The 115,052-nt window shown below is 39.3% G+C and overlaps 2 protein-coding genes, 2 long non-coding RNA genes and 3 pseudogenes across 6 annotated transcripts in view; all 7 read left to right on the top strand.

The window, feature by feature from the left end:
* LOC146487958 (uncharacterized) overlaps positions 1-6,904 on the top strand; it is a 7,473-nt gene extending 569 nt beyond the window's left edge. Inside the window, exons 1-2 of one of the 2 annotated variants that reach the window (XR_014867572.1) lie at positions 1-6,625; positions 6,722-6,904. The exon at positions 1-6,625 is cut by the window's left edge and continues 569 nt beyond it. Coding sequence is in view for 1 of the 2 variants with exons in the window: in XM_085124895.1 (XP_084981021.1) it covers positions 90-6,380 (6,291 nt within the window). In the remaining variant the exon portion in view is untranslated. The other variant, XM_085124895.1, reaches the window with a different exon arrangement.
* A 3,519-nt stretch (positions 6,905-10,423) lies between these two features.
* On the top strand, positions 10,424-11,077 carry LOC146487959 (uncharacterized). Its single transcript, XR_014867433.1, has 3 exons — positions 10,424-10,530; positions 10,624-10,706; positions 10,886-11,077. It is a non-coding gene; the product is annotated as an uncharacterized LOC146487959 (long non-coding RNA).
* Positions 11,078-11,601: 524 nt separating this feature from the next.
* LOC146487960 (uncharacterized) lies at positions 11,602-13,526 on the top strand. Its single transcript, XR_014867434.1, has 4 exons — positions 11,602-12,020; positions 12,095-12,181; positions 12,764-12,984; positions 13,444-13,526. It is a non-coding gene; the product is annotated as an uncharacterized LOC146487960 (long non-coding RNA).
* Positions 13,527-16,050: 2,524 nt separating this feature from the next.
* LOC146487961 (uncharacterized) lies at positions 16,051-34,650 on the top strand (annotated as a pseudogene). The gene is made up of 11 exons (XR_014867505.1): positions 16,051-16,400; positions 18,359-18,927; positions 19,891-19,982; positions 20,346-20,459; positions 20,760-20,873; positions 31,276-31,406; positions 31,552-31,628; positions 32,005-32,011; positions 32,092-32,198; positions 32,709-32,711; positions 32,843-34,650. The product of XR_014867505.1 is annotated as an uncharacterized LOC146487961 (transcript).
* Positions 34,651-46,918: 12,268 nt separating this feature from the next.
* LOC146487962 (uncharacterized) lies at positions 46,919-54,527 on the top strand (annotated as a pseudogene).
* A 1,139-nt stretch (positions 54,528-55,666) lies between these two features.
* On the top strand, positions 55,667-60,537 carry LOC146487963 (uncharacterized; annotated as a pseudogene).
* Positions 60,538-63,661: 3,124 nt separating this feature from the next.
* LOC146487964 (uncharacterized) lies at positions 63,662-64,865 on the top strand. Its single transcript, XM_085124306.1, has one exon. The coding sequence runs from the start codon at positions 63,880-63,882 to the stop codon at positions 64,672-64,674; it is 795 nt and encodes a 264-aa protein (XP_084980432.1). The 5' UTR covers positions 63,662-63,879; the 3' UTR covers positions 64,675-64,865.
* Positions 64,866-115,052: the final 50,187 nt, after the last annotated feature.

The raw sequence follows: 115,052 nt of genomic DNA on the forward strand, positions 1-115,052 counted from the left end.
CGAAGGAGTTATTTGCTTAATTTACGTCGACTTTGTTTGGATTTTATTGGATTTGTCAAAGAATTGTGGCGGGTTGATTCGCTTCATGTATGGCCCAAACTAGTTCCCAGGATCACACGGACGGCTTCAATGTTCCAGGCAACTTTGAGGCTTTCGAAGAAGAAAACACTGAAAGGAAATCGGAGGAACAACTTCCAAGTCAATCTTCGAACACTGGCGAACTACAAGATTCTCTAGGGCCCCGAAGCCGCAATTTGACAGAAAAGGGTCTAGAAGAAAAGCGTAACAGACAAAAACAGCGATACACAAATGCTCTGCGATCTGTATCCCGAAAAAGAACTGAGGTGTCCCAGCTAATGGTCGACGTCAACAACTTGCACCTGGTAAAGAATGAAACATCAAAATTGAATGACCTTATTGAACAGTACAGAGAAGCCTTTTCATCTTATTTCGAATTGTTAACCGATGAAGAAGATAAAGACTATGAACATGTCCATTATGAGGCTAAGGTCGAAGACATTACGGCATATTTACAACCATTACACGCTTGGATATCACAGGCCGAGGCCCGCTTGACGGATCAGCTAGATGCAAGAAGTAGCAAAGGATCTGAACGACCGTCCAAAGCAAGTTCGAAGTTGTCCGCAAGAGACCGAGAGAGAGTCCGTCTAGCAGAGTTAAAGGCTGAAAGATCAATGCTTAAACGAAAACAGGCTCTTCGTGCTGCAGGAGAAGACTTGGAACTTGAGATGGAAATAGCAAAGACCGAAGCGAGGGAGAAGGCATTGAGTGAAATTGGTAAGGAACACGAGGCTCCCCCACCTCCACTTGACTCAGGTCCACCGTCAGTGGCTGCCTCATTTACACCTATTGCATTAAGGCCTACAGCAAAATCATCACCCGACAACGTTGCCGTGAGTCGCAAGCCGCTTGGCTCCTCTGCCACCACTGAGATGACGCCAGCTATAAATACGGAGGTTAGCAGCTCCCCCAAGAATCCCAAGGCAACAGATTTCGCCCCTGGCATGTTCGCAGGTGGAATTTCATCAACACCGTTGACCGGTAATGGTCTCAGGGAAACTTCTAAGGAAAGCAGTCATGGAGTCTCTGAAGCTCAGTCCCCTCAGCTAGCAGAACGTACCCTTCAAAATGTTATAGAGTTACAGCAGAAGCAAAATGAGACAATTATTGCGACGCACCAACAGTTAACGGCTGCTATGACACTGCCTCAACCAACAATAACTAAGTTCACAGGTGACCCAATCGAGTACAAGACCTTTGTTATGGCCTTTGATACACGTATCCGCTCCAAGGCAACCACCAGTTCTGATCTTTTGTATTATCTAAATCAGCATCTTGAAGGTGAACCGGCAGACCTTATTCAAGGATGTTTACACATGGCCCCAGAAGCAGGTTACACGGAAGCCAGACGACTGCTTCAGAAAGAATACGGGGACCCGTACAAGATTTCTACTGCTTACCTGAACAAAATCATCCACTGGGCTCCTGTTAGATATGACGACAACCAAGGCTTGAAGCGACTGTCAATATTCTTGACAAAGTGTAACATTGCTATGAAGAGTATTTCATACATGCGTGTGCTCGATCATGCACCAAATATGCAGTCGGTGGTCTCCAAGCTTCCTGCCAACTTGCAAGCTAAATGGAGAGATCAGGTGTTAAAGAAGAAGAGAAGGGAAGATGGTGTATCATGTTTTGCAGATCTTGCTGAATTCGTGGAGTATGCGTCTGAGTCTGCCAATGACCCAGTGTTCGGCAAAGAAGCCCTGAGCAAGAGTAAGGAAGATGTTAAACCCAAAGAAAAGGAACCGCCCAGTAAGGGAAAAAGGCCACCAAGGAAACCAGTAGTGCCATGGAGACAAAAGGAAACCAGTTTTGTGACGACACCACTCGGAGCCGTCAAGCCTCCAGCTGTATACGGGGCCGGGCCTCCAAGTAACTATGGTCACCCCCCATGTCACCTTTGCAGCCGTACTCATGATTTGGATGACTGTGATTTATTCAACAAGAAGACACCAGAACTTAAGAGAGCCTTCTTGAGGGAAAGAAACATGTGTTTTGGATGCTACGGAACGAACCACATCTCAAGGAACTGCCCAAACAGACGGAAATGTAAATACTGTGGACGACTGCATCCCTCAGCCCTTCACATAAGTGGGTTCCAAATTCCACCAAGGGACAATAGTAAACAAGAGAATGACAAGGCAGTAGGCAATGCCTGCACCAACCTTCAATCAACCTCCTGTAATACCGCTAGACCTGCAGAATCAGTTGTGCTTCATGCCATTCTACCAGTACGTGTAAAGAAGAAAGGCAGCAATGAGACTATCACCACGTATGCCTTCTATGACAATGGCAGCAGTGGTTGCTTTCTAACTGAGAGTCTTAGAGAGAAGATGGCCGTTGATGGCGAAAGGACACAGTTACAGCTGGGCACCATGCACGGCCAAAGCTTGATAACTACCACTGTTGTCTCCGACTTGGTGGTGACAGACATGGAAGGCAAGAATCCAGTTGAGTTACCACAGTCTTACACGAGATTCGAGATACCAGTGACCGAACAGCAGATTCCTACCCCTGAGGAAGTCAAACGGTGGGAGCATCTTCGCAGTGTTGCTGAGAAGATACCAGAGTTCATACCAAACTTAGAGATTGGCCTATTAATCGGCAGTAATTGTCCTGCAGCTATGGAACCTCTAGAGGTTGTACCAAGTGGTGACAAGGGACCATATGCAATGCGATTGCACCATGGCTGGACTCTGTCTGGGCCTTTGTATGTCGAGAACATTTCAAGTCCTAGCAATGTTACTTGCCACAGAATCACGGTACGGGAAGTGGAGTCAGTCAAAGAGGTGATATCACCCCAAGCCATACAGCAAATGTTTGAACTAGATTTCATTGATCACAAGTCTAGCCCTGATGAATACGGCTACTCCCAAGAGGACGAGAAGTTCATCAGCAGGATAAAGGAAAATGTCCACCATCGCGACGGCCATTATGTAATACCACTTCCATTCAGAGACCCTCAGGTGACAATGCCAAACAACCGGGTACAAGCGCTGAAACGAGCAACTTGGCAGAGAAAGAAGATGTTACGTGATGAGAGCTACCGAAATGACTATGTCAACTTTGTGAATGAAATGATTGCAAAGGGTTATGCACAACGAGTGCCAGATGACCGTCTGGAAGCTAGCCCTGGCAAAGTATGGTACCTACCGCACCACGGTATCTACCACCCTAGGAAGCCTCAGAAGATACGTGTGGTCTTCGACTGTAGCGCTAGACACGAAGGCACTTCCTTGAACGACCAACTAATGTCAGGCCCTGATCTTACCAACTCTCTGGTTGGAGTTCTTACACGCTTTCGCCAAGAGCCCGTGGCATTCATGGCTGATATAGAAGCAATGTTTCACCAGGTTCAAGTGCCCGATGACCAGCGTGACTTCCTCAGGTTCCTATGGTGGCCCGATGGCAATTTGGAGTTGCCCATCCAAGAATATCAAATGACAGTGCACCTCTTCGGGGCAGCCTCCTCCCCAAGCTGTTGCAACTTTGCATTGAAGGAGACTGCTAAGGACACGGAACCCGCAAGTGGTCCACTTGCAGCAGATACTATCCGCAGACATTTCTATGTAGATGATTGTCTTCGTTCAGTTGAAGATGAACAGACGGCCATTGAGCTTATCCAAGGTCTACGCCAAGCATGCCAGCACGGGGGTTTCAATTTGACAAAGTTTATAAGCAATAGTCGTGCTGTTCTAGAATCTGTCCCAACGGAGAAGCGTTCTAAGGAAGCTAGAGACCTTGATCTGGGTTACGACCGCCTGCCTGTTGAACGTGCCCTTGGTGTGCAATGGTGCGTGGAATCTGATGTCTTCGAGTTTCGTATAGTTGTTAATGATAAGCCGCCGACAAGAAGGGGCATCTTATCTGTTATCTCGTCAGTTTATGACCCATTGGGCTTTGCCTCGCCATTCACGCTTCCAGCCAAGAAGATACTTCAGGACCTTTGTCGTGAAGATATCGGATGGGATGACACCATTCCTGATCAGTACCAAACTAGATGGGCCAAGTGGCTAAGTGAGCTTCCTCTGCTAGAGAGATTCAAGGTAAACAGGTGTGTCAAGCCGCCAGAATTTGGAACCGTGACCTCCCAGCAGGTGCATCTCTTCTCCGATGCAAGTTCTATGGGATATGGAACTGTTGCTTATCTTCGGTTGTGTGATGAAAGCAATCGTATTCACTGTACATTCCTAATGGGGAAAGCACGTCTTGCTCCGATCAAGTCAGTCACAATACCGCGTCTTGAGCTGACAGCTGCTACCATATCCATTCGAGTTGGAGAAATGTTGAAAAGAGAGGTTGATGGTGACCCAGAGTTCGTGTACCATACAAATTCCACTACTGTGCTGCGCTATATTGCTAATGAACGGCAACGGTTTCATGTGTTTGTAGCAAACCGGGTTCAGCTTATCCGTGATCATTCGCACCTGAATCAGTGGAAGTATGTGGACTCTAAGGAGAATCCGGCAGATGATGCTTCAAGAGGCCTTAATGGACCTTCTCTTTTAGAAGGGCAGCGTTGGTTAGAAGGTCCAGAATTCTTATGGAAACCCGAGAGCGAGTGGCCGCAACAACCATTCACGTTGGGCCAAGTCCCAGATGATGATCCAGAAGTAAGGAAGGTAACGACAAGCAGTGCAGTCAGCATTAGTCAGGTGGATAACGCCACAATCAAGCTGATCAATAGTTTTTCTGATTGGCATCGTTTGCGAAGGGCGGTAGCTGTGTTCCTGAGAGTTAAGGAGACATTGCGAAAGAGGCGTAACGAACGTTTAGATGTCAAGAGTGGAGCCACAAGTGGCGACAGAAACCTTGCAGACCAGAGACCACCTGCAACGACCAAGACAGCCAAGTTTAAGAGTGCCTTAGAGTCACACTCACCTCTTACTGTGCAAGATCTAGCGACAGCTGAATTAGCTATTGTGAAGTTTGTTCAGGCTTCAGCCTTTAGCAAGGAAATCCACGCTCTCAAGGAAGGCGAGAAGAATAAGCTGCAAGGGCAGAAGAAAGGAGGTATAAAGAATGACAGTCCCATTCGTCGCCTCGACCCTTTCCTAGACAAGGGTATCCTCAGAGTTGGAGGTCGACTCAGACGTGCAGATTTGCCACTCGAGACGAAGCACCCAGCAATTTTACCGCGAAAGAGTCATGTTACCACTTTACTCATTCGGCACGCTCAGAAACGGTTGGGCCATGCTGGACGTAGCCACGTCATTGCAAACCTTCGAGAGAGGTATTGGATCATCAAAGTTAATGCAGCAGTGCGCCATGTACTCTCAAAGTGTGTCTTCTGCCGCCGCAACCACGGCAAGCCAGGCGAGCAAAAGATGGCTGATCTACCCAGGGATCGCATCTCTCCAGCGCCACCATTTACATATACGGGTGTTGACTATTTTGGCCCCTTCTTGATTAAGGAAGGACGCAAGGAAGTGAAGAGGTATGGCGCCCTCTTCACCTGTTTGGTCAGCCGAGCAGTTCATATCGAAGTCGCAAGTACGCTCGAGTCAAGTTCATTTATTCAAGCACTTCGGCGCTTCATTGCACGACGTGGTCCAGTGAGGGAAATGAGAAGCGACAACGGCTCAAATTTTGTTGGTGCACACAATGAACTGCTCCAAGCTATACAAGAGATGGATCATGAAGAAATCAGAGCCAAGTTACAGAGAGAAAACATTGATTGGATCTTTAACCCACCCGCCGCCAGCCACATGGGCGGCGTGTGGGAGCGTCAGATCAAGTCTACAAGGAAGATTCTTGCTGGCTTAATGGATGAGTATGGTCATTGCTTGGATGAAGAGTCGTTCCGCACCCTCATGTGTGAAGTTGAGGCTGTTATTAACTCTAGGCCCTTGACGACAGTGTCTGGAGAACCCGACGATCTTGAACCGCTTACTCCCAATCATATCCTGACGACCAAGTCAACTGTCATCCTGCCACCCCCAGGGGAGTTCCAGAAAAATGACGTATACATGCGTCGTCGATGGCGAAGGGTGCAATATTTGGCAAATCTATTTTGGACTCGGTGGAAGAAGGAGTACCTCGTCGTGATGCAGGAAAGGCGCAAATGGCAACATCCCCAGCGTAGCCTGGTAGAAGGGGATGTCGTGATAATCCGAGAAGAGAATGTCCCACGTAATGCCTGGTCGTTGGCCCTCGTTGTGCGAGTAGAGCCGGATGCCCAAGGCCTTGTCAGATCTGTTGTCGTCAAAACGCGAGAAACTATGCTTAGAAGACCAATCAACAAGCTTGTCCTGATCCTGCCCAAAGAGGAACAGGAAGGAGATCAGAAGAAGTAAACGCCCCGCGGACGTTTAGGGGCCGGGAATGTCACGGCGGCATTGCGCGTGACACTGCGTGACATGACAGAAACTTACGTTGCGATGGCTTGGGACCGAGCGGTCCCGGATGACCACGCTAGTTGAACGTTTCAGAACGTTTTCGCTGAGTTAGTACTTTGAGTTGAACATTTCTACGGCTAAAAGGTATCAAGGAACAGATTAAGGACTAAGGTTTATGTCATTAACGGAACAAGGACACAGATGTAAGTTTTCAGAGTAACTGTTTTGCTTTATTGTATTGTAATTTCGTATCGCACCGAGCTCGCCTTTGTAATAATAGGTTTTCTGTTTTTCTTTAGTTTTCTTTACCGCATCTCAACGCGTCGCATCGCATTGCATCGCATCAGTTACATCGCTAGTACGTTCCCATTGCATTATCAAGGCATTATTCACAAGGAATCTTTTGTAAGGAATCTGGGAATCAATCAATGGTAGCGTGTACAAGAATTTCTGTGAATTAAAGTTAAGTTGTGTTTACAATGTACGGCTCATCGATTTGCAAGGTCCTGAGGCAGCTCTGCCGCCTCATTAAGCGGCCCTGTATTAAGCGGTCACCCTCTATTAAGCGGTCAGTAGTCAAAGTCCGGAAAATTACTTCTCTTAATGAATTGCTGTAATTTTGACGTCTATTAAGCGGTCGCGGTCACCCTTTGCTAAGTCCCGACGAGCTGTTTCTATTGTCTTGACCTGTATTAAACGGCCACTTTAAAAGGAAACCACTCAAATACTACAGTAGTTCATACAAGTACAAATAGCACACCAGGTAATTGATTCCCTTGTTTATTTTCACAAATCATTAAATCACCGAATACATTACTCGAACATTACTGGTCAAAAGTCTTGTCATCATTGCTGATCGAATTCTTCACTCATTAATTTTTGTTTAAGCCAGTTGCACGAGAAGTCATCCCAGTTTAAGCTGGCGGTAAACGTGAATTTGAATGGAATTTTAAGAGGTTTGAAGAAGAGATAAAAGAAAGAAAATGATTTTTAAAACACCAACAGACAGTTGATAACCATGCAAGAGCACCCCAGGTTGCTAGTGGACTAACTTGGAGCGTTGCGTGACTCCGGCCCAAGCGGTTGCCAAGGGGACTACTAAATCTTCACTATTTCTTTCTCCAAATTTTACCAATCCTTCTAGAAAAACTATCTCCTCCCAAATATATCCAAAATTCACCTAAAAATTCACAAAACACCCTACAAAATAGTTTCACGGGAAAAGCAGAGAGTTTTTGGATTGCTTGAAACGTGAACGAGATATTTCCATTAAACCGATTTTAAGCGGCGTGGAAACGGCTGTCAGGTTTACCCCCACCTTAACGGACACCGGGAACTTTCTCTGGCGTCAAGCAAAGTGAATGACATATTTAGCGATATTAATCTACGGAAACCTAAACAACAGACATTGATATCTAATTATTTTTTCTTCTTAGGACAAATAGGTTTAAAAGACAAGACTCAAAGATTTGGAGTATGTCTTTTTCTAACGACCGCCTGTAATACTGGCCGCATCAACTTGACGTTACTGTTTTGTTACTCCCTTTCTATGTTCTATTTTTCTCAAACCATGTTATTGTTGCAGTTACTTTTAACCGAGTAAGTGATTTTTGAGTGCTTTTATGCATAAGCTGTTTACTACGTTATATAATGGCATTTTCACCGTGTATGACCTGTATTTTGTACAACCTGTATTAAGCGGTCAACTTGTATTTAGCGGTCACTTAGCCATTTCCTGAGGGTGACCGCTTAATACAGGTTCGACTTTACCAATTGGTGTTAAAACGCCTTCAAAAACCCAAATGATGCAACAAGATGGCAAGCAGAAAATTTGAAAAATGAACTTGAAGCATTGTATGATGAAACAGTTGAAGGGATTATCATTCACGCCCATGTAAGGTGGCATGAGCATGGAGAGAAAAATAGTACATATTTTCTAAACTTGGAAAAACTAAACAGCATTAAGAAACATATATGGAAACTGTATATTAGTGGCTAGATTTCCACGAACCCTTTTGAGATAATGGATGCTCAAAGGCGTTTTTACAATAACTTTTATAGTAGGAAACCCGTAGATTTGAATAATGAAGAGACTAAAACTTTTTTGGAAAATTTAAACATCCAAAGATTATCAGGCGAATTAAGTGCTTCTTGTGAAGGAAAAATAACTTTACGGGAGCGGAAGGTATTCTAAACTTTTTTCAAACTGGGAAAACACATGGCAATGATGGAATCCCAGTAGAATTTTTCAAAATGTTTTGGCCTTTAATAGGTAAATTGATGACTGATTCTTTTAATGAAGCCTTTCTTAAAAAAGAAATGTCTTCTTCGCAAAAACAAGCTGTTATTACAATTATAGACAAGAAAGGAAAAGATAGAAGCTATTTAGAGAATTGGAGGCCAATTTCGTTAATTAATGTAGTCGCAAAAATTGCCTCCAAGATAATTGCGACCAGAATGGTTAAGGGCCTTCGAGAAATTATTCATGCCAATCAATTGGGTTATGTGAAAGGAAAATGTATAGGTGAAGCTGCGAGATGTTATGGACTACACTAAAAAAGAAAACATACCTGGCATATTACTTTTTATTGATTTTGAAAAGGCCTTTGAAATGTCTGTAAACATGTCATTTTTTTTTCCAGTTCCTTAAACAACACTTGTACAGCTCGATCACCTTGAGAATTTACTTAGAATAGCTTATTTTGTGTAGCCGTCGACGGCCTCAAGTTGTGCACAACAACCCTGACAACAACAGCTAGATTATTCTTGCTCGTTGCATTATGAAAACAACCACGTAGAGTGGACATGGAATTAAGGCTTGTTTGCCCCAGGGTTTAATATATTTTGAGTTCTTCTATAAACATGGAGAATGTGCAGAAGTTACTTAATAATGTTTTCTCAAAACTGTGAGGGTTTCCTTGTAGTCGTCAAGGCGATCTGGACAAGCCTTGCTGTCATCAGCCCATAATATAAAGTTTTTGCAGTGGGTGTTTGGGAGCCAAAAGTCCTTGCGTGCATTGAAAACATGGCTGTTAAGAGAGGGTTTTGTCCACTTACTTTGGAACACTTTATAACTACATGCTGTATTTTTTATCAATTGTCGAAATATCTAAACCGGATCACAACTTTGTAAGATTCAGTTTTCATCTGGTGTGAAATTCAATCAGCATGATCAACTGCCATCTTGCTCAGTAATAGAAGTCTGGAAACGTGTCTTCTTCAAAACTTAACTCAAAAGTCTCGCACTGTAGGCTGAGTAAATTTATATACACTAAAAATAATAGGTATGTAATGGTTCCGCTTTCATTTGCTTGAGCTGATGTGTTTGTAAAGCTTTACCAAATGTATTGAATTGAGCTTAAGTCAGTGACCTATTATCCTATGTAAGCTTATCTTATTCTTGGCGCATCATAATTGCCAGGGCATATTTGGGCGTTATATCATCATTTTTTCGCACTTCAATGTTTCTTGTAAGGTCTTTTGGTCTTTTGGTTAAGGTGTATGAGAATACCAATACACACTTGACATTTTTTTTTAATATTAATTAAAACCTGCATTGCAGTCATGCCCAATTGACCGGGTCACAATTCTATTCATACTGGACCAAGGTCAAGATTAAATATTGATATTGCCAAGTTCCTGCTTTGCTGTTTGCAGCTTTTACAGTATGCCCTGGTCTTTCTTTCCACTAAAAAAACTATACAGGCAAAGGAAGGATTTGATGACTTGGACTTAAGTTTTCCTTAATGTTTAAAATCAAGCCAGACATAAAAATATGTAATATTATCATCCTGTAGGTGACAATGCATGATGTTACCTATTAAAACATGTTTTTTTTTTCAGGATGGCACTTATTCTGTTCTCACATTTTTAAAGTGGCCATTCTCCCCCATCCTTTGTTTGAAATGGCCACAAAAATAGTAGAACTATACGAAAAGGGAGACCTTGTTCCTCCTTCTTCAAGTAAACAGAGGCAGAGGTGGACAATCTCTTATTGCTTCAAGCGAACAAAGCCAAAAGAAAACAGTCCACTGACAGTAGCTTCAGTGCCGGCGTGCACAAAAAAGGGAAATGGCCGCGAGACCCAAACACCTCAGCTTTTCATAAAGTACTATCTTCCACAAGCTATATTTGTAATTGTTGACTTTATTTTCTTTCTAACTGCATTGCGATTGAATGCATTGATTCTATTCATACCTAGTCAATATAGATTCAGCTCAAGCGCCCAAAATACATGCGCGGTGAAAAAAGAAGACATATGTAGACATTGACGAACAAAAGCAGGTCTGTATCCCCTATCCCATTTTTATTTGATGACAATTCAGTTCGCGTGATTTTTCCAAAACGTAAACTGAAGTTGATTACAATATACTAAAACAAATGGAAATAATTACCTAAAGAAATTTCAGTAGCCTTTGGTCTCGATAACTAGCACCTTATAGCACCTTTGAATTTTTAAACAGGTCTTGTTTGGGAAGGTGGCAACGATGGAAATTGTGTTGAAAACATGTGCTCGAGAGTTCTTGCAAATCAACGAGTCCGGATACGAGGAGGAGGTTTCCGGGAGGGATCTGGATCTCTTCCTATTGAACGGGAAAGCAAGAATGACAGATGAGACGTACACTTATAACAAAGCGTCTTTCAACTTTTGTTACCTAAAAGGAAGATATGGCTGGCATTAAAACTAAACATTTTTCTCTGTGTCATCATGATCTGCAAGGTATTTCAGGTAATTTGCCTACTTCAACAATATATCTAATAGGAACTTATTCCCTCTAATTCTTATAGCCGAGTGATAAGTCGTATGGAAACCTCAGTAATATATCTTGGCCTTCCGGAACATCTCTCTTGGCCTCAGGATCAAAACTGAGAGGGTGAGTTATGCAAGCCTCCTTTGCAACTGGCATTGGTCGATCTTTCAGGCAATACATTATATGGCAAATTCTACAACGACGTTTATTGTTCCGTGACAATAACATTTAATAATAATAATAATCCTAATAGCAATAGCAATAATAACAACAATAACAACAATAATAATAATAATACTAATAATAATAAAACATTTACTCAAAGGGTACAATACATTTTTTCAACCCATGCGCGAGCCGGTTTGCGTGTGCGGAGGGGGATGTACTCCTATATAATGACCTATTTGGGTTGACTGCACTAGAAATGGTACCTTTTTCATCAAAAATATGCATCAAACAGCAAAGTAGGGTAAAATCGTTCTATAGACATGGTATTTCCTTCAGGAGTAGGGATTCCACAATTTGAGGTGCAGTATCCAATCCATCTTTTTCCCCACCTCTCCCGCTCCCGATGAGCACTTGGCGTCATACCTGCCTCATTCATTCAGGGATATATGCATTGCCTTTTACATGCACCAGCTCTTAGCTTTCCCCGACAGATAACCCTGCGCATGCAAATTGAAGGGAATAAACTACGCAAAGAACTTGTCTATTAAGGTAAGTTTAAACCATGGTGCCACTTCAATTGGCGTTTTCAATTTGCAGGTCTGGAATATCAACATGTTCAAATCTGCGATTTCTGTCCAAGACAGTCCCTCAACTGACGTTCCCACACTTGGTGAAGAAGGTAAGCCCTCATAGTTCACATTTACGGGGTAACATAAAGAGGAAACTTCACAATAACATCCCAATGCTTCACAGAACCAGTGATTGAGCTAAGCAAAACCAAATTGCTTCAAGTTGGAGGAAGTATTTACCCAAAAGCAGGAGCCACAAACGACCAACAAGGTACTAAATAAATAGAGCACGTCACCATAAATGCAAACTTGAGATTGACTTTTCTTTCGTTTCCTTCAGTGAAATTCTATAACATTTGCAAGAGTGGTGAAAGGTATTTTACCTTACATAGAGCTCGTTTTTCAGGAGAGTTCTTTTCGCTGCGGTAAAAGACAGAAATTTGGAAAGACAGAATGAACTTCCTAAACCCTTCATTTTCGTGTTCAATTCCATGTACTGTAAAAATTACATGATTTTATTGGAGGAAACTACCTACCCACCTACACCTACCTACCTACATACATGCAGGTTTTTGTGCAAGCGCTCTCGGATGACGTTCTCTTCGGTAAATTCATTCAGCATTAGTTACCATTACTGACACTTCATTTGCATCGCTTATCGGGCGAACCATTAGTTTCCACCGTTCAAAATATTGTTCGTGCTCCCGATTAGCTACATTTGCAATCAGTACACATTTCATTCACTACGATTTTCGTGGGTAACTTTCAGTAACATGATAACCCTGTGGGGCCACCGAATTGAACATTGACAAGAAGAACTGAGTGAAATCGGTGTTTTGCTTAATCCATTTAGAGACCATGTACAGGGTACTGACATTCTATGGCACAACAGAAGCCTGGCAGGCATTGGGCTACTTGGATGGCATTCCGTGCGAAGCTAGCTGTGGAAATTAAGAATCCACTTCTAAGTGATTTTAAAGTTGGAGATGACGTTGTAATCAAACTATAAAAATCAACACCATAAAAGACCAGGCAAATGAAAAAGGGCGGAATGTACACAAGATGGACATGAAGGTATAGATCGGTTTGTATTAAAGTCAGATACGACTGTGGACTTGAAGAATAACTAGTATTTTTGGAACTCGTTTCCAGTGGTCTTCCTATACTAATTACGCGAGTGATAATCTTTTTGTCCCCGCCATGGAATTTATTTATTCCGGTCAGGTTCAATTGCTTTGTTGTGGTGTAAGCAGAAGAGAATGACCAGAGTATTTGCGTTTTCTTCAGGTGAACATGAAAAGACGACCCAGTACAAGACCACCTCGAGGGGGTTTGGGATACCCCCACCCAAGAAATTTGAAGCCAATCACTAGTTTAATTTAAATGCGTGGGAGCATCTTCAACGTGCAATGTTCTGAACCTATAATGTATTGTTCTAAATTGTTCACGGGGTTGTTTCCTCTTTCTTGATAACTTTGTTATACCTCCAGTTCAAAAGAACTTATGTACTTTGTGTTGCTCTACCTTTCTCAGGAAGTGCAAACTCAGATGGTTGTTGCGCATCTAGCAAACCAATTCAAACAGGTCACCAAAGGCATCCTAGATGAAACTCCTGAGTGAGAAGGACTTTCCAATTATCCTATCCAGTTACACGTGCGCCTACCCGAATAAAATGATTTTAAACTTGAACTTCTTCTGCTCAGATCGAAACAATAACAGTACTTAGCCGCCAGAGCAAAATGCCCATCGATGAGGAATTGTTCCGGACTTGTCAGCGTGTCAATGTGTGCGCTCAGGGGGTTTGGTGCTCGACCGTCGTAAAAACTAGTTCCGTAAATGTATCCACAGTACTTTTTTGACACACTTTTGCATTTTTTTAAGTGTTATACAGGCTTCATTCTGGAGGGGAAAGATGCCGGAGATAATGAGGATGTTTTCATGATGGAAGCGGCGTTGAGTGGGAAATTTGAAAAATACTTGGGCAATGACGGGACAAGTACGAGTCAGGGATTGAATTCAGCGCATGGAAAAATCTGCCTGGCATTTGCCCACTGGACTTTTCACTTCAAGGACGAGGCATTGGTAGTTACTGACCTTCAAGGTAAAGTTCCTTAAGATGCTTAAACATCAGTGACCACAGGTCATCAAAGCTCAAGCTACGACTGAAAGGAGCATTTGGAAAACAGTTAGACTTTCAAAAGCCTTCTGATCCTAGCCAGCCCGAGCTTGTTTATAGCACCAATGTCGAGAAGGAAGAAATTGTTGAGTCTTTGGTTTCACAATCATATATCACAGATGGTGGGTTAGAGCCTGGAGTGGAGGAGATAGCTGAGCAAGACCCAAGAGCCAGGAAGGACGTTGCACATCAGGTTTATCATGCGTCAAAAGAACTGCGAAACCTTCTCCTGGACGTGAAGCCAGTTCTTTCATGGCCACCAAAGGCTGATGAGTTACAATGACGCTGCTTTAGTGCCTGATATGCTGTACAATATCCTGGCTTGATTCTTACCTCAGATACTGAATTTAGTACTAAACGGGTTACAAATCTACCCAATCATGTTCATCACTGGATTCTTTCACTATGACAGGATCTAATTCACTGTGTTTCCCGGGGATGCACCAAGACTCCCAAGCATGTCCTACTATCCATGACAGTCGAAAGCCTCACTGGGAATGCCAAACTGGTAACTCTCTTGAACAGATTTGGTCAGGGTCTTTCATATTCTCAGATTGAAGTGCTTAAGACAGCAATTGCTGGGCAGCAAATTACAAATCTCTGCAGTGGTGTACGTTGCTGACCGTGTGCAATCCCAGTGTTCCTGCCGTTTTCTGTTGTGATAACAATGACCTTCAGGAGAAGACTTTATCAGGTATCTAAAGAGAAGGACACATTATCCTTTTTTTTATCTCTTTCCCTTATCTCTTCGTCTCTTCAGCTCATCTGTTTGTACTTTAAAGTAAACTATTGATTTATAGCGCACATACAATCGTTTATTTATATTTTATAAAACAGGAACTATTTTGTTCTTAATGTAAGACTCTTGTATCCGTCTCCTAATAGGCAAGGGAACGACACACTGCACTAATGGTATTGTTGTCCAATGAATACCGCTTACCTGTGCTCCACCACCAGACATTCAATTTGAAGAAGCGCTTCCTAAGAACCGCACAATCACACTCATTGCCACCGATGTTATTCCTTATCATTCCGGTCGCCGACAGGGACCTGCTGCTGTGCAGATCAACATCAACCAAATGATACAGACTATACCAAAAAAACCACACAGAGAGCTCGCTCAATCGACTTTGGATGGATACTGTGTTGACAGCCACTTGAAGATTTGTTGTTTGCAATGTCTGCAGAACATCCTCAAGTCATACCAGCTTGGACAGCGTTCAATATTAAGATAATGGAAGAGAAGGGTCTATACCAGATATACAGACTATACCAGAAACCACACACGGTTAATTAAGGGGGGAAGAGTTTAGTGCTCCGAGCAAATAGAAATCTTTTTGCCAGGCTCCTGGTCATCGGACAGAGTCGACAGATTGACCCAAGAGATCTCCTCAGTCACGCACTAGTACCCGTGCCTTGGTCTCTGGCAACCTACGATGGCTCACTGGCTAAGACAAACAAGTCTGCTCTAGCGAAGCTTCTGGAGGATGGTGTGGAGATCCTTCTAAATCTACCAAATGCTTCTGCCGTAATCGTAAATGCCATGGCACTACTGCAACCCTACCTAGAATACCAGATCGTTTCATTGAGCTTGCGGATCTTATCCTCAGTGCAGTAATCAAGCAGGCGGGAGAATCGAGGAGGATAGACTTTGTAGCAGACCAGTACCCACGCGTCTCAATAAAGAACATTGTACGGTGGCCCAGAAGGCTCAAACACAAACAAAAAAGAAAACGCAATTAAAAAAAAGAAAACGCAAATAAAAAAAGTAAAACACAAACAAAAAAAGAAAACGCAAATAAAAAATATAGAAAACGCAAATAAAAAAAAGCAAAACGCAAATAAGAAAACGGAAATAAAAAACAAAACGGAAGTAAACAGGAAAAACGCGTAGGGACTGAGCTCTAGGATTGTTCGCCATTTTGTTCGCAGAGAAAAGAAAACATTCTACCACCGAAGATGTAATGGACAGAGAGGAATTAAGACCATTGGTTGAACACTATTTTCATCTTGGATTTGAAAATCAAGTCATTGTTGACTTCCTAAACAATCGACATGCAGTCAGGCTAAGTCTTGCAACTTTGAAACGACGGCTTCGTGACTACGGTCTCAGTAGACGTGGCTTGGACGTTGGCGATCAAGAACTTAGGGAAATCGTGCGAAGGGAAATATCCGGACCTGGCGAACTTGGAGGTTACCGAGCAGTTTGGCACTCGCTGAGATTGAATCATCACATCCACGTGCCAAGAGCAAGGGTTGCTAATATTCTTCGGGAGCTAAATCCAGCTGGTACGAGAGAAAGGAGACGCAGAAGGTTGGCAAGACGGAGATATACCAGTTACGGTCCTAATTTCTGCTGGCATGTGGATGGTACGATTAGTGAAGTCCAATTAGTGCATATGCTAATTCTTCCAGCCTGCAGAGCAGTCTGATTTGATTAAGCACCCCTTGTAAACCTTGTTAGTCATTAAGACTGCAAGTCACAATAGTGATCAGCATCAAATTTCTCCATGCCATTTATCAATGTATAATGAAAGAGAGAAGATACGAGTATTAAGAAATGATCACCAGTGAAAAATTCTCTAGATGTTTTAACCTCTTCCTACACAGAACTTCAGCGGGGCTTGAATAAGCTCTCTGCAAAGGTTTCTAAAGGGACTGTTACTTATTTGTTTAAAATAAAAAAATATTCTCCGCACTTGCCTCTATATCAGTGTTACACAATCTGCTATTGAGTCTGTTGAAAGTCCCAAAAGTCAAGAAACAACTTTTCCTTACTGACTTCAGTGGTCTCTGTACATTTTCTTTTAAAATGTGTAGGAAGAGGTTAAAACATCTAGAGAATTTTTCACTGGTGATCATTTCTTAATACTCGTATCTTCTCTCTTTCATTATACATTGATAAATGGCATGGAGAAATTTGATGCTGATCACTATTGTGACTTGCAGTCTTAATGACTAACAAGGTTTACAAGGGGTGCTTAATCAAATCAGACTGCTCTGCAGGCTGGAAGAATTAGCATATGCACTAATTGGACTTCACTAATCGTACCATCCACATGCCAGCAGAAATTAGGACCGTAACTGGTATATCTCCGTCTTGCCAACCTTCTGCGTCTCCTTTCTCTCGTACCAGCTGGATTTAGCTCCCGAAGAATATTAGCAACCCTTGCTCTTGGCACGTGGATGTGATGATTCAATCTCAGCGAGTGCCAAACTGCTCGGTAACCTCCAAGTTCGCCAGGTCCGGATATTTCCCTTCGCACGATTTCCCTAAGTTCTTGATCGCCAACGTCCAAGCCACGTCTACTGAGACCGTAGTCACGAAGCCGTCGTTTCAAAGTTGCAAGACTTAGCCTGACTGCATGTCGATTGTTTAGGAAGTCAACAATGACTTGATTTTCAAATCCAAGATGAAAATAGTGTTCAACCAATGGTCTTAATTCCTCTCTGTCCATTACATCTTCGGTGGTAGAATGTTTTCTTTTCTCTGCGAACAAAATGGCGAACAATCCTAGAGCTCAGTCCCTACGCGTTTTTCCTGTTTACTTCCGTTTTGTTTTTTATTTCCGTTTTCTTATTTGCGTTTTGCTTTTTTGTTTGCGTTTTGCTTTTTTTTATTTGCGTTTTCTATCTTTTTTATTTGCGTTTTCTTTTTTTGTTTGTGTTTTACTTTTTTTATTTGCGTTTTCTTTTTTTTAAATTGCGTTTTCTTTTTTTTATTTGCGTTTCCTTTTTTTTATTTGCGTTTTCTTTTTTTTAATTGCGTTTTCTTTTTTTTATTTGCGTTTTCTTTAATGTTTGCGTTTGAGCCTTCTGGGCCACCGTAACATTGAGCATGAGAAGCGGGGGAGATCAGGACAGTTAGCTGTCCAGATTAGAAGTCCACAACAGCTTTGTCCGCAACAGTGGAAAAGGTTCCTTGCCAATGGTTTGAACAAGACCGACCTCATGGAATTCCTTGCAGATATGTGGGGGACCAACCAGCGCTTTCCCAAGAAGATCTGAGAAAGAACGCTGTTTGTTTGTTTGTTTTTTGGGGAGAGTTGCTCCAAGATAAGCGTTGATGCTCAAGGTAGCATTTCCTCCAGTATTGTGCTTGAACTCTGCAGCAACCAAGAAGAGGCAGATACCTGAATGTTTCTGTATGCCTTGCATGCCTCTGACGCGGCCCATCAACAGATCTTAATCAAGTCATCGGACACTAAAGTAGAAGTATTGGCGTGCGTGCTACTTTCAAGAGTACATAGGTGCTGACATCTTTCTTCTCAGTGGCACAAGAAGTCGAGCTCGTGTCATCAATGTCACCCAGGTCTGTGAGCAGCTAGGTGTCGAGGTGTGTCGGGCATTACCAGGGCTACATGCACTCACTGGGTGCGACACAGAAAGCTCTTTTGCTGGAAAAGGGAAAAAGGCGGCTCTTGATACCGTGAAAGCTGACGAAGACAGCAGAGCAAGTATCCATAGAGTTGGTGATTGTGTCCCACCAATGAGAGAAGATCTTAGAAAAATGGAGAAGTTCGTTTGTTCACTTTGCAATGGTGTTAACTGTTGTAAGGTCAACAATACAAGATACAAGTTATTCTGCAAAAACCAGAATCTACAGTCATACCAGCTTCCTCCCACCCATGCTGCCCTACAGAAGCATCTACAATGTGCAAACTACCAAGCTTATGTTTGGAAACGTGCACTGGATGCCAGAATTCTAAATCAAGGACCAGATGGTCAAGGATGGCGAGTTAGAGGAGAGGCGCTGCAGATTGACTGGACTGACCTCGCACCAGCCCCGCAATCTGTAATTGAGCTAATGTGCTGTGGCTGCAATGGAAAGTGTGAAACCCGTAGGTGCTCTTGTGTCAAGACCGAGCTCCACTGCACAGATGCATGTTCTTGAGGGGAAGAATGTGTCAACTACGACAACAGTAAATTCAGCAATGATGAGGACAACTCCGCCAGTAGTGAGGAAGAAGATGACCTGTAAAAGTTACTTCATGATATACTGTATTGCGGATGTGACAAATTTCTAGAAAAGTTTCTTGAAATCTAGCATCAATGCAGATTATATATGAAGAACGTTGCAAGCGTTGCTATGGAAACACGCAATGCCACTGGCATTGGTTTATTAGTTAGCAGTAGGCATTGCTTTATCGAGATGTATAATGATAAACTTTCCATTGCTCAATAAAGTGAGATGCACCGCTCAATAAAGAGACGATTGTTTTTCCTTGGCTTTTACCAGTTGTGGCCCCAATCCCAGAGGAATGCCAGTTATCCTTGCTTTCCTGCAATAGCAATTTTCCAGACATTGATGCATCTTTGGGACATCTTGAATAGCATTAAGGTGTCTCAGAGCAGACGCTCTTACTGTAGAATACTTTTATGGGCGTTTTCTCGAGTTAAATACATAAAATTTCATTTTGTATTCGAAAAACCACATATTTTCATAACCAAGAAGTATTTGACTGATGCCTCTTGCCATGGAAACCAAACACCTTAGGTCCGATAACACATTTGGGTAGCTTATGATACAACAACTATACGTTGCAAATTTGAACCAATTTGGTTAATGTTTGTTAGAGGTATGGGCCATTTTTCTTCTCACCAAGACTATAGTAAGCAAATTCTCCCCACCCCACCCCCCATGGAAACAGCCCAATCTCATTATAGCACACATTACCGGTTTGCAAACAAGTAGATTCTAAAAATGTAGGTAATAAGCTTTAATTTGATACCCAATTCACTATATCCTATGAGGGGTGCTACGAGGCATAACGTTTAGGCCCCTTGGCTAATTGATCATGAAGTTCTCATTGGCAAAGAAGAATTTACAATGGAACAACTTCTCTCCAAACGGAAAAGAAATGGAAAGGCCACACAGGCACAGCAGACATTCTCAGTAGGTAACAGTAACGGCTAGATCTAGAGATATTTTGTTTGAAACTGAATGATTCTGTGAGTCAAATTGTTTTATAATTTGAGCATCAAAATGTGCCACTTAAAGATCAGAACAATCAAACATTCTCAAAGTCGTAGTTTACTGTAAGCAGCAGAATAAGCTTAAGCTTGATCATTTCAGGTGTCATCGTTCGTCATACAAAACAAGAAACATAATATTTATTTTTATCGCAAATCAAATGAGTGGCCGCGACATTTGCTCGGGTAAATGAAAGTTTGCGACCAGATTCCTTCGTTGGTTGTTTTAAGCTCTTTAGCTTTGTTTTCCACCAAAAGGATAAATTGTAGTCATAATTATTTGCAGTATGTTTTGAGAGAAGCAGCGAAGATTACTGTTTTATGGGACAGTATGCCCCTCTCCAGGGAAATATCTTCCAAGGTCATGGAGAAATTCATTTTAAGGTAAGCTTAATCTTAAGTTTATCACAAGAGTCGACCTCTTTAGCTGCTTGGGCGGTTTGTTTTCCCATTGTAGACCACTTGATGAAACTCTTGAGAATTCTTGCTTTCAAATTTATAAATAGTTGCATGTATATAAATGAATAATTTTAGGAGGGATAAAACAAAAATTCTCCAGAGGATATCAAATGGTCTACAATGGGAAAACAAACCACCCACGCCAAGCTTAAGCTAAAGAAGGTCTATTAAGCCTGACATTGCTTTTTTGTCATGGGAAAGAAATGCAATATTCAACATATTAAAATCAATTTTATTTCAGGTAACAAATGCACTCCCAACACTGAACTTTTGGAAAATTAGAGAACAGTTTTCTAAAATGATGACTTGTAGACATCATCTCAAAAACACAAAATTCTGGAAAAGGTCAGAAAAGGTGAGATAAAGTTAGGAAGAAACATTAAGAAAGACTGGGACTGGCAATGGCGGAGTAAAGACGTGTTGGAAAACTGTCCGCCTAATATTACTCATTTGGATGACTTAATGGAAGATTTCTTTAAGCTACTGCTCACTAAAAGAAGAACAAGTCAGTTATCCTCCAATAGTTCTCTAGATACGTCGCCAGAACATAGAAACTTAAAGAATGGGACAATTCTAATTCTTTCGAAGCTGAAGGCGATGAAGGTGACTATATTTTCCTATCTGCTCTGAATATGGCCGAAGTCATTCAAAAACAACTGCAGGATATTCTTAAGAAGCTTGAAAAGCTGGATGCCATCGAAGAAGCAGTCAATAATCTCGGAAAGGCTTTCGAGAAATTAGAAGGAAGGATACACACTCTTGAAGACGCGTATGCTACTACCAAGCGTGATCTTGAAGATCTTAAACAAAGTTTAAACACAAACGAAACAGATAAAAACATGACAACCGAGGGAATACAAAAGCTCGAAGACAACACAAAATCGAGTCTCGCAGCCCTACAGAAAGAGAATGATGAGCTCCGTCCCAATTTTAAAGTGATCGAGGATAAGAACTTATAATTGGAAGCATATTCTAGGCGCGAAAACATTAAGTGCGGCTGACTGAGAATATTGAGAACTCACAGTCAAAACTAACATTTCGGATTTCCTCATATTTTGTCAGGAGAATCCCGTTGGAGAACTATTTACGAAAATATCAATAAAACTTTCCAAAGATTTTTCGTTTTCGAGAATTCCAGCATAATGTGAAATGTGGTGATCGCGTCGCAGCCGGCGTTAAATTTTGACGCGATTTGGTGCATTTTCAAATCATTCGGGAAGTAAGACGGCTTACCGTATTAAAACAACCTTTTGAAGTTAAGTTAGGCATCCTTCTGAAAATACGGTCTTATGAAAATATTGCTGGAGGATTCTTATTTACATGTAGTTTTCAAAGTCCGAAGAATCCTATTTTCAGCATTTTTGTTGACGCTTTCAATTGTGGAAACTTTGCGGACAAAATTCTTTTCCTGGTACATCGAAATTTACAATGAAAGTTACACTAAAGAAAAGCTCTATTCTTGTGCTGAAGCTTATAAAAAATCAGCTTGCATAATTTAAAAGCCAGCCTTTGACGGAATAAAACACACAGGGAATTCTTGACAATTTTCTTCAAAAAATTCCAGTGGTCACGCAAGGACAAGATGGCATGTTTCAATAAATTATTGTTTGTGTGCTATTTTTAGTGGAGAATTATAAAATTCTTGTTGCAAAACTAAATCTCATGATCTAATAAGTTTTGTATTGTTTTATATACCTTAAATAAAATAAGTCTAACTAGGGAGTGAGATGTAACCCCAAATTTGAAAACATTACAACTTCACGCTGATTTAAGTGTGTCATTGAGAAATGGGTGACTCCACTGGATTTTGTTGCCTGAAGGCTCTCTTTATTCCTTTGGGCATTCACTTCGGCAGCCGAGAAGAATGATGCAAATTAGTTCATTTTTACTCGGTTGAGAAAAGGTGAGAACTTTCCAGGAAGACCCTGAAGCGAATTCAAAAGACAGGAACAATAGCCTAATTAAGCAGCCTTGAGCCGCGAAGTTGCGAGAGTATTCCTTTGGTCTCTTATATTTTTAGGAACTCTGCGGAATCACTGCAGACATTTGATGGTTTTGAGTTCTTCGCAAAATATTTTAAGCTGTTATTTATATCAATGAACGAAGAGTCTTTTGAGAGCTTTAAAAAGAGATCTCAAACGTGGTGTTTTGATCACTGTAAGCCGAGTTTTGATATTTTTCGTCAAGCGGTGCTTAGACCAGCAAAGTTATTACACTTAATTAAATTTGTGCATGGCATGATCATCTTCCCGACGCGTGTACTGTGTGGAAATCAAATACCATCTGTTTAATGAAACATTCTTCACGAAAAAGCTAAAGCATTGATTTGTATTCCCTAAAGAAAGTGTGAAAAGGAGGAGCTGTGAAAAGAGTTGCAATTGGGGTCACCATCTATTAATTAAATTAAAGAACCTGGTTTACTTTATGATCTACAACGTCACCATGCACAAAACACAACAAAATTCTCCCTGAGAATCCGAATAATATCACAATAACGAATTTCTAATCTGTGGCCAATAGCCTCTCTTCCTCGTTGCCTCTTCTAGCATATAACAGAGAGCATTAGACATAAACTGCCTTGTGAAAAATGGTGACCCGTTGGTAAACCCTTGAAACATGTCACCACCAACGGACTACTTTGCTTACAATCTTGTACAAACCGTTCCAGTCACTTTCTCTACTTTCAGTAAACTACCTTTGTGGAAATACTAACTCGGCAAAACAACGAGGATAAGGGGGGATAATTTCCTGCTCCTGCTGAGGTATTTAGTAGATTATAAGTGAACGACATCATAGCAATAATCCTCCATAGCGCGAAAACAAACGCGCTATTTTTGTTGTGACCAAAAATACTGCATACTTCAAATTCTTCCCGAACACAGTGCTAGTCAAATTACTTGGGAGAGATCTCGCTACCCTGCCCTCTCAATGTTGGCTCACAAGTTTGACAAGAACAATTGCCGAAAACAACATTGCGAGGGGTGAGAAGAGCAGGAGAAGGACATTTACCGCTTGGTTGTGAACTGTCTTAAGGGAGCTTGACTAGCACTGTAGGTAAGCAATGTGCGATTTCCATGAGAAATGCTCGTCCAAAATCACTTCTAGAAAAAACAGTTTCACTTTCCTGAGCTAGAGTATGATCACAAAGTTCAAGCGTTGCCTTTTTTGTTTTGGCTTAAATAACATGTATTTAGTTTTCTTAACATTAATTGAGAGCCTATTAGCTTGAAACCAAGAGGTTAACGTAATCAATTCAAAATTCACATTCTGAATTAGGAAATTGAGATTTTTATGGCAATGGAAGACATTAGTATCATCCGCGAATAAAATAAATCCTAATTCTTTTTACACGTCAAAAATATCATTAACATAAATCGAAAACAACAGAGGTCCAAGGATGGAACTTTGTGGGACCCCACAATTAACAGATTGGGTAGATAAACAGTGGCCATTGTATTGAACAAAGTATTATCTGTTGAGAAGATAACTTTGAAACTAATCTAGAGCAGTCCTGCGGACTCCAAGTTTTCCTAAGAGAATTTCATGGTTAACTGTATCAAAAGCCTTGGATTGGTAAAAAAAACACACATGCCAACAGTGTATTCTCCAGTGTCAATAGCAGATTAAATTTTGTCATCTAACTGGATAAGTGCCTGGCAACAATGAGTCAAGCTGGTTACTCGATGATACCCTCTGAATGACTTTTGAAATGGCATGGTGTGAAAGCTGATAAACTACCAGTACTGTCCCGTTTCTTAAGTCACAGGCTAATACCCTTGTCTTAGAAAGGAATGCGACAAGGGGGGGGGGGGGGGGACCAGGAAACCTGTCTTTGTTGGAATAGATACTATTTTGTCCGAATGTACCGTACGACAATAGAACTTTACGCATAGAGAATGCAACTAATTGAAACCAACATTGGGTTGAATTGGGTCGATGATCTAATAACTTTATAAGTTCCAAGTTGGGACGCCTTCACAAGAGAGATTTCTTTGGTATTTCTAGTTATCTTGCGTGCTCTTTTCCCTCGATACAGAAAGTATTTATAGAATTGCCAAAGGTGAGGGAGAACAAAGTCAACCCTTACCCCGGGGATTAGCCTATGAGCGTGTTTTTTAAACAGAGGCATCAGACGAGTAAGGTACTTTGAGGTGGTAACATCAATGGTTTCCAGGTACATGGAATCCGATTCAATGCTTTCCTTGGTAAGTTTTCTAACAAATGTAACACCAGAACTTACTAGAAATCCATAACCCTACAGCAGTAGAAGGTGGAGGGGGGAAAGCATGGAAAAATCGTAGAAACTAAAACCTATGAAAGTAGTGGCATCACCCTTCCTTGACTTTCCGACGGTTTATCTTACTTCTTTTTAATAACTTCGATTGCAACGCGTTAGTACACGCATTTGTTAAACGTCTTTTATGGAGTAGAGTTCAGTTCCGATAAACAGCGCATCTGAATCTCTCATTGCAAAATTTCTGGCAAGGCATGTCCTCGACATCGGCATAATGACTCGAGTGGCTTTAATTGAAGTGATACCTGTGCACAGATTACATGTTAAATACGCGAGGGAAAGCTGGTCCGTACTTTTGTCACACATCTTGGAGGTCTAAATATGACTTAAAGCGTTGTCAGCATTGTTTGAATTGAGTTTAATGCTAAACCGGCAAATTTGGCAGTGCGCTATAGCACAGCACTAAATTTTATTGCCTGGAAGAAGCATGTTACACTGAAGTGGCGTAAATACCGCACTTACATCAATGAGGATATTGAAAATTCAATTCAATTTTTTTGTTGGCAATTTATTATAGGTCCTGTTTAAGACGAGTAGTAGATCGAGAGAACTGCGGGACACAAGCATTAGTGACGGTAATTACTGGCTATTACTAATGATTATTTCGAATTGTTAAGTAACTTGTCTGAACACTTCTTGATTCTTGGAATGATTCATTTGACCCATTTAAGTGACCATTGAAAATGGTTTTATGCTGTAACTAACCGAATTGTTTGAACAAGAAACTGACAAAAACAAAACATTCAAAGAACGGAAAAATAGATACCCAGCATCACTTGCGTAGTGTTCATAAAGCACGGAAGGAGACAGAGAGAGTTCAAGCTGTGTCTCCCGTTATAGGATTCGCATTGTAGAAAACAATTAGCCTGATCAGGAGCCATAAACTGGCTGATTATGGCTCCTGGCCTGACTGAATTAGTAAACCAATCACTTTTTTTTGTGATCGTCAGATGAGCGTTACAAACGTCCGCGTGAGAGATTTTCAAGAACGCGGGAAGACAGGAGGAAGAGGTTTGAGGAGTTTAGAGGTAATTTCATAAAAAAGATCCCTTTACACTGTCTGAATTCAGTGCGAATTCGTTAAGTATTTATCTTGCTCTTTATATACATTTTTTACTCCCCATGGTTAAAACACCAAAGTCCCGTGAAATGGTCTAATGAGTATCAGGTTCATTGTTCTTCCGTTTAGTTTACAGTAAAAATGTCACATCTGGCTTTCGTCTTTAGCAGCCACAATGCGTAGTTTCCGGGAATTTGAAAAAAACATAAAATGTGATTTTGAGAAAAAGTTAACGAAATCAAGAATTTTTTGACTTGCTCACCGCTGGGCATGCTGCTCAAAGTTCTCTTAAATTCTATGGCAGTCTTAATCGAAAAAACATATTTATAGTATTTCAGAGGTTTCTGTGTTTGTGCAGCTGTTGAATAAGTTTTTGTATTTTCTAATAGGGGAACATCAAAGTGAAAAGAAGCGTTCATCACTTCCCGAGCATGACCTACGAAGGAGCTTAGCTTGAGCGAAAGGTGTATTATGTCATACCTGAGGTGAAGTTTAGCGGTTGGTCGCCAGGAGTGAATTCGAAGAAAGTGAAATTTTTTTATTGCCTCGTAAACGGCTTGTATTGTTTTACCGCAGAAATCACGCGGTATGAATTAAACTCCGGTTCTGGTGAACAGCCGCTGGCCAAAGACCCTGAGGAGTCTAGGTACTTGATTAAGCTCTGTTGTTGTTGTGTTTATGCGAAGAAACGGGGATTAAAACGACTAATAAATTAAAACAAGAAAAAAAGGTAAAAAAATAAGTGGACGAGGCCTATATGAATTTGCAACGAGGCAATTGAGAGTAGAAATAAGATGATACCGCTTGGATTTTTAAACAGAATCAATCCTTGATCGCCTGATGGTATGTCCATTTATACCATGCAAGACAAAACAGATACTTGTCTCAGCTAAGGACCTACGGGTCAAGTATGCAACGAGCCAATCTCGTACCGACTGTCCTCAGGCTTCTTGGTCAGCGAGTGGGCGCCAGGAGAGAATCTGGGGTCCTGGAATTTTATTACCGCAGGTTTTCTAATTTTTGCGTTAAAACAATGGAAGCCGTTATGAGCCGTTACGGGACAGCCAATCAAAAAATTTAAATAAAATTCCAGTTCCCCGGAGTCTCTGCTGGCGACCACCCACTGACCAAAAAGCCAGAGGACTCTGGGTACGAGATTGGTAACGAGCAAAAAATATACTGAATGTTACTCCCAAGATGCAACTTGTTATTAACACTGCGATTTAACATCACACCTGCAAGCACAATGAGATAACTGAAAAGTTGCATTTTCGTTATTTTTGAACACCGTGTACTTCAAATTTATCTTGTAAAAAACAAATCATTAATTGGCCAGCTGTTGGCTAACGAAAACACAACTATAACCGGATTCATAAATACAAAAGTTAAGCTTCTTTCCACCTTTTATTAAAGTAGCCTGACTTGCAGTATAGCTTTCAATGATACGACAATAAAAATTATTCTATAACTGTAACTATATATACTCACATTATCCTTTCCTTATTCCTTCTCTTAGTTCGCTGCTTCAATTGTCGAGGGATAGGCCATAAGGCCAAAAACTGTCCCTCGGCAACGATAAAACGGTCGAAGCAGGCGGCTGGAAAGTGGAAATCACTTACAAATAAGATTCAGAGGTTAGACGACTGGAGAAGAGGAGGTCAGTCTAAGTGACCAAGGAGAGAAGAGGAGGAGAAGCAAGAGGCCACATCAGCGAAATCAAACATGACAATAAATTACTTCCATTATTATCAAGAGCAAAGCTCAATTAAATTCAATTGAGATTTTTTTTTCGAGCGTTGTTAATTGTTCTTTCGTCCTATAAAGTACATCATTTTTTAATTGAGCTTTTTATATTAATTTTTCCTTTTTTGTCGGCAAAAAACCTACCATCTTAATTTTTTATAATGCTACTGTTGTAAAGGGAACAATGCTCCCTCGAACTCACCGGGCCCGACTACTGCATTAAAAAAAATTGCGCTGATTGCACAGTGAATTACGAACATGTTTTACATAGAATTGTAGATTTGAAAGAAATTGTATTGAAAGCTACAAGCTTTGCATTTGGCAGGTTGATCGCTTTTCTAAAAGTTTGACTAATTGAATGTACATGTATATAATAATAATAATAATAATAATAAGCCGTTAATTAAATTCGATCATTTCTTCTATTTTTATTAAGGCAAATAGATTAAATTAAAAATCTTTTCATCCAGTCATAAATGATCTTTTAATTCTAGTCTGTGCCCCTCGAGATATAAAAAAGTATACAGTAGTTAAACAGCAGTAATGGAAAGGCATAGGAGAGACAACCCTGTTGTTGTATATTAGCACTGGAAAAAAAAAAAGACAAATTGAAACGGCCAATTAAACACTTATGATACTCCAGGCTTGCGAAAGTGATAAAACAGTGACCCACAAACTTCTTGCACAAAAACCATTTTCAGACATTAAGGAGATACAGCCAGTTTCTTTTTTTTTTTCTTATCTTTCCCATAAGCCAATGAGGGCAGCGAGAACACGACAAAGATCGAGCGCAGAGCTAAAGAGCAAAGATATACATCAGTGGCTCATGACGCTTCTTTCCCACGCTTCCAGCCAACAATTGAGGACCTGATCCCTTACATCTAACAAATGTAGCCGTTGTTTAACGGCTAAATCGAGGGTCTGATATATTATTTGCAACATTTTTTTTTACGGCTAAATCGAGGGTCTGATATATTATATGGAACAAATTTAGCCGTTAATTTACGGCTAAGTAAAGGGTCTGAAATATTATATGCAACAAATTTAGCCGTTGTTTAACGGCTAAATCGAGGGTCTGATATATTATATGGAACAAATTTAGCCTTTAATTTACGGCTAAATCGAGGGTTTGATATATATGTATGTATGAAACAAATTTAGCCGTTAATTTACGGCTAAATAAAGGGTCTGAAATATTATATGCAACAAATTTAGCCGTTAATTAACGGCTAAATCGAGGTTTGTATATATTATAGTAACTGACTAAGTTTGTGGCTAATTTTTTTTTTATATTTGTAGAATGCATTTGTTGCAAAATTCGCCGTTGTCTAAAACTCCAGGACGAAAGTAATAAGGGGAAATATAAAGGTTTTTTTGATGCTGAACTCGAAAAACTTGGGAGACCAAACTGTTTTTGAGGGGCAACCTTGATACAAAAGACTCAGAGAAGCTTGCTAAAAAGAGATTTTCGAGATATGGTCTGAATTAACCTATCAAGGCTGAATAGAAACAGTAGAATCCTTCCTCACACAAAGCTTATGGTATAATTCTTTGATTAGAGCGGTTTTCTATAAAAGATGATATCAAATAGGCATTTCTCATGTGAATCAAATAGTTAAGGAAAAACCAAGTACTTTCTTATCACCAACAGAATTTGAAAGCAAGTATCATACCAAGGTTTGCCCTTTGACACTCTATGGAATGACATGTACCCTCCGAGAGCTTTGGAAAAATCAAAAACCTCATGGTATACCACCAAATTGTAATGAACAAGAGTCTTTCACAACTGCCTTTTTATAATTAAAAAAGCCCAGCAGACTAGCTTATCAAAAACTGGTAGAAGCAAAATGAACCTAGTTTAATGACCTTAGCTCCCACGAGTCTCCTGTAGCTCAGTGGTAGAGCATCCGAACTAGTAATCGGAAGGTCTTAGGTTCGACTCCTGATAGGAGCACTCGGATTTCTTTTTTCCGAGTATACCTGCGTCACTTTCTTGAATAATCATCATTCTCATTCATTCACCAGGCTGGAAATATACCATCACATTTCTTTCATATACCACACGTTTGACATTCAAATCCTAGCAGTATGCAGGATGTTTGTCCCATGAACCTAGTTTAATGGCCTTAGCTCCCACGAGTCTCCTGTAGCTCAGTGGTAGAGCATCCGAACTAGTAATCAGAAGGTTACTCGGATTTCTTTTTTCCGAGTATGCCTGCGTCACTTTCTTGAATAATCATCATTCTCATTCATTCACCAGGCTGGAAATATACCATCACATTTCTTTCATATAAAATTTCTAGTCGGGAGAAATTGGAGTAAGGTTTTCTCAGAAGCTCGTGATTTAATCTGGCACAACGCATACATGACTGCTATTAAATGTACCAAAAACACCAAACTGTTGAATTTCAATTTAGATTTCTTCACCAAACGTTAGCAACAAACGTATCTTTAGTCAAAATGGGGTACAAGGATGACATGTACATTTTGCCATGAGGAAGCTGCAAATTTCATGCATCTTTTCTGGAACAGAACTTTTCTGGAAACACCTTATTGCTTCTCTAAAGGATTGTAACTTTTTATCCGAGGACTATCTTCTTAACAATCTTGTTGTCTTGGGTCTGAAGCCTGATACTTCCAAAAATATAGCTGCAATTAACTTTCTTCTGTTACTTACGAGATTCTACATTTGGCTTTGCGGAAGCAAAGGAAATATTCCAACTATTGAAAATTTTAAGCTTTTATGAAACATTATAAGAAAAAAAATGGAACCTTCTCTTTAGTAACCTTTTACCAGTTTGAGGTCTCTCTCTCTTATTATTATTTTTTTTTTTGCACTTTCCTTCCTACCAGACATTGCCTTTCTTTTTCCTCGCTTCAATATTCAAAGTATATAAAGCTAAATTTCAGTGAATCAGCAGGCAAAATATTTTTCATTTCTTTTTCTTTTTCCATTATCCCTTTTATATAGTGGATATACATGTGTATGTATGTATGTATGTATGTATGTATGTATGTATGTATGTATGTATGTATGTATATGTGTGCGCGTTTTTTTTTTGGTAGTGTAAGTAATCCTTATTGTAAATATAGGAATTTAGCTGTATGTTTTTTTTTCATATAAGTAAACAGTAAGTATTGTAAGGGTTTGTATTGTAAGTAGCGTTCTGTTGTAGTGGTGTATGTAGCTTGAAATTGAAAGTGATCTAAATAAAAAAAATTATTGAAAAAAACATTAACTAAATATTATTATAATAATTTTACCGGGCACAGAACTCATTTTAGCCCTCGCATGCGGCTTGGGCTAAAATGAGCCTGAGTCAGGCAGAATTCATATTTACGCCCACGAACATCAACTCCATTGTTATATTATATTTTAATTAAAATACCTTAGCTTAATTAAAGCCATTATCCTTTTTGACCATTTTAATTAACCAAGAGAACACATCAGGCAGCATATAGGTTCTTGCTTCTTACCTGTCTTTCTTACTCTTGCCTCACAAATCTCAAGTTGTGTTGCCTTGCCGTTTTCATGGCTGTCCTCATATACAACATATCCAGAGCTTTCATTGATAAATGAAAACTCCCATTTCTTTAATGGTGATAACGCCTTGAAGTTTCTCTAGCAGTATATACCAACGTACTTTTGTAATTCCCTAGCTTAAGTTCAACTAGGGAATGGCACGAGAGACCAGGCCAATGACTAATATCGAAGAGCATGTGGCTATCAGCACAGTGGAGGTTGTCCAGCAAAAGCTGAACAAAAATGGAAGCTGTGAATTTCAGCAGGGGTAGGCTATCTATCTACAACTGTATTGGAATTTTCTTGATTATTAATTGTTGTTATATGGAAGATTATTATTTTTAGAGTGCAGTAAGTTTAAGGTAGATGTTGCAGTTACCCAGTAAATGTTATAATGGATTTCATTAATTTAGGGAAGAGGTTCTTGTCATGCATGACAATAGGAAAGTGGCAAGAGCTAGTAGTTTCCTGAAGAAGTCGTCGTCAAATGGTATGGTATTTTAATGTTTATATCAGCCCTTTCCACTGTTGTTAAGTAATAATAGTTAGTCCCAGTAGTATGGATCTAAGCTCACAATTAAGACAGATTCCATTCAAAGTTCGAGCAATAAGTGAAAAAATTAGTTACTAAAAATTTACTCACAGCACAGTAACTTTTGGAATGCTATCTAAAACGACTCACTTTGGTTAATTTCTCTGAGTGACCCCGCAATTAAGTCCTAAAGCATTCTTGAGAAACTTAATGTCAAACATCATAATAATTTTTTAAAGTTTGTGTTATTGTGTTTTTAACTAAAGCGAAACATCTGTTTTAAGTGAAATATGGCTAACTTCAAGTTCAATTTTCTCTCGTTTCAACACTTCAGAGGACTAGTTGCATGCAGGGACTAGTCCCCTCATGTGTGCCGACCTTAAGTTTTGGAGGAAAGTCCTGAAAACCACGTGCATTCAAGTGACAGGTCCTTCCTGAAAATGATGGCAAATTATAGCCGGTCAAATTGGCAGAGGAAAAATAAAACTGGAAGTGCCAAACGGAGAAAAGTTTCTTGAAGATATTGAGGTATGGTTTTGCATTACATTTTTCAGTTCCATACACTTATACATGAAGTTGACTACTAATAAGCTACCACACTGTGATACTGAGAGAAAACAACTTTGGTTTATCATTTGAAGGGACATATATAAATAGCCCACTACAAAAATACTATGTCTCAAGGATTCTTCTTTTAATTTGGTCATGTATTGTATTTCAACTCGGCAATTTATATTTCAACTATCATATTGAATAATTTATAAGCACATGATATGGTTCCAGTACTAGTGAATATCCTATATGTCCTATATGTCTGACTTGATATCCTTGAGGAGGCGACTCCGCCACTGTTCGCCATTTCAGCGATCATAAAAATTAATACGACTTTGAGGGTTTAAAGCAGGTCAAAAAATGTCTTGGAAGGTTACAATTAAGCTAGTTCACATGTCCTCATTAAAAATCCTGATAAGTAATCTGATTATTAATATCCTTTTAGATGATGGCAGTAACACCACTGTATGTACGTTTACTTTAAAGAATGTTAGCAATTTACCATAAACACTGGCAGATAAGCTGCACTTTAATTTAAATGTATAATTTTCGTAACAAATCAGGAGTGCAGCTTAACTGATGATAAAAGAATTTTAATATATGTTCATTTGTATTTACAGAATAGGACGTTTTACTGGCCCATGAGTGGGATTAAACAAAAGGGACCTTTTGCAGGAGGCAGATCAGGTGGCAAAGGAAATGTCACTTCCTCAAAGTCTCCACCTGTAACTGTACATGTAACACTGGAAGAAGCTTCAAGCCTAACAGCAGCCCTTGCCTCCATTTTACCACCACCAATGCCACCTACAGAAACCAGCACTGCCAAAAGGTACACCACCACCACCCACAACTTCACAAGCACTGCACAGAACACTACCACTGCCACAATTAACACCACCATCTTCACAGCCCTCCACTCCACAAGTCATTGATGCCAACACATATAGATACCAACCTCGTCACAGTCATCTACCACATGCACCAAAGGAAGAAAAAAGAAAAGATCCCAACCATGGGGTTTATGTACCAGTCACTGACAACAATAATCAGGAAGCGGAAGAGTTACCAAAAAAGGCCAAGAAAAACCAAAAAAGTTTTTATGCATACGACTAAGACTTAATTTTAAATTGTTAGAAACTTTTATTTGTCTTAATCAGACCATGCCGCTACTCTGCAAATGTTTAAATGTTGTCATGGTTAATGTTTCAATTTTTATCTATGAAATACTAGAATTTTGTTATTTAATATATAAATATTTTTATGATGGGAGGGTTAGTTCTAATATATACCAATTTTAATCCACCCAGAGACATCAAAACCAAAAAGGTATTTGAATCTTGATAGTAAAATGTATGTTTTAATACAAATTGGCCTTTAATTTTAGGTAGGTTTATTTAATAATTTTTTTACTACATGAATAAACTATTATATAACAATGATTACCTATCTTTGAAAATGTGTTTCAAAATGATATGCAATAATGTGAAGTCTTGTTTCATTACATATATACCTTTATAAAATATTTGAGATAGTACGCGCGCTCTCCTTGGTCGATAGGTGTGTTCAGATGAGAGTATGTAAACACGGTTGTGACATCACGCTTACTGTGTCTCCCGGCACAATTTGAAAACATTTCAAAGCTTTCGAAACCTCGCAAAGTAATTTCAAGTACAACTGTTAAGGAAATGGTGAAAAATTTCCCAAAATTTTGATCGGGGTTTGCCTATCTCCCCCCCCCCCTGAACCCAAGGGAAAAAAAGCAAAAGAAAGAAGAACCACAGTGCTTTGCCTGCCTCGCTAGACGACCTCATCGAGGGAGCTCAAGTGAAGACGACAAAATATGCAACAAATACGCAATAAACATTTTGCAAGGTAATTTGTGACCTCTCACGCGAAAAAGTACACTAACGGCTTTCCGTTCAACGGGTGAAAGGCACGGCTGTCGAACGGGTAAGAAAAGGCCCATGAAGCCGTTTGAAATGGATAAAACCGAACGGCTGATAATTTATTCCGCACGGATTGGTATGACGGCAGAACGGCTTGACAAAAGTTTCGAATGGATGGTAATCAGGGCTGAACGGCTAAAAAAATTTCGAACAGTAGACCTCAACGGCTGAACGGAACGAGTAAACATTTAATATTATTTCGAACGGATGGTCCTGAACAGCTAAACGGCTCGAGTAAAATTTCGAACATATGATCATGCACTGGAGAAGGGATTGTCATGACTGGCTGCGAATGGAACTAACGGATAACCATTAACTGTAGAACGGCTCATGTTTTAGCAATAATTATTTATATATTGTTTCAAACGGATGGTTAATGACTGGCTGCGAACAAAACAGACCAAAGATTAATGCTTATTACTTTCGCTACGCAAACCACTCGCTAAATGCTCACCTTTACAGCGAAAAATGCCTTTTAAAATACCGCCACATGCAAAGATTACTCGTCAACGCGTCCCCTGACGGTCATGGTTGTTTGCCGTAAACATGCCACCCAGTCCATTGTTTACTAAAATTAAAATACATACTCTTTTAATACTGCTATTCAAGTTTTTTTTCCTTCTACTTCTGGCAGCTTCACTTGTTATCACCATGCTAACCCACACTGACTTTTTTAGACTGCAAGGATACATTGTTGTTGCTCATTCAAGTATGACTCTGAGATGCTCTACGAAAACTGGCCAAAATTTGCATAGAGTTCTAAACAGCCGTGACAGGTAACGCAACATGATTACAACAGCCAATCCGTATCAATCACTTGGACATGTGGGCGCGTTGTCGTGACAACTACACTGTAAACTCGCGTGCCACTCGTATTTGCAATTATCAAACTCTAAGGAAAGACCATGCCGGAATGCAAGTTAGCTGATAACTTACTTGACAGCGAGGAAATCGTAGAAAAAGTTGAGAAGTTTCTAGAAGAAGGATGTGGGTGTTCTCAGGGTGTGAAAAGTGGCCACTGTTCTCAGCAATTTCAGAAAGATGTTGTGCTGTGTAATTTAAAAAACTGCCTGGAGTTACCACATGGAGAGCTCGACCTCGTCATACTGGCGAACATCCAAGCGCTCACGATGATCGATGCCATTGGGGAAAATAGAAAGCGAAGTGCTCGCTGCAATTTTCTTTACCTGACCCGTCCGATCAAGTGTGAACTTGTGATTTTTTCCCAGCAGCGTCATTAACTATTATTCTATAAAAATTAATATGAAAGTGCTCATTGAAACGAAAAAAACAACAGGACAAATTTTTATTTACAGGTGTCAGTCAATCTGATTCAAAAACGTTACTAACAGGCGTCGGTCTGCATTGACAAAATAATTATCGAATATCGAATGCCGGTTATTTAGACACTTTGCCACAGGATTACCTTTGGCAGGGCCTTAGATTGGTGACAGGCTTTCGAACAAGTTGCAGAAATTCTACAATAATTTTATTATGGCTGTTTCCAATTGAACAGGTCATGAACGGGTGAGTTTTTTTTGCAATGCAGAATATAAACAAACTTGCTCTAGACAAACAACAAAAAAAGAGCGATTGAATGCTTTGATGCTTTTAAATAAAAACTTGCTATGGTCATCACAAATGAAAAACGTGAATAGAAACAATGTTAAAAAGCTCAAATCACGATGAATAAATCGGCAGCCGTAAGTATTTTTGAATATCGAATTATGAATGGAAGTAAAGCTTGCATCATAGCAGATCGTTTTGAAACTAATTAATTGCGTAGCGTCACGTTGCTCGAGACGTCACGCTTCTCGTGATTCTCACCCGTGCTGGCCAACTAGCAACAAACCGTCGCTTCATAGAACTATGCCATAGTTCTACACTGTTCTTTGCAAAAAATCTAAGGCCTTTTAAAAAATGACGAGAGTTTTGGTTCACGAAAAATAAATCATCAGATAGTTGACCGAGTAGATGTTGGTCACGTGCTAGGCAACGAGTTTGCAAGTGACTCAAATTTCATTCGCATTGGTAACCGAAAGATCAGAAAGTGTTACTGGTAAAACCCTTTTCTCTTCGTTTGGTAGACTGTTCCCCGTGATTCTGGCAACGGGTCATTAAACGAGTTGAATCGCCACTTCCATCAATTGTTTCTTAGTAGTTTACCTGGGATCAGAGGAACACGTTTTTGACTCAACAATATGCAGCAAGCGAGTGAACCAGTTGTTTACACAAGACAGTATTGTCGCGTCGCTCTGTGAGACTTTTTCAGTGGGTTCTGAATTTTGCGCTTAGTTCGAGATCAATGTCACGTTACGGCAAGAAAGCAACGAAGCACGGCTAGAGCAAGATTTCGCAAACTACCATTTTGTGTCTTCGTTTTGCAAATGACTGGCCACAAGGCATTGCATAAAGCCATCTAAACAGCCAAGGCGTTTGAATGAACGGTGCAACTAACTGAAGCTTTGAACGGGTGGATAATTTTTCTGAATGGATGACCAAGTCGTTCGAACGGATTAAAATTTTTCTGAACGGGTGCCACAGCCGTTCGAACGGATAGACAATTTTTCTGAGCAGATGGACGATTTCTGTGAACGGATGACCAAACCGCTTGAACGGGTGCAAATTTTTCTGAACAGGTACACTAGCCGTTCGAACGGTTAGGCAATTTTTGTGAACGGATGACACAGCCGTTTGAACGGCTTGACTTCCGTTTTGAATGGATCGCCCAAGCTGTTCGAACGGATGCAAATTCTTTCTGAACAGATGAGAAACGGCTTGTGAACGGTTATCCGTTCGAAAACGGCAAGCTGTTTGTGTACGTTTTCGCGTGGTCACATTTTTGCATCTGAGTAACACAATAAAATTCCCTAAAAGGACATTCTTTATTCAAAAAAAATGTACACAAAAACGAACACAAAACTCTATGCTACAGACTATAAATAATTCAAATCAAACTTTGTACGGCCGGTTGCCGTGTTTTGGCTGTCAAATTTGTATAAAATGTATTTTCTCTGAGACTTTCTCAGCGTAATAATCTACTGTTACGATTACATTTACCAGCAACAACTTCATAGTCTGGATCCGCTGTTTGTGCTATGATTTCTAAACAGCAAACCTTCACAAGGCACGATGAGCGACTCGATATCTCGGCCATCTCAAGCTGCCACATCGGGCTTTCGTTTTCAGCTTAAATAAACTCCTCATCTTGAAGTTCTTTCCTTACCGAATCGTATATTTTGAACATTTCTTCTAGTTTTCACCAAATGTTTGGTATTTTTCTGTAATATTTACGAGAATTCATAGCTGAAATCGCCATCATTCACACGGGGCTCGCTGACGCTTGCCACAAATTTCAACTTGATTTTGACTTTTATAACGCAAATTTTGATTGGTTCATGTGTTGTCAGATGCGTGTTTTCATTGGCTAGTAGCAAAATGATTGTCCAGAGCGTGTACTGAGAACATCTATTTCAATCAAGAAATAAATAAACAAAATTTCCCTTCGTTTGTCAAATTATTTTTTTAGAAATATTTTATAAAAGCAATAGAGGACTTTTTTCCCGTGTTTACATAGCCTCATCTAAACACTCGGGGAGTTGGGAGAATTCTCGAAAGTTATGTATAACTGTCTCGAATTCTCCCAACCCCCCTCTTGTTTTGATGAGGCTATGTAAACACGGAAAAAGTCCTCTATTGCTTAAATATGATTTTTTCCACAGGATATATTAAATTTCACCTCGTATTTCACGTGTTTCTCTGGATCTTTCACACATCCAATTCGGTTTCCACATTGCATTTCACACAGTATTTCACTTGGTAATAATTTTCACATCCACTTTAACAGGTACGTTAACCTGCCTTTTACGTCCCATTTTTACATATTTTTCACATGGTATTTCACGTGCGATACTGAGAAATGCCAAGTGAAAATGCAAAGCCCATTTCACAGGGTTTTCACATGATTATTTTCACATGATATGAATTTCCCATACTTTTCACAGGGTTTCTCCCAGTAGTGTTAATCTTGGACAAACCGTCTCGGGCATCATATATTCTTGAAATAGACTACCTATGTAGGGATATTAATTCTACAAAACAAGGAGGGCAAGAAGGGATAACTTCCTGTTACTCCTGGCAAATTTACAACCCCACAACAGTCACATTTCAGCCAATCGCAGGTCACGTAATATATAGAGAGAGACAGTACCAAAGCGTGCAGAGAAAACAACAAACCGCCTTTGATCTATTAAGATGTAGATCTATTAACCTCTCATATACGTGATAAACAAACATCTTGCAATCTCACTGCAGATAAGCATGAAATCATGAGTCATTTAAGAAATCAATGGATCCCATGCCTTCATAGATAGCATTTATTTAGCGCTGTCTGATATCTCACAGTTAATCCGATCCGGTGAACCTAGACAAATGCCACAGAGCTAGCATACCCAATGGCATATGAAAAACTTCTAACAGTTCAGAATGGGCATTAAGAAAATCTCCTTTCAGTATATTTGAGTTTTTCCCTTCATGATCAAGATTAACATAAAAAGCAGAGCTAAGCTATAAAGGCTTTAAGACCAATCTTCTTGTGAACTGCAGGAGTTGGCAGGCCCGTCAACACTTTTGAACTCTGATGTCAACACCGTAGACCAATTATTTCTTTCTACTATGAAAATAAGTAGTGATTTCCTAAACTTAAAGGGAACAATATCATCACAATAACCATCCATGGTGCGGAAGAAATGCCCTGTCTTACTTAAAATTCTTCTTGAACACAGTGTTAGTCACATCAGATGGGGCAGATCTCGCCACCCTGCCCTCTCAATTGAGAGGGGGGAGGGGAGCAGGAGAGGGACATTTTCGGCTTGGTTGTGAAGTGTCACAACTAAACTTGACTATAAGACTGTAGCTAGCATTAGGGTACACAAAATTGGTCCAAGTCCTGCTTGGGACACATGAAAACACTTAATAATACCATTTGTCATATAAAGAAAAGTACGTAAATGATGATCATCCCAGTGAGTGTAGTCCTGAGAAGGACTGTTTGGGGTGACTCAAATCATTTACCGTAATGGTTGTGAAGTTGCTCAACATTGAAAGGTACAGTCAAACCCCTTTATTATGGACACCAAGGGGACAGCGATAAGTGTCCGCATTATCGAGGTGTCCGTTTTAGAGAGGCAGGGACCAAGTGAACTGTCCATAATAGAGAGTGTCTGTAAGGAGAGGTTCCACTGTATTTTGTTTTCATTTCAGAAACAAAGTGAGACCTCTGCTCCTTCAGTTTCTCACAAACAGACTTCCATAAGTTCAGCTTGGTGCTTTAAAGTTATGCACCTTTTGTGAAAACACTAAAGAATATGGTGTCTGCAATTTTCAATCACATAAATGGACAAAAAAAATGATTGGCTCCTATACCAAGTCCCATTTAGCCAGAATAAAGCTTAATGTAATTTAATTTGATTTATGTTCAACAGAAAATTTGCAAAAAATCAGAGGAATCTTTAACTATCTACCAAGAAACAAAGGTATCATTGTATCAAATAAAACAGCAATCTACCCGCTACTTTCGAAACATCCGTTCCGTGTTACTTTACAACATATAACTAATGAAACACTTGATATATACCTGTGGATGTTGTTTACAGTATTTGTTCGACCCTCAAACCAAATCCAACTTTTAGTCTACAATAATGTTAAAAATTTATATCTTTTCCACCGTCCAAAAAATTGTGCTCAAGGTCTACGGCCGAGAGTGGTACTCACTGGCAAGACAGAGGAAATGGACTTTCTCCAATACGGACCGGCCGAGGCCGGTGAAGAACATTTTTATTTTCTCCGCTAGAAAACAAGGCCCAGGTCTTGCAAAACAAAAAAGTAACAACAAGACCGATATTGCACATTTAAGGCCCCATTCCCAGATTGAGAAAAAAATAGTAGAAAGTAATTTTTAATATCAACTTTTTATGTGTGTGTGTGATGATGAAAGAGTGATTTAAGAGAAACGGCTTACTATGAAACTATATTCAATTTTTTCTTGGCAATAGTTATGAAAAAGTGAAAATAGTTCCCAAGTTATTAAAAAAAGAAACGAAATACATACCTGCTGATGATGTCTATTCTATACCCAAACGAAGTGGGGTTAAACGTTTATGAAAATTTATGAACATTTAACGTTATTCTTATAGTAAACTTTCTTCATAAAGGACACCTCACCAGCAGAGGAGTGGATCGCTGTTTGCTACAGCAAGAGCCTAAAGTACATCGGCTGAGTTATCTCCGAAAGCGAGGCAACTATAATGGCTAACTTCCTTGAAAGACGCGCTGATGGTGGCTACAAAATTAGACAAACACCAGAAGAGGTAGTAAAAGGGCTCGTGTTTTTATGCAACATCAGTGTGATCTGGAAAGGTGTTGGTCGTTATCAGTTGCCAAATGAAAGAGAGATAAAGCAAGCGGAACATTGGAGCCTTTATGAATGCGACAGGAGGTACAGACAGGTTTTGAGTCTCTTATAAAGCTTGTCCAATAGAAAACATTTGATAACATGCATCTGTGAAATGTTATTTTCACGAGGCAGTTTTCATTTCCGTGTATTTCAATGTTTGCTTGTTTGGCATTGTGGACAGCCGGCGGAATACCTAAACGAATGAATCTTTTAATCTACAGATCTGAACAAACAACAGATACTGATTCAGATTTGCACATAAAAGGAGACCTGTGTTTCTTTGAAATGTTATGTATAGTTAGTTAGTTTTACTCTATTGTATTCTCTTTTTCACATTTATTCTAGTTTCTTTACCACCTACTTCTCATTTTACCAGTTAAAGACTACAGTTCAACTAGTGGGAAGCTCCTTGTATTTTAACTGTAGAATTAACCAGCGTTTTTTTATTTATTTTTTTCACGAGCACAAACCCATGAACGCTGCTGCACATTGATACGAACCTTGAGAAATATACGCGTCTCATTTATTTGATATGGTATGGAAATTATTGTGCGTGTGGTAACCTCAGGTGTCCATTTAGTCGGACTTGCGAAATCGACACTTTAATAGGTGACTATGGAAACGAATCATGTCTGCATCAGCACGCTCACACCACACAGATCATACGTCTTTTGTCATAATCTGTCTGACCTCTGACCACCCCATTTAGCTCTAATTATCATAATGTATTTTGCACATTACAGATATTGAAAGGGTAAAAAACAAAAAAACAAAAAAAAAAAAGAAATAGATAACGCAGTTTAATGCAATTTCTAATCTTTATACATTCTATTTCCAGCAACAATGTGATCATTTTTCGTCAAAGCATTCATGTCTGTTATTTATTACAAGAGTCCGTAATAGTTCTTCAGTAATTCTTCTTCACCCAGACTTCAACTGATATCCATATTAAAGGGATTAGCAAGGAAAAGTCGGATGCAATGCACTTCTAATACTGCAAATAAAATGAGAATTCCTTTGCAATGTATAGTTTTCATTATGTTATTATTTCTCGAGTGGTAATGGAAGATGGATATTCAAACAGATATTCAGTAACTAATAACGGTTTTGTACGATCGATGTTCAACATATTACACACTACCTTAAAACCTACATACGAGTAATTAAATTAATGAACTACTTCAAATATCAGTTAGAATTTGCTAGTCGCTTATAGATGTCGTCTTTCCATTCTAGGTTGAGCGTATCTGGGACTTAAATGGCAGCTGTCAGAGGGTGACGCTCTTACTGTTGGGGATTTAAAAACAATCCAGCAGAAGATGAGCGAACTAGACCAGAGCAAGATGTGCGCAAATTCTTCCAAGTTTAACGTTGGTTGGCTCAATGATAAGGTAAAAATGAAATTGAGAAATCTGCTTAAGTTCTTATTACCCCTTTACAGGCACATAGTGTACGTTTTTTTTTTTTCTTTTTTTTTCTCCGTTAAATTTGCAATTGATTAAAACTACTGTTTATTACACAGGTGGTAAACACAAGTATTAAGATGCTAGAAGGTTCAGGAGAAAAAGTGAGGACCGTAATATACTATAACATTCCACTTAAAACATTCAGTTAGAAAAAATGAATGGACACATACCTCTATACATCTATACAGGGAAAGAAAGTTTTGGCTTTTGATTCTTTACTTATTGAGAGTATAAGAAAAACGACAGACACAGAAGAATTAGTAAATAAATGGCGGTGGCTGGACAAGGTGTGTTGATATAGTTTGTGTACATTTTGTATGGAAAGGGGAGGCCTACAATGTTTCATTCCGCTTTTTTCAGTGGAGTCTTAAGAGCACAAAAGGCCCAGTTTTTGGTTGTTTATTTTACTTTCAGTTTGTTTTCATGAACATGATCAATTTTTGGTAAAACAAATATTTGAAATAGGAAATAATCTTACTCTTGTTTAACGGCGATATATCAGGGTTAAGGCTGATAACATTAATATCATTTCTATGTCTGACTGAAGGAAATGTAGATGCACCCTCGTTCAGCTGTAGGGCGGAGTTCACACTCCACAACATTTGGCGATTGGATTGTTTTAAACCTGAATGGCGATATCAAATACGGGAAGTACCTTGGATGGATGAAGGTTAAAAATTAGGGATTTTGAAGGTTGCTGGCTGTTTTAATAAATGTGTCGCACTGGCCAAAAGTAACCCCTGAAGTAGCAGATTCCAGGCATTTAACATTTAACAATAGCTGCTTCCTTTGACAGTTGACGACAAAAATTGCCCTTGTTTGATGGTCGAATGTTTGAAGCAGTTTAGTTTGACAGTTGAGACAATCAACAATGGGCAGTTAGTACAGTTTTTTTGACTAGCTGTTAGATCACGAAAAAAACTGTTTTCTTTAATAAGCCAAATAAATAGTGACTTTTTTTTTTTCTTGGATGTAGGTAAAATTTATGAAGCAAGACCTTGTAATGGTTCCGGTCAACAATGCAAGTCATTGGACGTTAGGGGTATGGTGATTTTAATGTTACCTTCAACTTGAAATTTCGATGTACGAGTCTTTACCATTTCAATTGACAAGTGATTTTTTTTTAATTGCATGAGGTAAATGATAGTGACTATTGTTGGTTTTCACATGACATCATAAAAAACTGAAATTCATAACTAAACACAATTTTGGGTTTTTATTTTCATCACTTAAAAGAAAATATAAATTTCCATTGGCTTGCCTGTTTTCAGCAGGATAGCATTTTCTGTTTTGAAAACAGACCAGTTTGAATTTTAGATTTTTATCGCAGGGCATGACAGAAGGATTACTGCTCTAAACATGTCACGTACATGAAAACATTGATTTGCCTCGTGTTTTTCTTAGGTCTGATCAGCAAACATGTAATAGAAACGTCTATGGTAATGTGTGAAAGTTCAGCAGAGAGACGAAAGGCTTTGAAATAGCCAAGACAAACTCCAGATGCCCCATACTAAACTCTGTAATTTTCTGTGGTACATTTTCTCCAATAACTAGGTTATGAGATATTGCACGCCCTGTGGCTTTCACATGTTGTTTATGTATCACTCTTCTATAACATATCAATTTCTTGACTTTATCTATTGAATGGTTGAGGATTTTATTTTATTTTATTTTTATTTTTTTACTCGACCTTGCTGTTTTGAATGTTCTTAATCGCTAATTTTTCTTTTTCTTTGAAGCGGGTGAGAGATAGAAACGGGGGGAGTGGACAATGGATTTTTAACATACGGTTTGACCAACTCACACAGAAAACTAAGGCAAAGGGCAGCAGTACAGCCTCTTGGAGGGAGGTGATGCCTTCAACACCACAGGACAACCAAAGAAGTAATGGTGCGTACGTCATTAAGGTAGTCCTGGAAATATTGTCCAAAAATACCGAACAGCTCAAAAATTGAACCAGCAGTTAAACCATAATTATACCAGCAACCTTTACCTCGACAAAAAAAGAAAGCTCAGTTATCACTTAACAACCAAAATTGGTAGAAATGCTGCTCTTCTAGTAATGATCACTTTACAATATTCTCAGTTCAACAAGATGCTTTTAACAAATGGCTGACATCAGACATCAGGGGTAGTGCGTTACAACAGCCAAGTTAGAACGTGCCATCTGACTATCACAGAAAACAAAACAAACATATTAATCAAAATGCACAAGCTTGATCCGGAACATTTACTGAAGAACCTGAACAAAATTGGACTTATACTCCATTTACATGAGTTGACCGGTTGGCTAAGGCCAAAAAAAAAAGAAAAAAAAAAAAAGAAGATATTGTTAAGGAGGGACATTCTTTCCAGATTGTGAAACCTGTGCTACAGTTTTTTCAGGTGATTTAACTTTTTTCGGTACCATTACAGTTTGGTTCCCATTTGGATTGTACATAGCTGAGAACGTTGTGAATGGACTAGAGCCAGCTATTCTGAAGGTAGCTATTTATTGGCTTTTCAGTTTTACATTTAAGTCCTACTTTCTATTGTAAAATATAACTGATTCACCGTTCAGTACTGAAAACAGAAATGTCCGCTCTTTTTTAAACAGGAGGAAATCAACAATCTCCGATATCAGATTGCTGCAAACCTTTTGAAGAAGTCTCAAAAAGGATCTGGATAGCACGCAATGAATTTAAGATATACCTTTTCACAGCTTTTGTACTTTTTTATATGTGTATTAGCTAGTACATGTAGATAACAAGCAATCCTTTTTCCTCCGTTTACAACTGTGACGTTTCCTGTTTTTGAGTCAGTTTTATTAGTAGAAAGTAACTAATTATAATAATAATAATAATAATAATAATAATAATAATAATAATAACAATAATAATAATAAAAATAATAATAATAAGAGCGAGCAGTCGATCCGAGCCAATAATAAAATTAAATACCATCACTGACTGCACAGCTGTTTCCTAGCTATAAACAGCAGGAACACTGAATTCCTGGGGAACATTTAAAAATTATACCTTTTACTTTTTATTATATAGTATGTCCCACCTGTCGGATGGTGGACCATAGATATGCAAGGCTTCGCACTAGACATGTGTGCGCACTCAAGATTATTTCTCTGAGTTTATTTCACTGGCGGATGGTTGACCATAGACATGCAAGGCTTTGCACTAGACACGTGAGCGCACTCAAGATTTTTAATCCGATTTCTTTTCACCGTCAGATGGTTGCCATAAAGTCTGACATACCAGGCTTTGTACTAGACACGTGCGGGCACTCAAGATTATAAATCTGAGCTTCTTTCAACGTGACACTACCATAGCATAACTTTTGACCAGGTCACAGTAACAGTTATTAATTGCAACTGATTCATATCGTAGGCATTAAAGTCACATCACGATGGCACAACTTAAGACGAAGTTAATTTCATAAATTGCCATAATTTAGTCAGTCCTTTCAAATTTTTGATATAACATATACTTCACATGCCCATCCCCCCCTTTACTGGTAAAAACTATTGTAAATAATAATTTGAAAGAAAAGTGACTGCTTCTTGTATAGATCATGGATACCATCCATTTTTATCAGTTATGTTTTGTGCATACACTGCAGAACCAGCTCAGGCAACACTTAAACCTGATCAGATAACACCGTGATTACTTGTGACTACGTTTTACTGTGTACACTGAATTCACAGCTGTCCGTAAACTTTTATAAAACTTTTGGGTATATTTTATTTTTTATGAGGTGAGATGAATGGCTGAATTTACTGGTGCATACAATGAACTGAGCAATACCACCCCTCCAAAATTAAGTTCATCCTCGTTTATCAATATGACCATTATGTGCGGTCCAATCATTTAAAAATATTACATGTATTCCTCGGCAATAATTTTTTTAAGCATTTAGCCTTTCAACAGGTTCCCAAGTGGTGTGTACGGCAAAGAGAAAACTTGAACCGCATTTCGCTTGCCCAGATCGCCAACTTATCTCTTCGTCCTGTACTGGATACTTGAATACTTATGACTGTAATTGGTCATAATAGAAGCGCTAGCGTCATCTAAAAAACAGTACAATCCAAGAACATTTAACAGAATTGGCACCGTCCTCGCTTCTGTGAGAATAACTGAAAATTACATGCTTTTATTACTGACAACACATCATTGCATGCCATGTTCCGAGACGCTGACTTTCTCTTTGGGAAATCTCTGTGTGTCGGTCTAGATAACTGCTGAATTACATGAGGAACAGATTTTGCATTGTTAAATATCAAAGGCGGGTTACACTTATGTTCGCAGCAGTTGAACCTGAACTTGGCAAGGCATGTAAAGATCTCTTTGCAAACTTAAATTTTGCATGCGATTATTTTACCTCCCAGTGGCCAAAGCTGAGTGAATGTAAATTTTAAACATTTAATCATCGCTAGCTGTTTAAATCCATGGTAGCTGTGGAAAGACCAAATTTAAAGGTCAAGAGTTAAAGAATGAATTTTGTATCACAAGAACGCCAAGGCCTGTCTTTCCGTCCTTGCATCCACTTCTAATGTAATACATCAACAAGTGCAAGGGTTGCATCAAGGGTTCCAAACACCAAGAAACAGATGAAGGCAGGAGGCCACTTTGGCCGAGTCCTTTTATTGTTTCCAGGTATTTAACCTGTGATGAAACCCAAAGCACAAGTTTTTGATATGGCTTCTTAAAACCTTCTTTTGTTGTATCGTTGTAATATATTATTGTATTGTATTGCTTACAAAATAAGTATGTAAATTATTCAAAGTTGGAGAGGTCGTGACTTTTTTGTGGAAGTCACTTTTGCATGTGCTTGTGAGAGATGGATGCAAGTGCAGCTAACTCCCGTTTTAGAGTTCCAAGAACAGTTGAAGAAGAGTCTGCTTTAGTCAGTGAAGCTAGACCAAGTAGCACGGAGTACAAAGATAAGTGAGCGGTGAAAATTTTTCGTGAATGGCAAAGCGCTAGAACATTGGAATTTCTGGATTTAGAAGTTTGAAGGGTTGTCAAAGATTACGATTTTCACCTCATGTGTTCTGTCAAGGACAATCCGCAGGAGGTGGCAAATAACAAAGGACCCCGCTATCCTCCAGGAACATTGTATGGTATCGTATGCAGTCTAAAGAGGCATTTAGAGGAGGTGAAGGGCGCATCCACATTCACTCCTTTGGATTATAAGGACAAGATGTATTTTGCATTTCCATATAGAAGTGACCAGCGTTTGTCTTTATTTTTAACGACTTTTTAATTAAAAAAATTGTTTATTGTATTAAAAAGGTTCCAAATATTTTGCCGCATACTGGACGCTGAGTTCTCAAGGCATCTTTTCTTGTATTGTAGTAAGCTGATGACAATAAGCAGCAATATTGAGATTTTTGCTTTTGCTATTATAATTTTGATATAAACAAATGTGTGTTTTGATATCAAAAAACGGAGTGTTTTTATCTGGTGTTTCGTTGGGTATCAAGACTTATCCACCTGACCAAAATAGACATCATTTATTGGCTTGTCACTTCATGAATTGTTAATGAGTTTGACAAGCCAATGATCTGTCATTACTTATTGCTGAGAGGTACCTCACAGGCTTCATTATTGATGGTGCTTGTTTTAAGTACTGTCAAGAGACACAGGCTAATGGTGCACCATCTATCTATTTGCCCTCCTTTACTCAGACATGGGCTTTAAGTGGTAATTTTAACTACCTTCATTCAAAAGTGGTGCCCTACATTTCTGGCAGAGAACTGAACCAGCTCCAGTAGTTAATAACTTCAATACACATCAACAATTACCACTGGGGTCTTCTTTGCCTTCACATGTTTTCGTGTCAAGCCTTTTTTGGTGATGGGCTCAAGGTCAATCCAGCTTTGATAAACGGTGATATTTATTCGGAGTTTGGTGGAGGTTATTAATTTGTCAATGTCCAAACAATCCTTACCAACACTGCCACCATCATGGAACATTTCTCTTCCAATTCAATGGACCTGGAAGCGATTGTGTCCCTCGCGTTCGTGTATGATGCCAACAGGAAGTGGAAACAGTGCACCTATTGTGTCAGTTTTGGTAACTTGGGTTTTCCATAAAACACAAAGAACCTTTACTATTCATTAATCGACTTTTTAATTAGGTAGCTGTAATATGGAAGTAGTGAGCTAAGAGAGAGGAAAAATTTGTAAGGAAGAATTCGGGAAAGGCTTTAAGGTCCAGAAAACATAATAAAGTGGAAAAGCGAAGACAGAGAAAGAATTGCGAAAAGGGGAAGTCAAGTGCCAAAGACTATAAAAGCAAAATCATGTGCTTGAAAAGCTGCCCATCTGTCGCAGAAAAACCTTAAGTTCCAGAAATTCCTGGAGAGAGAACCAAAACATAGAGCAAAAGTCGAACATCTCTCGAGAGGGAAAAGGCTTGTCGAGTTGTCAAAAAAAAAAAAAAAACAAAGATGAACGATAGAGACAGAGAAGTGAAATTACTCCAAGAAAAGTTCCCAAACCAACAAAGGGAGAAGGTCGCAGCAAGTTGACCGTCCCACCCACAGTAACGGGCAAAAAAACACAACTTCAAAGAGTTAGATAGAGATTTATTAGCTATTGAGACTAAAAACATTGGCTCAAAGACATTTCGAAGGTGTTTTACAGCCATATACCACAACTAATACCGAGTGGTAGTCAAGGAAATCAAAGTCAATGATTCATCAAAGAGAGAGATTGAACGGGCAAAACAAGAAGTCCTAAATGAAGTTTTAATAGAATCGGATCTTGGAGACCACCCCGGAATCCCCCATTTAGTTGGAGCATGTTCCTTACAAGCGCCCTTTTATCTGGTTCTCCAACACTTGGCGGTTGAGGGCTACAGTATTACCCCCTCAAAGGCTGCAGCAACAGCAGTATTGCCTATGTTACTGATTGCGCCAAAATTCTTAGAAAAATTTGTCAGGTGTTGTTGTTTATGCATAAGAGGATAGGACAGAGGACAAGGCCATAAAGCCTCCCTTATTCATTTCGGCAAAAGCAAAAAAATTACCAACACAAAGCTGATGAAACCAAATGTTGACATAAGGGATGCAGCCAAGAAATATCCAAATATCACACCTGAAATTAGGGCTTTCCACAAGTTGCTCGGCAACTTCTCGTATTTCGAGCAATGTTTTGCATTCTGAGCAATTTCTATTTTTTTACCAATTGTGAAAAATCGGAGCAGCTTTTAGTGCTTAAATTGGCCTTGCTTCCATATTTCACAAGGTTTTGGTAGACAATTTATGAATTTCCTGTGGAAAAGGAGCCAGATCCTCCCCCCTGGGGCAGATCACAGGTGCAAGATGCTTGTAGCCGGGCTGCCTGGTTAGCAGTTTTTTTAAAGAAAATTCAAAATAGAGGACAGAGATTCAAACTCGACCCTTTTGAGTGTCTCAGGTGAAGAAGGTCATTCAGATCCTTTGAGGGAAGCTGCAGAAGCAGGAGCAAGACTGAGTACTCCAGAGTATGCAGCAATTCAAGAGAATGCAAAGTGCAAACAAATCCAGCTGAAAAGAAAAAAAGCGAAATGTCCGCTGCACAGCCTATCCAAATGTGAGTGCTTGGGATGGATTAAATACGTTCAAAGGAGAGCATCTTACTGTGGTGTCGGGTAAACTCAGATGTGATGCATGCAAGGAAACCGTGTCCAAATAGAAAAGCTTTGTTATGAAGCACATTGTATCCTAGAAACATTAAATCAAAGACAGCTATTGCAAAAAGCAAGAAAAAAGACCAGAGTATTGTGGACCTGATGAAAAGAAACGAGGAAGAAATGAATCCAAAACGTTTACAAACATTTCACGACCTTGCTGCACCATATTTCAACACTGTGGATGCCGCCGAAACTGATAGCCACTGGAATGGCAGGAGACCTACTCCTGAGTGCCATGAGATTACTGGAATCGGTGAGCAACTCGGGGGAAAATAGTTGAGTGCGTGACCACAGCTCTATTACCAGTCAGCATTTCTCGGATTTCCTTGCAAAATACCGGACAGAAAAGGAAAACTGCAGTGGCCTCGATGGTGGGCGATCCGAAAGAACAGCTGCAGGCAGAAATGCGGTCACTGGGATACATTAAAATACTATTTATGTATACCATTATCCATACGAATAAATTGCTGTCACAAGCTTTTAGTTTTATATATTTGAGTTTTCTGCTTTGCAGGTTTGATGGAGGTTTTTTCACTCGCAACCTGGAGGGCAGCGTTGAGCGCAATATGCGGCGAGGAAAAGGGCCTCAAGGAACTCGAGACTTCCACAATATATGAGCGTCCTGTCAATGACATTGTTCTTTTGGAATCAGTAGGGATGTTAGTTGTTACCTTTTGTATGTCTTAAAATTTTACCACCTCACTTTTCGTACAAGGTAAACAATTGCCCCTCAAAAAGAGATTGTTTAAAAAAATTACCCCCCTTGTAAACCACCCCCCCCCCCCCCCCAGCATGTAATAAATGATTGGTCCCTAATTGTCAAGGGTATTATGGACTGGCCCATGTGCTCACACTCAGAAGTCAACAAGGATTATTCTCAGATTTTGTATTTATCAGATTTTCTTTTCACATCTCTTGCGAGCTAGCAAATCTTGTAAGTATTTACTTTTCGCTTTTGCATTTTCAGTTCTTAGGAAGAGATTGCTGATGTTCTTAGATCGGAAGCAACTGCTAGAAATTTAGCAAGGTTTATGGTAAGTCAAACAATCATTATATAAGCTGGCAGAAAACTGCATATATCTTAGAAACACAGTTTACATCATGATTATCCCCGAATTCAACCGAATTATTCTAGACTGAGGGTGGTAAGACAATTAAACGCTTGTATGTCAAAAACAACAGCAAAACAAAACAACGCAAATGGTTTAAATTAAAAAAGCATCAATGCGAATCTTGGGTTTGCTGAAAACAACATTTTTAAAGTTTTTAGTTTCTTTTTATAAAGCTTGAACTTGAGATCAGCTTTTTTTTGTTAGGGCTGAGACATTGAGCACTCCGAGTTCTGGGACTTTGTTAACCCATTGCCCCCTCAGAGCGTGACGCGTGGCATTATGCTAATTTCCTAGAAATTTTGGAGTGAAGACTGCGTGATCCAAACGCTTGAAATTAACCATATGCGCAGTAGCACTATAGCCGGGATCAGGTTTCAAAGCAAAGCTCATCCGAAAGAGGAGGAATTCTGCTGCCGGAAAGTGTAAAAATTTTATCATTTGATGCATGGACATATAGGACAGGGAGAAAAGCACAAATCAAATTAATTTTTTCTGTGTTTTCACGCGGCGAGCTCCAAATATGAATAATTAGCGACCGCATAAAACTGTTAAGACAGGTCATGTCAAGAACCGAAAATGGGTAAAATCACTGTTGTATACATCAAACATGAATTTTAACTGTATTTATTGAAGTTTTCTTGCAGATTCAAGGCCATTTAAAGGCAGGCAAGGATAAGAAAAGGAGAGAATGACTCGAGCCGCACGAGAACTCTTCGCGAAAAGCAAAGTACAGACGCATCGCATCGCAAACTAAAACTCACGCCGCCAAGGAACGACAAAATAAACAAGTAGAGATTCCAAACAAGTTTTATTTACAAGATAAAGAATTCGGCAGCCAAAATGTGACAAATGACGCTAAATAAAAATTTAAATTGTGCCAAATAAAGGCCAAATTCGTGTGACCGGTCCAAAACAAAATACGATTCAAAATACTATATTCTACGCATCATTGAAAAACAATTCGCGGCCTGATTGCAAACTAGTGAAACGTGTCACTATTAGTGGCCAAAGGTTATTTAACCAAGAAAAGATCTCAAATATTGATTAGGCCAAAATGCAATGAAATCATGATCGTATGTACTTTTGAAACTCACCGATAGTTCATAGAGCGTAGCGTCGCAGATGGGGACTCGGGTTATAAAGAATGCAATTTCAAGCCGCGTGGTATTCATGAAAGCAAGTTTTGCAAAGCGCGCTACACTACACGGTAAACACTGAAAAGTGGTCTCTACTGAACGTCCCCCACTTGTTTTTCTATCCACCCTCTTATAATGCACACAAACTTTCTTCCTTCCTTCAATTTTAAAACTAAAATGCTTCCCAATATTTTCTGGGGCAACCGACAAATTATCAATCTTGCGGCGCTTTGAAAAGGCGATCGAAATTTTCAGCACCGCGAGCGGGCTCCGTAGTTGAATCGTTAAAATACAAATATTGACTTATTTGACTTAATTCCTCAAACCTGTTCATAGTCATTACCCTTTTGATACTCTGATTGCCCAAAAAATCATCGTTAGACCAAAATAAAGCGTGAATTGGGTGGCGATTTATCCACATGATCAAATTTATCCCGATAAAAGCCTTTAATTCCGCGCGCGTGATTTGATGAAAACTAGCAAATCGATCGCCTAACTTTTACTGCGCGTAGCGATTACTTTCCTCTACAACTCTGTCCCAGAAATCGTCTCCTTAAAAATTCAAAAAGACATCTAATTCGGAAGGATTATCTAAGGCTATATTAGGACCAGACGCTGCCACGAACGGAGGAACTTGAACATCTGAGAGGTGAGCCGTCCATCTCGCTTCTTCTTCTTCGTCGTCTGTGTCATGGCTTGGCCGTGGAACTTGGGCTTCTTCTTGATCAGGAGCATCTTCTTCGTCTTCTTCAGCGTCTAGACCCCCGAAATCTAAATCTAAATCATCGTCACTACTAGATCCTCCCTCCCCAAACCCATCAAAGCTTTCTTCATCCCCCGAGTCCCCAAAAAGCGCCGCTACATCCGTATCATTTTCGAGCGCATTCGCCATTATCTTGCAAATATCAGTTACCTCGCGCGATGAAAAAATTACCGACCTAGGGGTGCTTGACATGACCTGTCAAAAAATGCGCAAAAGATGGCATTTGATTGGTTAACCATCTCTTTTGATCTCTATGACAACAAAAAAACGAAAAAGCCACCAGGGGGAGGTAGAGAGGCGAAGAACCAGCCGCCATTTTGGACGGGCGGTCTCGGGCGTTTCAGGAAATTCGGGGGTTGTCGCGCATGGGCGGTTACGGGCGTTTGAGGGGTCAATGGGTTAAACAACTACAAAAAAAGATCATCGGTGATGGAAGCTCTAGGCAAGGAAATGGGTACATCCACAATGCATGTGACGAATTTACCCTTCATCTGGAAAACTCCATAACTGTAAAGAGCTTCCTATTCTTCGTGGATGCTTTTCAAAGTTCTCAACAAAAGAATATAATAGATTCCATTTCGAAATTCCAGGGTGACCTCCCGAAAATTCAAGAATTGCAAGCTTGCAGCGATGAAGTAACTCTCCTTAAAGACGTTTTTCTTTATTTTTTCCAGTTAAAAAATTGATAGCAATCTCTCCCATCACTTCCATCAGAAGGTATGTAAGCCAAGTTTCATTGTTACTCATCGTCATATGGCATATCAGAGGAAATTATCAATCTTGTGTAAGTGCTATGCATGTGCTCTCGTGGTTTTCTGTTGCAGGTTCTAACATATTCTACTTCTCTATTTCAGCTTGCCATTTCTGAAACAGGATCTGCAGTTGCCTTCGCACAAAGCATAAAATTCACTTTTATGACAACTTTCAATATTTGCCTGCTCTTCGATCCCATTTACCTGGGGAAGGTTATTGGGCATGTCACATACACTGGTGGGCTCTTCTCTTTAAGGTTCATACATCAGAAAGGTTTCCCAGGGCCAAGAGGTGACTGTAACTTATCCTGGGCATAGTGAACCTTGAGATCAGTTCGAATCCTTTCATGAAAATGCTCCCAAATACCATTAGCTGTCCATGCCTTGCGGACAGACATTTGTTAACCATACCTCGAGTGTAGGTGTATACAAGCCATTGCTCAAAGAAAGATAATTCGTTCACTTCTACACTGCAACAACCCATGAAAATCTCAAGCTCGTATTTCTTTAAAAGAAAGGGTATATCCATTGAAATTCCTTCCCCCAGCTCAGCAAACACCAAATTCCTCTCTAATTTACTTGAGCATTTTATTTTTACTAATGTACTATGACATTTTTCATTACCATTTACAGTGTAATGGTGATGGTGATAATGATAATGATATTAAGGATGGATCAACACTCCTTTTATCCTAGATCCTCTTCTGCTTCATATCTTGTTGGCCACTGGCATACTTCCAAGAAACTTGTGCCAGAGCACTTTGTGTTTCAAAAAGATGAACGGAGAGACGGTTTTGTTCAGGTGGCAGCTGACAAGAGTGAAAAGTTGCCCACTGCTGCGTACGAGTGGATCGTCCAACACTACAGTTGCTCTGGCAATAATGTGGTCGATCTATTTTCACATAATGTGGCTGCAATAGTTGCAACAATGAGGGGTGGCAGAACTGGGATATATTTCAGAAAAGAGGAGGTGCAGGAAAATATTAGGTTTCACCTGGTTTCGTAAGTCCAGTGTTGTAAAGCCCAGAAGGAAATAATAGATCCAGTTGCTCTTTGAACAACTCACAAACAGCAATAGAATTTTTATAGCCGCCGATGGTACAAAGGGTGAATATAAAAGGGTGGCCTGCTTGATAAATCATTATCCAGTGAAGTACGCAAATCTTTTTGATATCAATTTTTTCTAATTAAATGATTTATCCCCATTCATCCTTTGAACGACTGGGCGCGGTATCTTTTTTCTCAATGAGAAGAGTCAATAAATGTTGTGGAATCGACTCTTACAAATAGTGTGACAAGTAACCTGGCAGTTTTGTTGATGGATGGCACTGAACTCATTTTTTATTGTAAGCACAAATTATTTAAGAGAGATTTGACGTTTCCCTTAAGGCAATTGTCCTATTTTCGGACCCCAGATTTAAAAGTTGCAGCGTTTTGTTTTTACAATAGAGTTTTGCCGTATTAGTTGAAGCAAGGGTCTGATTTTAGGACCCCTAGACTGAAAGTGAACTTTTTTGAACGTGCATTTTTTGTGGATTTAGTTGAACCAAGGGTCCAAATTTGGGACCCCTAAACTTAACGTGAATTGTTTTTAAAAACGCATTTCCTGTACATTTAGCTGAACCAAGGGTTGCTAAGCTCTTTACTTTGGCAAAGTATGAGGAAATCGTTTTTTTTTTTTCTATTTTGTATACGTTTAGTTGGTCCTTACAGCAAACTGTTCTTAAATAGCTTGAGAAAGAGACGTGCTATTTTCAGGCAGCTGCATCACAAAACGCCTCTACAAATTTTTTCCAAGAGACTTATAGTGCTGATACTTTGGAGAATGCATGGAGCAATCAATGGGGTAGCAAAATTTATTTCTGCCATGGCAGTAAACATAGTAAAGGTGTTGCTATTTTATTTAATCCTTAACTTAAACTCAAAATTGAACAACAAATTCAATGATGATCGTAGAAAATTGATTCTTCAGATTAAACAAGGACCCTGACTATAAAAGGGACAGCTCCTCCCTCTTCGTGTCACGCAATCACTGTTTCTACAACTTATCCAAGATGGCTGACTGAGCAAAGAGGAAGGGAAAAAAAGCACTTTGTATTACGAGGCATCGGATCTTGCTTTTCTTCGCTTTGTTTTCATCAAGAAATGATCACATTTCTTCATGTGAATGCGCAATAAAGAATTCCCGGTTCTTTTTTTGTCGTAAGCCTGAAATTTCTCTGTGGAACATTTGAATTTTGCGCTCCTAACGGTTCCTCCAATCGCGAAGATGGTTGCATTGGTCCACAGACTCCTCTCTGCTTCATCCAACTTCTTGAGCCTTCAATGTTGTTGACTTGTGGTCCAAAGATTTTGACATGCTCCAAAGGTGGCTCTTCCTGATGTAATAAACCAGAAATTGGGCGATTCATGGCGGAAGGCGAGCTATGTCACTGCCTTACCTTGCGACATATCTCGTCTTCCTCCTTGAATTGAGCTGTTGTTGCATGTTGTAATCACATAGAAATCGTTATTCAACATTTAATACGCTATCTTTTTATTTTGTCATGGCTGATTTACCTTCTAAGAAAGCCAAAATAGTTGCCCGAGCGCCACGAATCCGGTACACATTAGAGCTTGCAGTCGAACCTGGAATGGAAGAGCAACTCGAACAGTTGAAAGGTAAAATTCAGCGAGTGAAGGAATGTCTTTGGATAGCAGGTAGAACGCCGATGGGAAACGTCATTGTGATGGAACGACTGTTAGACGCATTCGAACAGTCTAAACAAAACGGAATGGTGAGTGGAAATCATTCCTCTTTGTTTACAGCTCAGTCATTCTCTCCCTCGTCTCATCTCACGTGCAACACTGCTTCGCAAACCGATGTGTGTGGATCGTACCCTTTACCGTACATTTTGTGCCATGGGGAGAATACAACGGGTTGCTTTGATATACACACCAGAAATAACCTTGTTGAGGATTATTTCATTGCATTGATGGACGCAATGCGGCAACTTTTGAGCCCAATGGGAAGTGTCCTCTCTGTGGATTTCTTTTTGACATGGAATCGTTTGCGTTCTTGCAGCATGGACATGCAGTTCGCATCAGTCAGCTGTGGTGCAGGCCATTCCCTACGATGGCATTCTAGTTCTGTAATTTTGAGAAAGTTTACCGTCAACCTGAGGTAATTACTCAGATAGCAGTTGTTTTGAAATTATTTATATTATCCACTTTTGATTCAATATCAACATTCAGTCAGTAAACAAGTGTTCCTTGTTTCTGGTTAAGATGATAAATGGTTTCACCGCTACTGGACTTACAGAAACCCAATATATAACTTACTGTAAGGCAGCTAATATCGGCCATGTTGAAGAAAAATACATCTCAACTGGTAAGTTAATTTATGATTGATAAATTATTGTATGTTTGCCACCTGTATCAAAGGTAACCCGAATGCCTTGGAAAAAAGTCTCTTCCAAGAAAACAATTAGAAATACTTTTAGATATATGAATTGTGATGTACAAGCAATCATTGGTATGTAGACAGATAATAGAATCATAAATTTGGTTGTCATGGAATTACTATCGTTGTCAAAAGGAGTCTTCATTTTGGAAAAGCAACAAACCTTTATGTTTTCCACAATATCTGTCCTTTTTTGTATATTTTTATAATGTACTGTACTTATTTTTACCATCTCTGTGGCAGTTCTTGTAGTAACAATTAATAAACCTTGAGATGTGATTTTCTTTTTGACTGTACTTATCTCTTGGATATAAGAATGCAGTGGAAACTCTTTATGAGGAAAAGTTGCTGGAAGCTCAACAGGAGGCACAACAAGATCCTTCTTACGCACTGAATGGGGATGTTAGTATTTTTTACTTCATTAATTAAAGTATCATAATAGTGTGAACCAATTGGTGTGATATGCTTTACTGGGAACAGTAAGTTGGTAACTTTTCTTCCTTGACAAAGTTCTTTTTGTATAATTTGATACTTCAGGTCATTATAACAGATGCAACACATGACTCAAGTCGAGCTGCTCAGCACACTACTGTGTCAGCCCTATCATAAAGGTAAGAATAGAGCGACAATGTAATTCTTCTAGACTGATTGTTAATATTTACCTCTGTCAAAATAGTATTTTCATGAAAATATACTGCTACCCTCAAAAGTTACCCCAAACAGTATTGTAATAATGACATTATTGGACTAACCCCATCTATAATGTTATTACACTGCAATAGTGTAATAATTACTATCATTATTGTTCTGTTGTTTTTCAGAAGTAAAAAAGTAATTTACAGTCTCAGCTGTTCTAAAGAAGATATGGCTTCAGCTGCAACACGTGAAGTCCCAATGACGAAACAGGTGGTTGAGGCTCTAACAACTCTTGGTGCGACACAGGATGACACTCATTTTTGTTTTTAATTTCTGATTTATTTTTGATGCAATGTTATATACCATCAAAATGGTAGTTACTTGTCTGTAACTTTAATATTCTTATAAACAGTAATCTGTAACCTGTGAATGCTAACATGATTTACAGATAATGTTTGCATGTAAAATGTAATCTAATGCACAACATTTTTCAGGCCACCATGTTGGTGAAGTTGCACATGATTACGTACCTGCACTGAAGCAGTGGCTGACCGGAAAGGGGATCAAAAACTCCTATGACAGTTGGCATGGTATGTAACTAGTGCACATGTTGTCTTCGTCCAATAAATGGTACAAGCTTCTTGTTGAATACAGAACAAAATATTATGTGAGGGGTGTGTTTTGTATCTCTATTTTATTAATTCTACAACATTTTCTAAAATAGATTTGTTAAAAACTTGCTCATGAAGTAATGTTTTGCACTAAAAGGTGGAAAAGGGGTAAAGAAGGCTATCAAGAAGGTGGCAAGTGGCCTGCAAAGGGATTCAGAGAAAAGCTGGTTTGCAGAATTGTCTGACAAAGATATAAAATTAACACAGAAGAGCAAACTATCATGTGTTTGTATTTATCTAATTGATAAAGGCCTTTTATCAGCAGTTAATGAACCAAATATTTTCCTCCCTTCCTCTTAGTAAAATGCTCCAAGACACATTTATTATGCTATGAAAAACTGCAATGGTGATGGCAATGCATTGAAAGTATACATGATGAGTATTATTGGCCATTACAACCTTCTCATCCTCGAATACTTCAATGGTAACCTGAAAAGGTAAGGAATATAGAAGTATATTATTTGCAAGGAGATGAGCTATGAAATTAAAATTGAGTCGAATAATAAAATATGAAACAGATGATAAATTTTGACTAAATCGCTCCGATAATAATTTACTCACCCACACTCGATTTCTGGATCCGATCATCTCTTCCTCTTAACAGAACCAAAAAAAAGAACTTCCTAATAATGTGACATCCAAAAGGGTAGATGGATCCTTGCGAGCAGTACTTTGCTGGTCCCGTATATGTGTACAGTCACGGATGTTGACAGTTCGCTGTCTAGAGTGAAATGAATGACAGCTTGCCCAGGGCAATGGTCCTTTTATAGTCCGGGTCCTTGTTTACGTCAAACTCGTGTGCGCGAATATTTACACAACCCATGACTCACCCCAGTGCCCAGATCAAATTCACTAGACATGCACAGAACCTTCTCCATCAGTTCCTACCTACGTCATTGTAGGTGGTGATTTTAACTGTCCTTTCTCTAAAATGATAAAGAAGGAGGACACGATCGAGATCGAGATAGAACTATTAATGGGATAATAAAAATATTACTATTGAAGGAAAGTCCCTGTGCTGGAAGGAATGGCATGCTGCCGAAATAGAAAAAATTAAAGACCTTTTGGGTGGACACAACTTCTTTTTAAGTTATCGGTAATTTTGCAGAAAAACCGGCCTTCGGCTGCCTTCTACTAATATTTTTGGGTTCATGGCAGCAATACCGAGTAAATGGAAACAAACTTTAAGAGCTGGCATAAATTTGAACAGCTATCAAACAAAAAAAAAAAACAGATCAGTCTTTTCTTAACCAATGGTCTTGCAAAAACATCCATAAATTACTAACCCAAAAGACGTTCCATGAACCTTTAGCCAGCACTAGGTTATGCAGGTTAGGAATAGATGACAGTATGCTTAATGCAATATATTCACTTAACTTTACATTCGCAAAGAAATTCTCCAAAACCTTGCAGTCCTCAGCAAAACTCTGACCTTTGCAGGCCTACCATCAGGTGTGTCATATTGCCTTGCTAGGCTTGATGATGTTCTGAGAAGGAAGGATGAAATTCTTGCAACGCTGAGTGTAGATCTTTCAGAAAATGGGAAGTTTGGCCTGACAGGGATCCAAATAACTGAAGCGAGCATTAACTTCCTAAGTAATCTAATTACAAATTATGTGGCAAAGTTGAAAGATAACATAACAGCAAGATTCCGTACCCTGCCACTTGTACAAGCCTTTTCAATTTTTGATCTGCAACGTCTCCCTGCAAAGGAAGCCCCTGAATTCAAGAACTATGGAGTGAATCATGTAGCTGTACTTGGAAACCACTTTGGTGCCACAGAGTACGTGGAAGTTGAAGCCCTCAAGTCTGAGTGGGAACACTTCAAGTTTGTTGCTCAGGATTTGAAGTCCGAATGCCCTATCAGTATGGTAACAACACCACAGCCAGGAAGTACTGCACCTGAGTGGTTGCTAACCAAGTTGTACAGCATTCCATCATTCAAAGTAATGTTCCCAAACCTGGTAAAGTTATCTGCTGTGGCCCAGAGTTTACCAGTGACAAATGCCTGGCTAGAAAGAGGTGCAAGTGCATTGAAGAGGATAAAGACAAGGCTTTGGAATTCATTGAAAGACGACACCCTGGACGTCTTGCTTCAAGTTTCCATCAATGGTGCCCCTGTATCAGAACCGAAAGAAGTAGCTGAGCAAGCCGTTGGCCTCTGCCTTGAAGAGAAACAAAGAAGAAAGCGGCTAAAGGTCATGACCAGTACATCAAACACAAGGGAAAACGGTGAAGTGGTGCAGGGGCCAGAACTACAGTGCTAGTCAAGTTCTCTTGGGACAGTTCACAACCAAGCGGTAAATGTCCCTCTCCTGCTCTTCTCGCCCCTCTCAATGTTGTTTTCGGCAATTGTTCTTGTCAAACTTGTGAGCCAACATTGAGAGGGCAGGGTAACAAAATCTGTCCCAAGTAATTTGACTAGCACTGTGTTCGGGAAGAATTTGAAGTATGCAGTGTTTTAGGTCACAACAAAAAGAGCGTGTTTGTTTTCGCCCTATGGAGGATTATTGCTATGATGTTGTTCACTTATAATCTACTAAATACCTCAGCAGGGGCAGGAAATTATCCCCCTTGTCCTCGCTGTTTAGCCGAGTTAGTATTTCCACAAAGGTAGTTTACTGAAAGTAGAGAAAGTGACCGGAACGGTTTGTACAAGATTTTAGGCAAAGTAGTCCATTGGTGGTGACATGTTTCAACGGTTCACCAATGGGTCACCATTTTTCACAAGGCAGTTTATGTCTAATGCTCTCTGTTATATGCTAGAAGAGGCAGCAAGGAAGAAAGGCTATTGGCCACAGATTAGACATTCGTTACTGTGATATTATTGGGACTCTCTGGGAGAATTTTGTTGCGTTTTGTGCATGGTGACGTTGTAGGTAATAAAGTAAATCAGGTTCTTTAATTTAATTAAAAGATGGTGACCCGTGTACACCTGAACTGCGAAGTCTCATTTGCACTGTTTCAGTATAAAATTTTGTGCATTGAGTTATTGTCATAATTCGCAGCTTCATTTCACCACACTCGGTTCAGGAAACTGTTGAAGAACTATTTTCAAAAGGCACAATTTTGTAACATGTTCTTTTCACCGTGTCACCATTTTGTGCGCACTTTGTTGACACAGATCCCGTGACGCCAAAAGTTGTTGATTTCACATGTTACGAAGGCTGGTGTAGAAATAGCAAACAGGGAGAAATAATAAGCTTTTAATCTCGCGCTCGGGATATACAGCCAAAAGTAACCGTACAGATAGCAGTACACGTGTTCATATTGTAAGAAAAACAATTTATCAGTCCTAAGGTACTACTTCCATAGCATGGTCAAAAGTATAGCGAAAAACAAGGTTAACACAATGCCACAATATTAATAAAAAAAATGTACTTATCCCAAACAGTCAATACTTTATCCTACTTACTTTTCGCGCAATAACTTGGCAAATGCGTTTAGGCATAGACGCGACGAGGTTATTAATAGTAGCAACTGACACTGAATAGAAAGTGCTTATGACTCCAGCTTCGAATTCACTGTATGATTCCTTAGTGATTTGTCGCTCTGTTGCCTGTTTCCCTAGTTTACACGAGATAACAGGAAATAGATTTTCAATACAATGTACATCAGCACTCTTCGGGGGCAAGTTTTCCCCTCCTTATCAGCCATTTGAAACATTCGTGGAAAATGTTCTTCAATGAAGTTCGCAAAATAACGCCCTGTCATTTTCTGGTATGGATGACAGGCAATGACACCTTTACCATACGATGCAACCTACGCCAGACATACCAACAACTTGTCAATCAACACCTCTCCAGATGAGCCGAAAATACAATGCTAGTCAAGTTCCCTTGGGACAGTTCACAACCAAGCGGTAAAAGTCCCTCTCCTGCTCTTCTCGCCCCTCTCAATGTTGTTTTCGGCAAACTTGTGAGCCAACATTGAGAGGGCAGGGTAGCGAGATCTGTTCCAATTAATTTGACTAGCACTGTAGTAGATTGCCTGACTGTAGAAGTTGAATTTCTAAATGATAAAATTCAGGATCTTAACGAAGAGCTTTACACGCAAGAACAAGTCTTCAAGAAGCTCCTTGTCAACATGTGCAACGCTATGGATGAGAGCTCTGATTGTGAAAGTGAAGATGACTAATCGTCTATGGTCAGAGACTCAGTTTCAAATGCATATCTTCAAACAATTGACACTAACACGCTGAAAACTGTTGAAGAAAGTTACAACTTTATTTGTCTCTGTAAAGCCTATAAATGTATTCCAGGTAATTATAAGCAGAATGTTTAATTCACACCAGTGAATGAGGACTAATCGTGAAGTTTGTGAGACAAAGCACTTAGATCATGTATTTCACGTTTTTCGCAGCAGTGCATGTTTTTTACTTCTTTTATCTGCATTACTTTATGGTTGAGAGAATAAAAATTCTTGCCCCAGAGTGCAGGAAAATGCATTTCCGGGGACATAATTTAAAAACATTTTCTTCGGGGGTATGCCTCCAGACCCCCTAAAAGCTCAGACCCTCTGGGCCTGAGCTTACATGGGTGCTGCCCATGTTTAAGGATGTTACAGGTGACATCTTCCATGCTATGCCTGCTTCAAAACTTAATGACGACTGGCATACTGCACATTGAACCTGCCGTGCCACTGACTTATTCGACCATTTAACACTAATCTTCAGCCTTAATGACACAACAAAAAGCAAGACATTGTCAGATGATGTTCCTTGGTTACAGATATCACCTCATGAGCCATTGTTTATCACTTGCTCGTTTTTGTGTTCCAATGTAGAAACTACTGCCAAATTCCTAGAAACAAAACAAGCCAGCACTACCATTCCATCCGGGTGGGATGATGTGGACAACATGAACAACTGTCAGAAGCATACAATGCAGTAAGTGGAGAACTCAAGTTCATTTTTGACTTGAAATTACAATGATCATCACAGCTAAGGGAGCACCTAAGCAGCTGTGGAGATCAATAGCCTGAAAAAAAAAGGCTTGAATGGGAGTTGAACCTATGACAGTGTGATTGCACTACACAGTGGTTGCTGTATAAAACTGAAGAACAGCTCCATTGCAAATTTGTTGACCGAATGTAACCTGTACCAGTGAGCTACATATAGATCAGGCTATCTGGGCAAGTTAATTTGTTTTAACTGTGCTGCAACAAAGCCTTAATCTCATTAGTGATCGTGACTTAAAACCAAAATGTTTAAATTATATTTCAGGACGGTAGTGCTAACGCAAGGAAAGCTTACATTCCTCATACTGTGCCAATCATTACAACTAACAATGACTGTGATGACATCAAGTGAGTAACTACTTCTGATAAATAGGCTTGATTCCTTCTGTAATGTTTCTTTTATATTCAGTTCCTTAATTTAAGTCCATTTTGAGATAGTAACTAAAGGAGTTACCCTATTAAAGGATTCGTTCGTTCGTTTGTTTGTTCATTCATTCATGTATTTATCATGGGTTACGTAACCTCATTTTTGGGTGTTTGTGACACTTTGTCACAATGCTTCATTAGCGGGGCGTCGGGTATATATATGCTGAGGCCTCGATTTGTATTCATTCGAGTCATACGACCGCTCTCAGTTCGCCCTCTAAATTATGTCTGACACCGAAAACGCCCATGAACCAAATGTCGAGGTTCCTCGTGGCGACGCTTCGCAGCAGATTTCTACTCCGCCTTCTACGTCTGAGCAGTCTACTGATTTAGCCTCGACGTTCGCTCTCTTTAAAGATTATTTTGACAAGAAGTTGACCACGTTAAAGAGAGACATCCAGGAAGATTCCTTAAGCAACAGCGACTCTATTGCTAAGAAGCTGAAAGAAGAGTCCAAAATTTCCTTCAAGTTTGAAGGGAACAAAAAGCAGTTCTACTTCAATTCTGGCCTTGCGGAGAAGGTTCAATCGGCTTCCACCGCTCTAGGTAAAAGGAAACTTGAAGTCGTTCGCAGTTGCCTAGAAGAATTGGATTCTGACATCAAGAAACGCAACAAGCTTATCAGATTGGCAGATAAATCCGCTCCTGGTTGGGATTTGGTTAACGAGTATCTATCTGACGAATTGGCTAGTGGATCGGAGGACGAGAAGCGTATTCGGCGTGCAGAGCAGAGAGCCCTTCGCAAACGTAAAGATCGTCAACAGCAGAAAGGGAAGTCCGCAGTCATGCAAAGCCAACCTTCTGCCACCACCACTTCATTTGCTGGCCAGCGTCTTTTCAACTTTGCTTCCACTTCTCGTGCTTATACGTCTGTTAGCAAAGCAAAGCCTGGTGATATTTGTTTCGCCTGCGGTCAGCAAGGTCATTGGAGGTCCGAGTGCCGTGGTAACTCTCAACCAAGATCTTCAAGTTCCAGCCAGACGAATTCTGGTTTCTCCTCAAATGCTGGAGGTAAATGAAAGTTTTCCCAAGAACTTGGCGTTTAAGATTTTGTCAGAGGGGCTTTGCAGCCTAGTTTTCAACATGTGGAAGACAGTTGCCTTAAGACATTAAGTCAGGATCTCCCTGAAGTGTGCTAAAGAGCAAAAGTGCTAACACCGCCAAGAAATATGAAAGAGGTTTCAATTCATGGAGGAAGTGGGCTTCTCAGTTCAAAGAGATTAAAATTTTACCCGCTTCTAGTATTTATGTTTCTTTGTTTTTTCTTAGTCTGATTTATGAATCGGTTCCTTGTAGTATTATTGATGAAGTTCACTACGGGCTTAAGTGGTTTCATGATTTAGCGGGCCAACCCAACCCATGTAATTCACCTTTTGTTTCTCAATTAATAGAATCTGCCAAAAGGCTTCTCAGTGTTCCAGTCAAAAAGAAAGAACCAGTAACGCCTGAGGTTATTCAGCGCTTGGTTGCACATTATGGCTCTGCTTCCGCTAGTTTGTCTGATTTACGTTTGCTCATTTTGTGTGTTTTGGGTTACGCTGGGTTTTTTCGCTTTAATGAGTTAGTTCAATTGCGCAGGTGTGATTTTCTATTTGAAGATTCCTTCATGAGAATTTTTGTTCAACGTAGCAAGACGGACATTTATAGAGATGGGGCTTGGGTGGTCATTGCTAAAACTCTACAGCCTACTTGTCCTGTAACGTTAACTCTTTGTTATTTTGCAGTAGCTTCATTTTCAGAAGACAGTGAAGATTATATTTTCCGTCCTCTTACTTTTCGCAGCAGTTATGGATCTTACAGTTTTCGCGGCTCTGCTCCATTGTCGTATTCCAGGGCGCGTGAGATAGTGCTTTCTGCTTTTGAGGCCGTTGGCCTTTCCAAACTAGATTATGGTCTTCATAGCCTTAGAGCGGGAGGCGCCTCTGCTGCAGCAAATGCCCAGATTTCTGATCGTTTGTTTAAGAGACATAGTCGTTGGAAGTCAGATAAAGCTAAGGATGGCTACATAAAGGATAATATTCTTGCTTTATTGTCAGTTTCTTTGTCATTGGGTATTTAATTTATTTCCCGTTCTTTTAGTTCGCCTCGTACACGGCTCGTGTTGACACACCCCATAAGTGGTTGCTTATTACATGATAAATGTTTTATATTCGGTTGAGCGGGTGAGTGAATTAGAATATAAATGTATTTATCATGGGTTACGTAACCTCATTTTTGGGTGTTTGTGACACTTTGTCACAATGCTTCATTAGCGGGGCGTCAGGTATATATATGCTGAGGCCTCGATTTGTATTCATTCGAGTCATACGACCGTACTCAGTTCGCCCTCTAAATTAAATACCCAATGACTATATTTTATCAAGTGGTTTATTTTTCAAGTCTTGGCTTGTCATGTTTTGCTTTTGCATTATTCTAGCTTATGCTTTGATTGTTATATTAGTGCTACACAGTTGTAATTTTGTTTTCCTTATATTTTGCGCCATATTGTTTATGAATATACTGTTTGTAATTCAGTTGACATTGAAGACATAATAAAGAGGGTCGTACACAGCTCATGTTGACACACCCCATAAGTGGTTGCTTATTACATGATAAATGTTTTATATTTGGTTGAGCGGGTGAGCGAATTAGAATATAAATCAATTTACTGTTATTGTGTAGTCCTATTCCACTTTCTTGAATTACGCTGTTCACTTCTACATATCAGTATACAGTCGAAAATTGATTATCTGGACCCCAATTTTACGGACTTTCAGATTATCCTGACTTTTTTCATGAATTTTGATTAGTAACAAAAATGATTTACAGAACCTGTACTGAAACTGTTTATTCTATACGTTTTCAAAGTGTAATTTCAGCTGGCTTGTGATTGATTGTATGTGTAGTTTCTTTTTTGTTATGCAACATTACATGCCTGACTAGTTATTTGGGCTTGGTACGCAAATACACATGCAACTTCATTAATATTCATTTTTCCCATTATACAGACTCTAGATTATTTATTTACTCTGTTTTCACAGACCTTGAAGCAAGCAAAGAGGTATCAGCGGCTGTAGAATGATAGCTTAATGTCTTAAGGTTATTATTCTATTAGATATTGGAATAACTATCTGTATATGGGCTGTTGCTTTATGTGTAAGGTTGACAAAGCTAATTCCTGATGGCCTTGGGAGATTTATACTTATGACATTTAGTTTTAATTTTCAGAAAACCTACTAATAAGATAAATCAGCTGATAAAGTTGTTATGGGTTAACACCTAATGACAGCCTTTCCATGTTTGAAGCTTACCTACTTTGCAAACCAAGGAGGGTAGCACTTTTTTTTTAGAGAAATCTTTCTGCAAGCTTGATTCTATTAATTTTACATTAATAACTTTTTCTTGATTTCTTGAGGAGGTCAGCGGTCAGCGATGGCAGTTGGACATCCTCTCCTTCGCTCTGCAATTTTTTCAATATTATTCCATCGTCTTGCATGCCAGGTTTTCCCAGAGACTGATACAAATACTGCACTTTGTCCATGACTTCATACAACCCATCTTCGGTTATCTTTTCCTGGAATAGGCCTCCCAAGCGATGAAATCTCATCTCTCACCAGCCGCCATCTTGGAATACAACCCACAAGCATCCTCGTGGTAAAAGGTATTTTTAATCTAGGCTGTGTTACTACTCGAATACGGACGCTTGTTTTCAGTGAATAAGACTTATTACTAGTGGGGATATTTGCCTTAATCCAGGGCCTGACCATGGAACTACCAGAGGTTCTGGATGCTCTGTGTGCCGAAGAATTTTAGCTTGTAACCATCCAGCTATAAATTGCGACCTCTGCGATCTCTGGTGTCACATTAAATGCAGGGGAGTCAAACCCAAAGAATACAAAAGCTGCAGTCGACCAATCATTTTTCTTGGACTTGTCCTGCATGTTTATGGTCTCTACAATCCTACCCTTCGCTAATATTAGTACCCTCGCTGCGGAATTTGCTCACGATACTCCTGGTGATGACATCAACTCAAGCTCGACCGAAGAGGAAAATTCTCCGCCAGCAAACGGTGGCAAACCGTTTGCTGGCGATTTTCTGCAGAAATATTCCAAAAAATGTAAGATTGCTCATATCAATGCTAACTCTATTGCTGGCTTTAAGTTCCATGAAATCAAGCTGTGGCTCCTTAATGGAACTTTTGATGTCCTTGTCATTACCGAGACTAAACTTGACCATACGTTTCAGGATGCTCAGTTTACTATTGATGGGTACAGATTCACCCGTCCTAATAGGACAGTCTATGGTGGAGGGGTCATAATATACTGGCGCTCTGACCTTATTTTCCACTACAGCAAATCGGCTGCTAGGTTGTCCAGTATTGAGGCCATCTTGATAAAACTAAAAATCGATAATTCATGGCTTATGGTGTGTGCCGCCTATAAACCTCCTAGCATTCGTAGATTAATCTGGATGGAAGATCTGTATAAGCTTTTGGAATATGCATTGCCATCCTGTGATGATCTTCTAGTACTTGGTGACCTCAATTGTGATCTCCTCCTGCCTGAAAAAAAATGCCAGCGAGGGTAGGGATGTACTGGATTTATGTGAACTTTTCAACCTGGATTCCCTTGTTAAAGAACCCACTCGTGTTACTCCTACCTCCAAGACATTAATTGATGTGATCCTTACCAACAACAAAGGTAGATTCCTGTCAACTGGTACCTTAGAGCCTCACATCAGTGATCATAGATTGATTTATACAATCATGAGAACCTCTCTTGCTCGTAAACGATCTAGGAAAATCATATGCAGAACTTATAAAGCATATGATAAAGAACGATTTGTGTCAGACCTGACTACTGTGCCTTTTCAAGTTGCATCAATCTTTGAGGCTTTCGATGACCAGGCCTTGGCATTCAGTGAACTCTTTCTGGACATTGCTAACGAACATGCCCCTATCAAGCAATTTCACATCCATGGTGCACAAGTTCCCTACATGACCTCAGAGTGGAGGCATGCTATCAGACAGAAACAGATCATGGAACAAATACAGGAACTTAAAAACAGAAGGAAGTTGGTTAGCTTACAAGCAACAACAAAATGTGTGCACATCTTTGAGGAGAAAAGCCATAACTGGTTATTTTCGTCATAAAACAAACAATCTATCATCTAACCCAAAGAAATTTTGGAAGCTCTTTGGCCCACTTTTCAATTCCAAACAAAGGGGAACTAATGATATCACTCTTCTGGAACATGACGTGTTTATTACAGATAAACAACGCATAGCTTATATATTCAATCAGTTCTTCACCATGTTGCTGATAATATTTCTGAACCTGATCCATCTCTGTATGGCCCAGATTTCCTTACTCACCATAGTATCAGAACTATTGCTAGACTCACGGACAGTAATCCTTCAGCAGACTTCAGTTTTAACAATTCTACTCCAGCTATTGTTATGGATATTGTTAAATCACTACCTGCTTCCAAAGCCATCGGTTATGATAATATCCCTACAAGGCTGGTCAAAGATGGCATCAGCATCTTAGCAAGACCTTTGTATACTCTCTTCAATTCTTCAATTGCCAGCAATTGCTTTCCAACAAGCTGGAAATTTGGTCAGGTGACACCAGTATTCAAGAAAGATACTGAATATCTCAAGGAAAATTACAGACCCATAACTGTTCTTGTCACTTTTAACAACATTATGGAGCACATTCTATCAGAACAGCTCTATAAATTTTTGGAGGATAAACTATCACCATATTTGTCTGCTTACCGTCGGAATTAACAGCTGTCAGACTGTCCTGCTGCGTATTTTGGAGGAATTGACAATTGCCTGTGACAACAAGTCCATTGCTGCCATTGTGGGTATTGACCTAACAAAAACTTTTGATTGTCCTACACATGAACTGCCATTAGCCAAGCTTAAGTCTTATGGTTTGTCCAGTGATAGCTTATTATTATTAAGAAGCTATCTCACTGAACGATTTCAGAGAGTCAAAATTGGGGATACGTTTTCTGACTGGACAAGGATTAATAAAGGTGTTCCACAAGGGTCTGTTCTTGGGCCACTACTATTTAACATTTTTATAAACGACCTTATGTACATCTCACGCAGCTCCGAGATCAACGCTTATGCCGATCATACGCAACTCTTTACTAGTGGCCACGATCCTGTCACAATTCACCATTCAATGCAGGCTGATCTTCAATCTGCCTCTGAGTGGTTTCAGTCTAATGGCATGAGTCTTAATGTCGACAAATGTCTCTCAATGTGGGTTGGATCCAGCCCTGGCAGGAACAAAGTCACACGTTTTTCTCCATTTTACTGATGGACCGTTTCATTTAAGAAGATAAAGGAGCTGTAAAGTTTGATTTGAACTACTTTTTCCTGCGACATCGAAATGGTATGCAAATTTGTTGCACATGTTTCGTAGGCTAATTGACCGGAATAACTATATTATGTTAGAGAAGAATAGGAAAGAAATCTGGGATCAAAAAACATTGAATGGCTGTCTTCAGTCAGTCTGATTAGTTTTAGGGCCCAATATGTGATGTTTGAAAACATTCACGGGCTCCAGATGTCAAGTGTTTGTGAATCGGTTCTGATCTCATAATTCGAGACGTGAATTGCGAGCCGCAAGTATTGCACGCATTTTCGATCTTCCTTGAGTGGGAAAGAGTTTGAATCAGAGCTTGAAACTTGGAACGAATAAAGTTCTTTTCTTCGTCTTTCGAGATATGAGATTTAATTTAGAGAAAATTACATACCAGAAACACTTTTATTTTAATGACAATAGGCATTAGTTTCGAGGCCATTTTGAGTAGCATACACAAATCTGCATGCTTTAGAAAGCAGCCAGCGAGTTTGGAATGTTTATCGTATTAATTTTCTTGTGAGATGGTTGGTCTAGGTTTGTGTAAAGTTTCAAGTTCATTTGGTTATTTTACACCGTGAACGGGGCTTCCTCCTTTGACCTAAATTTTTGCGGTTTTCATCGGCCCGTGACCACACCTAGGCCGCATTTCAAACTCTCGCAATTTTCTCAAAAAATAAAATGCCTTGGAACTTTAAAATATGATTTTCGGAAGAAGTTAATCCAAGGGTATCTTCAGGCGAAATATCAGAAATTTGACCAAGGGGTCCCTGAAAAGCAGTTCTCGATTCTTACAGGCAGCCGCTCTTAAACAGTCATGCAATATGCTCTATACATTTATTGTACCTAATATAAAATTAATTTACCAAAGCTTATCACTGGCATCTATACACTTCAACAGTAGTTTCTAATACCTTTTCAATAATTTTCTTCTCAGTTTTTCATGCAAACCAAGACACTTATGTACAATGTTTCACTTACAGTATTGTGCGTGTTGTTTAAATTTCTTCGATTTTAACTTTTATCAACCAGATTAATTTCTGTTTAACTTTGTGCAGATAGTCAAGTCCATAGTCCAAGGGTAAAATTAAACTGTTTTGAAAATCTTGAAACCAAAGAAAAATGGACAAACAACCTCATGGGCTTCCTGTGCAGATTTCGTAAGTAGAATGTGGCTTTCATGTAAGATGTAGAAGGAATGTTTCACCGAGTAAAAGTCAGCGAAGAATGCAGAGACCTGCTACGCTTTCTTCGGTGGGAGAATCGTGACACTTCCAGCGAGCCAAAGGAAAATCAAATGACAGTGCATTTGTTTGGAGCCGCGTCGTCTCCAGCCTGCTCAAACTTTGTTATGAAATCCACCGCTAACGACAACAAAAATGAAATGGGTTCCGAGGCAGCTGACTTCCTTCAAGAGAACTTCTACGTTGATGACGGTCTTAATTCGGTGCCATCGGTAAAAAGAAGCCATGAAACTTATTAAGGACGTAAAGGAGATGTGTAGGAGGGGAAGATTCAATCTACACAAAATTAACCTCCAACAGCAAAGAAGTCATCCACAGTATACCGATCAAAGTTAGAGCCGAGGACATCAAGAGAATGGAGTTGGATCCAATCAGATACCTTAACATTTACGATCTCATTAAAGGAACGACCATGTACAAGACGCGGAATTCTCTCAACAGTCAGCTCAATCCTCAACCCGTTAGGAGATGGCAAGACAATCCTACAGGAGCTCTGTCATCAAAACGTCGGTTGGGACGACCCATTGCCCTACAAAATTCAAACAAGGTGGATGAAGTGGAAATCACAAATGACGGACTTAATAAACTTTGTAATTCCCAGGTGTTACAAGCCTCCCGGGTTCAGAAAGTTAAAAAAAGCTGAACTCCACCTCTTCTTGGATGTAAGCTTAAAGGAGGAAGACGAGAACGACAAGATCCACTGTTCTTTCATCATGGGCAAGGCAAAAGTCACGCCTTTGAAATGTGTCACTGTCCCTAGGCTTGAACTCACTGCAGCAGTTGTTTCGGGTTAATGTCAGTGAGCAGTCGAGAAGAGAATTGGACATCGGCATCACCGATGAAGTGTTCTGGATGACAGCAGAGTCATACTTGGCTACATCGCAAAGGATGTAAGGCGGTTTCATATCTTTGTAGCCAATCGGGCTCAAGAAATTCAAGAGAAATCGTCACCAAAACAGTGGAGGTAAGTGGACACCAACTCCAATCCAGCCCACGATGCTTCCAGTGGGCTATGCCAAACAGAGTTCAGTAAGCCAAAGTGGATAAAGGGACCGGAATTTTTCTGCAAAAAGGAAGCTGAGTGGCAGGTTCCCTTACCCGAAGCTGTAACAGACTTCAAACTCATAGACTATGATCTAGAGGTTAAAAAGGCTGTGTCTTTGGCAACAGAAGTCTCTCTATCATGGCCCAATCTAGTAGATCAATTGAAGTACTTCTCAGACTGGCATCATGCAAGAAAGGCCGTCGCCCTGTGTCGTTGTTATATATGAAATCTGAAATTACCAGTGAAAAGGAAACATGTTGACCTAAAGGAGAAGACAAACAAGAAAGTCTTGAGGCCAAAGATATCATCGTTAAGTGTGCACTGAAAGATGGGCTACCTGACATCTCTTCAACGAGTTCCTATGGTAAGCTCTACACATTCGTAGACCCAAAGGGTGTTATCGGAGTTGGTGGAAGACTGAAGCTATCCAGCCTACCTGACAGATCCAAACATCCTGCTATACTGCCAAGACATAGTCACATAACACTGCTTGTTGTAAGGCATTTTCATAACAAAGCAAAGCACCAGGGCAGAGGCATTACAGCAAATGAAATACGAGCCAGTGGATATTGGATTATGAGAGCTTCCACAGCAATTTCAGCGCAATATCAAACTGTGTCCAGTGTCCGAAGTTGCGAGGTGATGTGCAACAGCAGTGTATGGCTGAGTTGCCTGATGACTGAATGGAACCAGCCCCTCCATTCACCAAGTACGCTGTGGAAAACTTTGGCCCCATAACAATCAAGGAAGGTCGTAAAGCAATGAAGCATTACGGAGTGTTGTTCACATGTATGACGTCAAGAGCTGTACACATTGAAGTAGCTTAGACACTGCAGACCGACTCATTCATGAGTGCTCTTCGCCAGTTCATCTGTAGAAGAGGTCTAATCCATCAGTTACGAAGTGATGAAGGCATCAACTACGTGGACGCTAGAAAAGAGCTGAAAGACGTGTTAGAAGAGCTTCACCACAGCAACATCAGAAAAGAGTTACAGCGCCACGATTGAGACTGGTTTGTATTCAACATGAACGTCCCCTCAGCTAGTCACATGGGAGGGGTGTGGGAACGATAGATGCCTTCAGTGCACAACATGCTAACCCCTCTCCTTCAGAAGAATGGCTCACAGTTGAATAGGGAATCTCTGGGAACCCTGATGTGTGAAGCTGAAGCTGAATAGTCCCCCCTTAAAGTCGACTCCCTGAATGACCCACTGTAAGGAGCAGTCACCTCATTTGACTGATGAAATATTTGCATCGATTTTAAAACGTGTCGTCAATGGACGGAAGCGCCATGGCAGAGGAATTTTTGTTTGTTGACAACATTTTCGTGACATACAAGTTTGACAGTCTCGTTATTTCACACGTGGAACACATCAATGGCATCATTAATCAAATAAACATTGACAAGTAAGAACTTTTATAGTGCAACTACTCAACCTGAGGCCAATTTTGCAAACTCCGCTGCGCAAACAGATTACATTTTACATGCCCTAAACATGCCGCATAAAACCATTTGAAGACAGACAGCACATGGAATTGAGTCTTTGCGCCAGTTTGCAATAAAAATTCTGGGGCATGCCTGTTACAATCACACTGCAAAAAGCACAATTACGTTTTCTTTTACACAGTTTGTTTTCAATGTAGAAAACAACAACAATTGTAAACATTCCAAAATCCGTCTTCTATATTTCTTATTAAGAGTTAAAGTTATAATGCATGATAAGGAAGAACTCTTTCTGTAACAAACATTATTTAAAATGTGCACAAAAGAAAAATTACTTCTCTACAGAAAATCTCCCAAAAAATACTATAAGAAAAGGAGTGCAATCATTCAAAACAGTCGATTGTTTAAAAGCTCTAGCATAGCACAAGCAAGTATATTGTAAGCATTGTATATTCCTGGTCAAAATTTTACCCTCCGTCCATTTTTTATGCCTGGTCTGTAGTCTGCGTTTTACACTGACTGATTAGGTAATAAAATTTTAGAAACTGATAAAGGTTCTGACAGTAAAATCCGAACTTTCAACCTATTTGATTGTTTTGTTTTGTTTTGTTTTGGAGCCTTTCAAAACACTTAATTTCCCGATTGTGATTGACTCGCTCTCGGCTCATGCGGGGCAATAGCTCAAGTTTCACAGGACACGTGCCTATTCGTGAGATCACATTGTTCATCAGTTAGTGTAGTACTGCTTCTTGTGCTAGTCGAGTTTAGTTATTTAGCTTACAGTTCTTTTACCGCGTTCGCTTATTCCTGGGTTACGATCATGGCTTACAATCTCCGAGAACGTATCCCTCGCGACTATGCAGCAATGCATACCGGTCAGGCCGAGGACGAAGAGGAAGTTTTCCACGATAGCTTCCAGTATCAGCCTCCGCCTGGTGCGGTCGTATCTTCTTCTCCAGGTCAGGATCTTGCTAGTACTCCATCCTCCGGGCAACAAAATCTGACTCACTCATCATCGGACGACGTTGCGGCGCTCACCGCCGCCATCGAGCGTATGTGCACCGAGAACGAAGCGCTGGAACGGCAAACAGAGGTCTTGCGCTTGCAGGCAGAGCTTCACGCTTTACAACGCAGGAATGCTGAGCTCCAGAAACACACCCTGGTGCCACAGCGTAACAAGCCACCATCTACTCAGTTGCAACTCAACATCAAGGCTCTTCGTTCCGATCCCACCTTAGCAGCGTGAGTAGCAGAGGAACTGGAGCGTCTGGGGTTCTCTTCCAGCGACTCAGAGGACGATGACGAACAGCCCTCCCAGAACCGAGGTAAGAGGCTTCGACTGAAGTCTGGCAAAACCACTAAACTCACGAGCTCCCAAGAAGTTGTACCGATCAAACAAACTAACACGCTGATGTAAACAAACCAAACATTTTGACGAAAATCCGTGATGTTGTGAAGCATTTGATAAAACACAATCAGGACTTGGAGGCAGAGCGACGATTTCAGAGTCATCATTGTCAAGAAGTCTTGAATCAGGAGACAAAGAAAATGCATGATTAACACAGGAAAGTCTGGAGTCTAGTGAAAGTCTAGAAATATTTGCAAAATGAGAGGCTGGAGTTGAAGGTCTAGAGTCTAGCGGTCGCGGAGTGAAAACTGTCCATCTATCTGGCACCGAAGAGCCTGAGGAAGGATTACGAAGACGGGCAAGAGTCCAAAGATCAAGAATTCTCAGGAAAAGTACACAAAAAATGGGGAATACCAGATGGAAGGACAAGAGTACTTTATTTCACCTTCGAGAAATTTTGCATTTTTTCTCGCTCCCTATCAAGCAGATCTACTGAGAAATATTAAAGATTTCTATGTGAATATCAAATGCACAAATAACACTGAATTCCCATATTTGCTAAACATGGTAGCTTTTCACGAAATTACCATGGCGTTCAACACAGTTGCAGCCACGCTACAGCCATTTCTGAAATAAATATTTAGCCACATGACTAAAACATATCTTTCATTCAAAAATGGGCAGCCTCTTAGGCAGATTATGGTCGATTTTGACCAAGCAGAATACAATGACTTTGAAAGTTGCATCAGAGCGCAGCTCTGTGAGAAAATTTTGTGTGGATGCACTGAGCATTGGAAAATTTCTGTTAATCAGGTTAGTGATATTGTTACCAAAAGCAAAGAGGAACAGAGGATGTTTCGCCACATTGGACATGGTATTCAACACCTAAAGAATAAAACAGACAGCAAGGTGGCTTTCAATGTTCTTTGTGGTGTGAAGAATGTAGTAGAGGCGAAACATCTTTTATCACCTGATCTAGCTGCTACATCTAATCAAGAAACAAACGTCCATCAGTCTAAATCAGCACACTGGGTGAAGTGGTGGTCGAGAGAGAATACTGAGAATGTTTTGTAAGGTCTAGACATTACATGATAACGAACAGTGCGATGCGACACCCAATACTAACAATCCTTACTAATTGTCCTTAAATCGCCGACCAATTGGTGAAGGATGCAGTAACCTTGCAGTCCTAATGAAAAATATTTATAAGGAAGACAGGCTACATGCCGTCAAAATTGTCACCAACGAACAAAAATGTCAACATCAATTATTAACAACAACTTTGACCTCCAAATCATGAAATCTTGTATTGATAGTTCGGGCCGCTATATAATTTGCAAATTTAAATCCAATGGAGAAATCATAACTTTAGTAAACATAGACGCTCCAAATAAAGATAATCCAACTTTTTCTTAAACTTTGTCTGATCACCTCTTAGACTTTCAAGATAACGAGATAATACTGAGAGGGGACTTCAACCTTGTCCTAGATATAGAGAAGGATAAACAAGGTGGCCTTGCAAAAACAAACCAGAACACTAAAAATACTGTCTGACATATGCAAAAATCTTGACCTTGTAGACACTTGGAGAATCTTAAATCCAGAAGCCAGAAAGTATATGTGGCATCAATCACAACCTGAGAATCACTGTAGACTCGATTTCTTCCTAATGAGCCAAAGTCTTTTAGACATTCTCAGTTCAACAGATATCCTTCTGGGCTTTAAAACAGACCATTCCTTAATTACATTAAATATCTCCTTACACTCAAACCCTAGGGGATGTCGGTTCTGAAAACTTAACACATCGACTTGATAAAGTGGACCGTCAGACAAACAAAACAAGAATACTAAAACAATGAAATTATGAGCCTTGCCTTACTTTGGGACATAATTAAACTTAAAGTCTGAGAAAAACCTCTTAGCTTTGCTGCGGCCAAAAATGTAACATTATACATAAAGAACTCGAACAGAGTACTCAGTCTTTCCCAGAAGATAATTACATATATCTGGAAAGGTGACCTCTGGAAATAGTAAGAGGTTCCTACTCCAGTTTGATTTCAATATGGACACTGGGTCTGGCAAAACGCCCTCGTCTGTGGCAAGTAATTCGGCCATGATGAGATTTTCATTTACACTTTCCCTTTCAGACACTGTCGTGAGCTTTATTGAATAAGCATTAAACACCAGCTCAACCAAATTGGCCTTTCTTTTACACTTTCCTTGCGAGGATGTTTGTATCCCTCTTTCTTCAAGGAAGGTTTGCAACCAAGGCAACTTTTGACGCTACAAATATTGTAGATTTCTCTCCCCTTCTTCTTCTGATGTGGTCATGTCCACGTTGACTATTACAATTTTCTGTTAATTCGAAGAAACTACGATTTTATGCTGAAAAGACGATAATAATCCAAGAAAGCAGTGTCAACTCGAAGATATGGACATCCAAACCTCGATTCGAATGAATTATGTTCCCTGAAGCCTTGCTTCCCTGTTGAATATATCAAAATCGGGCTATTTCACAAGGATTAAATGAGGTTTGGTTCTGCATTAAATGGCCCACACGATGCACTGCTTTTTCACTATACTCAAATGCAATTCAGTGTGTGACCATAGCATGTGATCTGGGCATGTGGGTTAGGTCAGCGGTAGTTGAAGGCGATGGATGTGTATTTTTCTGCTCTGTGACTTACGTTAAAAACTATGCGATTCTAAGAGGTTTTTTCAGCTTTACATCTGCTGCAATTATGAATGAAGACCTGGATAACATGGATTCAAATGAAAGAAGGCCTACGCGTAAAAGACAACGTGATAATGGCTCTCAAACTGACGAGGAATCTATCGTGGACAGCGGCCATTGTTGCGACGCCTCGATGAACATGCAGAGAATGGAGGCCAAAATTGATCAACTTTTGGCCTTACTGCCCGAATTTGAAGCTCTGAAAACCCGTTTAACAGAGGTAGAACTTGAAAACAAGGAGTTGAGAAATACGGTGGATTTTAATGGAAAAGAGCTAGCTGAATTGAAAGCTACTGTGGCCTACACGTGCTCCCAGATAGCAGTAAACCGAGAGGATCAAAAGAAGCTGAAGGCTGAAGTCCATAAGCAAAAATACCAGAATATCAAATTGGAGGCATAGACACGTAGAGAGAATATAAAGATCTTCAACCTTCCGGAAATTAGAGGTGAGACACCCAGTCATACAGAAGAATTAGTAAGATCAATGTTTGAAGAAAAAATGAATATCTCGAAAGAAGATGTAGATGACATCCAATTTGAGCGTGTCCACCGTTTGCCGACTCGCAAAAACTCCCTTAATCCTGCGAAGCCTCGACCAATAATTGCTAAATTCAGCTTTTACCAAGACAAACAGTTCGTTTGGTCTTCAGTCAAAAATTTGAAAAATACTGGAATTGGACTTTCTAATGATTATCCCAAAGAAATAGATCACATACATGGAAAGTTATACCCGGTTCTGAAAAATGCTAAGCGAGAGAAACAACAAGCCTTCTTCAAGGTTGACAAATTAATAATAAACGGTCAAGTTTACAGAGGAAAGGAAACAGAAAATCTTTCCTGCTACGGTGAAATAATGAGCAGTGCTCACGCAGATGGAGAGCTGTAGTGACTAAATGCGCGCCAGATGTTTGATTTCTGTATCTGTGTCTACTTTTTTTGTATTTTACTCAGTTCGTTTGATTAGTGTCGTACCAATCTCTGTTTTGTTAGTTGTACTTATTGTTACCGTAGTTATTCGGTTATAAGGCGCACGGTTTTTTCAAGAAAAATCTCTTTTTGGGTGGCAAGTTAGTGCTAAAATTGGGGTGCGTCTTATAGCCAAGTATTTTCACGTAACAAAATTTTAAGATCACAATTTGAGAAGAACTTACAGTTTAAAAAGCACAAGAAAAAGACACTTGTTGTTGGTCATTGACTTTTATAGATTTGGCGGTTCTAAAAAGAACCCGGGTGGCTCTGAAAAGAGCCGTTGTGGTGGTTGTTGTTTTTCGTCTAGTCTCGGCTAGTCTTCCTGCTCGCTGTCCGTGTCGAACTCGTTCTCTAACTGGTTGTCTGCTTCATCAGCTCCAGCTCCTTCTTCTTCCCACACAGCTTCATCCTCGGTGCCGTCCATAGCGTTTGAAATTCCACAAGACTTGAAGGAGTTGGCGACTAAATCGGCGGGTATCTCTTGCCAAGCCTTGTGTATCCACTGTAAAACAAGTTCTTTACTCGGCGCTCGCTTTTTCCCCGACGGAGTGTAAGTAAACGGACCGTTCACCATCCAAGCCTGATATTGAGAGCGCACCTTGTTCTTAAACGGCTTGTACATTTGTCAAGGGGCTGCAATACGGGTGTAAGTTCGCCAGGGATGACAGCGACGTCGACATTTCGCCTGGCCAGAAGATCTTTTACGGCCTCCGTCAAGGGACCACGAAACGAATCCCAGACGAGTAGAGCTTTTGGTCTGCAGTGTAGCGAAGATTGCGTCTAATCCACTCCTTTATTCCTATGAATTAAAAAAAGAATACTGCCTTTAGAGACCTTTAGAATACTAAACGACTTCAAGAGAAAAGCAAACAAACGAAAATTTGCATACGTGCTTAACAGCACGTGCTAAGTAACATGATATCCATGTCAACAATACAGTTTCGAATTCCGAGAATCCTCTTTGTCGCTCGCTCGAAAAGTTCCTTCTCTGAATAAACAGTGTGGAGATAAAACATACCTTCTTCGTCCATCCAGCCTTTCTTGTGCACTGAAATTTGCATCCTTGGTGGCGTGTTGATATTCAGCTGCCGAACACCTTTGAATATGACTTTCGGTGGGAGTTTTTCGCCGTTCGCTTTCACTGTCAGAGCAACCGTGAAACTTTGCTTGTCGGCGCCGCATGACAACACTGGGACTTTTTCTGCTCCCGGTATTATCATTTATTATCATTACAGGTGTGAACTTTTAGCTTTTGTTTTTACGTATATTATTAAATGTGTGACTTTTTCACTTTTGTTTACGTTAACAAAAAGACTTCCCATGCCAATTGTGTAAGGATAATTGTTCTCAGATTCATCAGATCCTTCTGTTAACTCTCAATCGTTTGGTGCGTCTTATAACCGAGTATTTTCATGTAATTTTCAGTCTGAGAACTTAGCTTGATTAAATTGCTAAGTTTGGGGTGCGTCTTATAACCGAGTGCGCCTTATAACCGAATAACTACGGTAGGTGGAGTCTGTTCTGTCAAGTTTTCAGGTTTAGCTGCATCTGTGAGGCTTTTTTTTTTTCGTATCTTGTTTGTTTTTGATCTTTCAACGTCCCCTGTTCAATGTTTTTGGATTTGCATTTACAGTTACCACTTTGAATACTTCATTAGCACTTTTCTCTATTTTTCCTTCTTCTGCTGTCTCATTAGTAACACCATTGGGATTATAAAATGACTGAAGCGCTTAAATTACTATCGCTAAATGTAAGGGGCATAAGTAACTTTAAAAAAGGAAGAACAATTTTTACTTGGTGCCGGAAACGCGCAGACATTTCTTTTCTGCAAGAAACCCATTCTACAGCAACAGCAGAAAATCAGTGGAAAAACGAATGGGGTGCAGAGCTCATTACTTGTCATGGCAGTTCAAATTCCTGTGGTGTTGCAATTCTAATTAAGAAAGATGTTGATTGTACTATACACCAAAAAATTTTTGACCCTTTGGGACGCTATATTGTTTTAAAAGCTGAAATCAAAGACAAGATGTATGTGCTCATAAATGTATACGCGCCAAACAAGGATAAAGATATTGTTGCCTTCCTCAACAAACTACTTATTACAGCACAAAATGAGGATCTAGATTGTGAATGTAACATCATTATTGGAGGCGATTTTAACTGCCCCCTAAATCCTGCTATTGATAAGAAAGGTGGCATTCTCATTGAACGAAAATCCGTGACATCCTGTATCGATTGCTTGAAAAGTGAACTTGATTTAGTAGATATTTGGAGAATTAAAAACCCAGATACTAAGAGCTTCACATGGAGTCAAAAATCTCCTCGAATCTTTTGTCGTCTTGACTATTGGTTAATTTCGAATAACTTAACCGATTCGGTACAACTGACGGATATAATTCCAACAATAAGAACGGATCATGATGCGATCTTTTTAGAGATTGGCGGAAATCTTGATCATGAGGGTAGAGGACCAGGTTACTGGAAGTTGAATTGCTCTTTACTAGACGATGAAGAATATATTAACAGTACAACCGAAATGATTCCAGAGTGGATTGCAGAAGGACGGGAAGAACTTTCCGACGATCGGTGTGTGTGGGACTGGGTTAAATATAATATACGAGCTCATGCTATCCGTCACTCCAGTAGAAAGGCAAAGCAAAGAAAGGAAACGGGAACAAAACTCCAAAATGAACTAAACGTAACAAAGCAAGCTTTCGAAAGCAACCCTAGTGATTCTAATGCTACTTTGTTTGATGTTGCTCAGAAAAAACTAGAATATTTTTATGAAGAAAAAACCAAAGGAATCATTGTACGCGCACGTGCTAGATGGCACCAATACGGCGAGAAGAGCACAAAGTACTTCTTAAATCTAGAGAAGAGAAATCACGTCAAGAAGCACATACGTAAATTGCATGTAAACGACGAAATTCAAACAAATCCACTCTGCATACTAAATGAGGTAGAACAATTTTACTGCGACTTGTACAAGAGTAAAAACAATCGTCCGGATATTGAAATTGAAATCGATTCCTTTTTAAATAATTTAAATATACCCAAACTCTCTGAAGAACAGAAAATCTCCTGTGAAGGTAGAATCACTTCAGAGGAATGTTTTCGTCTTCTTGATACCTTTCAAACTAACAAATCTCCAGGAAACGATGGAATTCCAATTGAATTGTATAAAAAATTCTGGCCTTTAATCAATGATTGCTTCATAAGGTGTGCAAATGAATGTTTTGAGAAAGGGCAGTTGTCCCATTCTCAAAAGCATGCGATTATCACGCTTATTGAGAAAAAAGGAAAAGATCGTTCTCTTATTGAAAACTGGCGCCCCATTTCTCTTGTGAACGTTGATGCAAAAATATTGTCTAAGGTAATTGCATCGAGATTAAAAAATGTTTTGCCTTATATCATTCATCATAATCAAACAGGGTATATTAAAGATCGTTTCATAGGTGAAACCATCCGTTCCATCTATGACATTATGGATTGGACTGCCAACGAAAACATTCCCGGCTTAATGATCTTCATTGATTTCCAAAAGGCATTTGATAGCATTGAATGGGATTACCTTTTTAAATGTATTGAAGCCTTCAATTTTGGTTCTGATTTTCTTCGCTGGGTAAAACTGTTCTACAACAACGTACAAAGCTGTATTATGAACGACGGCATAACTTCAAAATCCTTTCAACTTGAGCGAGGTGTCAGACAGGGTGATCCTCTTTCTCCCTATCTTTTCATTGTAGCGGTGGAAACGTTAGCTATTGCCATTCGTCAAAATCCAGCTATAAAGGGTATTACCATTGGGAAAGAAGAGACAAAATTGTTACAATACGCAGATGACACAACAGCAGTACTCGCTGACACCAACTCAGCCACAGTACTTTTTCAACTGCTGGATTTATTCAAAAATATTTCAGGACTCAAGATCAATAGCACAAAAACCGAGGGTTTGTGGATTGGCTCTTCTAAAGAAAATAAAGCAAAACCGACCAAATGAGCCGATAAAAGCCCTGGGGGTGTATTTCACGTATGATCCAAAATTACTGAAAGAAAAGAATTTTATTGAGCAATTAGATAGCATTAAAAAACTTATTAATATTTGGTCCTCAAGAGGTTTATCTGTCTATGGTAAGGTGACAATAATCAAATCCTTCCTTATTCCAAAGTTTGTTTATGTGTGCTTGGTACTGCCTACACCTAACGAATTAGTGAAACAATTGAATCAACTGTTATTTAAATTCCTTTGGAATGGCACGGATAAGGTAACACGCGTTTCGGTAATAAATGAATACGAGGAAGGTGGATTAAAAATGATCAATTTAGATTGCATGATAAAGTCCTTAAGGCTGGCATGGTTAAAGCGTATTTTTGAAGGCCAGAATGGAACGTGGAAAATCTACCTACAGCACTTGCTGGAACCGATGGGAGGTTTTTTCTTCTTAAATTGTAACTATGATATTAAGGATTACAAAATCTCCTCTAAGCTTTATTGTGAACTACTTTCTTGGTGGTCAGATTTTCGTGACTCGTTTGCCTCTCAGAGAGACTGGCAAAATATTATTTGGAATAATAAAGAAATTCGCATTGACAAAAGACCAGTTTTCTACAAAAATTATTTCGTGGCAGGATTGATCTTTACTCAAGATCTACTTTTCAGTTTAAATATAGAAGACTCTTTTTGCCACTGGTCGCATAAGATTTCCAAAACTAACTTTTTGCAATGGGCTGGCCTTCGACATTCAATACCTTCTTCTTTAAAAATTACTTCTCCCTGTCCATCTACAGCCTCTCCATTATTTTCAATTGATGACAACATCTTTGATGTCACGAAAAAGAAATCAAAGGACTATTACTCATTACTTGCACGCAAAAAAGCACAGCCTCCTAATATCGTTCGTAAATTGCAGAATGATTTTACTTTCTCGTTTTGATCAGCTGAGAGAAATCTTCACTCTGCCACATTCTGTTGTGCTTGAATCATACGTAAAAGGTTTTCAGTTCAAAGTGATCAACTCTATTTTATACACAAATTCTAAATTATATAAAATAGGCTTCAAAACGGATGATCTGTGCTCGTTTTGCAAGGCAGAATCTGAAACCTTACACCACCTTTTGTATCAGTGTCCCTTTGTTAGACAGTTTTGGAATGATTTTCAAGATTACTGGCACCAACTCTCAAATCAGCAAATTCGTCTTACTCTTCAAGATGTTTTATTTGGAATTATAACTAAACCATGCCCTTTACTTAACCTACTGAATTATTTTATAATAATTGGGAAACTGTTTCTATGGGACTGCAGAAGAACCCAGATTCGACCCAAAATCCAAAGATTTCAAAGTAAAATAGTCATAAAATATGAAACCGAAAGAAAGATCAATAACACAAAATTCTTTAAGAAAAAGTGGGTACTATCCCCAGTTTAATGTGAAGAATTACATTACACATAAACTTTTGTGTGGTATTTTCATTCATAAGTGCAACTGTAACCTATCGTAAGTCTCTTTTTTTACTTTACTTCGTTAGTAACAGCTTTTAATTTAATTTTAATATTGCAACTATTGTGTAACTATATATTGTAAGTGTCAGTAGAAGCATTTAATTTAATATTGTTTCTATTATGATAGTATTAGTAGTAAATTTGAGTGGAATTGTAATTCATTGTAAGTCTAAAAAATAGTCATACCTTGTCAGTAGTAGCATTTAATTTAATATTGTAACTATTATTATTATTATTATTATTATTACTTTTTTGTAATTTAGCTTAGTATCTTAAGTTGGTATGGTTAGTATTGTAAGTAGAGTTTAGGATTCTATAGTTAATAAAAAAAAAAAAAAAAAAAAAAAGATCTGGGCATGTGATCCATCCACCAAACATTCCTTGCTTTCCATTACCCAACCAACTCAATACTGCTTTTACCATTCAATGACCACCATTTTATGAAACTAACATGGAAATCATCCGATGAATTCCATATACTTTTCATTGCGTGGTGTCGTGTATTACATGAAATAGCAACCTAGGCCGAGATTATTATGGGATTAGAGTAATAAAGAGAGCACATGGTTGACTAGTGGTGTGTCCTTCTCTGGGCTAGTTTCACGGCTAGCATTCCTCTAATTTATGTATTAAGAGGATACGACATTGGCGACGAGGATAAGTACGGCACAAGATGTTTTCGAGCGAAAATGGCGTTTCAAATTCGATTCCTAAGTTCGATTGTCACTCGGATCCAGCCACGTTGGGACCACGATGGAAGTGATGGTTAACTTCTTTTGAACTGTTCGCAGATGGCAAAGGTCTTATTATCACCGAGGGTACAAATGCAGCCACGAAACAACGGAGAAGAGCTATGTTACTCCATTTCGCAGGCCCCGATGTACAAGAAATCTTCTCTACTCTCGCGGACACCGGCGAAGCAACCGATTACGCAGCAGCTGTAACAGCGTTGAATGGGTATTTTCTTCCTAAAGTCAACTCTGCTTTCGCTCGCCAGAAATTTCATCGACTCCAACAAAAGGAAGGTGAGACTGTTTTGCAGTTTGTAACTCGATTAAGGAAAGAAGGAAAGGACTGCAATTTTGGTGCAGACTTTGACAACCAGTTAAGAGACGCTGTCCTGTGCAAATGTAGGTCAGACTATGTGAGACGTAAATTGCTTGAGGAAAGGGAAGAGCTAACCCTTGCCCGTACGTTAGCACTCGCAGAACAGTGTGAAAGTGTAGAGCACCAAATGTCTCAGCTCAGTATGAGTGAACCGAGTAAAGTAGATGCAAACAGGGTTTATGAGAAAGCTGGGAGACCCAAGAGTAAACAAAGGAGTAAAGGGAACAAGGGCAGAGAAATTCATTGCTATCGTTGTGGGTCAACTGGTCATCTGGGCGGAGATTCAAAATGCCCTGCTAGAGGCCAAACTTGTAGAAAATGTAAAGGGAAAGACCATTTTGCTAGTGTCTGCAAAACCAAAACAAAGAAACCAGGAGTTAACCAAATCCAAGAAGAACCACAAGCCAGTGGGGAGCAAGTTGATTATGCTTTCAGAGTTACGGATAGAGTCCAGTCAAACATGCTTAAGTTGTCTGTAGGTGGGGTAGAATTAGAGATGCTGGTGGACTCTGGAGCCACCAATAACATTGTTGATGAAGAAACTTGGGAGCAATTGAAAGCTAAAAGGATTAAGTGCAAGTCTGAAGCTGCCCCTGTTGACAGGAAACTATATGCTTATGCATCTAACAAGCCCCTCCCAGTAAAAGGTCGTTTTACCTGTGAAGTGGTGGTTGGCCAAGGGAAAGCTCAAGCTGAATTCTTAGTTATTAAAGGAAAGGGAGTACCACTCCTTGGCAAGGATACTGCAATGAAGCTGGGTGTGTTGAAAATAGGTGTCGACATCGCTACGGTTGTTGAAACCAAGCAGATACTGCAGCAAAAATTCCCAGAAGTGTTTGGTGGAATTGGAAAGCTGAAATCTAAACAAGTCACATTACACATAGATCCAGCAGTGAAACCAGTAGCCCAGCCGCTGAGGCGAATTCCCTTCAATTTGCAAGATAAGGTGGAGAGAAAGGTTCAAGAATTGTTAGACTGTGACATCATAGAAGAGGTCGATGGGCCAACGCCATGGGTGAACCCAGTAGTAATCATTCCGAAGGCGGACGGTGATATTCGTCTCTGCATTGATATGAGGAGAGCAAATGAAGCAATAATACGGGGTCGATACCCCATACCAACCGTAGATGAGTTGCTGCACAACATGAATGGCTCCAAAGTTTTTAGCAAGTTAGATTTAAAGTGGGGATATCATCAGCTGGAACTTAGTCCCGAGTCATGCCAGATAACCACCTTTGTGACACACAAAGGCTTGTACAGGTATAAGCGCCTTTTGTTTGGTGTGAGTTCAGCAAGTGAGCAGTACCAACATGAGATATCTACCGCCTTGGCTGGAATAGAGGGAGTCAACAATATCTCTGACGACATCATTGTACATGGCCCAGACCAGACAACTCATGACCAGCGCCTTCACAAAACTATGCAACGTCTCAGACAGCATGGTTTGACCCTCAATGTTGACAAATGCCTGTTCAACGTGGACAGATTGGTTTTTATGGGCATTCTCCTCTCTGAAAAAGGAATTGGCCCAACAGAGGAAAGAGTAAGAGCTCTGCAGGAGACAAGAGAGCCAACGACGGTCAGCGAAGTACGAAGCTTCCTGGGATTGGCTAACTACAGCAGCAGATTTATTCCTCATTTTGCCACACTCTCAGAACCACTGAGGCAACTAACCAGGAAAGATGTCCCATTCCATTTTGGAGCTGAGCAAAAAGCTGCTTTTGAGTCATTGAAGCAAAGCATGGCTGAAGCAGGAACACTCGCATACTTCGACAAGAATGCACCAAGCAAAGTCATCGCAGACGCGAGTCCTGTTGGCCTTGGAGCCGTGTTAGTGCAAAGCCAGGATGGAGCATGGGTGCCCATTTGCTATGCAAGCCGCAGCCTCACAGAGTGTGAACGCAAATACTCCCAAACTGAAAAGGAGGCCCTTGCTCTTGTTTGGGCATGCGAGAGATTCCATGCATACATCTATGGAATGAGGTTTGATCTGGTAACCGACCACAAACCGTTGGAAGTCATCTATGGTCCCCGTTCCAAACCTTCAGCCCGAATTGAACGATGGGTAATCCGTCTACAACCGTACAACTTCCGCATTGTGTATGCTCCAGGGCAAAGCAACATAGCTGACCCTCTCTCCCGTTTGCTAAGTCGGAACAAAGCAACGAGTTATGAACATGGAGCAGAAGAATATGTCCGATTTGCAGCCATCAGTGCTACACCCGCAGCCCTAACTACAAGAGAAGTTGAAGAAGCATCTGCAGTGGACGAAGAGTTGATAGCTCTGAGAGAAGCAGTTAAAACTGGTCGATTTGAGAAATGCAAGGCTTATTCACCAGCTGCAGGTGAACTGTGTGTGATCGGGCAACTAGTCCTAAGAGGTACCCGTATTGTACTGCCAAGCAAGCTAAGGTCTCAAGCAATTGCCTTAGCCCATGAGGGACATTTGGGAATCGTAGGAACAAAGCAAAACTTGAGAAGCAAAGTATGGTGGCCTTGTATGGATAAGGCAGCAGAGAAATTTTGCAAGTCTTGTTATGGATGTCAACTGGTGACACGTCCAGACCCACCGGAGCCATTGAGGTCTACGACATTACCAGAGGGACCTTGGCAAGATCTGGCCATAGATCTTCTAGGACCACTCCCATCTGGACACTCGATACTAGTTGTTGTTGACTACTATAGCCGTTACTATGAGTATGCGATCATGACATCCACTACCACTGTGAAAGTAATCGACAACCTAGAAGAGATTTTCAGTCGCCACGGTCTTCCCACAACTATCAAGTCTGACAATGGACCACAGTTCCGCTCAGAAGAGTTTCGGGAGTACTGTAAGCAGAATGGAATTGTGCATCTCAAGACTACACCCAAATGGCCCCAGGCTAATGGAGAAGTTGAAAGGCAAAATTCCTCCTTAATGAAGAGAATTCGCATTGCTCAAGCTGAAAGGTTGGACTGGAAGAAGGAGTTAAGAAGATATGTGACCAAGTACCGAGGTATTGACCATGCAACTACCGGCAAAAGCCCTGCCGAACTGTTGTTCAATCGGAAGATAAAGGGGAAGCTGCCAGAACTACATGCTGATTATCGTCCAGATTTGGAAATCCGTGACAGGGATGCAGAGGTCAAAGCAAAGACCGAAGCGCATGCCGATAAGTTTATGAATGCGAGACCGTCTGATGTTCAAGTTGGTGACCAAGTACTTGTGAGGCAAGAGAAGAAGGATAAGTTCTCCACACCATTTAATCCATCACCATTCCAAGTTGTAAGCAAGACAGGCAACAGTGTCGTGGTAGAATCCCAGGGTGGGACCCAGTACTCAAGAAATACTTCCCATGTAAAGAAGTTTGTGTCAGAGACCCCTATGTCTCCAAGCAAAGCACCATCTGCTGTTCCAGGCGAATCTGCAGTAGGAGACACATCCTCAGTACCTACCACAATACCAAGTCAAGCTACATATGAATTGACACCAGTGGCACCCGCCACACCATCAAGTATACCTTTGACCAGGATTACACCATTAACACGAGCAAGTGTGAAGAATGAAAATGAGGCAGTTCCACTCCATAAGGATGTTGTAGTTGATCAAGCAACAGTGCCTAGTACCCCAGCAAGACCGAGTTATGAAAGACCTCAGAGACAGAGGACACTGCCACAGAAATACAAAGACTTTGTTATGGAATAGTGGACTAGTCACTTATGAGTTTACCAAGTCGTTAAAGCCAAAGACTAAGTATTTGTTAAGGACACTCATCGAGAGAAAAGATACTGTTTGAACTTACTAACCTTGTTAAGTCATTAGTTGCGTAAGAGTCTTCGTCTTTGAATTTCATTTAAATACGTTTTGCTTCTGATTAGGTTTAGAGGACTGTTACTCCTTGTTTCCTTTAAGAAAAGGAGGGATGTCGTGTATTACATGAAGTAGCAACCTAGGCCGAGATTATTATGGGATTAGAGTAATAAAGAGAGCACATGGTTGACTAGTGGTGTGTCCTTCTCTGGGCTAGTTTCACGGCTAGCATTCCTCTAATTTATGTATTAAGAGGATACGACACGTGGCACCTCATAAACATAAAGTCACAATTCTCAGAAAAACAGGAAGTCTATTACGTCATACCACAGATACTTAAAGCATTGTCATACCCAATGAATCATCAAATTGCTGTTGTTTTCGAGTCATATTACAGTCATATGATCTTTCTCAACCAATCAAAGCGTCACAATTTTGCTTCGTGACTGAAATTTTTCTGTGAAACTTTCAGTGACACTCCAATTGATTTTGTGAAATTTGTTGTGTAGAGATGCCTTTATCACTTAAACAACTGCATCAACGCTACGAAAGCGTTTGCAGCAGTATAAAGGATGCCAAAGAATATACAATGCAGCATTTGAAGCCCGACATTCAACTTGATGTTCCTGCTTCTTACGGTGATCTTGACAGCGCAACCCTTAAGTAATTGGAAGCAGATATTGATGTCATGGAAGAGGTTCTCAGCCAATGTCATATTGCTGTCAAAATGAACATTCGCGGCGCTTACTGCAAGGCCAAATAATGAAATTTACAGAGAGGTAAACTCGAAAAGCTGATCAAAAACAGAGATTTAAGTTGTCAAGAGGAGCAGCTAGATTGGTGGAAGCAACACCATATTCTATATGACCAACAGGTCAACCTTCGATTTAACAACGATTTTGAACATTGCTTGTTGTATGACACTTTGAGCTTAAGGTTGAATGATATCTTCTACATTTCTAATTGATACCAATGTATGAGATCTTAAAGCATTATTCAGTTTTTGTTATGTAATAACTGTAAGCGTAGCTTGTTATACCATTTTTATGGATCGTCGAGGCAACATAATGACACTTTATTAATTGCATTTAGGAGTGACTTGGCAAAGTTAAAAAGAGTTGTGAACAACGTGACCAGCTGTGCAGGCCTTAGAGATTTGTTCGGTACATAAAAATAAAATCTCATCTAAAAATATACATGAATTGTAATTTAGAAATTCATGATGAATTTAAGACTATGGAATATATTACATGCCCATTTTGCGACCTCTTGTAACTAATATAATTATAAAGGACCTTTAAAATAATCTTTTCCAAACTAATGGATACCAATATGCGGCAAAGGGATAATAGGTTTAAAGCAAGGAACTAAATGGTTTAAAGAGATAACTCTTATATAATAGTATAGATGTTTTGTAATATGGAAATTCACTATGAAATCAAGACAATGGATTATATTACATGACCATTTTGCGAAATTAAAATACAAGATCATAAATTCAAATATGACTCATGTTATGAAATTGTGAGACTTGAAGACAACAATGAGATGTGTGTTTGTGTTAATTGTGGTCGAGTTGATAGATATGATATAGCTGATGAGTATGTTGATTTTTATGAATACCATTTGGTAAATCAGATGAAACCCAAATTGGGCTGTTTAAGATCAAATTTTAGTAATTTACTAGCTTGCCCGGCAATTACATCTGCCAAGACCACTGGAGACAGAGCTTTTTCGATAGCTGCCCCATTTTTATGGAACTCTCTTCTGGAGACCCTAAGGGCTGTAAGTAGTGTAAATATTTTTAAGAAACAACTGAAATCTTATCTTTTTAAACAAGCATACTATTAATTGCGTAAGCATTTTTAGACTATGTATCATATACATTTCTATCGCTTTTTAATTTATTGTTAAATATGATTTTGTTCCATTTTGTAGTTTTAACTATAATATCTTTTTAATAATTGTAAAGCGCATTAGATCATATAGATCTATTGAATTTTGCGCTATATAAGTATTAAATTTATTTATTATTATTGTTACCCCATATGACTTAATCGCCCGATACTGTCCGTATATATGATGAAACCCAAATTTGGCTGTTATCCCAAATGACTTAATGGCCGGATACCATTCAATATATCTGAGCTGATTTTCCAGAAGGTGGCTAAAGAAATTAAAATTTTGTTAACTTTTCTTAAGATATTAACTAATTTTTTTTAGCGTTTCCTGTTGAATTTCAGATCAGTAAGTAAACAGATTACAAGGATCATTAGAAGACGTCCGTAAAACAAAAATCTCCCCCCCCCCCCCTTGTGCCTGTTTATGGCACAGTCAGCCACATTCTCTCTCAAATGTCTATAAACCGTACAACGATTCGCTTTGAATTCCGCACACTCTGAGCTCAGAACAAATTCATTAGACCTGCTTTTTGTTTGGCTTCCTGAAACAAAGTTTTCCTGAGGACAGCACTAAGTCTAATGAGGGAAGAAGTCTTACGAGTGCAGCGTCCTGCCTTGTCTAATATGCTCCCTAATGGGTTCTTTTTTGAGCTAAACGGGTAATTTTCAGTTACTCGCGTATGGACTAAGGGTTGCATATTGTGAGCTTTACTTGAGGAGGTGACAGTCTTTGGCCGTAGAAAGTAGGTCTTACGGATGATTCATAGTGCAGCAAGAAATTATCGAGAATTCTTATTCCCGCCAAAGATTTAGTTTCTTTTCTTGTTGAAAACCGCTCTATGTTATTTCCCGTTCAAATTTTTTTGTCAACATTCAGGACTTAAAGTGATATGGACAAAACACGGGCAAGAAATGGCAAGGATTTTCTCTTCAAAAAGGGTGACTTTGAAAAGCTATTCAATTATTTTTCGCAGTTATAACTGTAGCGTTGTTAGGCTAGCGATCGATAAGTCAAGAAGTGCGATTTTGGGTTGGATTTCCAGTCTCGAGTGTCAAATGATTTCCGGATGTTCGTATGGCGTGATTTGCATTGCGTCATGAATCTAAAATGAAGACAGAAAATCAATTTAAAACGCTGTCTTGCTCCAATTAAGCCGATTCTGTTGTAGAAAGCTAGACTTGAGCGCTAAAAGACCGGGTTTTGGGTGAGATTTAACCCAATAACGGCCACGTGTTTTCCACGAATAAAATTACTTCACAAATTAGCATATTGTTAATTATTAACCTAATGTGCATTAAAAATAGACAACTTACTGGGTCAAAGAAACAGCCCTCCTTTGGTCTAGAATAGCTAGAATTTCTAATTATTGAATAAAATACCCTAGCTGCGAATTAAAGATTACTTAAAACACAAACCTGAAGGTAAAAATTTCGAAAATTTCGATGAAATTTGATCCTCTCGCCACATGGCAGTAATTTGATTCGCTCTCGAGAAGACGTGTTTGTTTACGCACAATTAGGCAGTCATCACGTTTCATCAATGAAAATAGAAAGAAAAAAAGGCAATAAAGCTTTTCTAAATTAAAAGTTTATTCAAATAAGTCTTTGTATTGGTCTTAGAAGAAAACGCGTATAATTTTTGCCGCGAGGCAACCGACTCGCAAGCGATTTGAAGCAATTGCGAGTCAATTTTGAAGGGAATTTATTGACCCGTGCGGAGCACGTTTTTCAAAACTTTGGCAAAAACTGTTCGGAATATGAAGAATCGATCAATTAGAATAGTATTTCAGTACAAATTCACAATCGAACCTGTAATTCTTTGTGAGTTGTATTGCGAGAAACACTCCAACATCACCAAGAAAGTCCATGGCGAAAACAATGATTTCAGATGTCCGCCAGCTTGTCGCCTCGGTAAAACTACAAATTTTCCTCGAAGCATACTTTCTCTGCCGTTAATGCTTGGATTTCCGCTGTTGAAACTGTCGAGTATTCCTTAAAAGTTCCTCTTTCGATTTTCCGTTTCGAAAAGTTGTGTTTTCCTTCCGAAAACGCGAAATTGGCGTCTTGAATATTTAAGCCTGAGGCGCGCGGCCCGCCATGATGGCTGAAATCCGATATTTTTCGGTCGACAAAAACCTTTTTGTGTCTAGACTCCCCTAAGAGCTAAAAATATGTGCGCAGTCGGTGGATTCTGATTGGTCAGTCTTTTGCAAAGACAATTAGAACAATAGAGGACAAAATTATCCCTTCTAGGGGAGGTAGAAACCCTTGCGCGAGCCCACGAGGATTCGTGGCCGGTTTTGGCTGGTTGGCTGTAATGGGTTAAGGTGCGTTTGGTGCCGTTAGTAGTTGCCAAATGTCACACTTGTTTAGTCGTATCACAGATGATGTTTCACTCCACTCAGATGTCAATGTCATGTCTAATTCCAAAGAAAAGCCCCTCTTTTCTCTTGCATAGTATTTTCTGACCTTAATTTCTTGTGATAAACCGTAACTGAAATCTTGTTAACGACTAGCATATTCCTTCAGCCTAGAAAGTCTCAAAATGTGCTCAATTTCTGCAGCTACCTTTTGGAAAATCAGCTCAGATACAAAATGAAACCCAAATTTGGCCGTTATTCCAAATTTATTAACAACCCGATACCGTTCATTATATGAGATGAAACCCAAATTTGGCCATTAACCCACTTGACTTAACGTCAAATGTCAAGACCATAACAATCATATAGATCATAATGTCAAGATCATAAAGTGAAATATGAATCATGTTGTGAAAATGTGAGACTTGAAAACAACAACGGGATGTTTGTTTGTGTGAATAGTGGTCGAGTTGATAGATATGATATAGCTGATAAGTATGTTGATTTTTATGGATACCGTTTGGTATATAAGATGAAACCCAAATTGGGCTGTTATCCCAAATGACTTAACGGCCGGATTGCGTTTGTATATTAGATGTAACCCAAATTCGGCCACAATCCCAAATGACTTAGCTGTTTGGTGTATAAGATGAAAACCGCATTTTTGCCATTGTCCCAAGTGATTTATCTGTGTAGGAGCACAGGGCGCAGAGGAGTAAAATTTGTTGTAAATGAATGGCGAAATTCCCCTGCACAAACCGAATTTGGTGATTTAAATACAAGAACATGATCTAACAAAGCGTCATGGGATCTTAATACATGTCTGTTGAAATATTAACCCAAAGACACAAGCTGCATGCATCAATGACTGTAAGTGCATTACCGTAGCTTACGGTACACTTTTCTCTCTCTCAGCAGTTCGTACCGCCCTTTGGGAGACCATCGTATCCCCACAGTTGGCCATAGTCGACTTGGGGTTAATCTTTAAACAGACGCAAAAAAGCAATGAATCAGCTTTCACAAAATAGCCTCCTCCCCTAAATCCACCGAGTGCATGCGTTTGTTTTGGTTTCATGTGTGTGGTTCCAAGAGGATTCACAGCAAGTTCTACCTCTACTTATTTCAAACCACGTCCTTTGATTGGCGGAAATATTTGACGGATTTCCTGTGATAATATTTCATACCCCATTTTCCAGTGTATAAGTCGACCTCTTAAGTCTTGAAAATCAGTCAAAAAAATCGACCTCGACTTATACACTAGCCAAAACTCAATGGTCGCTCAGCAAGTGAATAAAAAAAGTAACAATGTAACAAGTACATTGTTGTTTTACTCATAAGAGTAAACACAATGCACCAATCAACAGGCTGATAAACAAAAGGATGCATCACCTAGTAATCATTGAGTAAAGGGTCTTAAATGCAATTAAGTTTATCATTTCATGGCTATCATTAAGTCAAACACGAACTTGTTCCATCTGTTAAGAAAAAAAGAGGCCACCCAAACAAATGAAGTATAGTGCGAAGTTTAAACTACAAGCAGTCAAGTTTGCTGAAGATTCCAACAACTGTGCTGTGAGACAAGAGTTCTGTGTAAACGAGAAACTTGTGTGTGACTGGAGAAAACAAGTTGAGAAGTTGAAATGTATGCCAAAGAACAAGTGTGCAAACCGAGGAAAAGAGTGTCGGTGGCCTGAGCTAGAGGACAGCCTCAGAACGTGGATTAAAGCCTAGCGAGGAAGTGGCTACATTGTGAGTAGAAATTTAATCAGGCGAAAGCAATGGCAAGTGAGAGGAATTTAACAAACTTTAAGCGACAAATCATCATGGAAAGAGCTATTGGGATAGATGGTTTCTTGCTCATTTAAGAAGTGCAGTATTTGGAACCCAATAGATGGAACCGAAGATGACATCTTGTGGGATAATGAGGAAGATGAACTGGTTGCAGCTGAAGGCAGTGAAGATGGAGAAATGGAGGACGAGTGTGGCATTTACGATGACTAACAGAGGAACAGTGGCACAACTTGTTTGGAGAGAGTGACCAGGAAGAACAATTTGAGGGCTTTTAGACATTGAATATTGAAATTCCATTTCATAAGTTTTAAATTTACTTCAGTTTGCTGGTAAATAGTTGAGCAGTGGAAGAAGACTTAGCCGTATTTGACATTTGAACATTTGACATTTCATTGTCTGTTTAATGCAAATAGTTGAACTGCTCACCAATATTACTGTAAAAGAAACAGTTTTATAATATATTGAACGATTTGCTTCTTTGAATGAGGAGTGTTTTGGGTAGAGAGTGAAGGGATTTCATTTACGTCCAAAGCACGTGCTTTTATTTTAGTTACCAGTGCTCATCAGGTTTTCATTACCTAGTTACTAAGTTGTACAAGATGGCAGGTCGTTTCCGACTTCGTTCCTTCATGTTTAAATTTTGAATTGTTTTGACATTTTTCTTGGCACAAAAAGCTCCCAAACATCTAAAAGTCACTCGGTTTCTTAATATACCTCTATGTTAAAGGTAAGGCTTTGAATTTTGGACATTTTTAAGGTAGTTCTCGCTGAAGTGGGTCACTCAATTGACGCAATATTTTTCTATGCTGAACTCTTTTACAATGAAATGCTCGGGATTTTGAATTCAGTTTGTACACGACAAATAAGTAAAATCCCAACTTTTAGCCTCAAGAAGTAGAGTTGACTTATACACCGGAAAATATGGTATTTCTTAGCAATTCATCGGTATTACATTTTGATAAGTCAGCTTTTCGCTGTTGTTAGCTTACAAGACATTGTTGGCTTTTGGCTTTGGTCAAAATTACATTGCAACAATGTCATCAGAGAAACGCAGCTATGCTGACAAAGTTTCTGAAAGGCGTTTGACCTATTGGTCAAAGTTTCAGGTGGAGAATGAGGATGATGCTATGGCTATTGCTGTTAGAAATTCGATTTCTGACTTGAATAAGGTATTACATCTCAATCTCGCCATTCAGTTCTACCTTTTTCCCTTTTAAAATATTGAGTTCATTTGTTTCGGACTACTCATGTGAAAAAAGTAGTTGTGGGCAACAATGCGGATTTTAATGCGACCTGTACCAACAAGGCAGAATCAGTTTTTGAGAGTAGCTATGTTGACATAGTTTCTGGAAGGCGAATGACCTATTGTTCAAAGTTCCATGTGGAGAATGAGGATGATGCTATGGCTATTGCTGTTAGAAATTCGATTTCTGACCTCAATAAGGTATTACATCTCAATCTCGCCATTCAGTTCTACCTTTTCCCCTTTTACAATGTTTACATCATTTGTTTCAGACTATTCCTCCGTGCGGAAGAAAATGAGTTAAAAATTAAACCCGCGAAAAGTGGGGGTGCAGAGGAGACGAGAAGCAACTGGCAAATCTTGCATTCAAGATGGTTGCAGCTTCAATGGAAAGTTTCCTACATTTTTTTAGACCGGTTCATGAAGCCGCTAGAGGAAAAAAAACCATCCGTCCACTGACAAATTGCTATGAGATGCTGTTCTTCGAAGAAAATGGATTAGCCCAGCATTTTCGGTCAATCCAGAACAGGAACTGAATGCAAACGTATTCATGAAGGCCGAGCGTAAAACGCAGGAACTTTATGGCCTTTCAATGCCTTCTCCGGACTCCACTTTGTCAAACTTTTAACCCCCGTTCATGCTCCATGCGTGTTCCCAGGTCATCCTAATCGCAGTGCACACTCCACTCACTTTATTGCACTCCACGCTCAGCTAGACAAGCCTGTGAAGGAGGCAGTAGAATTAAGAGGTGCACTTCATTTTAGTTTTCAACATAACGTTTTTATCATTAACTTTGTTAAAATAAAAAAATTGCAAAAGGTTTAGACATATTACATTGTGATTATACCTGAAGCATACATGGCACTCGAAAAAAATGTTAAGGCATTATTCGAGATTCAACAACCTTACTTTAATATGTGATGCCGTTCATCATTTTTCACCTAGCACTGTGACAATGCAACCTTTCTTTGGCAATAAAATTGCAAGGACTGTTTAAAACAATGTGCAGTTTCAAAATATACTCATATTCCCTATTGTTTTCCTGTCAGGAAAACCCAGTTCTGCTTCTTAAAGTACCACTAGGGGGTTGGCCTTCCATGGGGTGGATTTTAGATGTTTTTTTATGAACTGCACTTTATCATTGCTGTAATGGGTTTGTAGAAAGGAAGGTCAACGTAAGGCCCAGGTCAAACGTTGCATTTCACATGTGCCAAATAAAACTCGAGAATTAACTGCATGTAAAATGTGACGTTTGAATCAATTAAATTCAACAGTTTCGAATTAAATTTGACTTACTTCGAATCTGTGACTGAAACAGTCGAATATTCGACTTAAGTTCGACATTTGATTCACATGTCGCATTTCACATGTGCCGAATATAATACATAAATTATAGTAAATTATTATTATTCATTTTGTAACCACAATCTGTAACTGCCATGCGCAGAAGAGTATAAGCAGCACTTTGAAAAATGGCGGGAGGCGAAGAAATGTGCAGTTCATACATCAGAATAATTTTTCCACACATTTTCCCACCATCTAGTGTTTCTTACCAGTCGTCGACATGATCAGTGTCTGGAAAGCTGCATTATCACCTTTTTTCTTGACAGAAGCATTATCAAAGAGATTAAATAAATGCTCAGTAGACATCTTCTTCTAGCGATTAAGTAGCTGACCGTTGATTCCATCATCAACCTATGCCTTCTGGTGTTACAAAACATACGCTGAATGAAACGAAAAGAGTTTTCTCCAATAAACATGCTGTTCTCTGCCATTTTGGATACAGCCTGTCTGAGAGGAGACTGGGAACATTGAAGGCGGGCGGAGTTAAATTCAGCACCATTAAATTTGACGTCTGAATCAAATTCCGCATTTAATTATTCCAGTCGACTAAAACAGGAGTTATATTCAGCACATGTGAAATGCAACATTTGAACCGGGCCTTAGTTGAGCTAGTTAGAGAGATAACATTTTAGTGGTAATTTTTAAATGATGCCAGAGACAAAATCACTAAAAATTCTCGATTTTGAGGAAGTCTGCTGGTTTCAATTCACCTAGTTTTTTAGTTTGGTTTGGTTAATAAGCAGACATGAATGCAAACCAAGCATAAGCGATCACTTGGTCCAGGTACGTGTACCTATACAATATTGGTTTCTTACTTGATTTCATAGGTAAAAACGAAGAGAGCTACAACATTTGAGTCTTGGGTAGATGATGTTCACCCGGGAGTTCCTCAATTGCCAGTGGGCAGCTATACTTACCACACAGTTTGTAATGAAGCCTGGCAGTTTTGCTTTCCTTTGATCTTTGTTTCTTCTTTTAATCTCCCTCATCTGTCTGCCATTCAAATATTAAATGTTTTTCTTAATCCAAGAGGAGGTTTGGTTTTCTTTTTAATATTTCACAGGGTCCAAAAATAGGGAGGCTGCGGTGTCAAAGTCAAACTTGGTGAAGGTATGTGTAATGAAAAAAAATATGATAAAATATAACCCAAACAATGACACCCTATCAACAGGAAAAAGAGAAACTAAGAATTTTATGTCGTTAACGGCTTTATTCCATTTCTGTAACATCGGAAGTGACTACCCAAGTAACTGTTAGAAAAGCTTAGCACTAATAACAAGTTTCTAGTGTTTTGTGTGATTGAGGAGGTTAAAGTGGTAAATTAGGTTCAAGAATTTCTGTTGTTTGTATCAAGTTTTGCATAAGGATTTAGCTTTTTATTGTTACTTAGCGTAGCATTTAGTTTTAAGGGAACACGCCACTTCACTACGTTTACATTCAGCTGCAGTCACCTGTAAAGGGAACTTGTCAATTAATTGCTTTGTTTTCATGCTTTGCGCTATTTGCTAAACAATTGAGTTACTACACAACTGTTCCTTGTGTTCGTGTCTAAAAATACTATTTCACCAAATAATTACTTTAGTTAGGTTAATCTATTTACCTTAATTAGTTTTCTTTAAAACTGCACGGTGTCTATTCAATTTGACACTTTTTGCTTTAATTCAATACATTGAGTTATTTTTAGTCGAACCTTCGCACAGTAATAGCTGATAATTTGCTTTTTGGCATTGCTCTCTTCAACGCAAAAGACAGATCTAGATTAAAAGTATGAATGGTTTTGCTGACTCATAGAATTCGAAATATGCAGTTTTTGTTAAAGGTGGTAAACTCTGTAATTAAACAGCGAGGGTATGTGCTTCGGCAGCCGCTCGCTGACCTTGCAATTCTATTCATACTTCGCTAGTACGTGCTCCAAGAGCTTTTGCTGACTCTACTGCTCTTGTAATTTATTGTTTTAAGGAATTTTCAATTTAGGTTACTCTTAAAAATAGCCTTAGTAACAATAGCTTCCAGAGTTAAAAAAATATTTTGTGGTTGACTTTCGCTAAGATCAAACAAGTTGTGTATGCACTTCTTTGTATTTCTTTTAGTTGAATAGCTGTTCGAATCATATATAACGTAGCAGTTTGTACTGTTTTTCGATTACATCCATGATAACATCTGCAATTACAACCTGTACGATTACTTCTGCAACAACATCTACGAGTGCTAGAAATAAACGCTGTTGGATCCAAGTCAAGTTTCTCTCATTGCTGCGTACCAGTTCGTGGTTCGTTCCCATACCTCGAGAGTGACGGCTCTTTCCCCGCAAGCGAGTTGCCCATTTGAGTCTAATTTCCCCCGTTGTCAGTCATTTCCTAACGCCAGAGAACCTAAAGTCCATAGTTGTCCCAAAGTGGAAAAACCTTCCGTCACATAACAGCTAACGGCGCATGGCAACACACAAAGCTTTTTTTAAATCGCTTTTCTTGTGTAGCTGGACATTTACGCACTTCAGTTTTGAATTTTAGCTGATACAACTTAGGTACCTTATCTAAGAATCACACTGGGAACACAATGCCATAACTATCTAGCCATATATGGGGGTACCCCCCCCCCACCCCAAGACCCAAACTATCAATCACCTGAATGCGAGAAATTTTTCATTTAACCTCAGTCATTTTGTTGGACTCTTTCACAGGCTTGTATTTTGAAACCTTCGATCTGCTGTTAAGTTGTTTAATATTCGACTGAAGTTTGCAACATCAGAAAAGTTGCTGCTCTCATAAATTAATTTATTTGTCTAACCGCGGTTATCATATTTCACATAATTGTGCTATTCCGCACCTTATGTACAAATCCTCACAGAAACTTGAGTTTATGCAAGCAGTTTAAATCTGTGTCTCTGCATTATTCCTTTGTAAACGACAAAGATGCCTCGCAAGCAGAGATATGGGATAAATTTGGCCTTTGACATGTGTCCTGGTGCATTTAGACACTGCAGAAGGACGGCAAGCAGAGATATGGGTTAAATTTGACCTTTGACGGGTGTCCTGGTGTATTTAGACACTGCAGAAGGACGGCAAGCATATCCAGGTGGCATGTAAACAATTTTAGGTGCGAATGACCTTGAAGTTTAAGAGAAGGTTGGAGAAAGAAGAAAATTACATACTTCAGCTAAACCACCTCAATGTCCTTCAATATTATGGCGCCGATTTGGATAGATCAGCCATCCTATCTGATTACTTAGTGAAGGAAGTTACGATTTTAGCACACACCATTAAGACCGTACATAATGCCAGGCAGCTAATCGACTCTCTGGAGGGGGAAACGCCTTGTTCCGTCTGATACGAAAATGTACAACAAGCAAGCAATGGTTTAGCATTTTTGCATGAGAATGGTATTGTACATTGGGACATAAGGTCCGCAAATATTTTTATTGGGGGTGGTAAAAAGGCAGTCATCACATCGTAAAAATAAGAGACTTTGGACAGGCTGTGTTTGACTTTGGACAGTTTTTCCTAACGCAATCGATATCAGTCTCTTGTTCGCAAACACCTTAGGATGGTGCGCAAAACAAAGTGGGTACAGCTCCATATACCGCACCAGAATTAATCGACATTCGTGCAAAAAGAAACCTCAAGAGCGATATTTAGTTTTGCGACGGTGATTGTTGAGTTCTCCCTACTTGAAAGAAAGCATCCATGGGAGGGCAAAATCAACAGTTTCAACCTTGTCTATCACCATGTCAAGATGGGTCAACGACCAACTATTGAGCCCGACAAGCTGACAGATTTCCCTAATAGCAAACAAGACCAATGGCTAGATTTGATTAAAAGATGCTGGGCACAAAGTAGAGAAGACAGACCCTCTATGGCTACTGTTAGCGAGTTTCTTAACAGCTTGTCATCCACTGAACAGAACACGGCTTGTAGAGAAAACAGAAATGAGTCGAACACAATATCGAGCAGTGACACCGACGTCTAGATCTGAGATATTCTGCTGAAATTGCATCAAGGCACTGTGGCAGAAAACACTGTTGACATTGCTGCCTGGGAATGCCAAGAGCAAGGAGACATTGACAGCCTTCAAAGGGACCTCAAAGAGTGTATCAACAGACTTGACGGAACCAATGCTTGCCCTTTTCTAGCCATAAAAACTGCAGACAAACTATATAGTAACCCGAAGGTCATTTCAAACATCGAGGCTATCATAGAGAAAGTTGAAAACGTGCTTGAGAACCTTCAAAGCCAAATCAATGATACACCTGACGCTGCCAAACTATCTTACATAAGCGAGGCTATCAAACTGTTGAAGGAAAAGGGCTTATTGGGGCACCAATATTCTATGCTAGAACTGGTAAATTATAATGAAGACCGTGGCAATAATACTGTACTTTTATGCAATGCTGTTATGAAACTGACACAGTTTGATGTATCACTTGCAGTGTATAGATGTAACCCCATATGCAATTCAATTGGGTTCATCAACAATACATTTGTAATTATAGATACCTATCATATTGGAATGGAAATTAGGTGGTAATGGGAACGGGTTCTTAAAACTTGCAAGGTGTAGAAAAGATCTCGAATCAAGAAAAGCTGGAGCTATGGCCGTTGTAAATTGGCTAAAATGTAAAATGGGAGACAAGAAAGAAGGCATAGGTAGTGAGTCCTAGCTGCACTTAGTTATAGACGAAACAGGAAATTCCACGACTTCAAGTTTCTTGACTGACAATTTGGTACAGAATATAACGTTTTCACGTCCTGATACTCGAAGAATCATGGACATCAGTGATTGCTTCTCAGGTGACAATGGGTCTGACATCTATCATAGATGATACATCAAGCACTTTAGAGTTAAAGGCCACAGAAGGCCACTCTGTGATTTTTGAAGATCAGAACAGAGGTGACTACAACAAATCCCTTGATTGGACATACAATCAATCAAGAAGTCTAAACAATTCTAGGCGGCGGCAACTCCCATCACCCGACGACGAAGCAGACAAGATGACAGTGGCAAGAGTTTGTGCTATCAACTCCCTGCTCAATTTGAAAAAGGCAAAACAACAGTGGCAATCTGTCCCACAATATCTCTCATCAATTCTCAAATTGAAGTTCTTCAACTACTCAAAATATAAGTAGTAGCAGTTGGTCCACACTTTGAAATGGATGAATTGCTGTACCAAGAAGAGCTGCCAGCACTGATGAACACAACACCAGAATTCGTCGAAAACAAACTGAAACATGGCCTGACCTCGTTGCCTGGGTTGCAAGAAGAATTCCCAATGGTACCTATCATGCTCCAGTTACTGAGTAGGCTGTACCTAAAAAACGGTTTTGATACGTGACAGAGTAAATTGCCCGAACATCAAACTTAGCCTACAGAAGTAGGCAGGTATGTGGCAAAGCAACCTGTTAAGGAAGTCAGGAATTGGGTGTGGATGGATGTGGCTATAGAAATCTGTAGAATAGTGGGAGAGGATTACTTAATCGTATATATGGATTTCACGAGACATGGACCTCATGGTAAGTTATTTGAAGGAGGCTGGAATTGAAGATACACAGGCGTATCATGGAGCGCTTTCCATTCGACCAAAAATTCGGGAATGAAATTTTGAGTATTCCATGTGACGAATGGAACAGTATTTTCCGGTTGGTTTGAACCAAGCCGTCCCAGTCAACATGACACTGTTCAGTGTGGGTAGCTCCTACATGCGTAGGAATTAAAACCGAGTCCGCGACTACTTTGAGGGCACGATACCTCTCTATTTTCCTGACGAGTTTAAGGGTGACTTCAGAATGACAAGAGGAACTTGCAAGCTGTTCACTTACGAAAGTTTGCCGTGGCTCCGGTGCAAAAGTGGTGCAAAAGAACATTCAAGTCTTCTGCCGCATAATAACAAGCGGAACACTGATATTGAGAAGAACAATTGGAAGCCATGTTGAGTTCGATTTCCGGGCTCTGAGAAACTGGGCGCGAGCAGGAATGGTCGAATGGAATGGAATTTTCCGGTTATTCCGATTTTCTGAGATTTTAGGCCAACCTCGCAAGGTACACCCAAAATTTCGGAATGAAATTCCGGAAAATGTCTGTTCCATTCGCTCCCAAACCCGGCATTTCCGGAATTTGTGGTCGAATGGAAAGCGCCCATGGAAAACTAACAGAAAAGGAGAAAAAAAGAATCGCTACAAACGAGAAAAACAGTTCCAAATTCTGGTGGCTACGGAGTCATATGAAGTAGGTAATCACAACCCTCATGTAAGCAATGTTTTTCGCATTGGTTGCATGCATAACGCAGGTGTTATTATCCAAGAGTTTGGCAGAGCTGGCCGCGGCAGTGAGCAATCCGATGGATATCTCCTATTCAACGAGCACAAAGATGACAAGCGACTCAGTTATTGGACCAAGGACTGAAGCCCTGAAGAGGAAGCCAGCATTAAGAAAAAATACCTAGAGTTGTGGCGGTAGATTAATGGCATCTATAACAGAACGTGTGTTCTGTCATGAATTGTCATACCTGTAGTGAATTGTAATAACAGTTGTCATGAATTGTAATAAAGTACCTATCGTGAATTGTAATAACCTGTTGTCGTAAGTTGTAATGATCCGAGCTGTTGTGGATTGTAATACCACGTTGTCGTGATTTGTAGTACGTCTGAAGAACAAACAACTATAAAAGAACATAACACATATGATGCAAAAAAACCAACCTTTATTTTGATGCATGTGTATTTTTTAAAATTTTGAAACAAAATCCAGCTTACTTTCGTAACATAAGTAAAATATGTAATATGACAATACGGGCAGATGATTCACATACCGAGATCACATGCTATGGTCACACACTGAAGTGCATTTGAAGGGGGGTGAAAAAGCAGTAAATCATGTGGGCCATTTGATGCAGAACCAAACCTAATTTAAGCCTTGTGAAATTGGGTGTGAGTTTTTGGCATGCAGCATAAGTAGTCATGCCACATGATTCTGTAACGACTGAGGCTGTTTGGACCAATGCTAATTTCGTGTAATCAAGTCTGTCACGCGTTCAACAAGTTCATCAACTACAGCATCACGTCTCCCTAGCCTATAGTCTTTGAGCCTTTGTTTCAATGTTTGTTCGTTCATATCTATACAATGATGTTTTCCTTGCATTAGCGTTATTTCCCTGTAGGTAAGATCTCTGTTGAAATAATATTTAATGACCACTTTTTCAAATCCATTTGGCAAAACCTTCAATTACAATTCCTCCTCCATTATTAGGCTCAACTTCGCTCAAATCGTCTTCACAGGATTCCATGTTGATAATCTCAAATTTGGCACTAATGCGAATCACTTAGTTCCAGTCTGTTGCATCTACCTGTGCACACACAAGTTTTCAGTTTGTTTGCAGTGCCTGATGTTTTGTTGGCAGTTCATGCTTCTTCTCCAAGGGAAAACAGGGATAATATGACACGCATGCGAAAAGACATGTGCGATATGGTATGCGTGTGATAAGACAAACCTCACAGAACATTCGATTTACAGAAAGTTAACTCAACAAATCTATTTCACTGGAATGGAACAGAACTTTAATGACAAAATCAAAGCGCTCTGTGAGTGAACTTGTGAACTGAACCTGTGAGTGAAGTGATATTTCAAGTTACCACTAAAGTCATTTGTGTATTATACACGCAAAAGGATCAAAAAAACTTCACTCATGCCGTTCCTTTCAATACGGAAAGTAACGCAAAAGTCAAAATGTACGTTAATTTTTTTAGTAATTTTGCGTGACTGACAATCAACAAAACATCATGACTCAAAAGTGTTTCCAGTCTTTTTGAAAGGCTTTAAATGGCAGAAGTTGGGTTTATACAGTGGAAAGGCACTGCAGCTCTCATGGTAATTGAATAACAAGTAGAAACAATCTGGTTGCCTAGTACATGACCGAAATCTTGCCGGTGTTTTCAGCATGGCAGTTCCTTTCACTGTCCAAACGACCGCTTCTGTCAACGTTTTGTAACATTGGAAGTTTAGTTTTGTTAATGTTGCTATTTAGGCTTTATCCAACGTAAAAATAAAAATGCATTTAGTGTTGCGGTACTCAGTTGTTGTTGGTATCCATATGCAAATTTTTGGTGTTCAAGTTTGTTCCTGTGAATCCCTCTTCCCGCTAACACTTAACCCCGAGTAAATGAATGTTTTCTTATTTACTTAATTATTTCATTCACAGCATTTACTCAGATTTTTATTGTTAGTTCCTTTTTAAATTTTTTTATTTTTTGCATTTCATGTTTGCACACAAGTCATCTGACATGTTATCTAGCCCTTGTTAGTTTATGTTGCATTAAAGAACATCTACTAAAGAAGAATTAAATAATTTTGGTTTCACACTTGATTGAGAAGAGCTCCCTGGTACTGTAGAAAATCTGGGAAGAATGTTTTATTGTTTCTAAAGTATGCATACATTTATACCCCTAGATGAAACTCAGCTCGGGTGTCCACCAAGCTTGTGATTGTTTGACAAGACGAGGGTATGGTAAATTGAATGAAATTCAAAATCTTGGATATGACTACTGTGTTATGGTGCTCACTTAAATTGTGTGCTATTTCACTCGGTGCTGTGCTTGACACACTTCATTGCTCAATCAAACTAATCACCTTTGTTTTCATTGCTCGATACAAACAAAACAAAAATTTTAATTAGCTGTGCATTCTGACACACTGCTCAGATGCCAGCATGTCATTTAACCCACTGCCTATTGTTTAGCCCGTTGATTTGGCATGTTTGGCATTCACCGTTTTCCCCGTTTTCCCATGGGGGTCACATATAATCATAGAGTCGCAGTCAAATGCAGTTGTATAGCAGTCTTTCAAGGCCACCAAGAGTGATGAGGTAGACAAACATTCCTATAACACATGTGGCCCGTTTTAGGCCACTCACATAAGCATAGAAGTTTACGTATAGTTGTTCGGCTGTAAGGCTACATTACTTCCTCTAACTTCTCTCCACTAATTTCTTGTATACATTACTCTTTTTAGTTGAAATTGTGTTGCCATGGAAACATCTTTTAACGCATGGAAATGAATAACATAAAATTTATTTTTGACATTTAAAATTTTTAATTTTTTCCATTCATTTTTTTGGATTTCTTAACACTCAGTCATATTTCTTAGTTTTTGTCAAGAAAACGCTTTATTAAAATAAAAAAATATATATTCTTTAGGTATTACACACAGCAACAAACTGTCTTAGCCCACTACCTATCGTATTTATCACTGTATAAACTTACCTTACTATTCAACTCCCTTTTCACTTTTATATTTATCTCTATTAAAATTTGCTTAAACCTTATTTTTCAGCAGCGATATTTACTTTCTTTTAGTATATATATTGAATTTTTCCCTACAGCCTTGTTATTGTTAATTTATACTACAATTATTGTATAAACCATACTATTTCCTTGTACGCCTCTATGACTCTACGATAAACCATACTACGCTACAAGTTTATACCACGCTACGATTGTATAAACCTACTATTTCCTTGAACGCCTCTACGATCAACCATACTACGCTACAATTGTATAAACCATATAATTTCCCTCTGCGTTGTTACCCTTCTAAGCGTTTTTTCCTATAACGACATTTTCCTATTAATATATTGCATTTTTCTTTTTTCTTTTGTTTTTTCCACGCTACGCAACAATTGTATAACCATACTGTTTCTTTCTACACCTCTACGATAAACCATACTAAGCTATAATTTTATACTACGCTTCATTTGTACACACCATACTCTTTCCTTGTACTCCTCTACGCCTTTACGATAAACCATACTAGGCTATTATTGAGGAAAGGGAATTCTTGTGTGAAATTGAAATAAAAAGTGTGAAAATTACCGTTGAAGTCACTAGAACTTAAAACAAACTACTTCACATTCGCCTGAATATCTGTTTTACTGGTTGTAATAAGCTATAACACATTACAACTTCATGCCGATTTAAGTATGTCATTCAGAAATGGGAAAAGCCGCTGGATTTTGTAGCTTGACGGCTCGTTTTTAGTCCTTTGGGCATTCACTTCGGGAGCCATTGAAAACGTGTTGAATAAGTTCAAAGGAATGGAACAATAGCGCAATTATGCGACCACGAGCGGCAGAGTTTATTATTATATCCTTTTGTTCTTGATGTGTGAATAAACTGCATAGAATGACTTGGGACTTTACATGCATTAAGTTTTTTTCGCAAAACATTTCCAAGTTCGATATGTATTTATGAAAATAGAGCATTTTGAGAGCTTCAAAAAAAGATGTTGAACGAGGCTTTTTGGTCAATGTAGGCCGAAGTTCGATGTTTGTTTGTTGATCGGCAGTTCGAACTGCAAAGTTAATTTATGCGAAGCCGTCTTCTTCCAATGCGTGTGAGAATTCCTGAAGGTATTATTGCAGAGAGTCCTGAATGAAATTTAAGTTCATCCCGAAAACGTTGCTTTTTTATTTGTATTTTTTTAACGAAGAAGGTCGATTTGACGGCTGTAAAATGTGGTCTGAAGAGTTTCTGTGGTCGAGATTTCTCAACGACGTGCTGTCTGACAGTTCCGCAGCCTACTGCTCCTTCTCGTTTAGATTTTGAATTATTGAAGTTAATCCCTACAAAGTAAAAAACTTGTTTGATGAATTTCACTTTCTTCTTTAAATAAATCAAATGAAGCCTGGATTTTTTATATAACTGCAAACGCTGAGCATCCCGAGTTCTTGATATTAACAGCCGTGTTTACGTTTGATATTCGAGATCGTTTCGATTAGCGCGTGCTTGATCATAAGCATAAAATAAACTTTAAAGGTTAAAAAATTATCAAAGAAAAGTTTCAGTCCGACAGCTTTTAAAAGTTTTTTTGTGAATCGAACTGAGCTATTGTTCGTTCTCAGATGATAAACAAAAGGAAATTGTCACACATTTCCTCAAGGGGCCTTCCGATTTATAAAGTTGTCTTACATTCTCGAGTGACATCCGACGTGAACACCGATGAATTGGCAATGAGTCTAAACAATAGCATGAATATATGAATACTTAATGACCCACAAAACGTGGGTACACACTTTAATCGCCGTGAAGTTGTCATGATTAACAATTTGATATTTTGATAAAGAATTTTGAAGGGGGTTATTGTTTAGATAAGGGAGTAATGTTTTCGGTTAAGCTGCATCAAGTTTGTTGTGAGTACAAAGTGATGCCTTAGACTCTCAGCTAGTCTGTCATCGTTCACCTATAATCAAAGGCTGAACTAACGTGCGTGTTCAGATGCAAAAATAAAATGAGAAATATTCATAACTTCTTGTTACTGAAAACTAAACAATTTCTCGTGTAAAATGTACATTCTTTCTATTTGCAGTTATGTTCAAAGGAGGCGGAGACTCAAGTACGGGCGTTCCACAATCAGCTGGATGCTTATTTCCACCGTTGGGTAATTTTACGCGTGTGACAGGCGTAAAAACAGAAAAAATGGTACACTGACATTACGTCTGCAGAGAAAGTTGAAGCAGGTTCAGCAGATGCAACCCATCGATGCATTTTCTATATTTTGTTTACACACGAAATTCAAGCCCATTAACACACAAAAAATAAGGCGACCCTAAAAATCCTAATTAAGAACAGATAGGCTAGACGACTTTCATAAAGTTATGAGGCATTTCTCATTGAAAGTACTGAAAACGAAAATGCCTCTTACCAAAGTTTTTCTTGCGATTTTCAGTCTAAAAGTGTCGTCACAAAAATAACTTAGAAACTGACGTCATCCACCATGTTTAATTTGCACAAGAACATAGATACTAAGCAGTGAACACAATATTTACACCTTTGGATACCAAATAAATTGTCTCCTGCCTAGCTCCTTTATATTAGACTCCACTTAGACATAAGATGCAACCTGTGGCATCGTGTAATGACGTCACAGATAGGTTTATATTTGATTGTTTGCTGAGGTTTTTCAATTCTTATCCAAGATGTGTATCACACAAAAAGGCATTCAAAATTTAAACAACACTTGCTTTGCAAATAGTATCTTTGCAAGCAGTGCTTTCAGTACAAATGTTTTCAAAGGGTCTTGACAGCATTCGGCACAACAGGGAGAAATGTTTTGCTAAAGGAACAGGTGAGATAAAGCATAATAATCGGTACCCCTGCATTTTCGTCTCTTGTGTCTCTAGGTTTGAAATATGAAGCCTGACTTTGACGTGTAGAATTCAAAATCTCCTATGGATCTAGGTAGAAGGTCCAGTGATGTGCAAAATTAGCTAGACTGACACACAAGCATTTACACAAAAGAGTAAAGAAATTAAATTGTAACCCAAAAGGTGATTTCCCTTAGGTAGAAAGACAAACAAATGCAATGAGACCAACATCCATTTTTATGTTATTTTTATTTACCAAGTTGTGGAAAAGCTCAAAAAAAAAACACAAGAAAATATCTTCACAGTCCGTTGCTAGGTTGGTATTCCCACCGACTTCCGTTTTTTCAAATCATAGCACCAGAAGACTAGTGACAGTTTCTGAACTTGCTGGTATGTAGGTTGAAAATATCCTTGGCTGAGAGATTATGCTCGAAATTTTACATTTTCCCTGTAAGCTTTGCTTCTCCGCTAAATATGTATATTTTTATGGGCGTTCTCTAAGCGGTGGACATTAGCAACATACATAACAGCCTTTCGATAGGGTTTATTTACTAAATATGTATCAGCTTAGCTGCATGATGTAACGAGTTGAGAGCAGTAGCGCGGGCCAAAAGGATTGAATGGGTGATAACTTTGAATAACATGAACAATGTATTACATAACAGCCCTTTTCCTTTGCAGAGAGTTCTTTGTTCAGATGAGCAGTTTAAGTAACCCTGCTTCCTTCGACGAAGAACTCAATTTCGGGTCTTCTGCTATGAGAAGGTACTCTATTTCAGTGAATGCCCTGACTCTGGATAAGTTACTAAGCAGGCTAACGGAAGACATACTTATACCAGAACAGGAAGAGGAGCTTCTATGAGCGGTAGCAGTAGTAGGAAAAAAACAATGGGATAGGAGGGCAGCCAGTGTAGTGCTTTAACAAAAATTTAAGCATCGGTAACGATGGATGGGAAATAAAAGCTAGTGATTTCGGTCTCAAGTGGATAAGCCACTTTGCAGAGCCTAGTAATGGAGGAGAAATTGTAGATGAATCCTTAGCAGCAAAAGTTAAAGGAGAACTACCAACTGCATACTTCGATGCAATGGGTCATTTCTTGGCAGGTTCGCTGGAGAAGAAAGCAGAAGAAGATGTACAACCGAAGAGGGTGGTGAGTGAGTTATTCGGACATGATGAATCCCTTCCTTTTGTGGAGTCCCGCTCTGAAGAGATCAGCATAGAACCTGTTCCGCAAGAAATGGAAAGTGGAGCGGAAGAGCAGGCAGAGAATGTGGTATCGTTGGACTTGTATCGGGACAATTTTCTTACCCAGTTCTATCTGACTAGTATGGGGGTTGTAATGGACAATTATCAAGAGGTAAGAACAGTTCTGCAACATTCGCATGCTGGGTGCACCTGCTATTAATGTGTATAGGTGAGAAGAATGTATAAAATGTTAAAGAGAAAAAAAAAAAGAGAGAAAATGTATACATGGGTATCATTTTTGCAGTTTCAATCGTTAAGGGGTCTTAACCTATAACTGCATCACGGGGAAAGGGAGGTTAATTTATCAACCAAAAAATGAAAATGATGGAAAATAACATGCATTAATGCTGTATAATATTGAGAGTAATAAGATCTGTGTATTCATTTCCAGTGGCAACAGGCAATCGGATTCCGTCCCCTCGTAGTTGGTGTCGGCAATCCAGATAGCGGGAAACATTGCCCTGGCAACGGTAGGAGGGTATCTGCATTTGTTCTTCAAGCTCTTCACAGACTCCCACTATGGTGTTGACGCATCGAAGACAAGCCTAGGATTCCAGGCAGATGATCCATGGGATCCTGCTGAGATAAGCAAAGCCGCAAAAAGATTTTTCTCAGGAGGGGGCGGGGGAAACAAGTGCATGACCCCGCAGTGTACACTCATAACAACAGTAAATGAACACATTGTCCGCTGGTTTGGGCATGCAGACAGGCAAAGGTAATTGGCATTATTAAATTAAGTTATTTCCAATGTGATATGCAGAAGTTAGTGGGAATTTCTATACTTAGAGCAAGTAGGGAAAAAAATGAAAAGTACCTGCAAATTCTAACACACAATTGTTGTATTTGACAGACTAAAGCCTAAAGACAGGAAAGAGTTGTAGTTATTAAGGCGAACGATAGACAAAACAGAGGTTGTAACACCAGACAGTTGACTCAGTGGGCTCAAAGATTTGCTGTACTAATTAAACGGGTGCCATGCACCATTGGAGAAGTAATACGAATTGTACAGTGGTTACATTCAGCAGAAGGACAGAAATACCACAGGGAATGCCTTAGCATCGTGCAAGACGAACTGGGCAAATCATCTAAGATAAGCCGCATAGCACAGAGTGCTGCTTGTGTATTATTCGCTGCAAGAAAGATAACAGTGAATGAAAAGATGTAGATATGCTTAAATAATGGGCAATGATTGATGAAAAAGTAGGTTTTAGGAAATGTTTGGGTTTCGAAACAGAATGCAAAAAATAGAAAAAATTATTCTGCAGGGGATCCCCACATTTTGTGCTTAAACTATGGCAAACGCAGCATAAAAATTTGAAAAAATATGCAATATCGTGATCTTTGCAAAAAATCGTTTTACCAGCGTTGCACTTAACAAAATAACATATTGTGAAAAGTTTGATGCATTGAGAACTGCGCTTCCCCAATTCCGTAATAAAGAGTTATGCAGAATATATCTGAAATGCATACAAGGAAAAACAAATAACAATTTTAATTATAAGATTGACATGAAAAATAATGAGAAAACATTATTAAAACTAAACATGTTTTTCCTTAAAAAACTGAAGGAAGAAAAAAACAGAAGAAGCAATAATGTAAAGGACTGCAAAGAAATGAAGAGGAAACTTGCTGAACTGAAAGATAACAAGGAAGAGAAAGAAACAGAAAATAAATAAGGAAAAAGCAAAGAATGTAAGTGGAATTGATAACGAGATAAAAACTACTTAATGAAATATACTGGGAATATTAATTTTTTCTGGCAAACTTGCTACATATGGAAAAATTATGAAATGTTATTGTTGTTCAGACTATGCACAATTTTTGGGAACAACATTAAGCTACTATTTAATTTAGCGACCTCTTGAAAATGTAAAACATAATTAAAGAAATAGTGAAACGGTGAAAAAACAACATTTTAATGAACTTCTAGTTCAAATGGAAGTAACTGATAATAAAAGAAAACGAAAACAAAATAAGTTTAAGAGGAAGACAATAGAAAAAGAAAAACATAGAGAGATTGCTGTTATAGAAAATATTGACCCAGTATATCTATATGTACGATTTCTTAAAAGCATATAGTTTTCATGAGCAATAAATTGGTACATGTTTCATGTTAAAGTGTATTAAATTTAACCTACACAAACTTTAAACAGAACTAAGTTTCGCAATTTTCGCACAACTGCAATACCTACAATAAGCAATAAACATATGGATGGGGGCTTAACACAGAAGGGGATATTTATAACATGAAATTGCAGTTTAACAATAGGGTATGATTTACATGCAAGAAAACAGTGTATAATTTAACAGCTTTTTTCTTTGCTTTCAATAAGGTTTGCCCTTTAAAGTAACAAATACAGACGAGGAATCACAAAAGAAGAAGGCAAAGAAAAGGGAAAAAATCAACAAGAATTTTGACAAGGGCAAAAATACCTCCAACGAATGTAACAAGCGATCCAGTTCAACTGGCCACATATTGTGCATCAAATGCAGACAGTGGCAACAATTGAAATGCGTTGGTCTAAATTTGAGGCATAATTAAAGAAGGCAGGATATAAATGTGATGACTGTACAAAAGCAAAAAAAATAGATAACGCTTTTGAAATGAACTCTAATAAAATGGCAGGATTATTTGTAATAGTTCAAGTTAAACAACAGAAGCAAGTAAAACATAGGGAGAAGTAGAAACAATTTTGAAAACGTTTCAAAAAGTTGAAAAAATAAACATACAACAAATTTAAACATGGATCGAGTTCTAAAGGAAATCCTATCGATGAACTGAAGAAACTGGCAACACTCGAAATGCATTGGTATGAAATGGAGCGAACCAAATTCATTACAGAATATAGAATTTTATAGGTTTTAATAGAATCTCTTGTGAAATAGTTAGTGTGAGATGTAAACACTTTTAATAAAATGAGGTTTTATAAATGGAGAATATTCTTTTAGTTACATTGGAGTGCATTTATAAATGTTACTTCACTGTGACATCCCCAACAAGAAGCTGTAATCAGCTTATACTCGGGCTGTGTGTATCGGATTCATCTATCGTTATTGAATCGATAAAAGTTATCCTGTTTCTATACGTACTGTAAGTAGTCCCTTTCTGGATAGTCGAGAGGTAGTGCAAAATAGTCTAGCATGAAAAAACTGGAGTAAACAAGCGGAGGGGGGCTTGGGTGGAGGCGGGAAAAAGGGGAAAGGAAAAGAAAGGCCGCCTGTCCTCCAGTTTCTTCTCGTTTATTTTTCCTCTCTCTAGTCTTGCTGTGTAGGGGGTGCAGTGGTTTTTTTTTATACAAACTCTTTTTGAGGGTGTAATTTTTTTACCTTTTACGAAAAGTTAGGTGGGTAAAATTTTAAGACATACGAAAGGTACCAACTAAATGTATTTAGCAATTATTGTTCTCATCAATCATAGAGTTGGTAAAATCGACTAGAAACTTCTCCATATTGTATGCACGCACGTAATAGGTTGAGTAATGACATTGACAGGCAAACCGTACATCAAATGCTCCTGTACTACTCAATAACAAAACATCATTATTATCAATACATTGAAGAGATGATCGAAGGTACATTCCCTTACTTGAATTTCACGTAACTTCTATTCAATTCTCGTACTAGTTCAGATTCAGAGAGCTAGCTACTTTCGGACATATTGTGGCAGCCACCATAAAGAATACAATGTAACCAAGCGTTGTGCCCAGGACCTTCTCAACAATTCACCCAACAGGCCAACCATTTGGGTGGGTTTTTTTTTAGAAAATCACCGCCCCCCCCCCCCCCCCTAAAACGTAACAAATGATTGGTCCCTTTATACTCCAAAACAACTTTCAAATTA

This window comes from Pavona decussata, unplaced genomic scaffold, assembly GCF_977016875.1.
Source record: "Pavona decussata unplaced genomic scaffold, jaPavDecu1.1 SCAFFOLD_12, whole genome shotgun sequence".
In the NCBI taxonomy this organism is placed as follows: domain Eukaryota; kingdom Metazoa; phylum Cnidaria; class Anthozoa; order Scleractinia; family Agariciidae; genus Pavona; species Pavona decussata.

Coding starts and splice junctions, on each gene's coding strand:
- LOC146487964 (XM_085124306.1), top strand. CDS start 63,880: ATGTCTGACACCGAAAACGCCCATGAACCAAATGTCGAGGTTCCTCGT.